The sequence below is a fragment of the Pinus tabuliformis genome, chromosome X (genome assembly GCF_031772625.1).
Source record: "Pinus tabuliformis cultivar Carrire ecotype Pingquan chromosome X, CPIR1, whole genome shotgun sequence".
Lineage (NCBI taxonomy): Eukaryota > Viridiplantae > Streptophyta > Pinopsida > Pinales > Pinaceae > Pinus > Pinus tabuliformis.
Genome location: NC_142308.1, coordinates 1,173,842,896 through 1,173,987,074, shown reverse-complemented (window position 1 = coordinate 1,173,987,074; position 144,179 = coordinate 1,173,842,896).

The following is a 144,179-nucleotide window of genomic DNA, read 5'->3' as shown; positions in this document are numbered from 1 at the left end:
TCTAGGCTGACCTAGACTTCCCATATCATGTTTACAGAATGCAGATTGATCTTCTTTTTGGGCAGCCTTGTAAGGCACATCATTTTGGTCAAACAGTCTTTCAAGAGGAATTAGACCCTTTGGAATATGATTACTAGGAAGCTAGAAAATGCTATTTTTGCCAATTTTATTTCTAAGCTGGGACTGGGGGTTTTCTTCCAAGGCTACATTTTCTTGATCAATTTTCATTTCAGAAAATTCATCAATGACTTGCAGAAACCTATTTATCTCATCATCATCTTCAAAAACCTTCCAATGCTAGACATTATCAGGCAGGGATGGTCTGTATTTCATTTGGACTTCATACACCAGTCTGGGAGGCATTGGAGGGATAAATAGACTAGCAGAAACAGCAAGGGAATCAGCAAGTTGATTTTTGGCTCTAGGGATATACGAAATGCAAAAATTTTCAAAGGAATCTTTGAGTCTCCATACCTCATCTCTGTACGCTTTCATCCTTGGGTGCTTTACCTGAAATGTTTTATTTACTTGCTGAATGATCAAATCAGCATCTCCAAACACATTTATGTTCTTGATTCCTCTGTCTTTTGCTGCATTAAGGCCTAATAGCAAAGCCTCATACTCTGCTATGTTATTTGTGACTTGAAAATCCAGCTTAAAAGACAGTTGTGTGCTCTTCTGTTGTGGAGATATCAGCACCACCCCTACTCCTGCAGTCTCCCTGGAACATGCTCCATCAAAGAACATCTCCCAAACCTGACTTCCTTGCTCTTCTTCGGCCTGAACTGTTGGTTTCCTGATCTGCATTGAGGCCTTATGAGATTCTTCTATTTGGAGAATACATGCTCCAAAATCAGTGTCCACTGCATATATGGGATGATTAGTAGGATTCTTCTCATCACTGATGATGTATGCCAATTGTGCTTCTCTGTACAATCTCCTGCTTTCCCCTCCAAAAACTAGGACAGTGGCATAAGATAAGTCATTCTGTAATGTCCCACCTAGCCTCTTAATCCACCCTTTGGACAATAGCATGCCAAACTTGGGAGGAACATCTGCTACCACAATATCCATCATCATACTCTTCATGGGCAGCTGAGTTAAGGTAATGGCCAGGTCTTTGATTAATCCCAGGCATTTCACCTTCCTTGAATCAAAAGAAAATAAATCATGATAGGGTCTGGTGATATCAAGGCCTAACTCTTCCATGACAGCTTTAGGCGTCAAATTGTGGCTGGACCCTGTGTCCAGCAGGCAATTGTGGAGGATTTTGTCATGAATGGTTAAAGAGACATAAAAAGATGGAGAATTATTATCAGCAGGTTCAATCATAGGGCTGAGCACAATGGTAGGTTTGTCATCTTGCAAATTGACAGAGTCAGTGGAGGTTTGTGTGAATTCCAGTTCAAGGGCCTCAAGGATAGGCTTTCTAAATACTTCACTCTTAACCAACTCTACCAGAGGCACAGAGATTTTCAATTTCTGAACTTCTGACTCAAAGTTGATAGAAGAAGAAAACTTATCAGAACCTTTTACCTCTTGAACTAGTGCTTTGAGGATAACTAGATCAGCTGTTGGTCTTCTTTGTCTGACATTCTGTGACTCTGTTTGGACAACAACTCTTTGGGAAGAAATCTCTTTGACATTTTTTGCATTTGACCTCACACTATATCTTTGCTGTTCACCAGTTTGTATAACAACCTCTCTATCCCACTCCTGACTATCTTGTTCCTACAGCAAAGATTCTTCATAAGCAGCCAATGTAAAAAATGCAGCGCTGCCTTTATCTTCCATGCAGTGAATTTCATCCTCATCTTCAAATTGTTCCTCCTCCATGACTACATTTTGGAAAGGAGCTTTAACTTTCTGTTCTTCATTTGGTTCTTTACCCCTATGAATTATTTGTAACTGCTCATTTGCTCTTCTGAATGGAATGGGATTTCTTGGAGCAAATGTGTTTTGCTGCCTTGTTTTTCCTGAATTTTGCTCAACCTTTAGCTTAGAAATTTCAGCAGCCAATGACTCTATCATCTTAGTCATTTTGTCTAATTTAGGCTCTGAAGATGATGCAGAGGAAGTAGAAGCCTGACCTCTCTACCTCCTTCTGTCAGCTTGACCTTTTAGCTTTTCTGCAGCCATGATATTAGACTCTACTTCTAGGGTTGCATCCTGCATGTCTGCCAGCGTAGCACATCTCCTTTCTCTCAACAATAGGCAGAAATCAGAGTCAAAAGCATTGGCATAAGTGAGTTTGGCAGAGGTGGGGGTAGGCTTTACCTCAGCTGGTATCTTACTATACATACGGTTGAATCTTTTATTAAAATCAGGCAATGATTCCCCATTTTCCCTCTTCAGGTTACCAAACTCAGTATGGTAATACAACAAATCTTTTTTATCTCCCCAGTGCTTCAAAAATGCTTCATCTAAGGCTTCAATATCAGCAATAGATCTAGGGGCTAGTTCTCTGAACCACTTCCTAGCCTCTCCATCAAGGCTCTGGACAAAAACTCTCATCCACACATCATTTTCACTTATATCTAAGTTATCAGCATAACTGTAAAAGGCCTCAAGGTGTTCTTCTGCTGTTACTCCCTCTGTGCCAGTGAACTTGGGCATATACTTCTGATATTCTCCCACAGGCATAGGATTCAAAGGAACAGCCAAGACCAAAGGCCCTTATCTAGCAGCAACAATTCTTTCTATCTTCATGGGTGCTTGCTGGCCTGCCATGATTGGAATATGTGGAAGGGTACTGGAAAATTGAATGGTAGGAAATAATGTGATGGATGGCAGAGACAAAGGGATGTTATGGATTGTATGGGAAGTTTTCTTTGGACTGAGATTCAAAGGGGAACTAACTGCACAAGGGGCTGTATTAATCTCTGAAGGAATTTCCTTATTAACAGTGTTGGGTTCTAAATCTTCAAACTGTATATCTTCAGCTATAACTTTATCTTTCAGAGATGAATGAGATTTCTTAGGCTTACTTGATCCTGATGCCCCTTTCTGTGATGATTTCTTCGATTTGACAGTCCTCTCAGGGTCAGGCACTAGTTCAGCTGGTGATTTCTGAGGATTTCTTCGAGTATGTCTCACAAACTGAGCCAGAACTTCAATGTGGAGTCGCCAGATAGATGATTACAACCAGAAATGTGCCCAGACCTTGTCTATCATCAAAATCTGGAACTGTGTCGTTCTCCCAGGGAAGCTGAGCTTCAATCTCCTCTCCCCGACAACGGCGCCAATTAATGTTATCACCCCAAGAAACTCTCCTAAGTTGTATCTCAGAGATGCTCGGGAACATTACAAACTCAACAAAAATGTTGGAAAATGGTGGATGAATGGAAGGAAATGATGCATATTCAAGCTAGATAACCACTTCTACTATGCTTAACCCCAGACATGGGTGAACACCCCTAGACTACAAGGCTTTAGACCACCAATTACTCACAGTTTGAGGATTAAGTGGAAATGGAGAATACTGATCACACCAGCAGATGCACAGGACCCTGTGATGGCCAACTACAACTAGTAAAGAGGTCTGCAAATCTATTTCCTAATGCACAGACAGGATGATAGCTCTCTGGCATTAAAACAACAAAAACCTGCATGCACATTCAATAATACTTACTAGATTCTAACACAGAGGTGGGATGACAGCCCCTCTAATGCTAAACATCAAGAGCACATGAAAAATGCATAACAGGCACAGCCTGGAACAAAGAAGAAGTGGAAAGTGAGCAATTAATAGCAAAAGAAGCTTGCATTAGCTGAAAATGAAGACCAGACGCTGCAGGTATCACAGTAGTTACAGTCTCCAGAAGTTGAACTTTACATCAAAATAACATTCATCAACCCTCATTACATCTTCTTTCTGGGTATATATGGAGGTTGATTACAAAAATGTCTGTTATCCTATGCGTGGAGGGGTCATAATGGACCACCAACCACATTTACAATCTAATATGGGTCTCTGCTACAAACTCTGTGTTTTAATAAATCAATTTGACATTCACTGGTACTTTGTTGTCCTTCCTGAACAGGTGGAGTATTGTTTGAATAAATTTCAATAACTGTTGTAGGCATTGAACTGCTCGAGGATCGTCCTTTGTTTCTCAGCCATGCTGCTCTTTGAATGTGGTTGCTGAGGATTCAATGCGCAGAGTACCGGATCATGGCTTCCTTCCTCCTTCGCGTGCACAAGACAGGCCAAAAACATGAAAACCACATGGCAAATGAACGAGGGCCTGGGAATGAATGCTAGCCGTTGGATGAAGCGGACGGACGGTTGAGAACTCATGGCAGGAGGTGATGGGAAGACATGGGGCGGAGCAACTACGAGCCGTTGGATCAGATATATGAACGACAGAGATCATTTGACGAAGGATATCGGAAGATAGGGAAGCAGGGAGATCGAGGACCGTTGGATCTCAGGATGGACGATCGGACGGTCGACGAGCACGGAAGTTGCGGCGAAATTAACAGCTGGGAAAGTGGTTTTGGGCGGATGGCGGTTTCCCTGAACCGCTCATTGGAGGTAGGCGGTATCCGTATGTGGGGGTGCGAGCACGTTCAATGAGCGACGCGTGGCTGGTGGGTCTGGTGGGAAACCACTTTCCCCGCGGGCTATCGTTTGTGTAGTTTGCGGGAGCGGAAGTAGCATAAATCGTTGGATCTCGAGGTGGAGGATCGGACGACGGTGGATTAATGCACACGTTTGTTGAATGATGTGACAGGGGAGGGCCTCGGCGGTATTGATTTTTTGGTATGCGCGGGGTTATATGACTGCGGTCACATAGGTTTAACCTTGCGCTCGAGACCCGAGGGGAAAAAAGGGTTAATATGGGATTTATATAGGATTATAGAGGAAAATAGCAATAACGGGTTAAGGGAGAATAAGGAGAACGGAAGGGGAGGAGGAAACGGAGGTAGCGGGAGTTATAAGGGTATAAAGCAAATGAATGGGGAAGGATCAAATGAACTGTTGCAAGCTCCCCTTTTGCAAAAAACACACGGTCATAGTGTCTTTGACCCGACAAAAACCAAATTATGTAGCAGAGCTAACACGTCCATGAGATTAGATGACACAAGTGTCATCCAAAAATATATTCCATAACTTTGGTTTGAATTTATGCAAGGCCAAAGCCTTAGATTCAAAGTCCCTTTGTTTAAATAATTCCCCATCAAAGTTGAAGAAAGTAGAGGTAAGACAAATTTAAACCAATCTAATTGTATCTAGATCCATAATGTGTTTGATTACCTCAATGGCTTCATTAATACGGATATTAGTGTAAAGGGATACCACGTCAAAACTCATAAGAATATCCCCAGGATCAATCTTTATACCCTTTAACTCATTGAAAAATGATGAAGAGTCTTTGGCAAAGGACTCTATAAGGCCAAAAAGGGGCTTAGCTTTTGGACTAAATACTTTTCTAGAAGATAAGTGGACCCACTTATATTGTTGACAACGGGTCTCAAGGTAGCCCCATCCTTATGGATCTTGGGAAACCCATAGATCCTAGGAGTGAGAGGGCTACTCTCGATGGGTTTATGGCTAAAGGAGATAACGATGCTACTAGGTTTTATAGCTAGAATAACCGTTTTATTAAGCTTCCTATAGCTCCCACTGTTACATAGGTGATCCAGTATTTTTTTCAGTAATCCTCCTTATCTAAGATAACAACTACCCCACCCTTGTTAGCTTTGATAATAATGATGTCTTGTTTATTGTTGAAAGTCTTGAGGGCATCAAAATCTTGTTTGCTAATGTTGTTCTTGGGGGGCTTCACCTTTATAAAGACCACTATACAATCTTCCCTGATGATATCCGTAGTGTTATCAAGTAAGTCCCTTATCCCATATTCAATGTCACAAATAATCTCTTCCATAGGTATTTTTCTTGGAGCAAGGGCAAAATTTAATCATCTCCCTAAAAGACTATAGACGAGAATTAACCATATTTTTGTTTGACTTTTAATAAAATGGTCCTTTTTATTTGTAATTTATTTTATTTTTAATCTTTATAGATTTTTTTTAAATATTTTCATTCATTATTTAATTTATAAATTAATATATTTTTTTAATGTTAGTAAAAAATGTTCCTTATTATTAATTGATATATTTTTAATCAAAATTAACCATTATATTCCAATCGTTGGAATTAATTCTCTCTTCATCATTTTCATTATTTGATCTATTGCCAACATCAAACTCTCCATATTGCCCTGACGATGAACCACACTTGGTGGCTTGAAATGACACAATATTTCTCATGTGATTTTTACCTAAAGATTTTCATAATACAGTTATATTATTATCATATTTTCAAAGTAGGAAAATGTAACATCAAAGTGAATCAAGGTGATGATGTCATTTAAAGATTCAAGATTTTGTTTTCAATAAAAAAATGAACATTTTAAATTTTTTTCTAGTATGGTTTAATATAATTGGATATATAATGGTAGGATGAGACGTTGCATGTTATAAGATTCTTCTAATTTTATAGAAACTATTAAAACAAGCGTGGTTGGTAGGAGTGTAATCTCTGCCCATTATATATATATATATATACATATATATATATATATATAAACAAAAGTAAAAAAACCAAAAGCATTAGAATATATTCAAGAACTTAGATTAATACGATCCAATGAAATAATAAAATATGATACACTTCTAGATAACTACTACATGATCATGAACACTCTACAAATTCGGATAATTTGATAAGTGTTTAACTTTTAAGTGTATGTGAGAGAGAGAGAGAGAGTGAGAGTTTAGAGACAGTATATGTATACACATATATATAAGAAATTATTACACAATAATATAAAATGAAATATTTGAAACTAATTTAAAATATAGATATAAATTTTTGATATACCAAAATTAAAAACAAAAATTAAAATCATAATTTCTATATTAATAAAATATTTAAAATAATATTCAATTATTTTTATTTACAAATTTATTATTATTATAAATTTAATTTTAAAAATAAATAAAATTTTAATTACGTTTATAAAATTTAGTGATAAGTAAAATTATATGATCGTTAAAAAAACATGAAAAGTTTGTTTAAGATGAAGCCACATATACCAAATATCTTCAATTCATAATAACAAATTTTTAATTTAATTGAAAATATAATACTTATTTAATAGAACCAGAACCATAACTAAGGAAAATTTTCTTCCATCAACAACCTTTTGTGGAACATGGCCCTGCTCGAGTAGCATGAATTTATTCTCATTTTGTAGTCATCATTGTATAAATCGTTCATTGGCCAGTGGAAAGTTTGCTTTCATTCTTTAAGGCCATCACAAAGCACTGATTAATGTAACAATTTACACTTTAATCCGACCCATTAAGATACTCTTGTGTATATTTCATTATATATTATATTGAATACTCTACCATTATATGTCATGTTGTAATGGTTCGTTGAAAATTCAAACATGGTTTATTCAATTCTTAATAGGCAATGAGAAAAATGGGTATATATATATATATATTGTGTAATACCTCTTAGTGAATAGTAAATATTTTAATTTACTAAAAGTAATATGGCAGACTGTGGGCTAATAAAAGGCCTCATATAATGTTAGACATGAATGTTTATTTTATTTTAATTGAATTAACAAGATTATTTATGGTCAAACAAGGAATTATAGGAAGGTGGAAAATGCTAAATGAGGATTTCACCTATCAGGAAGTTAATGGACAATTTCTCATCTCCCTAGAGATAAATATCTCAATCTGGGAAAAGAGAGCCAAGAGGGTAGAGAGGAACCTAAGGCAATCAAGGAAGAGGAGAGAAGAGAACTTATTACCTCAAATTGGACATTCTTGAGGTAAGGTATGATGTTTCCATAGAGAAATTCTTGAGCTGGTTCTGGCCAGTGAAATTTCTATACAGACCTCTGAGTTTGTGAAATTTCTAAGCAAGAAATTCTTGAGCTGGTTGGTGCTAGTGGATGTTTTTTTGCAGATCTGTGTGGTCTCTATCCAAGAAAGACTATCTTGGAGGGGAAGCAGCTTGAGGGGATCTTTGGTGGTGTTACTGTGCTCATTGGTTGGGAGGAGCATTCTCCCTTCCCTAGTAATTTCCTGTGGCAACCTAACCAACCTTGTATAGATAACTATTTTTGTGTATGTTGGTAGAAATTTTCTACAGATTATGTCTTTCTGTAAATTACTTCTGGAAACTATTTCTGTAAGTTATTTTGATGAGTTGTGACTGACTTGAGTAAGAAGGAATAGCAGCAAAGATAAGTGTCAAAGGAAATTTAGCTTTCTATTGGATAATGTGATTGATTCTATGAAAAGAAAAAAAATTGTGTTAACCTTTTAGAATATTTCCAGAATTGTAAGGGTATTGTGTATATTGTGAAAGGGTTATGATTAAAACTATGGTCACAATACTGTGTAGTGTATTTTGGGAATTGAGACTAGTAGTTGTTTTATATTGAACTGAAAGAATATCAAACAATGAATAAATTGTGATATAGTGTTTTGTGTGATTGGGGTTAGTTCCTAGGCCAAGCTAAATTTTATCAGCAACCGAGGAATGATCTTAGTTGCATATACAACCATCCTCCTCATAGAATATTTATCTTGAATATACAAGTTATTAAGTAGATTCTTTGTGAAGTAAAAATAATAATAATCATAGATGTATTATAATTAACAACAATATTAATTGGAATACCAGACATAATGTTGTCATTTACTTTTAAGAAATAATCAAAAAAAAAAAACAAAATTGTATAGAAGAATGAGATGAAGAGGTTACAATTTGTGTCGAACATCTAGGAGAACGATACTGAACATTCTTCACACGAAAGGATGTATCTTTACTAGAAGGGGAAATTTTAAGGATACAAATTTATTTTAAAGTTTAGAAACCTTAGCGAATCTTACTAGTCGCTAACATGCAAAGTATAAAATGTTTAAAGATACTTTTGTAAAAATATTCAAATTTATAATTATTTTATATAGTGTTGATAAATTTTTGGCACTTTTTAAGGTAAAATAATTTTATACTATAAAATTTGGAAGAATCGTGTTTAGAAAAAAATGAAAATTGGCAAATCTTTTTTTTGGAAAAAACATGGAAAATTGGCCCACTTGTGAATATTAGCCCCTAAAATTTTCCCTGTCTACTAGCACTTAGGACCAAGGTGAAAACTAGGATAAACCATTAATATCTAGAAAATAAACTCCACTATTGTAATGACCCAGGGTTAAAAGTTCATGTAATAAAAGTTAATAAAGGCAAAATAAGATTAAGGTCAAGGGACACTTATTCCAAGCTGAATGTTGGGAAGAATATCCTAGTGGGCATCACTTGTTGTCTATTATGGATAAGAGGAAATTAGCAAAGGAAATGGTAAAAGCTTTGAAAAAGAAAAAATGTATTATTGGCATTTTATTTATGAAAATAAAGGAAAATAGGAGAAAAGGGAGGTGAAAGGTCACAGGTTGCATGTGAGGAGGAAATTGAAGGAAAAATTAAGAAATTAGAGACATCAATAATAAAAGACATCAAAGCATAAATTGGTAGCTTTTTATCAGTTCATTTTCAGAATTGGGTTTGAGAGAGGAGAAGGGAACCAAGAGGAGAAAGAAAACACGAAAATAAAGGAAGGACAAGGAAGGACAAGGAAAGCAAGGGAAAGAAAGAATCAAGCAAGGAAAGGTTGGATCAAGCGGATTCAACAGGAATAATAGCAGGTAACAGGTTGCATGTATGATTTCCTAACTGGTTTTGGCATGCATGGTATGTGCATGTGTGTATTTGGTTTAATTTTTTTCAGTGGCATTAATTTTCCTGGGTTTTGACAATGGTTTTTAGCCTTGCCTTGCCATTTCTAGATAGCCATGGTGTGATGGGATTCTTTCTCAGTTAAGATTTGGATTTCCGGAAGGTTTTGGATCTGGGTGAGGTGGTCTCAAAGAACTCCCAAGGGTTGGGGGTGGAGATGGTTTTCACTGGGAAGTCCTCAACAAGTGGCTAGAGATAAGAAAATTCCTCAAGGGATAGTGAAAGAATTTTGATGCATCCAAGCTCAGTTTGGTTTTGTGATCTCAGAACTAGTTTAGGTGAGATCATGTTATGGTTAGGGTGGGGATGGTTTAACCTATGGATTCCCTTTGTTGTTTATGGATTGGTTTATCCCATGAGATCCCAAATTTGTGCTTGGAATATTGATCCAGGTCCGGGTGTGAAGAAGGACCTTTCCAAGACCTTTTACTTTCGTGATGTGTTAAAATTGGTTTTAAAGGAACATTAATGAATACATCTGCATGCAGAAAAGAAGATGAACATAGCAATCATCAGCACAAGAAAACATAAGCCGTTGATAATGGAGTTTGTCTAGGAGGGACTACGTCTTCGGCCCCTAGTGTCAAGATGGTGTAGGCCGTTGCATTGTGTGTTGTCAATAAAGATGATGTACACAGAGATGATGTCTCGATCATACAAGGAAGAATGCCCTCATGCAGGAGTGGCTCTAAGAGATGTTCCACAACTAGAACTCTCAATCAAAAGACTCCTATCAGTATGATACAAAAACAAGCATGGTGTGCATCCCGCCAACATGGCACAAAAGGGATGTCAAAGAAAAACACATGCATGACGAAAACAAGAGTATCCCAACAACATACAACAAGGGATCTCAGAGCATAACATGAAGAGTTATGACAGAAAGTACATCACATAGAAAGATTCCGCATCAAATCAAGCAAGGTTTTAGGAGACAAATGAGAAAACGCCAAGTGTCAATGGCTGATGGGCTACCATGTGGGTCCCCCTTTGCTTACTGGGATGCCATGTGGCATGTTGTGGGCCCCACTTTCTCCTATCATGTCAAGCTTTGAAGAGCTCTATCTTTCGCATACAAGCTCGGTTTGACAAGCCGTTTGCACCACCACGATCAGGATGACTAGATATTTGATCTGGTTCTGGTTTGAGCACAATCCAAACACTTTAATTTTTGAGCCATCTTTGTCCTGTGTGTCTCTCTGGAGCCTCCTAGATCAAATATGGCCGGGGGGTGATTTTCTGAAAGAAACATTTGGTTTAGCTAATCTATGATCAGGTAGTAGGTGGAAGTCCCTGACTTTGTTGGCTTTTGCATATTATGGTTAATAATAGCTATGTTTCTCTTATGTTTGATAAGTAAATGCACTTGTTATTATGTGGATTTATTGGTTAATCTATCATTGTTATTTATTTGGTCATATGTTGGTTATAAGCATGATTATATGATAGACCTAAGTATGGCTCTTATCACATTTCATTCAATGAATGTCTGGTTAATGAATGCATGAAATAATTGGTGTTATGACAAGTATTGTGAGAAGACATAAATCCTTCTTGTTAAACCTCAAATAAGTTTTCATATCCTCATGTTCGGATATGTATTCATGACCTATAGGTTGCATGTTCCTCATGTGTTTGACAGAATTTCAGTCTTGGTTGGGAGAGGTTAGGTGAAGTCATAGTTTAATTTTTTGTTTGGAAGCCTTGTTTCTATGTGATTCATCATTTCTAGAAGTTTCATTGAGTTCTAGGCTAGGGATTGAGTCTTAGCCCTGAAAAAGTGGCTCAGAATTCGAGGCTACTAGCATAGAACTGACAAAGAAGTCCACAGTCGCTAGGAACCAAGCCTATGGGAGTGATTGGAGAGTTACAGTTGCTTGGAGGCCTTTGCAAGGGGTGACTGAGGTTCTAGGTCAATGAAACAAAGAGTTAACTCAGGTTTTGGACACCTGTAGGGGTTGGGTTGCCCCTAGAGGTCCTGTGGTATTTGAGGGAGGTTAGTAAAGTCTTAAATTTTTTACTCCATTTCCTTAAGGTCGTATAGGAGTTTGAGTCTTATCATAGTGACCCTCAACTCATGTTTAATCTAAGCAAACCGGTGAAAGTGGGTAAATGTGGGAGGAGGCGGTTAGAGGGTGGTATCAAAGCAGGTTGCATTCTCTTTGGGTAAAAATTTGACGTTGTCGAGATTATGGTTTTCATGCATGGGGTCATGGTATATAATTTTTATGGACATGCATGACGTTGTTATATTGATATGATTATTATTATATATGTATCGTGCTAATGTAGACTGATTCTATAGATGAGATAAGCCTCCCATGAACATCAATGAGGTATGGTTTTGGTTTTGGTATCTATTTGGTTTATCTGACACGACCTACTTGTAGGAAGAAGAGAATCTGAGATGATGAGAAAAATGGTAGACTACATTTCCCATGAATCTCCCTACAGATCATTTGGGTAGCAAGGATATGAGTATTCTCCTGGTATAGCCGATACATTGAGGAGTTTGAAGGCAGAGATCAAAAGTTGCAAAGTAGACAATGATAGGTTAGTTGAGGCATAGGAAAGACTTGCAAGGGATCATGAAAAGAAGGTAGAAGTCAATGCAACAATTCTTCAGAGCTTGTTGTAATTGTAGATACAAGGAAAATTAAGGATCCATCAAGAGTAGGAAGAGGAAACTAATGGATTCTATGGTAGCAGGTCTCCATCCAGATACAGGTTGGATAAATGGGATACAGTAAGAAGCGACAGATCACTGGATACACATGACACGAGGGCTAGTATGTATATGTATCATTCTAGTTCCCCATCTAGGAGACATTATCATCATTATCATTGTCACCATCCTTATAGGAGGAGTGAGTACTTGCCGAAGGAGTTCAAGAAATTCAAGCCTCCTACATTCAATGAAGAGATAAAGAAGTCAGAATATATAGAGGCATGGTTTATTGGGATGAATAAATTCTTTAGATTTCATAGCTATTCGGAGAACATGAAAGCCAATATTGCCACCTTCAGTCTCAAAGGGAATGAAAATATTTGGTGTGAAGATGTGAATAACATTAAGGGAATTCAAGAAGAAGTGTTAATTTGAGATGATTTTGAGAGACTCTTCAAGAAGAAGTACCTATGCTAGATGATGAGTACACTAATAGGTTCCTGGATCTTTTGAGGTATGTATCTTACCTCAAGGATGAGAAGGCTAAGATTCAGAGATTTATTAGTGGATTACCAGTAGCATATAGAGACTAGATTGAGTTTGATGAGCCTAGATCGTTAGAGAAGGCCATTTGGAAGTTGAAGAATTGTTATGAGTAGTCAAAGTGCAAAACTAAGCCTAAGAGTGATCCGAATGGGAATGAGAAAGTTAAAGGGGAATGGCCACCAAAGTGGGGAAGACCTCAGGATGTAGGTGAGAAAGAAAATGTTACTCCTTACAAGAAGTCCAATGCATTTAAGAATGGACATGGGTCACATCCTGGAGAGCAACATACTAGAGGTGATGGTAGGGGACTGTTGTAGTGTTGGATATGTGGTAAAGATCATTGCAAGAAGGATTGACCATTGTAACTGTGTGGTAGGCCCCAAATCTATAGTGATCAGAAGGCGCAGACAGTTGGGGATGTTGGTCATAGCATTCCTTGGATTTATGCAGTTGTGGAAAACAAGCAGGCATATCACTAGACATCCATTATTGAGATGGAAGGTAAGATTTATGTTCAAGTTGTTTCTATTTTGATTGACCCTGGATCTAATTATAGTTATGCTAATCTTGACATGGTGGATAAGTGTGGTTTGAGAAAAGAAGTTCACGCAGAGTCTTGGTTGGTACATTTGGATACAGGTACTAAGAAGAGAGTTCATCATTGGGTAAGATCTTGTGCATTTGAGATGAATGGTATGGATTGGATGTATCTTTACAGGACTAAAGTACATTGTTATGACAAGGCTATTGTGTGCTTGGATGATAACGAGGAAAAGAGAATTTTGCAAGGAAATAAGAAGCCCACATTAATGAGGAAGGTGATAGCTATGCAGGCTAAGCATAATTGCAGGAAGGGGTATGTACTATTTGCAGTCCATATTTCTAGTGACAATGGTAAGGATGTGGAGGATGTAGAATTCTTCAAGAGATACCCTGTATTACAACAGTTTCAGGATGTGTCTCCAACAAAGATTCTAGAGTTGCCTCCCCACAGGGAAGTGGAATTTTCTATTAAGTTGGTATCAAGGGAAGCACCAACATTAAAGGCACCTTACAGGGTGAGCACACCAGAGTTAATAGAGTTGAAGTTTTAGTTGAAGGAAATTTTTGATCAGGGATATATTAATCCAAGTGTATCGCCTTTGGGTGCATCAATGTTGTTCGTAAAGAACAAATATGGTACCCTAAGGTTGTTCACTGATTACATGAAGCTAAACAAGGTGATGATCAAAAACATGTACCCATTGCTAAGGATCGATGACTTGTTTGATTAGCTAAAGGGAGCAACAATGTTCTCAAAGATTGATTTGAGATTAGGATACCATCAGGTACGCATAAAAGAAGAGGACATATACAATGCTACTTTTAGGACCATGTATGGGCATTATGAGTTTGTTGTAGTTCCTTTTGGTTTGACTAATGTCCCAATTACTTTTATGTGCTTGATGGATAGTGTATTGTGTCCTTATTTGGACAAGTTTGTTATTGTATTAATTGATGATATATTGATATATTCTATGAATGAAGAAGAGAATACTAAACACTTAGCAGCAATATTGAGATTGCTAAGAGAGAATCAATTGTATGCTAATGTTAGTAAATGAAACTTATTTCAGATAGAGCTACATTACATGTTGTTTCCAAGGAAGGCATTGCAGTGGATTCAGAAAAGATAAGGGCTATCATGGAGTGGGAAGCTCCTAAGAATGTGGATGAAGTCAAATCATTTATGGGGTTAGCAGGTTACTACAGGATGTTCATCAGTAACTTTTCACGCATTACATATACTATTAAATCATTGCAAATAAAAGGTAATAAATTTGAATGGACATAGCAGTGTGCGACCAATTTTGAGTAGTTGAAGCAGTTGTTGACCAATCCTCCATTTCTGAAGATTGCATATTCAGACAAAGAGCTTGTGGTGTGTACAGATGCCTGAAAAAGAGGACTTGGTGGGGTATTGATGCAGGAGGGACAGGTGGTGTGTTATGAGTACAAGAAGTTGAATGAGCACGAGCAGAACTATGTGATTCACGATCTTGAGTTGGAAGATATTATTCATTCCTTGAAGACGTGGAGGCATTATCTTCTTAGCAGATGGTTTGCATTAATGAGCGATCACAATGGGTTGAGATATTTGTTTGACCAACCAAATCTGAATAACAGGCAAGTTAGGTGGTTGGCCATGATCAGCGAGTTTGACTTCGATATGAGATACAATGAGGGTAAGGAGAACAGGGTTGTAGATGCTCTCAGTAGGAGAGTGCAGATGAACCATATTGCAACTATGAGTTCTTATGGGACAAATTTACAGGATTAGGTCTTACAGACAGTCCTGTAGGATGACGGGTACATGGAGCATAGGCATAGGTTACAACAGGGTACAGGTGATCAGGATGTAGACTATCATCTCACGACAGGTGGTTTGATGAGATTAAGGGAAAGGATCTATGTGTCATATTACAGTGGGCTCAAGAAGTTTATCTTGAGGGAGTTTCATGTCAAGCCATATTAAGGAAACCCAGGATATAGAATATGTTGAAAGTAGTGAAGAAGTTACACTACTGGCCAAATCTTTAGAAGGAAGTGGCAGAGTTTGTGGCTAGATGTTTTGACTATCAGTAGGTGAAAGTAGAGTGTAAGAATCTAGGTGGGTTGCTTCAACGTATTTTGATTCCAGAATGGAAATGGGATGTCATTTCCATGGATTTCATTACAAGTCCTCTGAGGACATCAAGGCAACGTGATTCTATTAGGATTATGATCGATAGATTAAGCAAGGTAGCTCACTTCATTCCAATGAAGATTACTTATTCAGCTAGTGAGGTGGCACAGGTATTCATCAGGGATATTGTGAGATTGCATGGTGTTCTGAAGAATATTGTGTCACATAGGGATGCTAAGTTCACTTCCAAGTTTTGGAAGGAGTTGTTTGCAAGTTTGGGGACAAAGTTGGCCGTCAGTACAACTTATCATCCACATATAGATGGACAGGCAGAGAGGGTCAACATGAGTCTGGAGGATATGTTGAGGATGTATGTCATTTACCAGTAGAGTAGATGGAGGTAGCACCTTCCATTGGTCCAGCTTTCTTATAAAAATGGTTATCAGGAGTCAGTGTGTTAGGAAACCAACTCACAAAAAGATGGAAAAGATAGATCAATGCCTTAGAATTCAGCCTCTTCGAGGGGGCAACCTCCTTTACATTACACAAATGAACAAAATTTTCATGATACAAATGACTAAACCACCCTTCTATATATAGGAGTCTAAGGGTTCACAATATAATCAAGCCGACATAACAATATAACATAAGGGCACAAAAATAACAATAGTGGGTTTCTACGGGGCATACTAATAACAATATGGGGACAATAGGGGCACAATAATAACAATAAGGGATACAATGACAATACTAATGGGGGAATCACTAGTATTATAGGGGCCTAACATGCCCCTCTCCTTCCGAAAAGCGTTGTCCTCAATGCTTGAGTAGTTTTAGATGCTTCTGTATAAAATTCTCATCCTCCCATATGGAATCTTCAACAGATAAGTTCTTCCACTTGATGAGATACTTCGAAATTGATCGATTTCGTAGCTGTCGAGTTCTTGTTTCTGTGACTGCTTCTGGTTCCAATATGATTTTTCCTTCCTCATCAAGTTCTAGAAATATTGTTTGAACTAGGAGCTTGTCACCTATAACCTTCTTTAAACATGAAACATGGAAAACTCAGTGCACTCTGGACGCTGCAAGAAGCTCCAATTTGTATGCCATAGTACCAATATTTTGCAACACCTTGTATGGACCATAATACTTTGGTGATAATTATTATCCTTCTTAGCTTGCTTGAGGGACATTTGTTTATATGGTTGTAGCCATAGGAATAACTAGTCACCTACATCAAAACTTCTTTCACTGCGATGTTGATCTGCTTGTTGTTTCATTCTATTCTACGCCAACGTGAGGTTATCCTTTAAGAGTTGGAGAACTTGTTGTTGATGCTCAATGTGATGTTCCACTACTTGAACCTTAGAATTTTCTCTTAAATATGATGTGATGGATGGTGGATGATATCCATAAAGTGCCATAAATGGGGTCATTTTTGCTACAGTATGGAAGGAAGTGTTATACCACCATTCAGCCAGAGGCAACCATTTGACCCATTGTGTTTGTTTATCAGATACAAAGCAACGAAGATATCCTTCCAAACATTTGTTTACTATCTCAGTTTGCCCATCAGATTGAGGATGATAAGATGATCTATGAGCAAACTGAGTACCGAGACAAGAAAATAATGCTGTCTAAAAATTTCCAGTGAAAATGGGATCTCTGTCGCTTACAATAATCTTTGGGTTTCCATGTAGCTTTTGAATTGTTTCCATAAATGCAGTAGAAACTATATTGGCTTTAAATAGATGTGATAATGAAAAAAAGTGTGCATACTTGGTAAGTCTGTCAACTACCACCATGATGACACTCTTTCCTTTGGACTTGGGTAAACCTGTGATAAAATCCATTGAAACCTCCTCCCAACGTTGGCTTGGAATGGATAAAGGTTGTAATAGACCCATGGTCTTAATTGTTTCAACTTTATTTTGTTGGAAAACCAAACATTCCACCACAAACTTTTGAATATCTGATTTAAGGCCATCCCAAAAAATTTCCTTCTTAACCCTGTGGTAAGTTTTTAAAAATCCCGAGTGCCCTCCTAAGGGATAAGTGTGCAATTCCATAAGAATCTTTTGTTTGAGTTGGGAATTCTTACATAGGTATAAGTGATCTTTGTACCATAACGAATCATTTTTCCAGCTAAATGTATCGTATGTACTGGGATCTTGTTGTGTCTTTCGAATGAGTGCCCACACTTCTTCATCATTCTTCCATTCCTCCCTTGCTTCATTTATCCAATCTAGTTGGATAATAGAAATGGTGCACAACAATGCTTCCACATCCTCATCCTTTCTTGAGAGTGCATCTGCCACAACATTTTGCTTCCATTTTTTGTAGATGATTTCAAAGTCATAACCCAACATCTTCGTGACCCATTTTTGTTGCTCTTCAGAGGATAATATTTGTTCTAAAAAGTATTTAAGACTATCATGCTCTGTTTTTACCTTGAAGTGTCTTCCCATTAGGTAGGGTCACCATTTCTTAGGTGCATGTAGTATTGCCAAAATTTCCTTCTCATAAATAGCTTTGTGTAAATACTTTCCCTTGATTGAACGACTTTCGAAAGAAATGGGTCTTTCATCTTGCATTAGAACAACACCAATTCCATTTCTTGAAGCATCACATTCCATAATAAAGGTTTTTGTGAAATCTAGTGTAGCTAAGACTGGTGCTTGGCACAGTGCCTCTTTAAGATGTTCGAAGGCCTTTGTTGCTTCTGGAGTCCATGAAAATGCATATTTCTTCAATAATGTTGTTAGAGGTGCTGCTATTCTCCCATAATTATTAACAAACTTGTGATAATACCCTGTTAACTCGAGAAATCCTCGCAGATGCTTTATGGATGTGGGGATTTTCCATTCCTTAATGGCTTTAATTTTGCTAGCGTCTACCTTAACACCTTCATGAGATGCAATATGACCCAGATATTCCACCTCTTGTGCTCCAAAGAAACATTTGGAGCTTTTTGCATATAATTTTTTCTCCTCCAATAGTTTGAGCACCCTGTCAACATGTTCAACATAATCCTTCCAAGACTTGCTGTAGATTAGTATATCATCAAAAAATACTAACACAAATGTTCTAAGGAAGGGTTTGAAAATGGAATTCATCAAACCTTGAAATGTAGAAGGTGCATTGGTAAGGCCAAAAGGCATGACCAAAATTCATAATGACCCTCATGAATTCTAAATGTTGTTTTCAGAATGTCTTCAGTCTTCATTCTGATTTGATGATATCCTGAATAAAGATCCAACTTGGTGAAGTAAATTTATCCATGCAATTCATCCAATAATTCATCAATGATAGGAATGATAAATTTATCTTTAATAGTGAGCTTGTTGAGCTCACTATAATTTGGACACATGCACCATGATCCATCCTTCTTGTGCACCAATACTACTGGAGCAGGGAAAGAACTTTGACTAGGTTGAATTATACTAGCCTCTAGCATTTCTGCAACCATACGTTCAATTTCACCCTTTTGGGCATAGGGATATCTGTACAGTCTGATGTTTGGAGGAACACTTCTTGGAATCAAATGAATAGCATGATCATGATCATGAATAGGTGGGAGACCTTTTGGAATCCCAAATACCTTGGAATGATTGTCCAAGACTTTTTTGAGATATGGAGAAATAGATGATTTTCATGTGGGAACCTATAGCGAACATAATTGTGCAATTACACCTCGTTGTTCCTTCTTTAGAAGCTTTGTCATACCGTTAGAGATGATTATCTTTCCCAGTTTCCCTGCAATACCCCTTAATTCAACTTCCTTTCCTTCCACACAAAATTTCATCAAAAGTTATTGAAAATTAAAAGCTATTGTACCCAAGGATTGTAGCCATTGGACTCCTAGTACAACATCAACACCACCCATTGGAATGGAAAGCATTGGGCTATTCAATATATATTCTCCCATGGATAGCTTGATATTATGGCACTTTCTAGAGCAATTTATGGTTCCTCCACTTGCAACCATCACTTGACACTCTGGTGCTAGATATAGGAAGCAATTCAATTCCTTTGCTATCTTACAATGAGTAAAATTATGGGTACTTCCCGAATCAATCAACACTATTACCTTTTTCTTCTTGATATGTCCTTCTATCTTGATAGTTTGAGGAGTGATAATTTCAGCCAATGGATTACAAGATATGGTTGGATTCATCTCTTCTTTATCTAGGGTTTGTTCCTGGAGTATATCCTCTTATTTTGACATTTTTTGTTCCTTTTCTTCCTCCTCTTCAAAATCTATGTAGAATAATTTCTTCTTAGCAGACTTATGACCTTTAGTTTATTTGCTATCACAACTGTAACAAAGCCCTTTTGCTCTTTTTCCTTCCAATTTTTGTGGTATAAACCTTGTAGGTTATGGAAGGCTAGGGGAAAAAACACTTCCATATTTATAGTTGTGAGTGGTAGGCTTCCTGGTTCATAATTTTGCTTTCCATTTTTCTTGCTAACCTGAATGCCTTCTCCAATGAATCAGGTTCCCAAAAGCGAACCTCATGTTGGATATTATCCTTTAAAGTCCTTATGAACACATCAATCCTATGCTCCTCTGGAATATCTTTTACCCTTATGTTCAATTTTTGGAAGTCCTCAATGTGCTTCATCATTGAACCCTTTTGTTTGAGATTTATCAATTGGCTAAAAAAGGTGTTGCTTTTTGTATCCTCATAATGTGCTATCATTTCTTTCGTAAAAATTTCCCAAGTGACAATTTGTTTATGAGAACAAAGTCATCGATACCATACAAATTGATTTGGTTCCAAATATAAAGTTACAAAACATACCTTTTGTGTGTTTTTCACATTATGGAGATCGAAAAATTGCTCTATCTGTAGTATCCATGTTCCGAGATCCTTGCCATCAAACTTCTTCATATCGATTTTTGAAACATGGTGGGTCTTCACTCCAATATTAGAGACTATGAAATCATGATTAACATTTCTTTTGTTCTCATCATGAGTTTCCTTTACTACCCTTTCACCATTAGTGACCATTTCTTGTAGCAACTTATTCAAATTTATCTTCAATTCTTCCATCTTATCGTCCATGCCATTCATCTTAGCGTCCATGCCACCCATCTTAGCTTCCACACCAACTTGCATGCCATTCATATTAGCTTCCATGCCATTCATCTTGGCTTAATTTACCTTTAGTGAGAGTGAAATTTGTTGTACTTGGTCTTGTAATTTTGATATATCATGTTGCATTTCTTCCTCTTCTTCACCAGTCATGCTAGAGCTTTCAGGTTGCTTACTAGGTGTTTCCATTTTATTTCTTTGGGGCATTAATTTATGCTAATAATTCTTCACTATTCCCTTTGATTTCCTTCAAACTAATGTTTCAAACCAATCTTATGCAAAATTTTAAAAAAACTACACACCTTTTTTTTTCACTTTGTAAGAGCTTGATATTGAATCTGTTGTATCTCTGTAACTGTGGATCTATAATATCTAAAATATCATGCCGCGGTAGCTCTTTGAGTCCTATTTCTAACCCCACAAGTCTGATCAAGATTGGATTCTCCAAGGAAGAGTTATGCCAAATCATCCACGCTAACCTAATTATAGACTAGTTTAGTAGAGCGAACATTTGTACAATGTGCCACGTGTCAGTGTTTCGACCTAAGTACTTGAAACTGATAAAAAGAAAACTATAGGCTGTCCTCTTTCTGAAACTTGTTACGAAATTTTAATCTAATTCTCAAAACAAAAGTTATGACGATTTTCCCTAGGTCACCTGTTTGGAATATAATTCTAGAGTCTGCAAAAACCCTAACTTCCTCAGATCATATCTCCGCAAATATAGCAAGACAAGCTCTGAAATTCAGACCCAAAGTTTAGAATGATTTCGGCTCAAATGGGTTTTTTTTGTAGCTTCTAAAACATCACAGAAAAAAGTTATAACAAAAATGCCACGATGCCCTGTTTGGAGCAGCAAAACCCTAGAATCCAAAGCTCTGATACCAAATGTTAGGAAACCAGCTCACAAAAAGATAGAAAAGATAGATCAACGCCTTAGAATTTAGCCTCTTCGAGGGGGAAACCTCCTTTACATTACAAAAATGAACAAAATTTGCATCATACAGATGATTAAACCTCCCTTCTATATATACGAGTCTAAGGGGTCACAATATAATCAAGCTGACATAACAGTAATAACATAAGGGCACATAAATAACAATAGCGGGTTTCTATGGGGCATACTAATAACAACATGGGGACAATAGGAGTACAATAATAACAATAAGGGATACAATGACAATAGTAATGGGGGAATCACTAGTATTATAGGGGCCTAACACACTGAGAATGAGTCCATTTGAGGCACTCCATGGATGGAGTTGTAATACTCCCATCAGCTAGAGTGATCTAGTGAATAGGGTACTTATTGGACCAAATTAGTTGGCATAAATGGAATAGGAAATGAAGGTTATAAACAAGAATCCAAAGGCAGCATATGACAAGTAGAATAGTTACGCATACAAGCACAACAAATTTAAGGAGTTTCAGGTTGGAGAGCATGTGTACTTGCACATGAAGCCCAAGAAGATATCCTTGAGGATTAGATCATGTGCCAAGTTGGCACCATGGTATTGTGGGCCTTTCAAGATCCTTGAGAGGATTAGACCAGTGGCCTATAGACTTTCACACCTCTGACAGTGAAATTCCATGATGTTTTCCATCTTTCATTGCTTAATATATATGTAAAGGATGTTGATCATGTTACTGATTGGTCTATATTGCAGGTGGAACCAGAAGGAGACTTCCAGCTGGAACCTCAGTGCATATTGCAACGAAAACAACTCATGCTCCAGGAAAAATAAATCAACCAATTTGGAGTGCAGTGGAAGCACTTTGGGCCTAATGAAGCTACATGGGAGATGGTTGATAAAATATGGGCTATGTATCCTTCATTGTTTTCCGTTTGAGGCAAAATAATTTTGGTATATGTATTTATGTACATGGATTTAAATACCATGATGAGCTATGTTATAAAGCTCCAATAAGCGGTATGGTTGTCATGTTGTCATATTTGTCATGATGGTTTTTCTTTTGAACAGGTTGTTCATTGTAAATATTGCAATGAGCTGGGTTATAAAGCTCTATGGGAAGTATGTTTTGATTTTAAATGGTTTTTCTAGTCATAGGTGTCATAGAACACTGAGGATGGTGTTCCCATAAAGAGGAGGGGTGTGTAACAACCACGAGTTAAAAGTTGATGTAATAAAATTTAATAAAGGAAAAATAAGACCAAGGTCAAGGGACACTTATTCCAATCTGAATGTTGGGAAAAATATCCTAGTGAGCATCACTTGTTGTGTATTATGGCTAAGGGGAAATTGGCAAAGGAAAAGGCAAAGGATTTGAAAAGGAAAAAGGGTATTATCAACATTTTATTTATGAAAATAAAGGAAAATAGGAGAAAAAGGAGGTGAAAGGTCACAGGTTGCATGTGAGGAGGAAGTTGAAGGAAAGTTAAGGAAAAACTAAGAAATTAGAGACATCAATAATAAAAGACATCAGAGAATTAGTTGGTAGATTTTGTCAGTTGATTTTCATAATTGGTTTTCATAGAGGACAAGAGCACCAAGAGGAGGAGGAAAGCAAGCAAGAAAAGGAAGGACAAGGAAAGAAAAGGAAAGCAAGGATCAAGCAAGGAAAGGTTGGATCAAGTGGCTTCAATAGGAATACTTGCAAGTAACAGGTTGCATGTATGATTTCCTAGTTGGATTTTTCATGCATGGTATTTTCATGTGTGTATTTGGTTTCATTGTTGTCGGTGGCATGTATTTTGCCAGGTTTTGATAGTGGGTTTTAGCCTTGCCTTGCAATTTCTGGATAGCCAAGTTGTGATGGAATTCCTTCTCGGTTGAGCTTTGGATTGCTGGAAGGTTTTGGATCCAGGTGAGGAGGTCTCAATACCAAGGGTTGGACATGGAGATTGTTTTATCTAGGAGGCCCTCAACAGGTGGGCAGAGACAAGAAAATTCCTCAAGGGATGGTGAAGGAATTATGAGGCGTCAAAGATTAGTTTGGTTTTGTGATCTCGGAGCTGGTTTAGGTGAGATCATGATATGGTGAGGGTGGAGGTGGTTTAACCTTTGGATTCCCTTGATTGTTTATGGATTGATTTACCCCATGAGATCACACATTCATGCTTGGAATATGGCACTGGGGTGATTGGCTAAATGAAAGATTTGGTTCAACCAATCTATGGTCGGGTGGTAAGTGGAAGTCCCTGACTTCGTTAGATTTTGCATTTTTTTAATAAGAGTTAATATTCTCTTGTGTTTGATAAGTAAATGTACTTGTTACTATGTGGATTTAATGGTTGATCTATCATTGTTATTTATAAGCTTATATGTTGTTTATAAGCATGGTTACATGACCGATCCAAGTATGTATCTTATCACATTTCATTCAATGAATGTATAGTTAATGAATTCATGACCTAATTGGTGTTATGGCAACTATTGTGAGAAGGCATAAATCCTTCTTCTTAAACCTCAGATAATTTTTCAGAACCTTATGCTCATATATGCATTCATTACCTGTAGGTTGCATATTCCTCATGTTTTTGATGGAATGTTAGTCTTGGTTGGGAGAGGTCAAGTTAAGTCTTGGTTTACAAGATTTTTTTGTATGTGATTCATCATTTCTGGAAGTTTCATTGAGTTTTGGGAAGGCGCTTGAGTCTTAGCCATTAAAAAGTTGCTTAGAATTCGGGGTCGTTGGCATACAACTAATTGAAAAAGTCCATAGTCACTTGAAAGCAAGCTTATGGGAGTGACTAGAGAGTTTAAATCGCTTTGAGGCCTTGACAAGGGAGCGACTGAGGCTCTAGCTTGTGAAATAGAGAGGTAAATCAAGGGTGGACACTTGGAGGGGTTGGGTTTCCCCTGGAGGTTTTGTGTTATCTGAGGGAGGTCAGTAAAGTCTTAAGTTGTCGACTCCATTTCCTTAAGGTCGTATAGGAGGTTGAGTATTATCATATTGATCTTCAGCTCATGTTTACCCCAGGAAAACTAGTGAAAGTGGTTAAATGTGGGAGGAGGCGGTTAAAACTGTACCAATATATATATATATATATATATATATATATGTTGAATGTAATAAGAACTGTGTAAGAAGTATCATAATTGAGAGGAATTCAAATAAATGAATTGTTGGGTTGTGTTATATTCTTTCCACGACTGGCCCATGTAGTTAATCGGGGGTTAGAGGGGGGCCGGAGCCCCCCCTTCATTGTGTAGATTGCGTAGTGGGGGGGTCACATGGGGTTTGAGGGGTGTAGGTAACCCCACTCTATGGGGTCAAAATTTTGGTTTTGGAATCTATGTTAGGTTGGGCGGACCCACCTATGGTTTTGTGTATGATTTTCGCACATGTTTTTGGACGTGATGGTTTTTGGTCCATGGTTTTGGATGCGTTGGTTTTCGGTCCATGGTATTGGATGCTTCAGCATGTATAAATATGTATTATAACATTGAAAAGAACATAATGAAAAATCAAGCTGGTAGTCCCAGTTTTGGGATCCAGGGGAAAATCTCTGTGTATATGTGTTTTATGTGTTATGCTCTTGCATTGTTTATTTTATGTGTTTTAGAATTCGTATGCAGGTAATTTCTGTAGGGGGTTAAAACATACATTTGGTATCAGAGTTGTTTTGGATTCAAGGGGACGCCTTTGTTGCTAAGGGGTTTCTCTTGGGCCTGTGGTAGACCATGTTCAGTGGGAGATCTGCAAGATCGATTCTGGTGGTGAAAGAAGATGGCGAGCAGTGGAATGATAGAGATCGAGAAATTTAATGGTCATAGTTTTGAGTTGTGAAAACTAAAAATGAAGGATCTGTTGGTGGATAAAGATCAGTGGAAGGATCTCAGATTCGGTATTGCTGAATGTATCAGGGGAAGCTACGGCAAAGGATTTGGGGGACAAGTTAGGGACTTTCTACCAATCTAAGTCTCTGGTGAATAAACTGTTCCTACAGAAAAAGCTGTATAACTTGAGGATGAAAGATGGAGACTCAGTGACAGAGCATCTGAACACATTTAACATTGTGTAAGTCAGTTATTATCTGTTGATATTAAAATTTCAGATGAAGATAAGTGCACCAGTTTGTTGTGTTCTCTACCAGATTTGTGGGATAGTTTGGTTATTGCAATAGGTAGCAATGCAACTGCCTTGCAGTTTGATGAAATAGTCTCATCCTTGCTGACGGAGGAGATGAGACGGAAAAATATGGAGAGCCAGAATGGTGACGCCTTGTCTGTATGAGGATGGTCCTAGAACAGAAACAAAAATAAGTCATTGAGTGGGAGATCTAAATCTAGAGGGAGATCTAAATCTCCAGGAAAACCTGTAAAGGTGGTGTGCTGGAAATGCGGAAAGGAAGGGCACTACAAAAGGGACTGTAAATCTAAAGCTCCTGATAAAGGAAAGGGATTTGATGATGCTCCTTCTGCAGAGGCAAAAACCACCTCAGATGAAGGTGAGGATGTGTACTTGGCTTCTTCAAGTACACATGTAGATCATGAGACATGGTTGATTGACTCAGGTGCATCCTTTCACTTCACTCCCCATAGAGAGTGGTTCTGCGAGTATGAGAAATACGATGGTGGTGATGTATTCTTAGGGGATGATAGGAAGGCTAGAATCGTTGGTCACGGAAAAGTAAAGTTGAAGTTGCAAGGTGGAAGGGTTAGAACACTTCCGGGTGTTCTGCATATTCCTACATTGGCCAGAAATCTGATTTTTGTAAGCAAGTTGGATGATGCAGGTGTAAAAATAGTGTTCGAGAAGGATACCTGCAAGATGGTTCGGGGAGCACTGGTATTGATGTGGGGAGTTCAGATTGGAACTCTGTACAAGCTGCAAGGTAGCACGGTTGTTGATGGGTGCAACAGTTCTGTGGTTCCTAAAAGTGGAGCAGAAAATCTAGTGGTCTCTGGAGAGAAGACCATGCTATGGCATCAAAGGCTTGGACATATTGGAGAGAAGGGCCTTCGAATACTTCATGGTAAATGTATGGTAGAAGGTATGAGTAATAGCTCTCTAGATTTTGATTTTTGTGAAAATTGTGTATATGGGAAGTAGAATCGGGTGAGTTTCCCCTCTGGTGGTAAGAGGGCGAAACATATACTAGAGCTTGTGCATAGTGATGTGTTTGGACCTGTGAATGTTCCATCACTGAGTAAGTCTATGTATTATGTATCATTTATAGATGACTTCTCAAGGAATACATGGATATATTTCCTTAATAAGAAATCTGAAGTCTTTGACAGGTTTAAAGAATTCAAGGCTCTCGTGGAAAACCAGATAGAGAAGAGGATAAGGTGCTGAGGAAAGATAACGGTGGAGAGTTTTGCATTAAGGAATTTGAAGAATTCTGTAAGAAGTGTGGTATAGCATGGCATAAGAATGCTCCATATACACCTCAACAAAATGGAGTTGTAGAAAGAATGAACAAGATGTTGATGGAAAGGGCAAGAAGCATGCTCAGTGGTGCCGGGTTAGGATAGGAATTCTGGGCAGAGGCGGTGGAGACAACGTGTTACTTGGTCAACAGATCACCTTCATTAGTGTTGGAGGATAAAACTCCACAAGAGGTATGGACTGGTAAGAAACCCTCTCTTTCACATCTGAGGGTATTTGGATGTGGTGCATATGTACATGTTCCAAAGGAGAAACGAACCAAGTTGGATAGTAAATCTGAAAAGTGCATCTTTACTGGGTATAAGGATGGTTTAAAGGGTTATAAGCTTTGGAACCTAGTAATAAGGAAGGTTGTGTACAGCCGAGATGTGGTGTTCAGAGAGGTGAAAGATGTTATTAAACATGAAGTCCAACCAAAGGAACATGAGAAGATAGAGTTTGTGCTAAAGGATGAAGAATTAGACTCTACAGGAGAGGAGGAATCAGAAGATGAAGATCCACAAAATTTGGGTGTGAGAGAAGATCTGTTCGAGAAAGAAGGCAACCAGAAAGGTATAGTCCATCTGCTTTCTGTTCAAATTTTGCTTTATCTATTACTGATGATGATCCCAGAACTGTGAAGGAAGTAGTAGATTCAGAGGATGGAAAACTCTGGAAAGAGGCCATGGTTGATGAAATGGAATCTTTGCACAAAAATGAGGCTTGGGATCTGGTGGAGTTGCCGGCTGGAAGGAAACCCATTGGCAGCAAATGGGTGTTCAAGAAGAAGACAAATGCAGAAGGAAAGGTGGAGAAATGCAAAGATCGGTTGGTAGCAAATGGTTATTCCCAGGTGTCGGGAATTGATTTTGGTGATATTTTTTCTCTTGTTGCCAAGGTAGCTTCTATTAGATTACTTTTATCTGTTGTTGCTGCTTTTGATTTTGAGGTAGAACAGATGGATGTGAAGACAACATTTCTTCATGGGGATCTAGAAGAGGAGATATACATGAAGCAAACTGAAGGCTTTGCGGTGAAGGGTAAGAAAGAACTGGTATGCAAGTTAAAGAAGTCTTTATATGGGTTAAAACAGTCACCAAGGACGTGGTATCAGAAATTTGATACGTTTATACGGGGACTTGGCTTCACCAGAAGCAAAGCAGATCACTGTGTGTATTTTAAATTAATTGGTGACCGTGTTATATATCTGGTCTTGTATGTGGATGATATGTTGTTGGTTGCAAATAACAAAGAAATTATCCAGGATTTGAAGACCCAATTGTCCTCCAAATTCGACATGAAAGATGTTGGTGCTGCAAACTATATTTTGGGCATGGAAATTAAAAGAGATCGGGCAAAGAGGAAGCTTTGGTTAAACCAGAGGAAGTATGTCGAGACAATATTGCAGAGATTTAATATGAAGGATAGTAAACCGGTGAAGGTTCCTATTCCTGTATGTGTAAAGTTATCTGCTAATCAGTGTCCCAAGACAGAAGAAGAGGAAGAGGACATGTCCCATGCTCCATATGCAAGTGCAGTCGGTAGCTTGATGTATGCAATGGTTTGTACTAGACCAGACATTACAGATGCAATGGGAGTATTGAGCAAGTTTATGTCAAAACTAGGAAAGGAGCATTGGACAGCAGTGAAGCGGATTTTCAGGTATTTGCGTGGCACTAGTGATTATGGTTTGTGCTACCAAGGAAGACCAGGGTTGGACAGAGTGTTGGATATTCATGGCTTTGTTGATGCAGACTGGGCTGGAGATCTAGATCAGAGAAGATCTACAAGAAGGTATGTGTTTAACCTATTTGGAGGTGCAGTCAGTTGGATGAATAAGAAACAATCTGTAGTGGCACTATCAATTACAAAGGCAGAATACATGGCAGCCACTCATGCAAGCAAGGAAGCAGTTTGGCTGCAGAGATTGTGTTCAAGTATGGGGTTAGTACAGGGAGCTATAAGGATATACTGTGATAGCCAAAGTGCAATTTTCTTGGCAAAGAACCCTGCATATCATTCAAAGACAAAGCACATTGATGTTTAGTATCACTTTGTGAGGGATATGATAAAAGACAAAAAGGTGTTGCTAGTAAAGGTGGACACTTTGAAGAATACTGCATATGCATTGACAAAATTTGTGAGCTCTGAGAAGTTCTCTTGGTGTAGAGAAACAATGGGTGTTGCAGGGCTGGATAAATGACTAGGCTCTCTTGTGGCCCCCTGTGGAAAGAAAACAAGAAGTGGGAGAATGTTGGGTTGTGTTATATTCTTTCCACGACTAGCCCACGTAGTTAAATGGGGGGTTAAAGGGGGGGCGGAGCCCCCCCTTCATTGCGCAGATTGCATAGCGGGGGGGTCATAGGGGGTTTGAGGGGTGCAGGTAACCCCACTTTATGGGGTCTGGGGCAGCGCCCCGGAAAATTTTGGTTTTGGAATCTATGTTAGGTTGGGCGAACCCACCTATGGTTTTGTGCATGATTTTCGCACATGTTTTTGGACGCAATGGTTTTCGGTCCATGGTTTTGGATGCGATGGTTTTCGGTCCATGGTATTGGATTCTTTGGCATGTATAAATATGTATTATAACATTGAAAGGAACATAATGAAAAATCAAGTTGGTAGTCTCGGTTTTGGGATGCAGGGGAAAATCTCTGTGTATATGTGTTTTATGTGTTATGCTCTCGCATTGTTTATTTTATGTGTTTTAGAATTCGTATGTAGGTAATTTCTGTACAGGGTTAAAAACTACATGAACTGTACCAAAATGACAACCATTGTTATTAATGTATTAAGAGCAAACAGGAAAAGAAGATTCTCAATTATGGTTTTCTCTAAAAGTTCCAGAATCACAACTAAGTCATGCCAAAATTTAACTATAAATGGAAAGTATAGGGTTGCATAAATTACAAAAGAACATTTTATAAATTAACAATTGTTTCAAAACCCAATAGGGTAATGGTCGTGGACCTTTCTAGTAACAACCAAAATCAATATATATATATATATATATATATATATATATATATATATATATATATATATATATATATCTATATATATATATATATATATATATATATATATATATATATATATATATATATATATATATATATATATATATATATATATATATATATATATATATATATATATATATAGATATAGATATTAAAACCCTATAAATCCTATAAGTTAAAAAGGAAGGAACCTCCACCCTCGATGGAGGAAACTCAAACATGAAATTATAGCTTGACAAAAAAAAGATTAATATTTTAAGAAACCAAAGAAATCCAGGCTCAAAACCCTAGTGGAGAATGCACCTAACCACACCTGGAAAAAAGAAGTAGGTAAGATTTAGAAGAATCAATTCATTTAGATCCATAAGTGATTCGTCGAAGGCTTGCAATGAGGAGTATACCTATCAAAGAACCGAGAATAAATGTTAGGAAAATCCCATCGAGGTCAATTAAACAAAGTAAATAGAGACATGAATATTGGGAGGAAAGGTTACCTCACCAACACCTATCTTTATTGACAAATACCAAAGTGTTATAGCTACAAAATTGTAATCACCTGCAAATCCTTGGATAAGGAGCATTGAGCCAGGGGAAGGGTTTGAGCACCCTCAGAAATTCTAAGGCTAAACCCAAATTACCTCTACAAGAAAAATGTAACAGACAACATAAATAACTAATAGCAATACTCTAGAAAAGAAATATCATAAAGTGTCGAGAACTTGGATAGCCTACAACATAATATTCGTAGTCAATCATTTGAGAACCTGACATTTGTAAAACATAAAAGGGTTTACACAATAGTAAACTTGAATGTTGAACACACCTGAAATGAGAAGTTGTAGGAGGGTTAGTTATGTATTCCATAGTTACATATATAGAAGGAAGTGGGGATTCACATGAGTTATTACCTGGGATTAATGTTGAAAAACCCTAACTCTATAGAAACCCTACAAGAGAAATTCCATGAGGAAAATTACCATATGTAAAGAAAATCGATAAAGGTTTGGTATGTTGATGTGGGATAAACTAAAAGTGAGAAATTAAAGAGTTTAATGTGTCATTCTTCCAAGATAGTTGCAAAGAAAACCTTACCTAGTACCATCCTTAGTCATGAACCTCCTGGAAGGGTTTTGATTGTAGAGTGATTTTTCCCTAAAACCAAAGTTACAAATCGGATTGCCATGGCACAATGGGGATTGGGAGAAATTACCTCATAGCTGCCCTCCAAGATTTTGGTCCATTAATTAAACCCTACAGAGAGAGGAATTACGGATATGCTAACACCTTAACAGGCTCCCACACTTGACATAAATGCCTCAAGATTGTGGCAGACTTCTCCACCTCTAGATTCTTCGATAATCAAACTTAATGTAACTTATATAGTTATAATAACAACACAATCAGTTGATAGGAATTTGTAAATGGATGATTAAAACTCAAATTCTATATTAAATTATTTACCATCCAATAAAGTGTATTATGGTCGAAAATGTTCATGGATCAAAAGACTAATAATCTCATGATGGGCTATAAATAATCAAGTTAGAACTAACTTGTTACCTTGTATTATATTAACAAATGATTTGAATTGGTCATGGAAGGGAGTTGGTATAATTAATATACAAGTTACATACTTACACAATACCATTGCACCAAAATATATTAAGGAGGAGTAATCCTCAGTAAATCTTAGTAATTAGAAAATTTATTGAAAAGTTAAAAAAAGATTAGGGCTGGGGGATGTTACAAGTGGTATACCAGTTGAAGGGTTCAAAATTGTGGCCTGTTTAAGGGAAAATAAACCGTGTTGTGTCCCATAGTAAAGAAGAAATATGAAAAATAACAACTTTGCCTACAAGACCAAATTATGCACCTTACCTAAATCAAATCTTGTGAGATGGGTATAGTTAGGTGAAAATTTTTGGTTCATATTCATTATGATGTTTTAAAGCAATATATAATTAATGGTAGAAATTACCAATTGAGTGTTGACAATGAACTATAAATGAGAAATCAAATAAATTTCTATGTTATGAGCCAAGACTATGAGATGTGAAGAACCATGTTGTGAGTACATTGAAATAAATTCCATTACATAAGTTAAGTTACTAAAATACTAATTGAATAATTGTTTGGGTACCCTTACCTACAAGAAACTAATAGGTTGGGAAAACAATTATTTATACAACTTCAGTATTAACACATGATAATCATTGAATCATATTCGTTGACCATGGGATAGTGAGTAGAGAGAAGTTTTTGGTTAAAGTAAAGTCTCAAGTCCCATATTTTTAAGCAAGTATAAAATATCTGATATGTGTATTAAGAGAGAAGGTAGGGTGTTGTGTATGAAATCACTCTGAAATGTTTAGGATTATCTCCATGATGATTGCCTATTTTTAGTGAAAGACCCTTTTTGTTAATTTGCACAAAAAGGATATTTCGGTAGATGAATTTATAAGATCAATAATCATAAAGATGCATTAAATTAAACATCTCATATAGATTTTTGAGGAAGAGACATATATAAAAAAAGAAAATAACATTGATTGCAAATTAAGTAACACTTAAGTATTACACTAGATACAATTAGAAAAGATAATCACTTGATTGGTATAAACTACATCCTTGCACATATACTAGATGTTGACTAAGAACCTAGCTGAGAGAGTGAATGAAGGAAATATTTAGTAGTAAAAATAAAATCCTGAATCCTAATAGAAGAGTAATCATGCTTGTGTAGGGAAGCAAGCCAAAAATGGAAAGACGCTATAGAAATATGGCAAAACACTCACCATAATAAGTGCAATGTATGTGCACAGTAAACATTTTTTTTTTGGTATAAATATGCACCAACTGGGGTTATCTTAGGTGATTGGTAGGAGTGGTAAGAATCCTTTGCACCAAATCAAGTATTAACAAATGATATGGTATACATTGACAGGGGTGACAATAAAAGATAAAACAAAATTGTACATGAATAGTGTAACTCGGGTATAAATAAATCCAATAGAGTATTAATTAGCTGGTACAAGTAAGTTGAATTTCATGAGTGATGAAGAAAAACTAGTAAAATAATTAATAAACATTCTCACTAAAATCTCTCTTCATGAAGGAATCATAGAAAGACGGGGTATAACAGTGGAATAAGTGGCACAAACCATCAACATGGAGGTTTAAAAAGGACAAGCAGTTGGGAATTTCTTCTTGATTTAAAAAAATGAAGAATGGAAGGTAAGTTGTGATAAACTAACATAATAACTTGTGATGGAAATGATATTAGTTTCTGAAAAGTGTAGAGAGTAGTATATTGGGACTTTAAGTTGAAAGCGACAATAAAATAGTCTCTGGGTTATTTCAATTCATTAGATAAACATAGAAGCACTTAGGAACAATGTTGTTGATCCCCAGAAAGATATTAGATTTACGCAAAATTTAGTAAGTATAAAGTGAGCAAGATTATAATCCTTTCCAAGAATACAGAAATCTTCTAAGGAAAGACAATAGCCCTCAAAATGGAGTTCTGACATCTTATCGAAAAATGTTGTGAGTTATAGACTTGTAATACTGAATCATGGAATGATTCGCTAACTAGTTTATTTGATAACTGCCTCGCCATTGGAAAGGCCAAGTTTTATCGAGATCAAAATGACAAGAGAATTTTCGTTATGACTGTTAATGGTAATTTCAATATCTAAAGATTTGATCCAAGTTGGTACAATAGTATAAACATGAGTATATGCAGGCTAGATTCCATGAGCAATCTAGTATAATTGCAAGAAAATATATGTATATATATTAAGGTCAAATGATATAGCCATAAATTACAGAGGAAAAACACTTAACTTGGTTTTCTTTGGCCTATGCTTTTTGAAACAAAAAAAAAAACTTAATATGGAAAGGACAACATAGGAAAATATGTATATATAGGTATGTAGGTACACACGACATGAATTGTATATTAAATATTTCTAAGGTCTTAACATAGCTTAAATAATAAATTGTGGGTACAAGAAGGACGTGGTCAGAAACCGATGAGTAGTCGAGTAAGGTAACCAAAGAAAATGTGGCACATAATCTTACGAAAATTAAAGTTGTGGTAACGAGAATGCTAGTCACATATTGACATAAGCATTACCTATGCTTGTTGTAAGGTGATGTGATGACTTGGAAGGTGAAGCGTGGCACTAGTGAATTTTACCCTAGATAAGTACCTCAAGGAAATTTAATATGACTTTTATAGACACAAGTGAGGTTTGATCAAGTGATTGATTGGAATGAACATATATTTACAAAATGATATGCCAAGACAAGGACACTAACATCATGTGTTGAGGTAGTTGATAGGCACGAAAGATGTAAGGGGAAGAAACCTGTAGTTGGGGCACATGTCACCCCAGACACCTTAATCAATAATTTTCAGTATAGAAAGGGATGTAAGCCCAAGAAAAAGAGTTGTGAAAAATCATGGGTGATATGTGTCGGAGCAGTACGGTTTTAATATTTGGTGATGTAGCTTCTTATTATGTTTTATTGATCTTAAGCATTCTAGATTACTCTAGGTCCTGCCCTATAATTTTCATAGTCTAATGCGAAAATAATAGAAGGAAGGTTATTAGATAAGGGAAATCACTAAATTATAAAATATCAGTTAAGGAATTTACATGAAAAAACTAGGTAATAATTAGTGGAGTCAAGTGCGGGTCCACTTGAATCAAGGACAAAGACAATACTTGACTAGAAAGTAGTAAGTTGAAGTAATTGTCTTTGAATGTTAGTAAGGTTTTGTGTGGCATATTTGATATCACAAAATTATGCTAATGTCTAAAGAATTGATATTTGGTTGCAATCCATCATGGGGACAAGGTAAGAAAAATATTTCTTGAACTTAATTAAAGCAAAGATAAATATAACATTATTGTGTGATTTTTCTCACAAGATAATTAATTATTCCCATGATAAGACAAAACTATGATTTATTAACAATCCACCAGACCTCACATGTTAATTATAATAAAATAATCTAATGTTAGAAGAGTGAATAATGTAGCAGGATCTGATACATAGGAAAGAAACTATTAAATAAATCCCATGCCTATACATGAAAGAAAAATTGCATATAACTTACACCAACAACCTATAATACAGTATGATAAAGGGGCCAAAATTGAATACATTAGTTGCAATCTATTATAAAACACAAGAACAATAAATGGTTTCTGAAATATTATATAAGTGTACAAATGGAATTGGTACTTCCATGATCTGGAATTTACAGTGGGACCAGCTCTTTTCAATCGGCGTAGCCATTGAGTAGGTAAAACAAATTTATTGTTATTGTTGATGAGCTTATGATTTTGTTGCGAACTCTTATTGAGTGCAGATTGCTAACCCTTGATTGCGTTGTGATGCATGATGACGATGCTTGTTGGGTACGTAAATAACAACTAATGATGTTTGCATTAAAGTTTGAAATTATACACACACACACACACACCTTGTTAAACAATGATTCATGGAAACTAATGGTAGCCATAATGATTGTGGATGTAGGTTGAACTAGATGAAGTATTCCTGGTAGAACCTCTATGCATTCTTGATCAGAGAGAGATTATACTTCAGAAGCGAGAAATCATCTAGGTTAAAGTGTAGACGAAGCACTTTAGTCGGACAAGGCTACTTACGAAAATGAGGATTTTATGCGTGAGACACATTCCAACCCATTTTGAGGGCTAGTAAACACGAAGGAAGGTGTTTCGCTCTAGGGGGGAAGATTTAATACCCCTCAGTGAATAGTAAATATTTTAATTTACTAAAAGTAACTTGGTACACTGTGGGCTAATAGAGGCATGAGATAATGTTAGACACGAATGTTTATTTTATTTAATATAATTAACAATATTAGTTATGGTCATCCAAGGAATTATGGGAAGGTGGAAAATGCTAAATGTGGATTTCACCTATGAGGCAGTTAATGGAAAATTACTCCTCCCTAGAGATAAATATCTCAATTTGGGAAAAGAGAGCTAAGGCAGTAGAGAGGAACCTGAGGCAATAAAGAAAGAGGAGAGAATAGAACTCATTACCTTAGATAGGACATGGTTGAGGTAAAGCAAGATGCTTCCATAGAGAAATTCTTGAGCTGGTTGTGGCCAGTGGAATTTCTATATAGACCTGTGAGTCTGTGAAATTTCTAAGAAAGAAATTCTTGGGCTAGTTGGGGCCAGTGGAATTTATGTGCAGACCTGTGTGGCCTCTGTCCAAGAAAGACTCTTCTAGAGGTGAAGAAACTTGGGGGGAGCTCTGGTGGTGCTACTGTGCTCATTGGTTGGGACGAGCATTCTCCCTTCCCTAGTGTTTTCTTATGTCAACATAACTAACCTTGTACAGATACATATTTTTGCAAATGTTGGTAGAAATTTTCTACAAATTATATCTTTCTGTAAATTACTCCTGGAAACTATTCTTGTAAGCTATAGGAACACATATAAGTATCAAAGAAAATTTATCTTTTTGTTGTATAATGTGCTTGATACGAAGAAAAAAAATTGTGTTAACCTTTAGAATATTTCAAGAATTGTAAGTGTAATGTGTTTATTCTGAAAGGGTTATGATTAAAACTATGGTTGTTGTACTATGTGGTGTATTTTAGAAATTTAGACTGACAATTTTTTTATACTGAATTGAAAGAATATTGAATAATGGATAAATTATGATATGGTGTTGTGCGGGATTGGGGTTAGTTCCTAGGCCAAGCTAAATTTTATCAGCAACCGAGGAATAATCCTTGTTCCATATACAACTCTTCTCCTCACCGAATTATTATCTTAAATAGAAAAGTTATTAAGTAGATTTGTTGTGAAGTAAAAACCAATAGAAATAATACATGTATTACAATTAACAACATTATTAATTGGAAGGCCAGAATTGGGGCTGTGAGTTCTTTTTAAGAAATAATATAAAAAAAAATGTACAAAATGATGAGCAGAAGAGGTTAAAATTGGTGTTGAAAAACTATGAGAATGATATTGAACATTCTTAATAGGAAGATATGTATCTTTACTAGCACTCAGGACCAAGGTGAAAACTTGGACAAACCATTAATATCTAGAAAATAAACTGCACTGTACTGATACCTATATACATATATATGTTGAATGTAATAAGAAAGTTGCAAGAAATCTCATAATTGATAGGAATACAAATAACTAAACAATACCCAAATGATATCCATTGTTTCCAATGTACTAGGAGAAAAGAAGAAAAGAAGATTCTCATCTATGGGTTTTTGTAAAACTTCCAAAATCACAAACGATTCATTCCAAAATTTAACTATAAATGGCAAGTACAAGGTTACAGAAGAACATTTTATAAAGAACATTTTATAAATTAACAATTGTTTCAAAACCCAATAGGGTAATGACTGTGGGCCTTTTACTAACAACTAAAATCAATATACAGATAACACGCGTGTGCACACACATATATATTTTGAAACCCTATAAGTCCTGCAATTTAAAAGGGGAGGAACCAACACCCTCCATGGAGAAAACTCAAATATGAAATTCTAGCTTGATAGAAAAATGATTAACATTTTAAGCAACCATAGAAATCTGGACTCAAAACCCTATTAGGGAATGCACTTTATCACACCTCAAAAAAGAAGTAGATAAGATTTAGAAGAATCGATCCATTAAGCTCCAAAAGTGATTCATTGAAGGCTTGCAATGAGGGGTATACCTATCAAAGAACCAAGTATAAATGTAAGGAAAAACCCATGTAAGTTAATTAAACAAAGTAACTAGAGATATGAAGATTGGGAGGAAGGGTTACCTAACCAGTGCCTCTGTCTTTCTCGACACCTACATCAAGGTTACAACTACAAAATTGTAATCACCTCCAAAGCATTGGATGAAGAGCACCGAGCCAGGGGAAGGGTTTGAGCAACCTCAAAAATTATGAGGCTAAACCCCAATTATATCCACAAGAAAAATGTAACAGACAACGTAAGTAACTACTAGCGATACTCTAAAGAAGAAATAACATAAAGTGTCGAGAACTTGGATAAACTACAACATAATATTTTTAGTTGAGCATTTGAAAACCCAACATTCGCAACACAAAAAAGGGTTTATGGAATAGTAAACTAGAATGTTGAACATGCCTGCAACGTGAAGTTGGAGGAAGGTTAGTTATTGATTCCAAAGTTAAATATATAGAGTGAAGTATGGATTCACAAGAGTAGTTACCTAGGAGTAACGTTGAACAACCCTAACTCTGTAGAAACCCCGCAAGAGAAATTCCAACTGGTAGATTATCCTGTGCAAAGAATTTTGACAAGGGTGTAGTTTGTCGGTGTGGCATAATCCAAAAGCGAGAAGGTAAATAGTTCAATGCGTCATTCTGCCAAAATAGTTGCAAGGAAAACCTTACCTGGTACCACCCTTAGTTGTGAACCTCCTGGAAGGGTTTCGATTGTAGAGGGAACTTTCCCTGAAACCAAAGCTGAAAATGGGATCGCCACGGTGTGGTGGGGATTGGGAGAAGTTACCTCATAAATTCTCTCCAAGCTTTTGGTCTGTTGATTAAACCGTACAGAGAGAGGAATTACGGATATGCTAACACCTCAGCAAGCTCCCACACTTGATACAAGTGCATTGAGATGATGGTAGACCACTCCACCTCTAGATTCTTCCACAATCAAACTTAATGCAACTTACATGGTTATAATAACAACCAAATTGGTGGATAGGGCTTGTTAAATGGATGATTAAAAGTCAAACGATATTTTAAATTATTTACCATCCATCAAAGTATAATATGGTCGCAAATGTTCATAAATCAAAAGAATAATAATCTCACGACAAGCTATATATAATCAAGTCGGAACTAAATTGTTACTTTGTATTAAATTAACAAAGCCTTTGAATTGGTCATGGAAGGGATTCAGCATAATTAATGTACAAGTTACATACTTACACATTACCATAGCGTGAAAATGTATTAAGGAGGAGTAATCTTTAGTAAACCTTAGTAATTAGAAAATTTATGGAAAAAAAATTAAGCCTAGAGGATGTTACAGACATATACATATAATCATAGACAATAATAAATATGTTTTTAGGGTTAACATGAAGTTAAACATTAAATTAATGTAGTATATTTTTTTATTTGTGGGATAATGACCTATTTTCCTTACAAATACTTACTAAATTATAACAAGCCTCACATGTAGAATAGTTTCTAAAGAATAATGTTGAATATAAATGTCTGTTAATTTTAATTTTGATACTGATTAATAATAAATCTGCTATTAAAAATAGAATAGTAATTTACATTAAAATTGTAATGATAAAATAATTTCAAATAATTTCAATTTTTAAATCTAATTAAATCTCGTCTTGCAATGATAAAGCTTAATATCCTTTCATTTTCATTGTTTCAAACATATGGCAACTTTCAATTTGAAACTAAGCCTGATGTTGATAAGAATCAAAAGCAAGGTACTATGCATAAAAATATTGAAGAAGCAAAAATTCTGTATTGAAATTTGGTGTATGAAATCACAATTTTGTCATTTTAACTTCATATTTGGTCTGCAGATTTGTCATTCACTTCAGATTTGGTTGGAAGATTTATTTGTAACAATAGGACGTGTGAATTAACCTTTGATAAACAAATTTACAGTGAAAGGCATTAATTGTTGCATCCGAAATAAATAATTTTACTTGTAACCCTCTCATTCTCACATCTCTTGTATTGCAAGTTCATCGCCAAAAAAAGCAACATTGTGTGAACAATCTACTAAAAGAAACAATTTAAGATTAAGATGGTTTGAAATTTAATTTTTCTAAATCCTGTAACATTCTACCATCAATAATATGTATTATTATCCTGAATAAAACAACATGTATGCATGCAAGAAGTTTCTTAGTTACTCTTATAAATTGACAAAAAATATCACACATATATTCTATGCATTTGTTACATTCTCACTTCTCTTGTATTACAAGTTTATCGCCAAAAAAAGCAACATTGTGTGAACAGTCTACTAAAAGAAACAATTTAAGATTAAGATGGTTAGAAATTTAATTTTTCTAAACCCTGCAACATTCTACCATCCATATATGTATTATTATCCTAAATAAGACAACATGTACGCATGCAAGAAAAAAATCACAAATACATATATTCCGTGCATTTGAAAACAAGATCTCACAATATGAAGTTTGCTTGTAATGTTCATGTTCATACATTTTAAAACACATATATATTTGCATACCACTCAATGTGACTGAAAAAGTCTACATTGCCACCTTCAGTTGTGCCCATTAATAGTGTCGAGAGCTCCCCCTGGGTTGGTTACATAAATGAAATTATGTTGTGGGAAGGATACATTAAAATTATAAATATATTAGTTAATAAAACCTAAAAAAACAAAATTTAAATTATATTTAAAATATATTTATTTTTATTTCTAAACTTAAATGTTAAATATTGTATCGTGTAGTTCCAAAGGAGGGTAAACAGTTTACCAATGTGGAGCATTTTAAATAGAAATCATGTACCATCAGTGAGATCCACATTCTCATTCCTAGCATTCAATTAACCCAAATATTAGGAGTGTATGCATTAAAAAAACCCATGTCTAAACAGATGAGCATATATGGTAGGTTCATGTATGGGTTCATGTAAGTCAGAATAAGTGGCAAAAGCAAAGAAGAGACTTAACAAGGCCTAGCAGCTGTGTTGCTGTTGCAAGCTTCATTGAAGCCCCTGCATAAAATTGGTATCAGAGCCAAAGCGTTTGGTTCAGGTTAGTACTCAAAAAAACACTCTATATTAAAAATGGAGCCTTTCAGAAAATCTATTTCTTTCCGAGATATAGAAGAAAGAGAATTATCTGCTCAAGAAAATCCCCTCAGGGATATGTTCGCATCTGCATCTAGTCGAGTTTTAAATTCTGCTGAGTTAGAGTATGAGGAAACACAACCCTCTGCTAGATGGCAGCTACCCAGAATAAATGCATCTGAAGTTTACTCAGATCTGTCTGCTTTTCATTTAAAAGCTGCAACTAGAATTTCTATTAAGGAATCTATAAGCCAAATGCAAGAAAACTTCGATTGTGTCCAATCCATTCCTCTTCTAAATTCTAAACAACTTCAGGCCGAGGCAAAAAGACTAAAAAATCAATACCTTCATTTGGGTTGTATACGTATTGGGATACATGCTTTAACGCATCAGGGTCTAAATACATTTGTCTTAGCCACTGTTCGAGATTTGACCCATAACAAATACACTGACTCATTGATAGGTGGGATTGTAGCTCCTCTGTCCAATGGCCCTGTCTATTTCGATTGTTATCCTAATTTCTCTGTATATGTTTTTGATGAAACAATTGAAAGTATTCTTCAGCTGCAAATCCAAACAACTAGATTTGACATGGCCAAAAAGAGACACAATATTGCCATACAAACCAGAGGTTGCTTCCATCATACAAACACCCTCTATCCTGTAGTCATACATGCCCCCAGCAAAGATTCAAAAGCAAGTGTAGTGGTGTTAACAGATTCTAGAAATCAAAAGATTGAACACCAAACTATAAGATGGGAGGATCTTACTTTCCCTGAACACTGGGTGGTATCCAATCCCAAGCCTCCAGCGATAAAGAAAATTACTTCTACTAATATCTTCTGCTATTCATTCCTTCCCTCGAAGATCAACTATTGATAGGCAAAGAATAGATCAGATGTGTAGAAGTTCACCATTGTACAGAAATCCTGAACTTGTAGATACAGCTTGTTCTAGCTCCAGTTCAAATTCTTGTAAACATATTTCATTATTTGAGTTCGCACAAATTGTCAATTTCTCTTCACTTGAAGTAAAATGTCCAGAATGCCATTGCTCTGTAAATCTTAGCCATCTTGCTGAAATGGTCATGCATGAGAATCATCATCCTAGGACAGGTGAAGCCCCACCTTCTACTTCTGTAAATCCTTGTCCAAACCCTAAATGTTCAGACATACCATTTCCCCATGACTCTGAGCATATCCTGATGATGCATGAAATAACTACTTTGGAAAATGAAGATCCAAGGTTAACAGCAATTTTTAGCACCATGAGGCCAGCAAAGCCTAGATATGGGCTAGGATATTTAGAGCAAGCAAATGGCTTAATTCCAGATTCAAGATTTGGAAAAATACCAGATGACTGTAAAAAGCCTGCAGTCATGGAAATGAAAAAATTCTTTACCTTAATGGATGGATGTCCAAAGCACAAGATTGGTGCTCAATGGATAAAAGCTATGCTCAATTGGGACATATTTACCCATCCAAAGGCTGAAGAATTTGGTCTAAGCCATTCTGTTGAAGATAAGATTAGACTGTCTCAAGAATGGAAACAATTCATGGAAGATACCAATACCTGGATTTCATTCTATTCATGGATTTAGAAGAAACAGTCAGAAACAATCATGATGACTGATGATACTGCAACTACATCATCCAAACATTTCTGGTCAGCATTAAATGGTGATAAGGTTGAAACTCCAACCATATTTCCTCCTTACAAAGGAATAGTCATAGGAGAAGGCCAGCATTCTGCTAAATCCATTCCACTAGTGTTAAAAGATGACAATGCTTTAGGCATTGATGGCAGAATACAAAAAGCTAGTGAACAGCTAAACTGGACCAATACAACTGTCACAGGGCTAGAGATGAATGTAGCTAAATCTGCAGAAGTGAAAGAACAGTTCAATACTGTTCAAGTTTCTATTAATGATATAAATAAATCAATCAATGATGTACAATATTCCACATCAGTTGTCAGAGGTTATGTTAGAGAATCTCTGATGAAGTTAGAAAATGTAGAAGAAAAATTTGTAGAACATATTGATTCTACTTCAGGAAAAATAAATGAACTGGCAGGAAAAGTTGATAAAATGTCTTTATCAAAAGAAGATAAACCTGTTCCATCCTCCTTTATGCACAAAAGGAGTATAAAAATACAAGACCCTGTCAAACCTGTTGATAGGTTTCCCCATCTATTTCCTAAAGAAGTTGCATCTCCACAGAAAGATAAAGCTGGAGCCTCCAGTTCAGATGAACACATCTCCTTGGCTTCTCTATTTAAAGAAGAAGAAAAGGAAGTAGAAGTACTTCCTATATACGAGCCCTTGGAAAGCTAGTACAACAAATATTCTACTCCAGATTTAAGAGGCAAAGGTAAGCTCCCAGATTCTCACACATTTTCTTTCAGATTCTCATAAAGAATGGAACATTGACAACCTTAGTGTTGGTCAAATCAGGCAGATGGTGGACATGATGTTCACTGAATATAAGCTAATGAAATAGAAGCCTGTAAGACAATAATTCAGTGTTTTACCGGGACATTGCTAAGATGGTGGGAGACTGAGTCTTCTCCAGATTTAGTAGCCAAGATGGAAGAACAATTGCTCAAAGATGAGCAAGGAAATATTATACACAATTCTGATGGGACTGTTCAGAATAACATGATTGGAGCATTAACCTCCATGATTGTAGAGCACTGGTGTGGATCAGAAGCAGAGATGGCTGATAAACATGAAGTCATCCTAATGAACTTAAAGTGCAATAAAATGTCCCAATTTGAAGATTTTCATCGGGACTGGATGCAACACATTTATGAGGTGAAAGATTCAAAGAACCTTCTCTGGAAGCAGGTATATCTAGCAGCTCTACCTTCAAGGTTTGTTGATTACATTCACCTGCAAGAAATTTTTCAAATGCCATTTGAATCTTACACATGGGGACAAATTTATTCTCATATAACAAAAGCTTTGGTTGGCTTATGTACTAGCTCAAAAGTTAACAAATCTCTTGAAAAATTGTCTAAGCTGCCAGACAGTAAGTCTATTTGCAGTAAATATGGATTATCTATTGATGATCCATTGGTCAGAAGAAGAAAGATCAAGAGAAGAGCCAAAAAGGAAAAGAAGACAACCAAGTTTCATTACAATAAAAGAGGCCAATCTTCTAGGCCTAGGAAGCAACAAAGAAAGGGATATTACAGGTATGTCCCTAAGACTCACTACTACAAGCCATCAGATATTCACTTGCACAGTGCTAAGCAAGAACAATGGAACAAATTAACATGTTGGCTTTGTGGTAAAACTGGACACACTGCAAATAGATGTCCAGTGGGAGAAGAATCCAAGAAAGATAGAGGTAAAAAGTCTCAATCTCTATCACAGAAAAAGATTGTAAAAATAGAAAGAATAGAGACCCCAATGCTTTGCATGAGATGTGGGTCTAGAACACATAAAACAGATCACTGTCAAAATGTAGTGATCAAAGATCGTCCTCAGATTCAGCAACAACAGTTACTTTATTCTTCTGCTGAAAATTCTAGTTCCAGTTCTGTCTACACATCAGAAGAAGAGTATGAGGAATTGAATCTTCATGCTCAGGCTTGTAATTGTTCAGATTCTGAAGAATGTCAATGTAATTTTTCAAATACAGATTCTGACTCTTTTGATGACTCTTCTGATGAATCAGAAGCTAAACCGCAAAAGGAAAAAGTATTAATGGCCCAGACAGAAGAAGAAGAAATAAAGATCCTGTCACAAATAAGAGCAATGGAAGATGGCGAGATGAAAACTCGTCTTACTAAAGCATTCATGGACCAGCTTAAAACTTCCAGCCACAGTAAAGGATCTTCAAAGAAGCCCCTATTCATTGATGCCTCATATGAACGCAATACAAAATCTTTTCAAAGGCAAAAACAATAGGACAAGGTTTGTGCACTTACCTTGGGGGAGGTAAGTAAAGAAATTCATAACCTTAAATCTGAAATTTCTGCATTAAAGATTTAGGTTAACATGTTAGAAAAAGGAAAACAAAATATTGCAGTAGATCCATTTGATGAATATGATCCACCAGAATTTCATGAATCAAATATCCAGATATTTGAAGGAAAAAAGGATCCTACTGCTGGTTTTCAAGAAATGAGGATACTTGCAATAGAGTATCAACAACACCATGTACAGGTTAACATATGTATTCAGGGTGAAATGTTTAGCCTAACTGCTCTTATAGATTCAGGAGCAGATGTTAATATATTAAGCACCAAAGTTGTTCCAGCTAAATACTGGATGTCTGCAGAAAGAAAAGTGATTGGGTTGGGTAGCAAAACACTTAACTATGAAGTACCCAAGGCTTCAATCTGTTTTGATAATCATTGTATAAAGTTAAAATTTGCAGTCGGTGATATCCCAGTAGATTGCATTCTAGGCAATATTTTTCTGGCTGCAGTAGAACCACATGGGTCAATCTGATTGAAGAAAAACAGAGGTGGATATTTCATCACACTTCCAACATCTAGTGGCATTCCTAAAAGGATTGAGATGCCTTACATCTCAAATCCCAGAGTTTCAACAATGGTACAAGCCATGAAAGAGTTGGACAAAGCTGAATCAAAATTGTTAGATCTTAAAGATCTAAAATCCACTATCCAAGTTTCACAACAGCTGAAGCATCCAACTAACCAGAAGAAAATTGTTGAGATTAAACAGTAGATTGAAGAAGAATGCTGTGCTGAAGAACCTAATGCTTTTTGGCATCGAATGCAATATTCAGTAGAACTACCATATAAAGCAGAATATACAGGGTGGCCATGTAAAAGCAAAGCCATACCTATGAATAAGGAGTATCATGATCTTTGTGAAAAAGAAATACAGAGACTGTTGGAAAAGAAGCTAATCAGAGAATCAGATAGCCCTTGGAACTGCTATGGGTTCTATGTAAATAAAAGAGCCGAACAAATCAGAGGCATCCCAAGATTGGTAATTAATTACAAACCTCTGAACTCTGTTTTAGCTGACAATACCTATCCAATCCCTCATAAGGGAGATCTTATCAGAAGAATCGCAGGTGCTAAAGTATTCTCCAAGTTTGATTTGAAGTCAGGGTTTTGGCAAGTTGCAATTTCAGAAGAAGATAAATTCAAGACTGCCTTCAGTGTGCCAGCAGGGCACTATGAGTGGAACGTGATGCCTTTTGGTCTCAAACATGCACCATCCAAATTTCAAAAGGTGATGGATTCCATTTTTAAACCTTTCTTTGATTGGTTAATTGTATATATTGATGATATTCTTATTTTTTCCAAGAATGTCCAGGACCATTTTCGACACATACAGATTTTTGTAAATACCATTAAAAGAAATGGTCTTGTTCTCAGCAAAAAGAAAATTGAAGTCTTTCAAACTTCAATTAAGTTTCTTGGCCATACAATTTTTAATGGCCAGATCTCTCTGCAAAAACATGCTCTGGAATTTTCCAGCAAATTTCCAGATGTTATTACAGATAAGACGCAGCTCCAAAGATTCCTTGGATGCTTAAACTATGTTAGCAACTTCTATAAAGATTGTGCTAAAGATAGAAGTTTGTTGAATCAGCGTCTTAGAAAGAATCCAGAACCTTGGACTGAAGCACACACCAGAGCAGTTAAAAATATAAAGGCCAAGGTTAAATCCCTTCCTATTTTGCACATCTCTGATGATGAAGCATATAAGATTGTTGAATCTGATGCCAGTGACATCGGATGGGGAGGAATCCTAAAGCAAAAGAAAAATAATGAAGAGAAAATTGTACAATTTGTTTCAGGTACATGGAATCCTGCTGAAAGAAACTACTCTACTATAGAGAAAGAAGTTAAGGCAGCATGGAACTGTATAGATAAATTTGAAATACATCTTGTCAATAAGCCATTTCTCCTCAGAACAGATGCATCAACTCTCAAAAAAGTCTTAACCAAAGATATCAAAAAGCCAGGAGAAGCAAAATTTGCAAGATGGAAAGCTCTCTTTGCTAACTTCGATTTTGAAGTTGAGCATATAAGAGGAGAAGAAAATTGTCTACCAGACTTTCTTAGCAGAGAACATATTTAGAACCAGCATCAAGAACATGTAATGATCATTGTAACAGAATGGGACCCGGCTCAACAACAAGAAGTCTTGAGAACAATCAATGAAGATCAGAGTTGGGATGAATATAAAAATAGTTGGAAACCAACATGGCAGCTCAGGAATACAAAGGTTTTAGATGTAGACTTACAACCTCACACTGACATCCTGCATCTTGTTCCTGAAAGAAGAGTATTTCCGAAAGGAAATCGGTGGATACATGATATGGTGTACACCAGCAGTATGGCTGCAACACACCAAGCTGAAGAAGCATTACAATATGCTTTCCATGACATTGCAATGGTATGGTCAGAAGGAGGAGACAAAAGAAAAATCTTTCATAGATTTTTCTCGATTAATAGAACCAGAAATACAAATTGGCCAATCATGAGAAATAATGCTGCACTTTGGCCAAGAAATGATCCAAATCTCATTTTTCCTGATACCATTTATAATTTTTCTGGATATAAGAAATTATGGTGGGACATTTTAAATGTCGATGGAAAAGATGAAATTCATTATACAAAGCTTAAATTTGGATCCACAGGAAGTATGCAGAGAAATCAACAAGCAGAATGGTTAAGGGACTGGTGGAAAGATTATGGAGTAAATAGAACTGCAATTGATCCAGTCTACTATGAAAGCTACTTCCAAATGTAGTGTCAAAAGTGTTTTGAAAGAAATATTGTAGAATGTTTTCATATACCATGTAAATCGGTCAAAGATTTATTTCAATATCCTGACCATGCATGCTTGCACCAATTCATGGCTAGACATGATGAATGGCTAGTCATGACTAAAATAAAACATCAATATGTACTCAATAAACCCATGATCATTTGATGAATTTATACCAAGGCATGGGATGGCCTCATATATCCTAGGATCCGTTTTCCGGGCATCACACCTCTTGGTGGCCCCACTTCATAAATGGTTCTCGTGGGCTTATCCTTAAAGCTTCCACACTGTAATTATGATGTCTAGTCACAAAGACTATTTGTGACCAGTTTTCTCGTGGGCTTTACTGTCCAAAAGCATCCACTTTGTAAAAAGAAGTCTTTCTTTTTTTGTACCTAAGTACGAAGATTCTTAAGTGATGAGACTCGAAGGACTTCTCCAACTATTGGTGCGCTTTGAGCCACATCTCATGCACTGACAGAATATTACGTACACAGTTTGTCTGTCTGATGGTCGGATGTTTGTCCCCTCCTTTTCCTATATAAGAAAGGGGTAAGGCTCATTCGAGGCATTCAGAGTTGAGTGTTTTAGAGTTTGTTGTGTTTAAGAGTTGAGAGATTTTCCTGCTCTGCAACTATGGACTATTGTCTGACCTGCTTGCATCACGAAGAGATCTCAAAAGTCTTAGGTGATCTGAGAAGCCTGTGCATCTGTGTGTTTGGCACAGGTGAGAACCTAAAGTGGCCAGATCTTTAGAGAGTCTGTCTATGAGAGTGTTGGTTTCAGTGTTCAAAGACTGAGTCTGTGATTTCGCCAGGTAGCCTCTAGTAAGCTATCTCCTAGTTGAGTAGCAAAAGTCTGGTAAATGCGAACACAGTCTATCTCAGGAATGAATAGATTGTAATCTTCTGTAATCCATTTGCTGAATTAATATAAGAGAGTGTTATTTATTCCGCATTTGAGTACTTGTGCATTATAAATGAGCTGTTGAGGTAGTATCTGCTTGAGTTATTCTGTATTGAGGTTCGCCAGAAGTTCGCCAACGCACAGAAGGGACGCCAGACCGTGTAAGGTGAGGATGCCATTGAAGAGGTCGACAGAGCGAGAAATGTGCTAGTAGGTTCATGTATGGGTTCGTGTATGGGTTCATGTAAGTTAGAATAAGTGGCAAAAGAAGATTTGTGGTGTGAATGAATAGAGCTATATACATTCGATATTTAGCTGGAAGAATTTTAGTGTTCTCGTTTCAAAAACATTAAGGAACAAATTAAGTTTACAAATTTTATGAACAATGTAATTATTTTTATTAATAATAGAAATTGTGGTTTTTTCTTCCTGAAAAAATATACATTCGAGATCTCTCATATGAAAGAATAAATCTATATACATTTCATATTTTTTTTGTACAAATGAATAAAACTATATACATTTGATATTTCTGGTATAAAAGAATAAATCTATATACATTTACCCATGCTTTCCTTTTTTTTCGATTGACACTCTTTTTTGATTTCTAGGATAATCAACCTCTCATCGTGCTAACTTTGAAAGCATGTTATTTCTATATGTAGAATTCATTAAATATTGGAAAACCTATCTTATAAACTATAAATTGTGAGTATGTGACTGCCTAGGTGCATGTGAGGTTAGGGTTTTTAAAGTGTCTAGCATATGATTCCCCAATAGGAAATTAAATGAAACCAGGGAAACTAATTCTCCAACAGTGTTTCGATGTGTTCTGCGTGTTCGTCTGATGAGTTGAGAGGTTATTACCAGGCCTCAAATACTCGTGGTCATTGCTAATGAGATTTTCTAGCCCTATGATGCCATAATACTAAGAAAATAGTGGTATAAGAAAGGTTGATACACTTTCTTTTGGTTCAAATATGTTAAAAGTAGCTAATTATTCTGGCTATGAAGTGTTGTCTAAATTTAGAGTGTTAGTTAATTGATTCTAGTTTGAGTTTAATTTGATATTTGGTAGAGTTAAATTTAAAATGTGTTTTCATGTTGAAGTTATTAGAGTGAGTAGTTAGTTGAAAAAATATAAATACAGGTTCTTTGTAATCATTACATTTTGTGTGATCAGCTGAGAAAAAAGAAACAACTCATATGTTTTATGTGGGTTAATTTAGTTCCTTTCCAACATATTATTTGTATCAGATATGGAAAAAAATACAAGATCAGAGAAGCCCGCAGAGCTATCAAGAAGAGGGTATAAAGAGGCTGGCGATTAAAAAAAAATATTTTACAGAGTCATTGTATGTTTGAAAGTTAAAAATACAATGTTTCCGCTCACACTCTCACTTACACAATTTTCCAGAACAACATAGGAGTTGTACCATAACATGCATGGGAACATAGCACGTGTTGTATGAAAAACGGGCGACAAATTTTGGAGGCATTGCAGGTCCACTATCCAAAAGTGCGATGACCTGTTGATAAAAAATTTAAAAGCCCGTGGAGCTATCAAGAAGAGAGTATAAAAAGGCTAGTGATTTAATAAAAAATATTTTACAGAGTCATCGCAAGGTTGAAAGTTAAAATATGATGTTTCCGCTCACGCTCTCAATTACACAATTTTCCTGAACAACACAGGAGTTGTACCAAAACATACATGGGGACATAGCATGTGTTGTATGAAAAATAGGTGACGAATTTTGGAGGCATCACAACTCCACTATCCAAAAGTGCGATGACCCGTTGATAAAATTTTTAAAAAGGTTACATCACTTTTTGAGTTGATTTATGCATACACATGACTTCATCCAAGATTTATATAAGGGGTTATTCAAAGCCTATTATAAAGAGATGTATACAGTTTTCTTTTAAATTGCTTTGGACAATAAAGTTTTTTTTTATCAAATGAGTTTTATAAAAGTTTTTAAAAAGAGTTTCATTCAAAAGGTTTCATACAAAATAGTGTAAATAGAGTTTCAGAGTAAACAAACTTTTATTGTTATTTGAAGATGATTTTATTTTAGAAAAATGGTTTCATCAAATTTATAGCTGCAATTTTTACCATTTACAGGGAAGAACTATGATATGTGGGCCATTAAGATGGCGATGTCGTTAAAGGCTTGTTGGCCCTTATTTTCCATGAAATTTTGCTTATTAAAATACACCTAATTTCCATATTTCTCAACCATATACCATCCATATATACCTTATTTTGACCAATTTATGCATATTCAGGTATAGAAATTATGTTTTTCAATTTTTAGATATTTTTGCAAAAAATGGGTTTTAAGTGTATTTTTGGACAGAACTGGAAATTCCCATAATGGCTCCATTGAAGTCATAGTTGTAGGGTACCTGGGTATGAGATGCGAATAGATATGGATATATTTGTAACCAAGGATGGATGTGTACATATTGGTTCGGTCAAACCGAGCTAAAACAAGCCCAGTCAATGCTGGTCAAACATGATCTATCTTTCAGGAAATCCCTAGGAAATAGGTAAAATTTAGTATTTTTTGGGATTTTTCAAATTTTGTGTAACTGAATGGATGGATTTGACCAAGATATATAGGATTAGGATAGATATGACTGCTAGAGACATTTTAGTCAAGTTTGTTTATTATTTCTCTATTTAAGCCAAGACCATTGAAGCCCTCTACATGCTAGAATTTGTATAATTTGATATTGAGACTCTTTGAAGATTGAAAGTTAATTGAAGAACTTGTTTCATTTTCATTTGTTGTTCATGCTTGGTGATTGACTGAAGTTGTTATATCTGAGGTTTCTTCAAGTGTGCAAGGCAAGGGTGGAGGGCCCCCACACCAAGCTAAGTGCACTTCTTGGTTAATTTAACATAAATTTTCATAAACTAGTTTTTGCTTCAGATGTATTTAGATGTGTAAAGATTTATTATGATTGCTAGATGAATATTGGTTTAATTCTAATCTTCATATGAAGGGACAAACAAGAATTTAAGTTAAATTCTCCTTCTATTTGATCAGGAACTATAATTGAAATTCATCCTCTTTTCCTTGTTTAAATTTATTTTTAAATTTCTAGTTTTAAAGCAATGGTGACAATGATAAAATAGAAGTGTGAAGAAGGACAACCTGGATCTCCTTAGTTAGGAGCCTCTTCTCTTACATCTTCTACATCATAAACTGTTGTTAATTAGTGATTTGGGATTTCTCTTCATGGAAGTAATATTGTAGGGAAGGACAACTTGGTTCTCCTAAGTTAGGAGCCTCATCCTGCACATATTACATAAGTGAATAAGAAATTACTTAATTAGATTTTATATTTGTAATATGCATTTCCTCCAATCTTTATATTTCATCTTCTAAAATTGACTACAACTAAAATCCATATACTTTGGACATGCTTCCAAGCTTACAAGCCCGGATTGATAATTAAATATTTGTGTTAATTTGCATAGTAAATTGACCCAACATTTTTTGCATCGTTGTCGGGGAAGCATACTTAGCTAGAGTCAAATAGGAAGATAAAAAAAAAAAAAAACAAAATATAACAAAAACAACAAAAATTAAGTTTTTTTTAGTTATGTTTCTTTATGCCTAGATATAGAGATGAAAAGGGTAGATACATTAAGCAAGATCCCCCAACAACTAAACCATTGGTAGAAGTAGGACTACCTCCATTAGAATTAACCACACCAATTGTTGGAAGACCAACTCTGGAACAATTAGAGGAAAACCAACGTTCAGGACAAAGATTAACTCTTGTAGAAAGACAAACTTTGTTAGCCTATGAAGTGAAAAGAAGACAAAAACAAACAAAAATACCTTCCATAGGAAAACAAAAAGAAGCAAGAAAAGAAAAAGAATCAAGAAAACAAATTGATCAACCCATTCTTGAACAAATAGATCAACCTATTTTTGAAAACAAAGAACAAGTTGAATCTCAAATTGCTATTGAAATAGTTGAAACTACTAAAAAAATATGGCAGAAGAAGGGCAAGGATCTACCCTCCTCACTCCAGAACAAAGGCTTCAATATGAAAAACAACAAAAAGAATGGCAAAGAAAAAGAGAAGAAGAGGCAAGGAGAGAAACAAAAAGAAAAAGAGAAGAAGATGCCAAAAGATAATATGACTATAAAAGAAGAGAAGATGAAGAAAATGACGAAGAAGCTACTTTTGGATTTCCAATTGTAGATACTCAAGCAATTCTAGGAGAAGTAAAAATGAAGAATATTCCTCCTTCATTTTTACTAAATTTTCATAGAATGTCTTCTGAAGATTTTGATTCATTCATGTTCAAATTTGATATCTTATGTAGAACTTATGGTTATACTGATGATACACATAAACTTCATCTTTTTCCTGCTACTCTTAAAGCAACTACTTTAAAATGGTTTATGGGATTACGAGAACACTCTATCACTTCTTGGGAAGAAATGAAGCATTGTTTTTTTGAAGAAATATCAAGCCTATTGCAGGCTTAGAGATTCAAAAGAAGATATTTTTTGAATGTCTCAACAAGAAGATGAGAGTTTGGAAGAATAGTTGGAACGATTTTTGTATAACCTACAAAAATCCAAACAACATTCTCTAAATCCAGATACCATTGGAACAACTTTTCTTAAAGGAATAAAAGATGAGTATCTTGATATTCTCAATGTAATGGGTAAAGGAGATATTTCATATATACCATTTGATGAAATAGTTGAATTATGTCAAAAGTAATCTAGAGGTAGATCCAAAACAGGAAAAAGAGAAATAACTTCTAGAGCTTCTAAATCAACAGCAAGAGGAGTAACAAGAGCAGAAATAGGAAGTCTGTTAGAAAACTTTAAAATAGATCTTTTGAGCACCTTAGGAACACAAGTTGATGTGTTAAAAGCAAATAAGAAACAAGAAGAAGAAGAAAAAATAATGTCAATCTTTTGTCCTAAGTGTAGGAAGAAGCATCTTTTACGAGAATGTCCTTTGGTTAACATTCAAGTGTGTGGACTTTGTGCAGAAAATCATTCAATGGAAAATTGTCCAAAGATTAAAGAATTGTAAATGAATCCAATAGAAGAACTACATGGAATAGATTCTCTTTAGTATATGGCACCAAGGAGACCTTGGCAACCAAGGATTCCTCAGCGATTCTTTCAACAAACTCCTCAGAATTATCAGTATCCTCCTCAAAATTCATGGAATGCTCCAATGCCATGGAAAGCATGGCCTCCACAACAATACCAAAACCAACCTGCACAAGGTTGGCGAGGATATAGTTATGGAACTCAGCCATCTCAACAAATGTATCCTCAACAATATCAACAACCATATCCTCAACAACCATTTCAATATCAACAATTCTAGCAAAATCCTCAACCAATGCCATTTCCACAACAAAATCTTGCACCATTATTAACTCAACCACAACAGCTTCAGCTGCCTTCTAACCAACCCCCACCTAGGCCAACTCAATTACCAGCTCAACCAGTAGCAAATCCGAGTAACAAAGTGGAAATACCAGCTTATAATGTGGAAGAAGTAACATATTTTCCTACATATTATATCCTTCTTATACAAGATGTCCACTTAAGGCCTCGAAAAGTATTACACAAAGATCCTCCACCAATCATAGAAGAAAAAACTGAACAAGGAGAACAATCTGAAAAATCTCATTTAGAAAATCAAATTCAGAAAGGAAAAGCTATTATGACTCAAACACCACCCTATCCAGAGAGGTTAGTAGAGCAGAAAATCAAAATTCCAATTTCTCTTCCTGAATTCGATATTTTAGATGAATTAAAGAATTATTATGTCAAAATTCCTTTGTTGCAAGCTATAAAAGATATACCAATCTATGCAAAAACAATAAAGGAATTATGCATTAAAAAAACTGGTAGAAAGAAAAAATATCCACCCACAATCCAAGTCATTGGCCAATTAGCTCGTCTCATGTCTGCAAAGAACACAATTGAAAAATATATTGATCCTGGGATACCTATGGTTACTATTTTGATTAATGATTTTTCAGTTCCAAATACTCTAATAGATTTGGGAGCAGCTATAAATGTCATGACAACAGAAACTATGAAATATTTGAAATTACCTAATATTCGACCTACTACTACAATTTTAGAGCTAGCAGACAGATCTAAAGTAGTACCAGAGGGAATATTAGAAGACATCATTGTTTCTTTGGATTCATGGGAATATCCTGTAGACTTTCTAATTTTGCAACCAAAAACAAATCTAGGAGGCCATCCTTTAATTTTAGGAAGACCATGGTTAGCCACAACAGATGCCTTTATTGGATGCATATCAGGAAGTATGATCATAGCACATGGGGATGAAAGGAAACATGTTACACTCTATCCTCCAGCACAATCTCTGTCTCTATTAACATGGCTTGATGAACAAGAAACACAATCTGTTCTAAGTATTAATCAAGTCTTCAATTTTAGAGAAGAGGAAGAAAATGAGGATCTAATAGACCTTTTCATTTCAGAACCTGAATTTTCAGAACAGATTAGAATAACACAATATGAAGCTGCAAATCATCTTTTAAATCAATGTTTTCAGGAAAATTGTACTATTCAATTATTGCAAAACACATTTGAAAGTATTTTTCCTGTTAACTCAATTACCAATTCACAAAGCAAAATCATTGAAATTAAACCTGGAAAGAGTTTAAATATTGGTAATAATCTAGAATCATCACAAGAAAAATAGGTAATTGCATTATTACAAAAATATTCAAAAGATTTTGCCTGGGATTATACAGACATGCAAGGAATTCATCTAAAAACATGTATTCACCATATCTATACTGATGATCATATCAAACCAGTGAGACAACCACAAAGAAGAATGAATCCTATGATGAAAGAAATAGTGAAAGAGGAACTACAAGTAGGATTCATCTATGCTATTTCAGATAGTCAATGGGTTTCACCATTAGTTGTGGTATCAAAGAAAAATGGAAAATTGAGAATATGTGTAGACTACAGGGAACTGAATAAAGCCACATTGAAAGACCACTTCCCATTACCATTCATTGACCAGGTACTAGATTCATTAGATGGAAAGAAATTATTTTATTTTCTTGATGGATTTAGTGGATATAATCAGATTAAGATAGCATTAGAGGACCAATATAAAATCACATTTACTTGTCCATGGGGAATATATGCATATAATGTTTTGTCCTTTGGGTTATCTAATGCGCCTGCTACTTTTCAAAGAGCGATATTTGCAATCTTTGCTGATCTAATTCATGAATGTGTAGAGGTCTATATGGATGATTTTATTGTATATGGACATGCATTTGATGATTGCTTGAATAATCTTGATTTTTTTTTACAGAGATGCATAGAGACAAACCTATCCCTCAGCAATGAAAAATGCTTTATGATATTGAATGAAGGGATAGTATTGGGACACCACATTTCTTTTTCTGGAATAAAGGTGGACCCAACAAAAATAGAAGTCATTGTAAACTTAATGCCACCATCAACTCAGAAAGAAGTAAGGAGTTTCTTGGGATATGTAGGCTATTACAGAAGATTTATTGAAAATTTTAGTAAAATAGCTCTGCCTCTATTTAAGTTACTTGCAAAAGACATTGAATTTCGATGGACTACTGATTGTCAAAATGCATTTGAAAAATTGAAAGAAAAATTGTCAATAGCTCCCATTCTTCATGGACCGAACTGGTCATTGCCATTCCATATATCTACTGATGCATCTAATACAACAATAGGAGCATCACTTGGACAAAAATAAAATCAATTTAATTATGCCATATATTTCATAAGTAAAAACCTAACATTGACAAAATTAAACTATACAGTCACAAAAAAAGAAATGCTAGTTGTAGTGCATGCAATTAACAAATTTAGTCATTATATAACATGTTATCAAGTATTTATTCGTACAAATCATTCAGCCATTAAATACTTAATGAACAAAGAAATTACCAATGGAATAATTACTATATGGTTGTTATTGATGCAAGAATTTAATATCATTGTTCTAGATCGACCAGGCAAAGATAATTAAGTGGCAGATTTTCTGTCAAGACTTCATTCACCTGGTGATCAAATCCCCGTTTCATACAATTTTCTAGATGAAAATTTATTTGCTATAATAACTAAAACCCCATGGTTTACAGACATATCCAACTATTTATCATCTAGAACATTACCATCCTATTTCGCCAATAAACATAAAATAAAAATAATTAGAGAAAGTGCTAGATATCGCTGGGTCAATGGTGACCTATTTTATACTAGTTCTGATCTATTGGTAAGAAAATGTGATAGAGAAGAAGAAATTCTTGATATTTTGAAATCATATCATGAAGAACCATGTGGTGGCCTTTTGTCAGACAAACGAACAACATAAAAGGTACTCAAACTTGGTTACTATTGGCTATCCATCTTCAAGGACTCAAAATCCTATGTTCAAGGACATGACAAATGCCAAAGAATAGGAAGACCTACAATATCCAATGAAATGCCATTAAAACCACAGGTACTTATAGAGCCATTTGAACAATGGGATCTTGACTTTGTGGGACCAATAAACCCACCTTCAAATGGAAAGAAGTACATTCTAGTGTGTACATATTATGTTACAAAGTGGGTAGAAGAAAAGGCAGTGGCAAGAGCAACAGAAGATACAGTGGTTTCATTCCTTTTTGAGGAAATCTTTGTCAGATTTGGAGTTCCGAGACAGATTGTTACAGATCAGGGAACACAGTTCACCTCCAAACTTGTCCGGGATCTTATGGAAAAGTATAAAATTAAACACAGAAATTCTACTCCATATCATCCTCAAGCAAATGGACAAGTAGAGTCCACTAACAAAGTTCTGGAAAATATCATGACAAAAACAATACAAATGAACAGGAAAGATTGGTCAGAAAAGTTAAAGGATGCACTATGGGCATACATAATTACATGGAAGAATACAACTGGATTTAGTCCATATGAGTTAGTATATGGTAAGGAAGTTCTGTTACCCATTGAATTTCAAATTCAAACATTTAAACTTGCAGTAAAATTGGGATTGGATTTGACAGAAGCACAACAATAGAGAGTCATGAAATTAAATGAGCTAGATGAAATGAGACAACAAGTAGTAGAGCACACATCACTAATGCAACAACAGAGAATTAAATGGCATGACAAATTTATTAAGAGTAAAACTTTTCACAAGGGAGACTGGGCACTACTCTTTGACTCCAAGTTCAAAGATTTCAAAGCAAAGTTTACAACTCATTGGCTTGGGCCATATGAGATAGAAGAAATTTTTGACAATGGAGCAGTAAGAATAAAGACAATTGATGAAACAACAATTTCATTTATAGTCAATGGACATAGGCTTGTTGGGCCTAAGAATTATCCTTAAAATACATCCACTTTCACTCCATTCACACATTTTCTCACCTCTATTCCACCACCATGTCACCACATCAGCTTCACTTTCATCATTAAATGGGTTACCATTGTGTTTTCCAAAACATTATTAATTCTTAGTATTTTTAAGTGAATTTGTGGTTAAACTTTAGAAAATAATATCCATATACTTATACCTAACAATTGGAATGAGAAATTTGACATGTGTAGGTACAAAGGAAGCTTCCAAGGCATCTGTATGTGGCACTCTATGTTCAAATTCGAATTTGAGGAGATCATGGACCTCATGGAGAAGATCATGGACCTCATGGAGGATAGGGTTATGTGTCACCATTGGTTGAGAAATATGTAGATCAAAAGAGGGAATAGTGGGTCTACATTTATGAGTTTGTTATAATAGCTTTTGTATAAATAGAAGTGTTATCTCCTTCATTTGTAATCTTCATTTTGTAATCTTGATTTTTAGAGTTTAGAACCTAATCCTTCATTTGTAATCTTAGTATCTTATAGGTTGGTAATGAGAAGTTAGATTTGGAGAATCATTGTAATGGTTGTAATTACAATTTGCAATTGATGATGAATAAAACAGAGCTTCTTTGATCCTCTACATTTGACTTCTCTTTTGGTGTGCTTGTGAATCTTTGGAAGGATCCCTATTGCCTAGCAAGTACACTTTTATTTTGGTAGGCTTTTAATTTATGTTTTTTTGTGAATTTCATTAGATTAAATTATTAGGTTCATATGTTTGAAATATTAACGAATGACCTTTTGTAAGAAAGTATTAATGTTTCCTTCAATGAATTTGATTTGTTATTTAATGTTTGATTTCATTAGTTTAAGTTTCTGATTTATATGCTTGAGATATAAATGAATAGTCTCTTGTAAGAGAGTTTTAATATTTCATGCAATCAATCAGAATTAGGTTTTGTTGATTAAGATCATTAGAAATATTAATGAGCAGTCTCTTGTAAGGGAGATTTAATATTTCTTACACTTATCACATTGTCTTTTAATTTTTGGATTTCATTTTTTTATATGACTAAATAGATGTTGGAGATCCCAATGAAAAACCTCCTGTAAGGGAGCTTTGGCATTTCTTCACCTAGCTTAATCTAGTTTGTCTCTAAGTCCATATATATTGGATGATCCTCGAAGTTTACTTACTAGGATTGATAGTAAATGAAACTCTAATTTGCATCACATTTTAGACCAAACATTTTGGCGTCATTGCCACGAGGATGATTTGGAGATAGACTTAGGAAATTAGTTTTATTGCAATTTCTTTTTATGGACTAACTTGTGAAACCTGGTGACAGCAGGATCTTCATAAAGGAGTTCAAGCTTGGAGCATTTTTTATTCTCATACTTAGTTAGTTTTAAATTCAGTCTTTTTAAAACCCCCCATTTCTTACTAATCCATCTATGGATGAGAAAATTGAAGATGTTGAACAAGTACTTCTTGGAGAGCAAGGACAATATTGAAGATTGGTTTCAAAAGCACCTTGCGCCAACTCCAAGAAAAAAACAGGTTACTCACATCCTTGCAAACAATCAGGTAAGAATTTTAAATTTAGATGTGAGCATTTTTGAATTTTTAGTCCGTAGGTGGCTTCACTGGAAGCATTCTTTTACCTAGGAAATAAAAAAATCTTTCAAGTTAAAGGTAGAATAGATTAGACAAATAAAACGAGATCTCGTAAAGTTTTCTTTTAGCCTTGTTTAAAAAAAATATATATAAAAAAATCATCCACATTTCTCATGAATAAATTTAAGAGCGAGCCACTTCATCCACGCTAACCTGCAAAAATAAAAATAAATCAATAGGTTAGTATGCTCTCTTCTTGCGCTTCGAGTGATCAGGAAGATCAGAAAATCTATTGATTTACTTTCAAAATTAAATAAAAATCTCTTGCTAGGAATTTGCACAAATCATTAAAACTACAAGCATTATAAGAAATCGAAATCATTTTTTTTTTAAATTCTTTATTTTCGATTTCAAATTTAAAAATTAAATTTGCAGTTTAGTGATTTGATACTTGTGTTAAAACCTCTCTGCATAAAACTTTTCTGCATATGTGCTGGGACCATTTCTTCAAACAAGCCAAATCTGCATATAAACAATTCAATGTCGGTCTTTAGGGAAGAAATTTGTGATATCTTTAAGGTAGAAATTTGTGATCTTAATTGCAAGAATAGCTCGGGGGAATACAATCCTTTTCAGTCAAATTCAAATACGGGGTCCAATCAGACTAGATATTACTTCAAGCGCGATATGAATCAAAGATCAAGTGCTTCTGCACCGTTTTCCAGTGCGTTTGGGGAGAATATTGGTAACCAGGGATTTAAGCCGGTGCAGAATGACCATCCAAAGCCATTTGCAAAGAATGTCTGATCTAAACAGAACGATGATGTGGAGTTGGGCAACTGAATACGTGTCTGGAACCCTTTTACTAGAACATCCGAGAGTGTTTAAGGGGTTGCAGCCAATTCTTATTTTAAAGCGCATGAAGACAGCAGGAGCAACTCTACATTTAGAGGAAGCATGGAGCATAAGTTAGCGTCCAAAAACAATAGTGAGAATAATGTTAATGTGGCATGTGGATGCTCAGTTTCTGGTTGGCCAGGGTCAGTCAATGTTGGAAGCACAGTGGACGACCTTAACCATGCCAGGAACTAGAATGATAGCTTGGTCGATAGTGAACAACGAGCGTCTAAGCCATCTGAGATGAACTCTGGCAGTGTAGATAGTCATTTGTACAACACGGAAGATGCTAAAGCATTTGTCTTTACAACAACATCCAAACCAAAGTCTAGCGTTAGATTCAGACACAAACAAGATTTGCGAACTGGAAGATGTGACAAAAATATACGACGGTACATTTGTATCTCAAACTTCTAACTCCAACACCGACGGATTGAAGAAAAATGTTGATGAAAAGTATGAAAATCCATTTACTAATCAAGCATCAGTCTCTGGATCATTTAGACGAGGTGCCTGCACATTTGATAATCCATCTGTAGCAGAGATGCATCCTTCTCACCCAAAATTTTCTAGTTCTACAATTGACAGCTCAGTTGGACCGACAACTTGCGGTCCAATTCCTTCAACCTTCATCTTTAACGCAGGCAGTAAGTTTGAATGTGGGAGCCAGAAAGCCGCAAGTCCACTACTTGAACCATTTTCATTCTCTGAAAGTTCTACCTCTGGCTCTGCTGCACATGCATTTAGTAGTGGGTCTACAAAAGAAACTGCTAACAAGGTTAATATCTCAACCAACACTGGAGAAATGGGAGCAATTCCTACAAACTGGGACACGCACGCACGGAGGGGGAGAATCTGGATTGATAGATCAGGGAGATGGATTCTTGGAAGATTGATTGCATGAGAAAACTAAATGGCCGCAACTGACTCCCCATTAAAAGCCGTTTTTATCTCGCGTAGTTTGCCAAATAAGGCTCGAGAGAACCCCATATATATCCCAATAGATTATGAATTGGTGCAAATAATTTTTGGGTTTTATAAATGTCCCTGTTCTGAGAAAAACCCATATTTTATTTTTTAGAAATTCGTTTTTATTTGACCAGAAATCAAGTTTTAAAATGATGTGTCAAAATTGCTACGTGTTTTTGGCAAACTACTATGATGAAAAATGTTTTCTATTTTGAACTAGCAGCCAAATAATCCTTTTCCTTGATGCACTCTCTCGATCATGCCATCCCAACTTGCACAATCACTCTTACATGAATCAATATAACCTACAACCACATATCAGTATACTTTTTCTTGATTGCTATATGTAGTTTTATTTATCACCTTGCCATTCGAACAACCACAATTTGAGCGAGTTGAGCAAGCAGATTTTGTGAAACTATAAATTATTTTGTGATTGCATGCATATTTTCTGCTATTTCACCAACATAGAGATTCGATCTGCAAAAGGAGTCACCATCTAATCATTTCTTGCATAATCGGTCAATCTAATATTGAAAGGAGCGTTTTATCAAATCAACGTAGCTTTAATGCACATTTGTTGATGCATTTACTCTTGGGAGACTGTTCTTTGACAGGATTACTCAACAGAGATTTGTTGCTATCCTTCCCATGCTTTGGTTAAGTGATAGGCCTCTTGCTTCGCCTTTTCATATCGAGACTCTCCATTGGTGTATCCTAATATTCAAATGCGCCTTCAACTTCTTATTCAAAAGCCCCACTCCACTATGTGTGAAGGAGTGGTGATGACTCGATTAAATAGACAGAATTTCTAGATTGTTACGACTTTTGGGGGTATTCGACGCAGAAGTCATTTTTTCCTCAATGCAAAAAAATATTTTCTTTTTGGAAGCTAGTTTGATGACACATGCAAACAAAGTCCAAAATTTGTGGAATCGTTGATTTTACTTGCAAGTTTTTGAAACCTTTTATTGCTTTAATTATCTATCTGGTAATCTAGTATTTAATCTTGTGTAGGTGATATAAAAGTCGTTGGATTGAATTGCGATATAAGTGTGGTATACAAGTCAGCGAGATAAACGTTTTATTCATCTATCTAGTAATCTGATATTTAATCTTGTGTTGGTGGCATTTAATCTTGTGTAGGTGATACACAAGTTGTTGGATTGAATTGCAATTTAATTACGAGCATAACTCCGCCAGTTTTCTTTGAATCTGGTACCATTCCATAAATGTCCTCCAACATACTGGCCATATCATAGAGCCAAGAATCACCCCGCTTTCTGATGCGTAGATTATTCTCAGCATTCTCAAAAGGAGCTACACCTTGAGAAACATAAGACTGCACAAAGACGAAGGTCTCTAGGAACCCTAGCCCTATTGCAGTGCGATACCTCCATTGTTCATCCAAATTTTTCAGTTTTGTTATTATATATATTTAAGATATTAATACGGTAGGATTCATCGTGATTATTCTTTTATATGATGAATGATCTGGTATGTTGAAAATGTGCATTTTTACTAGTATTTACGTATTGCTTTAAATTACCATTCAAGTTATAAAAAAAAACCATTAATAGTGGGAAAGATAATTATGCCATTGAAAATAAATATGGAAATGCTAAGTTGTGGGATTGTGAGAATAAAATATCTATTTCATTAACATTTTAGTTATGGTGATCATTCTTTGTGGATGTGAAGATTGTGCCTTACCAGGTATTGTTTCGACATCAAGAGCTCTCGGCACAACTCATCGGCATACTTTGGAAGCGAATTTGGAAGATTGATTTATCAAACTTTGAGTTATATTATCTTGATTTGGCAATAAAATTAAAACTTCATCATGTTGTATGCTTTTATGTAACGTATTAATCTGCAGGACACAACAAATCTATAATGCCAAGCATTTACATGCACATTCCATGAGTCATCAAACACAAACAGGGAGTTGATTTACATTTCATGGTTATTTTTATTAAAAATAGATTGTTATTAATATCATGAATTAGACTAAAATTATGCTTTTGATATTCCTTAATCTATTTAATTTTGGCATACAATTTTTGCGTAAGAATCAGGAAGGGAATGGCCATCTCTTCTTGAACAAACTTATGTTCTTTATGCCAAGTTTTTTTAGCAGGTTTCGGATGATCAATTGATCATTAAGGAGATTAAATTGTGATGACAATTGGTCTTCAAAAGACTAGTTTCATGAAAAATTCTAAAGAACAAGACCATGATCATAAGAACGACATTTCCAGAAACTTACAAGTTCTTGTAACTTCCTATAAGGGTTTAATGGTTTGATATGTTGCATGAAAGATAAGGAAATTGGAAGACTTGAGGTTTGTTCCTAAATGTACAAGGATGGTGAAATACCTATCCACATTTGAATTCGATGTCTATAGGTGGTTGGTTAACGCAGGTCAAACTCAACTATTCAAGCAGAAATTCTAGAATTAAGAAGCAGATTTGCTATTTTTAAGATTTTGCATGCCATAATTCACTTTTTCGCAGCAAGAGTCATTATCCATTTCGCATTATCCACATACACTTCATTACATTTTCTTCAATCCTAACCCACCAATAAAAGCAACGAAGCTCATTTACTAGCTTTTCGTTCCACTTTACATATTCATTGTCAGTTTCCTTTTTCCTACACTTGCAAATAAAACCTTGCTTCCATACACCATTGAGTCCATAGTCCTTGAGTCTAAATATTATTCTAGAAACACCTTGAAGCTTGCATGCCTTAAGGGTAAGCTATCATGCCGATAAACAAGGGAATACATCAATGTCCCTTGTTCATCGGATCTTCTAAGTATTCGAAAACAACAAATTCATTCATACTTAGAAAGATGTGTTCGGGGCATCTTGACTCTCATCCACATCAAAGATGGGAGATCTCGTGTTGACTAGTGGCATCCATCAATGGCCACTAAGTTAACAATTTCTTGTTATGTTTGACATCGAAACATTTATTCACATGACAAGGATTGTGCCAAAGAGCGTTGAAGACTTGAAGACCAATTATTTTGTAGCAGAGGAAGCATATTTACTTTCATTACTTTTTAGTTTTTGATGTAAATGATTTGAGGACAAGTCAATAAATAAGGCTAGGGGAAAGTGTAAATTCTAAATTTTGTATACCTTTCAAGCCTTATAAATTTTCAGCCGCATTCAGCAATAGAGTTCGAACATTCAACAGAAGATCCAGCAACAGATGCAAAAACAATAAAAGATTCACTTTTTTTACTTCATCCACCATTTTCACAGCCAAGTGAAGAAGACTGATCAGAATTTTGCAGCCACACATGCACAACTCTCATCCATTTTTGAAAGGGTAAGTTGAGGTATGATATTTTCTAACTTTTAACCATTTAATTCCTTGAAAGCTAGAATGATAATTTTTGGAAAAACTTCCTTTTCTCATTTCATAAAACTACCAAAACCATCAGTTTGGGGGGAGAATACATTTACATTCATACTTTGTCACATTCATATTTTTCCATATTCATATATCGCATTCTAAAACCCACACACTTTCCAAGTATATTTACTAAATATACATCATCATGATCATATAATGGCTTTGTAAAAAGTACTTAAAAGCTAATTGTATGCCAACACAATCATGGTTGTCACACAAGAACCAACCATGAAGCATTCCAACAAAAATACTTTGCAATAAAAATGACATTATCATGCAAAGATCATACATTGAATGCAACGAACATAATACGGTTGAAACACAAGAACCAACCAAGTTGTAATTCAACAAACACACTTTGCAAGCATTAGTAAATGATATCATGCAAAGCTTAAGCCAAAAAGCTCAAGTATCAAAAGTAATGTAATAGATTGCATGAGGACATGCAATACCTTCAGTTTGGGGGTATGTTGGGCCTAAGAATTATCCTTAAAATACATCCACTTTCACTCCATTCACACATTTTCTCACCTCTATTCCACCACCATGTCACCACATCAGCTTCACTTTCATCATTAAATGGGTTACCATTGTGTTTTCCAAAACATTATTAATTCTTAGTATTTTTAAGGGAATTTGTGGTTAAACTTTAGAAAATAATATCCATATACTTATGCCTAACAATTGTAATGAGAAATTTGACATGTGTAGGTACAAAGGAAGCTTCCAAGGCATTTGTATGTGGCACTCTATGTTCAAATTCGAATTTGAGGAGATCATGGACCTCATGGAGAAGATCATGGACCTCATGGAGGAGATCATGGAGGATAGGGTTATGTGTCACCATTGGTTGAGAAATATGTGGATCAAAGGAGGGAATAGTGGGTCTACATTTATGAGTTTGTTATCATAGCTTTTGTATAAATAGGAGTGTTATCTCCTTCATTTGTAATCTTCATTTTTAGAATTTTAGAACCTAGTCCTTCATTTGTAATCTTAGTATCTTATAGGTTGGTAATGAGAAGTTAGATTTGGAGAATCATTATAATGGTTGTAATTGCAATTTGCAGTTGATGATGAATAAAACGAAGCTTCTTTGATCCTCTACATTTGACTTCTCTTTTGGTGTGCTTGTGAATCTTTGGAAGGATCCCCATTTCCTAGCAAGTACACTTTTATTTTGGTAGGCTTTTATTTTATGTTTGTTTGTGAATTTCATTAGATTAAATTATTAGGTTCATATGTTTGAAATATTAACGAATGACCTTTCGTAAGAAAGTATTAATGTTTCCTTCAATGAATCTGATTTGTTATTTAATGTTTGATTTCATTAGTTTAAGTTTCTGATTTATATGCTTGAGATATAAATGAATATTCTCTTGTAAGAGAGATTTAATATTTCATGCAATCAATCAGAATTAGGTTTTGTTGATTAAGATTATTAGAAATATTAATGAGAAGTCTCCTGTAAGGGAGCTTTAATATTTCTTACACTTATCACATTGTCTTTTAATTTTTAGATTTGATTTTGTTAAATGACTAAAAAGATGTTGGAGATCCCAATGAAAAACCTCCTGTAAGGGCGCTTTGGCATTTATTCACCTAGCTTATTCTAGTTTGTCTTTAAGTCCATATATATTGGATGATCCTCGAAGTTTACTTACCCGGATTGATAGTAAATGAAACTTTAATTTGCATCACATTTTAGACCAAACAAGGCTTAAGGTCTATAATAAACCTATCAATAAAGAAGACTTTCTGAAAAGAGTCTCAATAGACAACAATATGGAAATAATGGAACAACATAGTGATATTCCTTCCTTACTTCCAGAAGAATATCTATATCTATATATATATATCTATATCTATCTATCTATATATATATATATATATATATATATATATAATAAAAGAGTTTGGTTGTGAAAATCTAGAAAACTGGTAGAACACAAACTTGAATTCATATTGGAAAACCAACTAGTTTGGACAATATGAATTCCCCAATTTCTTTTACCTTTTCTTTAGTTTATTTTGCAGAAATCATCCTCGAGCATTTCAAGACTTGAGGACAAGTCTTAAAATAAGCAAGGGGGAAGATTCATAATAAAACTATGCAAATAGTTTTGAGTAGCTGCATTGAAGAGGGGACTTGAAACAACAGTGAAAATAACATTGTAGAAGGGACCTGAACAATCAATACTCAATAAAAGGGACTTGATTCAATATCAGATGTGGAAACAAATAAGAAAATACTAGTGTTTACATTCCATCAAAAAATATCTTTGAAGAACCATCATCAAGAATCAAAGACAAACCAGCAAAGAACATCATGAGTTAGCATTGACATCAAGCTATTATAGGAGTACAAGTACAATAAGTGTAAAATTTTTTTATCTTAGAACCTTTGACTTTTGAATTCTTTTTATAGAATTTTTTAAAACTAATTTAACTTGATATGCATTCTACTACACTTACCATTCTACATTTATCATGCCTATAATAATAATCCTATCCATTACCCTACCATATATTCTATATAAATAAAAAAATCATTTCATATCCTACATCCCTACATATCCTTTAACATATTTTATAAGAATTTTTTATTGAAGAATGAGGACTTAATATCTTTTCCATCAGAATTTTTGTTTGCCCTATTAGTGTCATTATAAGAAATTTGATTTTAAAATGACCTATCATATGGTCATTTCAAAAACAAATTACGAAGTGAGCATATAAAAATGACAAAGCTTCATGAACAAAAATCGAAATGCAATATGTGAAAGTAGAGAGGATGAAATGACATATGAATTATTGCATATACAACCAAAGGTGGGCATGCAACGAAATAAGTGAAGTCATAAACAAAGAATGAAGACATATATATCATTGTATATACAACAAAAGGTGAGCATGCTACGAAATCAAGAGAGTAATGAGCGAAGAATGAGGGACATAGAACATGGCTTATGGTGATAAGACAAGCACATACACCGTATCATACACAAGGTAGAAAACATGGTCAGAATAATGACACATGGGCAGCTACAGGTACGCAGGTCAGAAGGTGAGTTGGAGAAGTAAAAATGGTCAAAACGCATTCAAAAAACTCTGTAATGTTATTTTCCACCATTAAAACGCAAACCTAGCTCAGTGTTGAGTTTTTCTTCCACCATCACAGCTAGAATCAAGCTCAGGAAATGATGTGTATTCATATGTACGCATACAACAACCACATGAGAAGAAGAGTATGAGAAAAAATGCAAAAATTAGAGGGAGAATTGCGTAGGCCGTGGAGAAATAAGTAGCTAGTGAAACAGAGAGGCCGTGGAGAAATAAGAAGTATAAATAGCCAAGGAAGTCGTGGAGAAATAAGTAGAGGAACATTGGTGTTAACGCAGAGATTGAAAGCCAAGATTTCCTCGTGCCAAATTGACTTAGCGCCCAACAAACTCCAAGAATTCCGCAGAGAAACAAGGTAAGAAATCATTTTCGGATTTTCATCAGTAGTTGAATGGATTTCAAAGGTAGATAAGCTCGAGTTGGTGTTTGAGATATGTCATTTTGTAAGGAGTTAAACTGCAGTTATAAAATCAAAATCTTTCCACCTATGTAATGCGATGATCCTCGGAGTTGTTGAAGAAGAATTCTAATCAAAATGGAATTGTTAAAAACAGGAATACAAGTCATTAACTCAGAGCTAATTACGAGTTTTCTTCCGGATCAGGTAATCGAACTTGAGTTTCGAATTTCCTCATGTATGGTTATATATATGAAAAATAGAGTCTTATTTTGTATACACAATGAAAATTTTCCTACATGCAGTGAGCAAAATTTTCATAAATATATACAGTGAAATTTTCAAGTGATATTTTGTATACATAGTGAAATTTTTTGAGAGGATATTTTCATAACAAAGCATTGGAAAATAGAGATTGGAGCACAAAGTTTAAAAGCAGTGAGACATTGCTATGATATTTTTGACATCTCTTTACACAGTGAGCCATTTTTAAAAGAATAGTGGACTTCTTTTGACAGTAGAACAGGGAATTGAGAAAGATTCAAGCAAGGGAGTCATTTTATTTTTTTTCAAGGAACTCTAGAGATCAGGTAAGCCTATTTGCTATGATCCATAAACCAAAATTGCATGAATAAGGAAGCAGAGATATATTTATATATGTAATTTTGTTTATGATGAAGATGTTAATAGTCCAAGGGTACATTAATTGGTACACAGAGAACATGGCCACCAGATTAGAGCCAAGTGAATTCAAGGTAGAAAATTGGGGAAAAGAGACCATAGAAAAACTATATCAAGCAAGATTGATAGGATTCCTTCAGAAGTTCAAAGGGCATAATGACATGATAACAAAAGATTTCATAAACAATTATAGTCAAGGTCAAACAATAGTGGGTAACCTATCTATTCCACTAAGCCTAGAATTCATTTTTGAAGATCTAGATCTTCCACTAGAAGGTGAAGAATACCACAAAGGCTTGCATTTTAAAGACAAAGGGTGGACTTTCTTTTTGGAAAAACATAGAAAATGATCATTTGATAGGGAAAAAGGCATTCCAAGGGATTGGTTGAATGAACCTTGGGCAAAGTTGGTGTTAATCATTCAGAGGTACTTTACATGTGATAACAGGTTCAGTATAGTCTACCTCTACCATATTAGACTACTTCAACATATCAAGGGAGAATTAAAAATTAATCTACCCTACTTCTTCTCTAAAAACTTGATCAAAATGATAGAGAGTGTGAAGAGTAAAACTGAAGCCAAGGAAACACACATCTACCATCAGGGGCTTATTAGAATACTTGTAGAACATCAAATGAAAAGTAAAGGTTCAGCATGGAAGGAATTTTTAGCCCAGCATCAGATTGAAGAACAAAGAGTAGAGGAGAAATTTGAGCCAATACATAAGACAAGAAGCATAATGAATTCTCCTTTGAACCTGAGGACTAGGTCCAAGAAACAACAAGACAGTATCATGATTGAGAAGGAGAAATATTTTCTATCTATTCCTAGGAAGCCTAGGAGGAAAAGCCAAGAAGAAACAAGTAGTAAGGAAAAGGATCCTGAAGTGCAAATTGTTGAACCTCCTCCCACTTCAAAAGAAATTGATGAAATCTTTGAGAGAATGCAAAAGGGAGTCTATGAGGAACCTCAGGAGAGGGATTTATACTTTGAAAATGTTGAGGTAGGAGCCACCTCATCACACTCATTTTCCAAAGATACAAAAGAAGAGGAAAGAGAGTTGCACCTCAAGAAAATCAAAGAGTTAACAGAGGAGTTGGAGGATAGAAAAATTCTAGAAAGACCAAGAAGGTTAACAAACTTGAAACTAAAAACTCCCTCATAGCTAAACAGGCTTACAGATGGCTGAAAGAGAAAAACACATGGCAATATAAGTATGAAAGGCAGAAAGTCAAGACCACCATCTACAAGGAAGGGAAGTGTGAAGGCATTGATTATCTTCTACAGGCTGCATAGATAGAGGCTTTAGGATTAGGGTCAATAGAGACATCAGCACTCAGAAGGTCAAAAAGGAGAAAGCAAGCATGAGGACATGCTTGCAAATCAGCAAGGGGGAGATGTTGGCCCTCATTTTCCATCAAATTTTGCTTATTAAAATACACCTAATTTCCATAATTCTCAACCATATACCATCCATATACACCTTATTTTGACCAATTTATGCATATTTAGGTATATAAATTATGTTTTTCAATTTTTAGATATTTTTGCAAAAATTGGGTTTTAAGTGTATTTTTGGACAGAACTAAAAATTCCCATAATGGCTCCATTGAAGTCATACTTGCAGGACACCTGGGCATGAGATGAGCATAGATATGGAAATATTGGGAACCAAGGATGGACGTGTACCTATTGGTTCGGTCAAACTGAGCTAAAATAGGCCCGGTCAACGCTGGTCAAACATGACCTGTCTTTTAGGAAATCCCTAGGAAATAGGTCAAATTTAGTATTTTTTGGGATTTTCCAAATTTTGTGTAACTGAATGGATGGATTCGACCAAGATAGATGGGATTAGGATAGATATGACTGTTAGAGACATTTTAGTCAAGTTTGTTTATTATTTCTCTATTTAAGCCAAGACCATTGAAGGCTTGTACATGATAGAATTTGTATAATCTGATATTGAGACTCTTTGAAGACTGAAAGTTAATTGAAGAACCTGTTTCATTTTCATTTTTTGTTCATGCTTGGTGATTGACTGAAGTTTTTGTAGCTGAGGTTTCTTCAAGTGTGCAAGGCAAGGGTGGAGGTCCCCCAGACCAAGCTAAGTGCACTTCTTGGTTAATTTAGCATAAATGTTCATAAACTAGTTTTTTCTTTAGATGTATTTAGATGTGTAAATATTTATTATGATTTTTGGATGAATATTGGTTTAATTCTAATCTGTATATGAAGGGACAAACAATAATTTAAGTTAAATTCTCCTTCTATTTGATCAGGAACTATAATTGAAATTCATCCTCTTTTCCTTGTTTAAAGTTATTTTTAAATTTCTAGTTTTAAAGCAATGGTGACAATGATAAAATAGAAGTGTGAAGAAGGATAGCCTGGATCTCCTTAGTTAGGAACCTCTTCTCTTACATCTTTTACAACATAAACGGTTTTTAATTAGTGATTTGGGATTTCTCTTCATGGAAGTAATATTGTAGGGAAGGACAACCTGGTTCTCCTAAGTTAGGAGCCTCATCCCGCACATATTACATAAGTGAATAATAAATTACTTAATTATATTTTATATTTGTAATATGCATTTCCTCCAATCTTTATATTTCATCTTCTAAAATTGACTACAACTAAAATCCATATACTTTGGACATGCTTCCAAGCTTACAAGCCCATATTGATAATTAAATACTTGTGTTAATTTGCATAGTAAATTGACCCAACAAGGCTCATGATGTTTGGGATTATGTCACGGTTGGATTTCCAGAACCTAAGGATGAAAAAGAAGAACAAGCTCTCATACATGCAGAGAGGGAGAAATTAAGGATACAAAAAAAATGCACAAGCATTGCCACTTATCCAACAAGGAGTGGACTAGACAATGTTCCATAAGATTATGACCACGTCTTCAGTAAAGACAATGTGGGAGACTTTGGAGACGAGCTATAAAGCTATGGATAAAGTCAACATTGTTAATGTGAAGAATACTAGATGAAATTTTGAAAGTCTGCAGGTGAAGGAAACAAAGGATATCGATTCATTCATGAATCAGGTTCTGACTATTGCAAACTAGTTAAAGATTTATGGTGATGACATAGAAGATCAAACAGTGGTTGAGAAAGTGCTCTGATATTTGTCTACCAAAATTTATGTTGTAGTAGCAACCATAAAGGAAACCAAATATTTTGCAATGCTGACAGTTGATGAATTGATGGGATCACTTCTATCCCATAAGGCAAGGATAGACATAAATAAGGATTGCACCTTAGAGACCACTTTTAAAATCCAGGTTTCTATCTCAAGAGACATAGGTTAGGAAAGAGGTAGATTGAGAGACAGAGGACGAGGTGGAAGATCAGGTGATTAGAGAGATAGCAAAGAAAAGCAGGAAGAAGAAAATGGAAGCAATAACACAAGCTTCAATGACAATCAAAGAGTTGAAAAATCCAAGATGAAATGTTATTATTGCAATAAATTTGGTCACTATGTCTATGATTGCAAGAAGAGGATAGCTAGTCAAGAAAAGAAAAGAGCTAATGTAATTACCGAGAATACTAACTCCATGTTTCTAGCTTCCCATACCATGCATGAACCTTCTAACTATGTGTGGCTATTAGACAATGGTTGTAGTAACCACATGACAGGAAACAAGAACATGGTTACAAATATGGATCAATCTGTGAAGACAGAGGTAAATTTGGGCACTGACAGGACTGTGGATATAGATGGCAAAGGAATGGCCAACATTCTGACCAAGCAAGGGGAGTCAAAGACAATCACATAGGTATATTAGGTCCTTGGTCTAAAAAATAATATGATAAGTGTTGTTTAGTTAATGTAGAAAGGGTACAAGGTTATTTTTCTAGGATAAGAGTGTGTTATATATGACATGCCTCCAAACAAGAAACTCATAGCCAAGGTATATATGCCAAGGAACAAAATATTCCTCTAATAATGAATTACAGTGATGATGAAAAGTATTTTATGGTTGCATGTTCTAATGATTACTGGTTATGGCACTTTCGATTTGGACATTTGCATTTCTTTGGTTTAATATTGTTGCAATAGAAATAGATGGTTAGAGGATTACCTCCCGTCAAATACCTTCTAGTACTTGTGAGTGTTTCATATTGGGAAAGAAACAACATGAAATTTTCCAAACGGAGTTGCATAGAGAGTAAAGCAGTCTCTATAGCTAGTTTATATAGATCTGTGTGGCCCCATTCAGACACAGTCCATTGGTGGAAGTTGTTACTTCCTAATGTTTATTGATGATTTTAGTAATAAAGAAATGGTTTTACTCCCTGAAGTGGAAGTATGAAACTTTTGTAAAGTTAAAATAATTCAAAGCTTTAGTAGAGAACGCGAGTGATCATCAAATCAAGGTGTTGAGATAAAATTGTGGTGGAGAATATGATTCGAAGGCATTCCATGCTTACTGCAAACAACATGGAATTATAAGTAAGTTTACAACCAGATAGACACTATATTATAATGATGTAGCAGAGAGAAAGAATAGAACCATTATGAACATGGAAAAGAGCATGTTTAAGGAAGAAACTTGTCTGATGATTATTGGGCAGAAGCAGTTGCATGCATTGTTTATGTGATAAACAAATCTTCTACAAACAATGTGATGAACAAAGTGATAGAAGAAGCATGATTAGGTGTGTCTTGCAGTGTATCTCATCTTAGATTGATTGTATGTGTATCATATGCACATATGCCTAAAGAGATATGAGGCAAGTCAGATGATAAAAGTGAAAAATGCATATTTACTGGTTATAATGAGCAATCAAAAGCTTATAAATTGTATAATCCTGTCACTAAGAAGGCTGTAATCAGTAGAGATTTTGTGTTGAAAGAACAAGGGTCATGGAATGGGAATGTAGGCAAAACAATTTATGTAAGAGTACCATTAATGGAAGAAGAGGATTAGCAAAAAAATAACAAGAAGAATCACAAGAGAAGACATCGATCAAAGTCACGCCAGCAAGGACTCCAAGATATTCTGAACGACATGGATTTTCAGGTAGACCAACAGATCAAAATTCTCCTAACAATCAATCAAGTGATGAATCAAGCAATGGTAAGAGAAAAATGAGATGCCTGTAAGATGTTTATGATGATTTCAATGTTAGTTCAAATTTTGCAATGTGTTCATTTCAACCTTCATCGTTTGTGGAAGCTATCAGAGATGAAAATTGGGTGCAAGCTATGGATGGATAAATAGAAGCTATTGAGAGGAATGATACTTGGGATTTTGTTGATTTACCAATAGATAAAAATCTCATTGGTGTGAATTGGGTGTAAAATACAAAGTTAAATGAAAAAGGACATATCTAAAGCAAGGCTTGTAGTAAAAGGGTTCTCGCAGCAAATGGGAATAGACTTTGGAGAAACATTAGCTCTAGTAGCCATATTAGATATTGTAAGCATAGTCCTAGCAAAAAATAATATGAAAAAGTGAAAAGTGAATTAGATGGATGTGAAATCAACCTTCTTGAACATAATTCTAGATGAATAACTCTATGTGTAGAAGCCTCCAGGTTATGAAGTTGAAGGTCAAGAGAATAAAGTTTACAGATTGAAGAAAGCACTCTATGGACTCAAGAAAGTGCCAAGAGCCTGATATAGCATAATTGACAGTTACATGATCAAGAATGGATTTTGTAGAAGAAACATTAAACTAACCTTGTACACAAAGGTAAATAAGCATAAACATATTTTGATTATTTGATTTTATGTAGATGACATGATTTATATTGGCGATTTTGAATTAGATGAATTTAAAGCATCCATGAAGAAAGAATTTTAAATGACATATCTTGGTCTTATGAAATATTTTGTTTGCATAGAAGTTGAGCAATCTGAGAAAGAAATTTTTATTTGTCAAAATAAATATGCTAAAGAATTGTTGAAAATATTTAGAATGGAATATTGTAAACTTTCTCCTACACCAGTTGCAACAGGTACAAATTTAAGTAAGGATGATGAAGGATCAGATGTTAATACAACTCTATTCAAAAGATTAGTTGGAAGCCTTACGTATCTCACAACTACAAGGCCGGATATTATGCGAGTTAGTTTGATTTCTAGATTTATGGAATATCCAAACGATTCACATTGGAGACTAGGAAAAAGAATTATGAGATACATAGTAGGAACTATAGATTTTGGCATATTTTATGCAAGTACAAAAAAGAACGATTTGGGTGGATACACTGACACTGATTTTGTATGAATTTTGGATGATAGGAAGAACACTTTTGTTAATGTGTTTCATCTTGGTTCATGTGTGATATTAGGGGAATCTAAGAAACATCCTATTGTGACACTTTCATCAATAAAAGTAGAATATGTACCAACAACACCAACAACATGCCAAGCAATATGGTTACAAAGAGTTTTACATCATTTTCAGTAGAAATAAAAAGGATCAACGACAATTAATTGTGACAACACCTCACCCATTGAACTATCCAAGCATAGTGTGTTTTGTCAAAGGAGTAAGCATATTGATACAAGATATCATTTCATTAAAGAAATTATGAGAAATGGAGAAGTATATTTTAATATGTGTAAATTGTGTGATCAATTGGATGATATATTCACTAAACCATTATAAAAAAAAGTATTTGAGTTTCATAGAGAAAACTTAGGTGTTGTAAGCATAGTTGAGCCTTAGAACAACAAACATGTTTGAGTTATGATGAGTCATGTCTTAGTTTAGTGGTTGTAATTAAGAGGGAGTGTTAAAGATAGATAATTACTCATGCATGCAGAGTTGTCTAAATTTAGTGTGTTAGTTAACTGAGAAAAGTGTGAGTGAGTTTGGGTTTAGTATTTTATTTGGCAAAGTCAAATTTAGAGTGTGTTTGCATGTTGAAGTTATTTTGAGTTAGTCGCTAGTTGAAAAAGTATAAATACCCCATCAGGTTCATTGTAATCATCAAGTTTTGTGTGATCAATAGAGAAGAGAAGTAACTGGTGTGTTTTTTGTGTGTCAATTTGGTGTCTTTCCTCCTATGCCTCCAAAAAAATCGAAATATTAGGGCGCATGGACAAACAAAACACAGAAGGAAGACTAGTATTCCCATAGGGAAAAGCAACACTGGTATTTCCATAGGGGAATACAACACACAAAAATAATACTAGTATTACCACACACATTCTTGTTGGATACAAATAATGATAAAGGGATGCACTTATGCTTGGGATTTAACATACCCATATCATAAGCTTCTACTCCACCTCTTCTTCTTCTGTGCTGACTACTGAGGAATGTTAATCTTGAAAAAAAAATCGAGAAAGAAATAAGTAGAGATGCCCAACTTGTAATTAATCATCCTCATCCAGAACCTATAAGACATTTGAAACAGTGTCATGGAAATTTGAACTACAAATAAAGTGGCCTGGAGACTCTTGCAGAAAATCTCAACTTCTCTACTCTTCAAATATCTCTCGGATGCCTCGGTCCATCGATATTAGCTTTACAATGTCAAATTTATCTAGAATGTTGATTCTAAAAACAAGAGTGAGGTCAATTTTAACTTGACTCACTTGATTCGTATTTATTGTATTTTAAAATAATTTTGAAATTAACCATTGAGATAAAAGTGATTACTTTACATTAACTAAAAGTGACTACTTTGTCAAGTCTCACTAGCACAACTGGTTGAGGATGGGCCTTGTTAGCAAGGTGACCCAAGATAAAACCTCATGGGGGGTGGTTGTGTTGTGTGCTACGGGGAGGAGGCATGCTAAAAATTCCAATAAGCTTAGGGCTGGTGTGGCCCAGGATAGATGCGATCCCCAGGTGAATTTAACAGATTAGATGGCCTTAGGTGGTGACTCCTCAAGCCATAGGTCAAGCCTAGAGGATCACAGATAACTTGACAAAAAAAAAGACTGAAAGTGACTAATTTACATTAACTAATAAATAAGGCTATGGGATGGTTAATTAATGTTGCAAAATTAGGATGTAATGTATTTCTTTTTCTAGGTTAACTATTTCGAATAATTTTGGCTAAAATTTGATAAAGAATTACTAATATAATTTGCATAAATCTGATATTGCAGAGTTTTCCAGTGCAGTGAATCTATTTCTACACTCAAAATATGCATTTTAATACAATCTCACCAAACATTTATCATGAAATTCAGACCAGAAAATAAAAAATTAAAAACATTTAATGTTCAGACTACTACATAAATAAGCTCATTGTACTAAACACTAAAATGGATTTTACGTCTCTAAATCACATGCTTGACTGAAATTTCGATCAATGTGCAACTTCCACTATCATTACTATGTTGACTTTCATGGCACTTCACAAACCTACATTTCCCCCATAATTTATGTTGCAATAGTCATGGGACATGTATGAATGAATTTGTAGTGATCAAAATGGCTCTAAAACTTTTGCCTTCCTCCACTTCTTAGCGCAATTTACTTTTCTGATCTATTTTTGTATAATTAGTTTTGTCGTGCTAATAATAGGTACAACTTTATAAACATGCGCTTGCTTATTGCTTCTTGTGCTGAGGTTTCCTTAGTTGTTTGTGCATATAATCACATAAATTTCCATAAGTTTTAACATGACATTCATGAGAAAATTAGTTTCAAAACAAATACTGAACAACAAACATTCAAAGTACAGAAAACCATCAAAAAGACACTTTAACACAGTGTTTTGATGGAGTTCACCCCTCCTGGGCTACATCTCCTTGGTCCAGCTTCCATGGCTTGGGCCTCTATATTAGCTCAATGTGGAAAAATTGTATTTTACAAAGTTTTATGGCTCCTGATACCTGCAACAATGTGTTCAAAATGTCCAAACTAGCCAAGAACACCTCTTTTTGAGCTCAATTTAGTTGAAAATTGACTTCTCTATGGCTTAGTTAGTCTTTTCCTTGAAAAGCTTTGCTAAATCTGGAATGACTCTAGTTAGCCTGCTAAATTTGGCGGCAAGCCCAAATTTGGGGGCACCGTCAAATCTGCCGCTAGATTAAACTGAGGATTAACTATTTATTAACTGTGCTTAATTAATATTAATCCCGTATTAGTGCAAACCTAGACTGTAACATCCAATGGTTTAATAGACTGTTCACATGTGATGTTTATGTTGCATTAACTGTCGTGGTTATGGTCCATCGGAATTGTCAGAGATTACTGTTAGAGTTATGGTGATGGTGTTCACATGCGGAGCCATTGCGAAGACACTAACCGTCGTAGGTTGGGTATGCTGGAGATAATGCTAACTGTTGCGGTTTGTTATATTGTGTTCACATGGGGGGAGGGTTGGCCTACGGGCTGGCCCTCCCCTAACCACCAACCCCATTTCCATTGAACCTCAAATATAAACAGAGAATGTAATGTTTAAGAACCATCCGGTAGAGCAAGTGGTTGAGGTGTAAGGTTTGTGTGTAGGAGGTTGTGGGTTCAACCCCGATTTCCACCATATATTTTGCTCCATTGTGTAGATAGCTAACCTGACCTTTGGGAGGTTCAACGTTGTGGCCTCCGGGCTTGCCACATGGCATTCTTTTATTGGTCCAAAAATACACCAATAGGATTGTGCCAACTCATCACCTATAAAATCAAATCAAATGATGAAACTTGTCCATCCCTGATTCGTCGTTGACCTGCGTTGACCATGTCTAGTCACCTACCACGTCAGTAGCATGGACTACTAACTATGTAGTGGCTGGGCATTTTTTTTCAAATTTCGCATGTTTAGCAAACTGATCAGAACACAACAACCTTCTAATACAAACTTGGTTTTCTATGAAACAAGTCGCATTAGGATCGCTTTTTTGAGATGGACGCGGTCGTTCAGGTTTCGAGCCATTCTGAGAACTTTTATTTTTGAGCTAAGTACTGAGCACTTGATCATTCCTACCCACTAGAAGCCTTTTGGACCCCAAAATATACTATCAATTGTTCAACAGGTGAGGGTACATCTCCCTCACCTTCTTGGTCTGCAACCATTTGGCTTGAGAAGAATTTTGTCCCTTGAGTCCCACTCTAAGGTATTCAACATCCCCTCTCTTTGAAGTCCTAATTCTTTTGTCAGGTATGAGATCTTGCTGAAATTCATCTAGATATTCTGGTGAGAAATAATCTATTGATGGAAGATGAACATGCTCTCCTTGATCATAAATCAAAGGACGCTCAAACAATCTCAAATTCTCAACATTAACAACATAGTATATTTACATATAAGGAGGCAAATCAAGCTTAAATGCATTGTTACCAATTATTTTCAGAATTTGAAAAGGACCAGATTGGTTTAAGCCTTTTACCTTCCCATCGAAGTCTCTCTTTGCTAATATATAACCAAACTTTGTCGCCAACTTGAAATTTGTGATCAACTCGGTGTTTGTCATGCCTTGCCTTGTAGCTGCTTTGACTTTTCTCAAGCTCTTCTTGCACTGTATGATGTATCAATTGAATTTTCTCTATGAACTTCCTTGCCTTATCAATGTCACTGTGACCATCAATGCCATTGATGGAAACATCTTTCTCAAAGATAAAGTCTAATGGCGATCTTGGCAAGTATCGATAACATGCCTCAAATGGCGATGTGTTTGTAGAAGAATGCTTTGCCCTGTTGTATGCATGTTGTATGTAATGCAACTGTTCATCCCACAACTTGGGATGTGTGCTACAATATCCTCTAAGAATATGAATAACTGTTCGATTGACCACCTCGATTTTTCCATCTATTTGTGGATGAAAGGTTGTACTCTTCATCAACTTTGTGTCCATCATGTCCCACAAATTTGACCAAAAATTTCCAACAAATCGAGAATCTCAATCACTTACAATAGAAGTAGGAAGACAAAAATGAACCCAAAGGTTTGGGAAGAAAATGTGAGTTGTTTGTTCAACTGTAATTTTATTTTTACATGGTGTTAGTATGCACATCTTATTGAACCTGTATACAACTACATACAAGTAATCATGACCTTTCCTTGACAATGGAAGACCACCTACAAAATCCATTGAGATACTTTCCCATGGATGTGAAGGTACCGGAAGTGGAGTGTATAAACCAAGTTTCCTATTGCTAGGCTTACTTGTATCACATAAAGAACATCCTCTTATGAAATGAGAAACATTATCCAACATGCGTGGTTAATAACAATACCTTTGAAGATTCACTATTGTCTTGCCTACACCAAAGTGTCTAGCAATCAATGAAGTGTGCGCCTCCCTTATGACACTGTTTCTTTCTCCCTGTGGAATACAAAACCTTCCCAAGTGATACAACAAATTGTTATGTACATGATAATCCAACTCTTCAATTTGGTTTCATTTACTCAAGCTTGCATATACTTATTGAAAGTCACTATCATTTGCATATTGTTCTATGTAACTTTCATGCAAAATAGAATTATGCTTGAGTATAACAGATGAATTTACAATAGGCCTCAAAATCATATCAACTACCTTATTGTAGATTCCCTTTTCATACCTGATAACCAAATGAAATTCTTATAGAAAACCCATCCATCTGAAATGTCACGACTGCTGCAACTTTGAATGTGACTGTAAGTACTACAATGGTTGATGGTTGGTATGGATGATGGTCTCCTTCCCCATCAAATAGTGCTTCCATTTCTTAACACTTTGTACCAATATGTGGGATAGTTAGTGCTTCCATTTCTTAACACTTTGTAACAAAGTTCTTTGTCATATGTGGGATAGTTAGTTACAACTCCATTAAAGATTTTAGAATGAAATGAAATGGGCTTACCATGCTGCGATAGAACTTCTCCCATGGCATAATCGCTTGCATCCGTTTGAATCTCGAATAGTTTTCTAAGATTTGGAAGTGCCAATACTGGTGTTGAACTTATCTTTTGCTTCAAAGCATCAAATGATTTTTGTTGTACATCCCCTCAATGGAAGACTTACTTGACACTTGTCAATGCATGTAATGGAGCTACAATGGAAGAAAAATTAGCAATAAACTTTCTCCAATATTGTGCTGCCCCTAAAAAGCTTCTTACCTCTGTAACTGTATTGGGCTTGGGCCAATTCAGAATGACCTCAACCTTAGAGGGGCATATCTTCAGCTTACCTCCTCCAACAATGTGTCCCAAATACACTAAGTAAGTCTTTCCAAATTCACACTTCAACATAATTAAAAACAAAAGTTCTTTTCTCAATACATCAAGTACTTTGTTTACATGCATGACATGTTCATCTCTTGACTTGCTGAATATGAGGATATCATCTAAGTAGACAATGACAAAATCATCTAGAAATGGTCTCAATACATCATTCATTACCCTCATGAAAGTAGCTGGAGCATTTGTAAGACCGAAAGGCATAACAAGCCACTCAAACAATCCTTGTTTAGTTTTAAATGCAGTTTTCCAAATGTCTTCTTCAGCTATCCTAACTTGATGATAACCACTTCGTAAGTCTAACTTAGTGAAATACTTTTCATACCTCAACTGATCAAGAAAATCATCAATTCTTGGGAGTGGATAACAATTCTTTACTGTGATTTTGTTTAGTGCATGGAAATCCACACACATGCACCAAGTTCCATCCTTCTTTGGCACCAAGACAATTGGTGAACCACATGGCAAAGTAAATGGGCGTATGATACCTTTGTTCAACAATTCGTGAATTTGCTTTTTGATTTCCAAGCTCTCCATAATCAACATGCGATACATGCCAATGTTCGTAAGTGGAACATCCTATTGCAACTGAATCTCATGCTAAATTCCCCTCTTGGGAGGTAACCCCTTTGGTTCTTGAAACATCTCGCCATGCTTGCTTACCACATCAAACAGATAATATTTCAATTTATTATCACAACCTTCAAAAGATTCATAATCAATATCATTCCTTTTCTTGATCATGGGAAGCACAAAGTTTTTACTTTCATTTACTAGTCTCTTCATCTTCCCTGCATTAACCAAAGAAATGTTCAACTTTTTGCGATGGGCTCTCACTATGTACTCCACCCCATTCTTGACCAATATGTATTTGTTGTCATGGAGATAAAATACCGCTTTTATATCATACAAATAAGGACTACTGAAAATTATTCCTCAGATGTCAAGTGGAACTACATCTAACTCAACTTCATGAATGAACTTTTCAGTAATGCCAAACTTGAATAAACACTTCCTTGTAACCTGTAAGTTTGCATTGTTAACTATCCAACCCAATGGATATGGTTTATGATGAGGTATAGTTTCAAGGTTTAGTTTTTTTACCAAGTCTTCTGAAATCAAGTTTGATTGTGACCCACTATCAAATAATGCATCAATATTTGTATGATTTGAAATCACTCTTACATGAAACAACTCTATTCTTGACTCTTCATTTGGAGTGTTGTTTTGACTATGTGATGAACTAGTGCTTGCAACAATTTCTTTTCCTTTTGTAACCATGGCTGAAATCTTGGTCTCATCACCAGAATCTGAACCAAGGTCATGTTGTGTGGTAGCGGTCGTCTTTTGTTTTCCCTTATTGTTTTGTTTCTTAGGCCTTAATTCGGGATGCAATTTCCAGTAGTGGGATTCATCATGCCCCTCTTTGGAATAATGTTTGCATGTGATTTTCTCCCCTTCTTTCTTCATTTTGCAATTTTCTTTCCATTCCATTTTCCACCCTTCTCTTTCTCCTTACCCTTGAATGGCTTCCTCTTACTACCCTCTTCCTGAATGTTCTTTCCTCTAGGTTTAAGGTGCGTGGCTTGCACACATACTTCATCTAAGTTGTTTGGATTGAACATAAGAATAGTATGTTTTAGATAGGAATATAAACACCCAATATATTACAACAATGTATCTTGGGAATTCAAATTCACTCCTAATAACAAAGTCCTTTTCCTAAACTCCTGTGTATAATCTTGGGCTATTTGGCCTTTAAGCTGCCTAAAATTCCACCAACTCATAATGGATTTTTGCATATAGGCTAAAGGATAAAACTGTCTTTTAATTGCAGAAACAAATTCAACCCAAGTAATGGATATCTTACCATGGATTCTCATTTCCTCTTGAGTCTTTTCTTCCCACCAAACTAATGCAACTCCTTCTAGCCTCAATTAAGGCAACTGGATCTTTATGTCATCTTCTTGAAGGTTTTGAATTTTGTAGTATACCTCCAATTGTCGAATCCAATTGTCCAAATTTTTTGCATTCACCTCTCCATTGTACATGGGAAGTTCAAATTTTATGTCTAATTTCACTAATGAAGTCTTTCCTTTTGGGGTTTTTGAATGAGTACGGGCTGTTTCAGTGGTGGTAATGGAAGATGATGCTGTGTGAGATGATGAGGATGATGAGGAAGATGATGAGGATGGTGGAGATGGAGGTTTTCCACCATTCAATTTGGAATTCTTCTTCTCATCCTTTTTGTCCATTGAGCTTCCTTCTCCATGTGGAGGTTTATAACTCTCTCCAACTATTCTAGTGTTCCTCTCTTCATAGAGGTCTTTAACCATCTCTGTTGAAGTGAAGAAAGTTTTCTTGAATTATTCCTCTTCTGAAGAGGGACCTTGAGGCTCTCTTTCTCCAGACATAATGGTTGTGGATTTAGGCTCAAAAATTGGTATTGCCTGTACCTCTTCAATCTCAGTTGAAGGCAAAACTTGAGGAGATTCAAGTGCAGCTGGAATTGGAACTTCGGGTGGTGGAGATTGTGGCCTTGTGGCTCTCCTTCTTCTGGGCATTATCTTAGGAGTTTCAACCAATAAATTTGCTTCTCCTTTCTGCAACATTAACCTTGTAAGCATCAGAATTTTGCAACCATTAAAATCCTATTTGCACAGACTCAAGCAATCATGCAATTCAACCTTTTCTCCGATACCAAATTGATCTATTTTTGTATAATTAGTTTTGTTGTGCTAATAAAAATTACATATTTATAAAAATGTGCTTTCTTATTGCTTCTTGTGTTGAGGTTTCCTTAGTTTTTTTGCATACAATCAAGTAAATTTCCTTAAGTTTTAACATGACATTCATGAGAAAAATAGATTCAAAACAAATATTGAACATCAGACATTCAAAGTACAGCAAACCAACAAAGAGACACTTTAACACAGTGTTTTAATGAAGGAGTTCACCCTTCCTAGACTACATTTCCTTGGTCCACCTTCCATGGCTTGGGCCTCTGTATTAGCTCAATGTGGAAAAATAATGTTTTACAAATCTCCATGGCTCCTAATACCTGCATCAATGTGTTCAGAATATCCAAATTAGCCAAGAACACCACTTTTTGAGCTCAATTTGGTAAAAAATTGACTTCTCTATGGCTCAGTCAGCATTTTCCTAGAAAAGCTCCACTAAATCTGGAATGACTCTAGTTAGTGCACTAAATTTGGTGGCAGGACCAAATTTGGGGGCACTGCCAAATCTACCGCCAGATTAAACTGAGGTTTAATTGTTTTTTAACTGTGCTTAATTAATATTAATCCCGGTTTAGCACAAACCTAGACCATAACATCCGACGGTTTAATAGACTGTTCACATGCGATATTTATGTCACATTAACTATCATGGTTATGGTCTATCGGAACCATCGGAGTTGACTGTTAGAGTTATGGTGATGGCGTTCACATGTGGAGTCGTTGCAGAGGTACTAATCGTCGCAGGTTGGGTATGCTAGAGTTAATGCTAACTGTTGTGGTTTGTTATATTGTGTTCACATGGGGGGAGGGCTGGCCCTCCCCTAACCACCAACCCCATTTCCGTTAATCTTCAAATATAAACGGAGAACGTAATGGTTAAGAACCATCCGGTAGAGAAATCGGTTGAGACATAAGGTTTGTGTGTAGGAGGTTGTGGGTTTGACCTCGACTTCTACCATATATTTTGCTCCACTATGTAGACAACCAACTCGACCTTTGGGAGGTGCCACATGGTGGCCTTTGGGCTTGCCACATGGCATTCTTCCATTGGTCCAAAAATCCACCAATAGAAATGCACCAACTCATCACCTATAAAACCCAATAAAATGATGACACTTGTCCATCCCTGATTCTCTGTTGACCATGCCTAGTCACCTACCACGTCAGCAGTACGAACTGCTAACTGTGTAGTGATTGGGCTTTTTTTTTGCAAATTTCCCATGTTTAGCAAATTGATCAGAACATAATAACTTTCTCATACAAACTCGGATTTTGATGAAATGAGTTGTGTTAGGATCATTTTTCTAAGACGGACATGGTTATTCAGGTTTTGAGCCATTCTAAGAACTTTGATTTTTGAGCTAGATACTGAGCACCTGATCATTTGCCATTACAGTCCCACTGTCACAGATTGCTCCACTTCAACCTCCTCTATCTCTGTCATGGATTTTCCTTTAGAGAAAACCAAGGCACACAATAAGAGCTCTGAGCACAAGTGACCCCACAAGAATGACCTCATCCTTTATCTTAGAGCGTTGATTAAAGTCCTAGGCCTCAAGATTGACATGAAAGAAATAGGATTTTAGTTACATTAATGAAATAATGACCTTTGCATTAGAGAAACTTTGAGGTCTAAAATGGGCCTCAAAACAAAAACATACAACCAAAATTAATTTACTAATAGGATTCAAGATGATGATGTAAACCATGGGGGATGATTCACCATTTTTGGAGTAAAAAAGTAAAAAAATTAAAAAATAAACAAATAAAAAACTACTTTTTCAACTCGTATTTTCAATTTATTTCCCTACGATTTTACTCAAATTCGGAGTGGGAGCACTCATTGGATGCATAATTTAGTTCTTCATCCAAGGAGTACCCATGTTGCATACTTTTGATGGACCCTGCTACAAGAAAAATGAAAAATACATGAAAAATGTGACTGCAATCATGTTTGTTCATGTATTTCTTATTTTTCATTTAGCAGGGTCCATCAAAAGTATGCAACATGGGTTCTCCTTGGACGAGGAATTTAATTAGGCATCCAACAAGTGCTCCCACTCAAAATTTGAGTAAATCCATAGGGAGATAAGTTGAAAATATGCGTTGAAAAGGTAGTTTCTTCTTCTTTTCCCTCTAAAATTTGATGATGTAATGTAATCTTATTTTATTATTTCCACTATTGTTTTATAATATTCCTTAGGAGGCCCATATTATACCTCAAAATTTATCTAATGGTACTATTGGGTTCAAAGCTCCATAAGACTATAACTATCAAGTTAATGATATAGTATTAAATTTATCAATATGTTTAATTAGATTACAAGATTTCATACAAATTGGTAATGCCGATGAAAACTGACGAGTTCTCAAGGGGAGTGAATTTCATGGGAAACGTATTACAAATTTCAAGAAATATGGAATAAGACATACACATTTTTAAGCCAATTAAATGCTAACAATTTATTTTTTTAAATTAAAAAAAAAACTACTTTAATTATTTATAAAGTTAAACATTATAACTTGTCATGGTCAATGAAAAACTAATAGTGGTCAACATACAAATCCATTTCTATATTCCTATAGGGAATAATAAAGGAAACTAACACAAATATATAAATCAAATGGTTGGTAAACAATCATAGACATCAAAACACTTATCTCATGATACATCTCACATTTCCAAGATTGAAAAAATCATAAAAAATAACTAAATTATAATTCTATTTTAAATTATTGTTATTATTATTATTAAAAATTATAAAAGGAATTAATATATGAGTTAAACCGTGGAGATTCACCTTCACCTTCCCGTGGACATTCTTAGCCTGTAAATAAAATTTGTTACAATAGCATCGACTAATACCATGACTTACTAATACAATACCATGGACCAGTACCATGCCTTACTAATACTACATGCCTGGAAAACCATAACTAATCTTCATATACCATTTTTTTAATTAGTCAATCTAATTGAAGGGAAAAAATGGCATAACCACTTTTGAGATAAATCTCAAATATTTGTCCCCAATGGGGATGGTAGATGGAGGATTAGCAACTCGGGGGATGAACTATAACACTGCACCCGCATGTCATTAATGATGAACAAGCATGTTGCAGACGCCTCACTTAGGACTTTCCCAATGAAGGATCTAAAGAACCTTAATCGTTTAATTGGCACTAGCCCAGTAGTAGGGTATATTTGCGAGATTTTGGAGATGATGGATAAGCCTGTGGTGTGAGGAATTTCATTAGGTGAGTTACATGGCTTCAAGCTCGAGACGTTCCTCACCCCTTGATTGAAGACCATGATGTTTTGTTATGAATGTGAGAAGAGTGGTATTTATCATCTTTTTTGGTGGTGCAAGGGGTGACCATCTAGGACCTGGGATCTTCGTGTTTGGTAACATCAAGAAACAAACTATTATAGGTAGCATAAGTCAGAATTTTGGCCGGAAGAGAATGCCTTGTACTAGTTCTTGGAACCTCTCGTACCCTTTTTTCATCGACATACTCTTATAGGCTGACCTTCTCTGGTTCTCCTGATGGTTTCTTTGAGGGTTTTGGTCTGGTGCTTTGCATGGGAGTTGGTGGGAGTCAGGGGTTCAATGCGGTGATTGCAAAAGGTGGTGATAACCCTTCTACGATGTTTGGTAACTGCCAATGGTTCAACTTGTCCCTTATCTTGTTGTTGCAAGTGCCTGGATTTTGTTTAATTTACATTATATTTTAGTTTTTGATTTGTGGGATTTTTATAGTGGAATTTGGAGAGTCATAGGGTTTGGCTATGGTGGGAATTGTGGGTAGTATAATCCTCAGTGTGTCACATGCATTTCCTTTTTATTTTTATTTTCCTTTGGAGGGTCCATGTGGTGGGGGGTTGGAAGATTATGAAATTTCACTCTCTGGGCTAGGGCCTATCGTTCCTTTGTTTATGAGCAGCACGACCTGTAGAAGTGTGGGTTGGTGGAATCTAACCATCTGTTTCACTATGCCAAAAGTGGAAAACTCAGTTGGAGTGGTGCTTTGGGTGTATTTGGGCTTTTGGTGGGTTATCTGTCTTGGCAACAAGATTGTTCGTTAGAATTGTTCATGTGGAATGAGTGAAATGGCCAGTTGGGGCACCATGTAGTGCCACTATAGATGGGCCCAACGAGATGTTGGTCCACATGGGCAAGGAGGTGTTCACCATTTGGAGTATCCAGACGAGGGGAAAGTGATTGAGTAGCAATTGGAAAATTCACTGGGACATGCTAACCTTTCTCCACACTTTGATGTTTTATAAGCATAGGTATGCCATGCATCAATAATGGTGGACAACTTCCTCATGACTAGCATAACGATCACAATGAGGTCGTCATGTTCATGAATGATCTCCAACACAATCAGTGGCACATGATGGATCGGTTGGTCTCCCTTCGATGAGGGAAAAAGCGACTCTAGGAGTGGTTGGATGACTTTGAAGGAAGGATCGAACATCTGGAGGCTCATGTCATGAACCCTTTCGTTAGCCACATGGAAATGGTTGGATGACCCAACTCCAGGAAATCTTATTGGTTAATGATGTTGGTGGGTCGTATTTTTCTCCTTCGGTGGTTCTAGTTTCTCTGGGAAATCTAGATATGGTCTTTAAGTTTGGTAATGCTACTATCTATTAGGGAAATTATATGTGTAATAATTCCAACATTAAATTATCAATCCGAGACTCGTAGGCTTCGAGGCACAAGCGCAAGTAACACAAGATCAGAGCATCTAACCTAAATTAATATCAAATTCCTATTTTTGAATTAAGTATAGAATAAAAAGGCTTCTAAACTAATGCTATCTCAAGAAATCAAATTATAAAACTCAAATCAATCGAAACAATTGACATGTAAGGAAATGGAACTCTACTGTCAAAAGTAACCAAACTTGCAATGGAATGAAACTTAATATAGTGAAGAAAAGTAACCACACATGCAATGAAGTAACCATAATCTAATGCCATAAAATAAACACACTTAATATAATGCAAGAAAGTAATATTAATCTAATGCAGGAAAGTAATCACACTTGCAGTTGAGATAAACCCTATTCTAATGCAAAAAATAACTACAATTAAAAAAAAATTGTAACTAATCTAATTCCCGGGATCATACAAATCAATAAGCATTGAAATTTATCTCTTAATCCTATCTAGTTCACACCCTCAATTCTACAAAGCTTCAAAATGAAAATTTCAAATTAATATTTCCATGCTGCCTAAATTAACACACTCAAATTAAAAGATCAAATCTTTTTTGAATTTAAAATTTTTGCAAATAAACTTAGAAACTATATTCCTATTCTCGACTTAATGTTATCACAACAAACTCTGAAAACCTATGCTTAATGCACACTGTATTTCAATTTTAATTCAATACTTCTTTGACCTTGTTGGGTTCAGAATCAACAAGTTTGGAATTAAACACCTTTGAGTATTAAACACAACGCTACAAGACTTGGAAATAGACAAAGCATAAACTCAGTTCATTTCGAGATCTCAGATACCATAATCAATCCTTGCATACTCTCGAATTAATAATGCTTCACAAATGATTTTGCGTTATGTAATTAGATAAAGGAAACCAGTGAAAATTTTTCTGATCTAAACCAATTAAGAAGCGATATCTATTTTTTTCAATTTGAACTTATAGAACAGAGGATAGATTTAAGTACAGAATAAAAATGACAATTCAAAAATCTAAATAATAGCTCTCAAACAAATATGCACACTGCGAAATAATGATCAAACTTAATCCTAAGATCTATACTGGTTGTAGAACTTGCTTCCAGTTGTGGTGGGCCCTTGCCACTCCTGGAGCAAGCCTAAACTAACTCAATAAAATTGAAATTCAAAACACAGTCATAATACTTACAGAGAATTTAGAGATGAAACAAAATTCAATTAAGATGTAATTATTATTACAACAAAGCTTCAATCCATCCTTTATTCATTCCCTGCTTCTGTTACTTTTACAAAATTCCAAAGCTTACAATACAAACCATGGCTGATCCATTTATAAGATTTACAAGGAAAATTAGTCATTTTCCTCAATATGGAAAATTGAACAATTTTAAGAAACTGACCCCAAAGATATTGGCATATCTTCCTAACCATGGATAATTTTGGAAAAATGTTTGATGGGAACCTACTTGTTATATTTAAAAAAAAAACCTCTCTTGGATTTGTATTATTCAAATCCATATCCTCATAAATCGTGCCCAAAGTTGGTTGTCTGACTCTTTTTGCAAGATTCTAGAACTCTGGAAAACTGTCATTTTTTATAAAACTGCGTCCAAGACCCACTTATAACTTTAGAAAAATTCGAATATGAAGAAACAATTTTGGACATAGATAATTGGTTATATGGTTCACAAACCCATTCGCTCAGATTTTCCAGATTCACCTCCAGTTGCACGGAAATCGAGGTCAAACATGGCAGTTTGGAAAATGTGCACATTTTGAGTAGATTTGTTAATTAGCTCCTAGGGACCCACATGTGCAACCGATTTGCAATACAACACATGGAAAGGTATTAAAACATTATTTTAGACAATAAACTCCCTCAGTTTTCCCCAAAAGAGTGCTGAAATGTCAAAACCCCAAATTGGATATTGCTGTACTCTACTTGTACCAACCAATTCAACTGACTTGTGAAGAATTTTGGCGATGGAACCCTGTGAAAAATAAACTTAGCAAAACTGTCACTATTAGATCATGGAAAAATCATCTTTAATCATAGAAAATATAAGAAAACTAATGATAATATACCATGAGGCATAGAGCGTGAATTGGCAACAAGTGATGGAGTTATGGCGTGAAATGAGTGTAATAGTACATGAATATAGGTTATGAATGGTGGTATTAAATGATGAAAAGGCATATTTAAGGCCCAACATCCCCCCCCCCCATGCTTGAGGATTTGCATGTCCTCATGCAAACAAGTACTTCGCTCATTTATAGATTTTATGGCATCGTGGCTTTGGGCAGGGTTGGTTTTTGTGGAGCAACGCCATTCTTATTTGAATTCCATAGATTTAATTTTGAGAGCGATACAAATTGAGGATAAACAATAGATATGGTAGGAGGAAATGATGAATGAGATGATAGGTGGCAATTGAAATGGTGCAGGAGATGAGGTGGTGATGGAGATGATAAAATAGGTGCTTGCATACTCTATTTTTGTGAGGCCAATGCTTATGGATGGTTCCTTTATGAAAGGTAGCAATGAGTTCATCCTCTATTATTTACCATTTTTTTTACATGAACCAATATACTTTTCTTTTCATGATTATGACCTTATTAGAGTAGCATGCATTCTATTATGAATGAGGAATTTGCAAATGGAGGGTATATGGAAAACAAAATATACGGAATATGTGGTGGTTAATCATCAAATATTTCTTAAATATCTAATGAATTAAAGAATCTTAAGCCAACTTTACCTCAAGCTTTACCTTTGTCATTGATGTGCTCGATGTTGCAAGATGAAGTAGAGGATGGAATGGTTGTAGCTAATATGACTGCTGATCTGATCTATTGAAGAAGGCTAAAGGATGAGCTAAAGAGTTGAAGGATGAACTGAAGAGCTGAAGGATGAACTGAAGGTCCCCTTCTCCCCCATGCTTGAGGAGTTGTATGTCCCAAACAATGGAGGAAAGGTGACTACTGCTGCAAATGACAATGGAGATGCTGATACAAAAATCCAAACTGCTGCAAATTTGTGTTGAGATCACAAAACCATATAGTCTTCAACTGCTACACACCCATGTGCAATCTTGCATATGTGAATAAATGGTGTCAATGTTGAACATAAGCAAGAAAATTGGATTACTAACCATTGAGGAGATCGTTAATCAATGTGAGATATCCCACCTCTGATGTCAATGGGAATCAAGGCACTAGGTACATTCTACTAGCCATGACTGGATTTGTCGAAGTCGAATGGACTAGAGAATTCATCCACCAAGAAACATTGATTTATTTCCTTAGTAGATGACAAGGATACCTGCCATTAAGGCATGCAGGCTCCCAGGTACCTTATCTAACTCTAACCCTAATCCCAGATAATGTGTTGATGTCGATGGGATAAGGCTTGTTAGCAGGTGGGCCTTAAGGAATCCCGCATCAACCAACTCGAGTATAAACATAATGACTTGAAAGATACATGATTTGAAGAAATCATACAAATTTAAAAACTTTATTGGCAACCTTTCCCACCAGTTACCTGGTTTTCAAGGAAAGTCCCTATCCAGTTGCGCCAGACAATCTGGTTTTCACAAAAGGGATTATTTTTCTCTTTGCTATTTTATTTATTTATTTACTAACTTTCCTACTATATTGGAGAAAATATGTGCTCCTTCAAGTGAAAGAGAACTTCCAGTGAAGTCATGTACAGATTAGGTACAAGGATATATTCATGCTCAGATTTAACATATAAACTTTACAGTGTACATGAACATGTAAAACTAGAAGTTGCAAATTATATGATGCTAAGAAAGTGTGAAGAAGAGAATGATGCCTTGCCGGAGTACTGGTTTGGAACCAATGCTCTATGTAATCATAGTGGTCTTGGTCCATTCCTTCATTTGGACAATGTTGCATGCCCTCTTCTTTGACCTCTTCGATCTCTAGTTTTAGGGGCTTCTCTCCAATAGATGTTGTCTATAAGTGCTTAGTTTTCCTCTAAAGATTAGAAAATGTGATTATTGGAGGATTCTAGCTCTTCATGTAGTTGTAGCTCATGGAAATGTGGTTCTTTGATCACTTCTAGAGAGGTAGAAAGGTTCTTAACTTCTATCAAGATCTGCTCTTCCTGAGAGGTAGAGACCCCAGCTAATGCTAGTATTTGAGATAGCTCCTTCAAATTTTTAATCATCCTTGAATTATGATTTCTAGTTTATAAATCCATGTCTCCACACATGTATTAGTACCTGGGGGTTCTTACAACACCCCAAAAATGACTTACAGATAAAGAGATTAAATTTTTTTAATCTATATGAAAAATAATTGATTACAATAAAACTCACTAAACATTCTTACTTGGATAAACCAAACTTTGGAGCAACCTGACTATAGTGGATGTGTGGCTCTTCAATCACGTCTTACCATACTCTCTCTGCCCTTTGATTGTCCTGCAAAATCCTTACCACAAAGAAAACTTGTGAAAGAAACTACACTCTAATCCCTTTGGCACCTCCCCGGCAACGACCCCAAAAATGTTGGGGAAATTATATGTGTAATAATTCCAACATTAAATTATCAATTCGGGACTCATAAGCTTTGAGGCACAAGCACAGGTAATGCAGGATCAGAGCATCTAACCTAAATTAATATCAAATTCCTATTTCTGAATTAAGTACAAAATACAAAGGCTTCTAAACTAACGCTATCTCAAGCAATCAAATTATAAAACTCAAAGCAATCGAAACAAATGACATGTAAGGAAATGGAACTCTACTGTCAAAAGTAACCAATCTTGCAATGGAATGAAACTTAATCTAGTACAGAAAAGTAACCACACATGCAATGAAGTAACCATAATCTAATGCCAGAAAATAAACACGCTTAATCTAATGCAAGAAAGTAATCTTAATCTAATGTGGAAAGTAATCACACTTGCAGTTGAAATAAACCCTATTCTAATGTAGAAAATAACCACAATTCAAACAAAATTGTAACTAATATAATTCCCAAGATCACATAAATCAATAAGCATTGAAATTTATATCTTAATCCTATGTAGTTCACACCCTCAAATCTACAAAGCTTCAAAATGACACTTTTGAATTAATATTTCCATGCTGCCTAAATTAACACACTCAGATTAAAAGATCAAATCTTTTTTTAATTTAAAATTGCTGCAAATAACCTTAGAAACTCCATTCCTATTATGGACTTAACGTTATCACAACAAACTCCAAAAACCTATGCTTAAAGCGCACTGTATTTCAAATTTAATTCAATACTTCTCTGACTTTGTTGGGTTCAGAATCAATAAGTTCAACATTAAACACCTTTGAGTATTAAACACAACACTACATGACTTGGAAATAGACAGAGCATAAACTCAATTCATTTTGAGATCTCAGATACCATAATCAATCCCTGCATACTCTCGAATTAAGAATGCTTCACAAATGCTTTTGTGTTATGTAATTATATAAAGGAAACCAATGAAACTTTTTTTGATCTAAACCAATTGAGAAGCAAGATCTATTTCTTTCAATTCAAATTTATAGAATAGAGGACAGATTTAAGTACAGAATAAAAATGACAATTCAAAAATATGAATAATAGCTCTCAAACAAATATGCACACTGCGAAATAATGATCAAACTTAATCCTAAGATCTATACTGGTTGTAGAACTTGCTTCTAATTGTGGTGGGCCCTTTCCACTCTCGGAGCAAGCCTAAACTAACTCAATAAAATTGAAATTCAAAACACAATCATAATACTTACAGAGAATTTAGAGATGAAACAAAATTCAATTAAGATGCAATTATTATTACAACAAAGCTTCAATCCATCCTTTATTCCTTCTTTGCTTCTCTTCCTTTTACAAACTTCCAAATATTACAATACAAACCATGGCTGAGCCGTTTATAAGATTTAAAAGGTGAATTAGTCATTTTCCCCAATATGGAAAATTGAACAATTTTAACAAACTGACCCCAAATATATTGGCATATCTTCCTAACCATGGAGAATTTTGGAAACTTGTTTAGCGTGAACCTAACTTGTTATATTTTAAACAAAAACATCTCTTTTATTTGTCTCATTCAAATCCATATCCTTGGAAATCGTGCTCAAATTTGGATGTCTGGCTGTTTTTGCAAGATTCTAGAACTCTGGAAAAACAATCATTTTTTATAAAATAGCCTCCAAGACTTGCTTATAACTTTTAGAAAAATTCGAATATGGAGAAACTGTTTTGGATATTGATAATTGGTTATATGTTTAACAAACCCATTTTCTCATATTTTCCCGATTCAGCTCTAGGTGCACGAAATTCAATGTCAAACTTGGCAATTTGGAAACTATGCACATTTTGAGCAGATTTGTTAATTAGCTCCTAGGGACCCACATGTGCGACATGGTTGCAGTAAAACATATGGGAAGGTATTAAAACATTATTTTGGACAATAACCTCCCTTCATTTTCCCCAGAAGCGTGGCGAAATGTCAAAACCAAAAATTGGATATTCCTATACTCTACTTGTACCAACTAGTTCAACTGACTTGTGAAGAATTTAGGCAATGGAATCCTGTGAAAAATGAACTTAGTTAAAAAATCTTATTGAATCATTGCAAAATCATCTTTAATCATATAAAATATAAGAAAACTAATGATAATCAACCATGAGGCGTAAAACATGAATTGGCGACAAGTGATGGAATTTTGGCGTGAAATGAGTGTAATAGTACATGAATATAGGTTATGAATGGTGGTATTGAATGATGAAAACATGGACATATTTAAGTCCCAACACTATCAGTGTCTTCTTGTAACTACCACTTGGCCAACAAGTCAAGTAGGAATGTGGAAAAGGGTGTTTTGAAACTATGCTTCGCATGATGAAAAGTTCTCATGAATTAATAGATTTTTTTAATTTACAAAAAAGGAATCTCAAATCTTTTATATGTGACTACTAATAAGAATATTTTATAATATTTCGCAGAGGTTAATTTCCTACTATCCTCCTAATGGAAGCTCTATTCCAAAATAGACACAAGGTTATCGACATAATGATCAATTAATTATATTATTAGCATATTTACAAAGTAGGAAAATGGAACATCAAAGTGAATTAAGGTAATGTTATTTTTCAAAATCAAAGGATTTGGGATTTTGTTTTTGAATAGGAAATAAATACTTTAAAATTTCTTCTAATAGGGCTCAATATGAGTGGAATTAGGAGAATGAAGATGTAATGTTGCACCATGAAACATCCATTTGTTGCCAAATCAACCTCAATTGGTGTTTATAATATCCCAATGACTATTGGAATAAAGAAAATGAAGGTTTGTTTTATATCAAGGCATGAACTAGTTGGTCATTTGTACAATTCTATTAGAGGTTGCGAACCATTGGTTTTGATGAGATCCATAGTGAAAAATACATGAGAGAGTCATCATATTGACAATTTTTAGTCATTTAAGAGATGGTACTCCCAAAAGGATAAAATATTGTATGGATGAAAATAATATGGCACACAATTCCAATAGAGAGTGAGTTGTGGAATGGTTGGAAGATTATAATTGCCATTGACATATAAACTTATTGTAAGTGGAGTAGAAATAACATAATGAGATTTTGGGCACCATATAAGTGATTCGAAATAAGAAAGGGCCAATTTATATTGTATGATATCATTACACCTAATTCAATTTTCTTTTTTAAAGCTAGATAATGAGTATTAAAAATTCAAATTGTGCATCTTTGTAGTTTTTTTTAACAATTTTCAACAGTATCAATATACTATGACAAAAGTATTAAAAATATTTAGTTTATAGCAAGGGAGTAGAATTATGGTTTTATCTTTCTTCCCAAATATATATATATATCTATATATATATATATATATATATATTCGATATTTCTAATTAGAAATTTAAAATATGCATTAGCATAGCCTATTGGCCATGGTGTCTTTTTAAGGATTCAAATATTATGCCTATGTATAGTATTATAGACCAATATTCTCATTTGAAAAATCATACATATGGAATACATGAGAATATTCAATAAAAAAACATGTAATTTACTATTAAAATTGACATTTTTTTGGGGAATTTCATCAATTTGATCTTTTATGTAAAAACTAGGTGAATTTTTAACCAAATGAGTGATTTTTTCCTTCTTTTTTTTTGCAAAAGATCTAAAAATAGGCAATTAGTGAAATATTTCCCCTAATATCCTTGGCTATTTTCCAAAATTTAGAAAATTTGATATCCTACCTAACTTCTTCTTAACATAGTCATCTAAGGAAATGACATAGGCTCCTGTGGAAGACCCCACGTCTAAATTTTTGGGAACAACAAAAAACACCCATATAGACAAATGAAAACACTCTCAACAATCCATTTATTTAGAGCTACAATCCTATACCAAACTAAAATATTATATTCAAAAGAGACCCCTTTTCCATTGAATACTTATATAATCAATGATCATTTTTTCAAAGAGTGATAAGCCTTAGAAAGAGAGCCTCCTTTTGAGTATAATTTCCAGAAAAAGGGTTTCATTCTATTTTATTAAAGATAATCAATATAACAAAACCCCTATATTATCTCCTACTCCCTTGTCACTACCCCATCCATAAAGGAAACATCTCAGTGTTCACTAGTCATAACCCTTAATAAAGCTAAAATATGAATATATTGTGATATAAAATCAAAGCACTCTTGAAATTTATGATAATTATTGTTCAAAACTATAAACTTTATTTAACTCAATAACATAGCAAGTTCTGTTAAGACCCTTGTATTGCACTACGATCCACAATAGATTGGGATTATCTAAATTCTAAACTTGACGAGATGTTTGTTTTCATGTAGCTATTCGTTTAACTTCACAAATAATCTAAGCCTTCACTATTGAATTTCTAGAGATTGAAAATGAAGATGGATGCTTATAAGACAATCAATTATAGAGATGAAATAAATAATAATTGAAAATAATTTATTTATTGACCAATGATTTAGAATGAGTACCTTTAAATATGCCTCTAGAACAACTTGAAACCACGTCTTTGTAGCTTCTAACATTGTCATGGAGTCAACTACCATAGGGTTCTTAACATTAAGCTTCTCTATGTTCCATTTATATAACAAATGCAAGGAAACAAAAAGATGCTCAAATAATTTAATTATGAGTTATATTTAAATAGTTTTGTCAAGATTTCAATGACTAGTTATGGGGAAGTTTTTCACATATGTGAATTCTCCATATTCCTTCCCAATTAAAGTGTTTTTTGTCTTCAATTTGCACATTAATTTGAAACAAATAAATTTGAACCTTGTTTCCTAATTTACAGATTACCTTCACATACATTTTATAAAATTTCTTAACATACATTCAAGAGATGAGTTCTTGTGACCATCTAATTATTGTTGGATATTCCACTTCAGGAACCAATTTGAAATAGCATAATGGTACATTTTATCAACTATTTTCTAGCAAAGTTATCCACTTCTACTATATATCCTTAAAATCATGTTAGAGGGGTAGCCAGGGGGGGAGGGGAGCTTGTTTAGATTGAGTGATAGATCTCCTCATTCCACTCTCTCTCCTTTAAATGTTTTGAATTTTACCCAGTATAACATCCCTCCATTTATCTTGTGGCACTTATTATATATCATCTCTTTTATTATATGATAAAGTAATTGAGGAAAAGCAGGAGTGCCTAAATGGATAAACTATTAGTTTGCCTCATATATTCTCTTCATTTCCTTTATGAATAGAGGTGCTTTATTAGATTTCTAGGTTCAAAAACGTGCTTCAGGACTTCAAGCCAACATGCAACACTTCCTTTGGGTTTTATAAACACTTATATTAATTTAATGAATGATGACTAAAGAAAACATTTTCTATTTTATGGATTCTAGAGTTGAATTAGGGATAAAGGACTCATGATTCCTTCCTAGGTTGTAGGTCAAGCCCCAAGATGGAGTGTAAGGCTTAAACTAGCTAGGCTAGGTTAGTTAGGAAATTAGGAAAATAAATAATTCTAGTAGCCTAGATGCCCAGATAAGAATAATTCCAAATAGACTTTGTTGATTGTAAGGATTATATTAATATTTCATTCATTCATTCCTTTCAATTAATTATAGAAGTTGAATAATTATTCATTTATTAATAGGGAATCATCTGAAAGTGTTTTCAATTGCAATGTTTGGAGTATCTACTGGTTTGTTTTTGTTGGAAATTTATTTGTGAAAAAATAGATAATGTCAAAAGTTTCCCTTTTCCTAGTTTTGTGCTTTAGGTTGAGGGAATTTTATGTACTCAATTGAGTTTTGGCCTAAGTATTTTCTAGAGGAGAAGATTTGATAAATGTGACTACTTTTCTGGAATATTTCCTATTTCTCACCAATCCTTACTTATGGGCTTACTCCTATCAATTATAGAAAATAAATCAGAGTTCACCTTCTTCATTTAACCTTATGCTTTATAAGTGTTCCATTTACCCTGATGGTTAATTCACTCAAACTGTAACTAGGTCTTCTGAAACTAATATTATTGTGACATAGAATAGGTTCTAATTAATGGTGTTTAAGTTAGTTAAGTATTATAATCTCCCCTTAAAGAAGGAAATGCATAGTGTAGAAGATTGATTAAGGATATGGGTTTCACCATGAGGGCTTCACTGACAAAGCAATACCATATCACGTGTGTTCATATTGGGGCATAAAAAATGAGTAAAAAATGAAATAATATATTGGGCATATAATATGGAGGTAAAGGGTTTCTATATGTTGTATAGGAGTATGTTTATTATAAAGTATTGTTTATACAATACATTGGCCACATGGAGGCAAAAGGTAAGTGGGCTAGAGAAATAGAGGTTTAGGAGTATTGTGGAGTATCAAGAGTGGGAGGGAGAAAGAAAAAAATATGGTAATATTTGGTCCATAGTACCCTACTATTCAAGCCTATGGCCCTAGTAAAAGTGACATCTTTCATATTAATCCTTTTACTTAAATTGTTAACATTACCATGATATGACACAGGATGTTTGAGAGTGGTTCCAACCTCATTAGATTTCATATGGATAAAGTAGAATTTTAGATCTCACTCAAAATCTAGCAGACTTACTAGTTTTTCAAGATTTCATGATTGTGGGGATTGCAATGTTTCCATTGGACTTTTTGATGTACCAAGGTATGGAACTAATATTTAATCAAGAGAACCAAGCCCTCTATGTACCTTTATTTTAGTGACATTTGTTGTCAAAATCCTCTATGATGACCATACTAAAAATGTACCTGTCACTCAAACAAAATCCTGAATTGACATAATATGTTTTTTTTATTATCTTATGTTAATACTTAGAGGGTGATATTAATGATAAATATCCAAAGATATGCAATGATTTTGCTGATAAGTAGTTATTTGTTGTAGCAAGATTTTTTTCTATGCTAGATGCCTTCCAAAGCCTATTTGTTGATGTATTTTTAGTTAATAGATGGATTTCGCTCGATGTTATTTTGGTTATGTGCACCCTTACATGATATATAAATGAGAAAAAACAATTTATGGACCTATGGTTGATGAAAATTATAACTACTAGATAAATGATGTTATATGGTTTAATCCATTTTTTTATGTTCTTTTTTTATCTCAAATTCATCATTCTACAAGATTTTGTTGACATATATGCATCAAAATATATAAAAATACATATTATATTAAATTCACTCCAAAAATTTCTCTCAACCTTAGATATTTTGAAAATGTCACTCCTCACTCCTTGTTCCACTCCCACTTCCTGCTTCTACTCTCGCTTCCCGCTTCCGCTCCTAGTCCCAAGAAACCTTTCTCCAGAGCAAACATGCATGACATTACTAATACCTCTATGATATATGTTTAATGTGTGTGTGTTAATCTTTTTTACTTGTTTCTAAACTAGTGATCCTCCGAATGATGGGGCAATAGAGAATACAACATATATGGAACTTCACCCTTTCCTTACATTAGTGATGAACATGTTAAAGTGAAGGAGATAGTGATACCGACTATTGCTTGGTAGAGGGAACATGCATGCCACATGAGATAGTGAAATAGACTATTGTTTGGAAGAGGGTGCATGCATGTTAAGGGAATGCATGTCACACCTTCAATTAATTCCAGTTTAGATGTTGTTTCAAATTTAGCAATTTCAGTTTTTGATAGAATTTTTCTATTATTAGATATTTTCTTTTGGTATTTTTAGCATGTGCGATCTATTCTTACTAAGAGGGCACATATCCTTAGTCAATTAGAATACTTATGCATGAGAAAATTCCATCTTAGGTAGATGACATATTTCTCAAGGAAGGGATGCATGCTTGCATGCTCTAGTTCATCTTTTGATGGAGACACATTTACTTGACACTCTTACCATGCAACTATGGTGCACTAAGTGATCAAGTTAGGGCTATGATTTGAAAAATTCCAACCAGATAGGGTTTTGCATGTGTCCATATTCATTTTACTTTCTCTCCTCTTCCTATTCTATAAGCAAGACGAAAGGTGCGCCATTGTGTTGGTTATGAACCTTTTGTTTTGAATTGTTGTAGTGTATCTTTTCCGGTATTCAATAGAAGATAGATGCAATTGAGAGTTAAAATCTATGTATTTTCCATTCAAAATTTCCACAGTATGTATTTATAAACCAACCAACTTATATCTGCCTCTTTTTTGTTGAAACTTTCAAGTTTTTAGCTACCTAATATTTAGGTTATTTTTTCTAGGTGCATAATGTGCTTACCATTGTTAATGAAAATAAAGGGATATAAATATAAATGGGTATAAAAAATGTTAATGAAAAAATGGATACCTGCAATATCTAGTGAAAGTAGGGGATTTCTAAATGGGGAAGGTTTATTGGGTTCGTATTGGTAGGGAGTTAAATAAAGTGAATTTTAGAGGTCTTTTCCAATATGTATTCAAAATAAGGATATTGTTTAGTATGCCACGAACACACGTGATATGTTAGAGGTCCATTGAGTGAAGCTCCTATGGGTTTCACTTTGTTCCAATTAATTTAGATTTTAGTACTATTCCTCTCGAGTGAATGTCAAATTCTCTCATTGAAGTTATTTGTAGAGTTCTAATGTAAGATGAGTGTGAAGTAACATGAGTTGCTGTCACTCAAAAATGAATTACCTAGCCCAAATTTCTTAGATTATCAACATTCACTATTATAGTATGGGTTCTGTTATGAAACTAGTCCACAAAAAGATAGAAAAGAGAGATCAACACCTTCAAAATAAGCCTCTTCAAGGGGGCAGCCTCCTTTACATTACATAATGAACAATTCTTGGATGATACAAATAACAAGACCTCCTTTCTATATATAGGAGTCTAAGGGGTCATAAAATAATCAGAGCTGACATAATAGTAATAATGTAAGGGAACAATAATAACAAGAGTGGGCTTCTATGTGGCACAATAATAACAATATGGGGACTACATGGGCACAAAAATATAATAAGGGGGTTTCACTAATAACAATAAGGGGTTAAACTAGTAGTATAGGGACCTAACATGACCCTCTCCTTCAAAAAGAGTTGTCCTCAATGCTTGAGTAGTTCTGGATGCTTCTGTATAAAGTTCTCATCCTCCCATGTGGAGTTTTCAGCAGGTAAGTTCTTCCACTTGGTGAGATACTCTGAAATTGATCGATTTCGTAGCTGTCGGGTTCTTGTTTTTATGACTGCTTCAGGTTCCAATATGATTTTTCCTTCCTCGTCAAGTTCTTGCAATATTATTAAATAATGAGTCCATACAGGTGGAGTATATTGAAAGAGTGTGGAATGACCTGTGAAGGAGTTTGAACCCATAGGTAAAAAACTCCTTCACATGTCATTCCACACTCTTGCAATATTGTTTGAACTAGGATCTTCTCATTAGGTAAGGTCGCCATTTCTCAAGTGCATGTAGTCTTGCTAACATTTCCTTCTCATAAATAGCTTTGTGTAAATACTTTCCTTTGATCGGATGATTTTCAAAAGCAATGGGTCTTTCTTCTTGCGTTAAAACATCTCCAATTCCATTTCTTGAGGCATCACTTTCCAAAAAAAGGTTTTTGTTAAGTCTGGCATAGTTAATACTGGTGCTTGGCACATTTCCTCTTTAAGATGTTCAAAGGCCTTCGTTGCTTCTAGAGTCCATGAAAATGCATCTTTCTTCAATAATGTTTTTTTTGGGATGTCTTTAGTCTTCATTCTGATTTGATGATATACTGAACGAAGATCCAACTTAGTGAAGTAAATTAATCCATGCAATTCATCTAATATTTCATCAATGATAGGAATGGGAAACTTATATTTAATAGTGAGCTTGTTGAGCTCCCTACAGTTCGGACACATGCACCATGACCCATCCTTCTTGTGCACCAATACTACTAGAGTAGAGAAATAACTTTGACTAGGTTGAATTATACCAGGCTCTAGCATTTATACAACACATTCAATTTCACTCTTTTGGGCATAGGGATATCTGTAAGGCCTGATGTTTGGAGGAACACTTCCTAAAATCAAATTAATAGCATGACCATCATCATGAATAGGTGGGAGGCCTTTGGGAGTCTCAAATACCTTGGAATGATTATCCAAAAAGTTTTGGAGATCTGGAGAAATAAATGATTTCAATGTGGGAACCTTTAGTGAACATAATTGTGCAATTACGCCCCATTATTCTTTCTTTAGAAGCTTTGTCATGCTGTTAGAGCTAATTATCTTTCCTGGTTTCTCTTCAATACCCCTTAATTCAAATTCCTTTCCTTCCCAGAAAAAATTCAAGAAAATTTCTTGAAAATTAAAAGCTATTGTACCGAAAGATTGTAGCCATTGAATCCAAGTACAACATCTGCACCCCTCATTAGAATGGAAAGCATTGGACTATTCAAGACACATTCTCCCATGGATAATTTGATATTATGGCACTTTCCAGAGCAATTTACGATTCCTTTATTTACAACCATTACTTGACACTCTGATGCTGGATATATGAAGCAATTCGATTCATTGGCTATCTTACAATGAATAAAATTATGGGTACTACCCGAATCAATCAACACTATTACATTTTTCTTCTTGATATGCCATTCTATCTTGATAGTTTGAGGAGTGGTAATTCTTGCCAATGCATTACAAGATATGGTTGGATTAATTTCGTCTTTCTTTGGGGTTGGTTCCTAGTGTATATCCGCTTCTTTTGACGTTTATTGATCCTTTTCTTCCTGATATTTCACTGCTTGATCCTTCTTCTTCTTGATATGTCCTTCTATCTTGAGAGTTTGAGGAGTGGTAATTCCTATCAATGCAGTACAAGATATGGTCGGATTCATTTCTTCTTTCTCTAGGGTTGGTTCCCAATGTCTATCCTCTTCTTTTGACGTTCAAAGATCCTTTTCTTCCTCCTCTTCACAATCTATGTAAAATAATTTCTTCTCAGCACACTTATGACCTTTAATGTATTTTATATCACAATTGCAACAAAGCCCTTTTGCTCTTTTTCTTTCCAATTGTTGTGGTGTCAACCTTGTAGGTAGTGGAAAGCTAGGAGAAACAACGCTTCCATCTTTATAGTTGTGAGTGGTAGACTTCCTTGTTGCCATAATTTTTCTTTCCACTTTTCTTGCCAACATGAATGCCTTCTCCAATGAATCAGGTTCCCAAAGATGAACCTCTTGTTGAATGTTATCATTTAAAGTACCTATGAAGACATCAATCCTTTCCTTCTCTAGAATATCATTTACCCTTATATTCAATTTTTGGAAGTCCTTAATGTGCTATGCCATTGAACCCTTTTGTTTGAGATTTATCAATTGGCTAATGAAGGTGTTTCTATTTGTATCCGTATAATGTGCTATCAGTTCCTCCATGAAAATTGACGAAGTGACAAGTGGTTTACGAGAACAAAGACCTTTATACCATAAAAATTGATTCGGTTCTAAATATAAAGATGAAATTTGTACCTTTTGTAACAGTTGTACACCATGTAGATCAAAATATTGCTCCATCTGTAGTATATAATTTACCAGGTCCTTGTCATCAAACTTCCTCATATCGCTTTTTCTTGATTTTAGGAGATCTATCTTGAATCTGTTGTATCTCTGAAATTTCAGATCTCCAATGTTTGAATTTGTGACCTGGAGCAGCCCTCTGTGTCCTCTTTCCAATGCCACTTGTCTAATCGAAATTTGATTCTCCACGAAAGAGTTATGCCCTATCTCCCATGATGACCTAATTATATACTTTTTCAATAGAGAAAACTTGTACAAACTTCCACGTGTCACTGTTTCGACCTCTTGATCTGAAAAGAATAACAGAAAATTATTGTCCGTCCTCTTTCTATAACTTCTGACGAAATTTCAATCTAATGTTCAGAGAGAAAGTTATGGTGATTTTCCCAAGGTTATCTGTTTGGGATGTAATTTGGGAGCTTGCAAAAACCCTAAATGTCTTGGATCATATTTCCAAACATATAGCGATACAAGATCTGAAATTAGACCCAAGCTTCAACAAGATTTCGGTTCAAAAGGATTTTAATTTCAGAGTTTGAAATTTCGTAGAAAAAAGTTATAGAGAACATTCCACGGTGACCTATTTGAGATGGAATTCTGGAGCTTGCAAAAACCCTAATTTCCTCAGATCATATCTCCGAAAATATAGTGATACAATATCTGAAATTGGGTCCCAAGGTTCAGAACTATTTCATACCAAATGGGTATTTTTTTTAGCTTCTGAAACTTTGTAGCGAAAATGTTATAGCTAAACTTCCACGATGACCTGTTTGGAGTAGTGAAACCCCAGAATACAAAGCTCTGATACCAAATGTTATGAAACCATCTCACAAAAAGATAGAAAAGAGAGATCAACGCCTTAAAAATAAGCCTCTTCGAGGGGGAACCTCCTTTAAATTACATAAATGAACAATTCTTGGATGATACAAATAATAAGACCTCCTTTCTATATACAGGAGTCTAAGGGGTCATAAAATAATTAGATCTGACATAACATTAATAATGTAAGGGCACAATTATAATAATATGGGGACTACATGGGCAGATCAATATAATAAGGGGGTTTCACTAATAACAGTAAGGGGTTAAACTAGTAGTATATGGACCTAACAGGTTCCCCATGTTAAAACCCACTTTTACACCCTTATCCTGTGGAAATAGCCCAAGGAACCACTTTTCATATGTTATTGTCGTTATATTCTCATGTGTTCCATGAAAATAACCTAGAACCTATTTTTTCTTAATTATTTTCATTAAAGTGACTTAAGGAACCATTATTCCTAAGTTATTAACCCTTAATTAAAGTCATAAACCCATTTTATGACTTTTCTTCTTTTTTCCTCTTGAATTTATAAAAAAAGAAAATTAATAATAACAAGCTCAAAGTTGTTTACATCTTGATTTGGTTAAAAAATCATATTTTATATAATTTATCATATCAACTCTAACCATTATTATGCTATAAATACAAGATATTTTTGTCCTATCCTTATGACCATTTTCATCTTCTCTTCCCATTTTTTCATTCTATTTGAGAGCAAAATTCGACTTAGCCATCACAACTTTTTCTTGTAGCCACAAAGGAGAGAGGGACCACCACTGTATACCTAGGATTATCAAGGACTCTCCCAAGGAGGAGGTGAGAAGGAAACATTCTTCATCAAAACCCTTCTCTTATGTGACATTTAATAAAGCTTTTCTTGGGTAATGAGAGTTTATTCATTTGTTTAAGATTGATGTTCTAGTTTACTTCTTTTTACTACATTTTTAGTTCAAAATTAGTGAATTGTGTAAGTGAATGATTGCATATACATCCTATTAAATCTAGGGTTTCTACCTTAACCTAACATTTTTTTTTCAATTCTCTTGTTTCAACCACTAGATTTTATTTTCTTGCTAACCCATGTTATAAGAAACACATAACAGGACTATGTTAAGATCTAAAGAAGTACCATCTTAACCATAAAACTCCATATTAAGTTTTAGATACTGATTTATTACATTTCTATTGTTATATTGTTATGTAGGCTAGAACCTTTCATTATACCCTTTCATTCTAATTGTACCCTTACTCTCTTATATATATAACAAGGAGACTTTGCCTTAGATCATCATATATTGTCTTCTGTTGCATTCAATATAAAAGGAGGTTCTACCCTTGAATGAATTGAATTCACTAAATTTTTATCATTTTTAAGGTGCAATGTTCATAACATTTGGTATCAAAGTGTATGAACCTAGTGCTTTATTGCTTCAAATGTGTCATCATGGAATTTTCACTATAACATTTTTTTCTAGGAAACTTCAAACTGTGAAAGTATGATGCAATTAAGAATAGATATTGAAGTACACGTAATCAAATTTTCATATTCTACTTCCCTATATGTCTAGAGATATACCCTATGAAACTTAAGGTTTTTGAATGTCCTAAAATCCATTTTAAATGTGTGATCTTGGAATTTTCATTATTTTTTTGGGGGTGTATACTTCAAACTATGAACTTTTTAAGAGAGTAAGGAAAGATATTAGGATATATATGGTAAAAATTTTAGATTATGGTTCACTACAATTTTGGAGATATAACCTGTGGATGTTGATGTTTTTTATTAATATAAAATAAAATTTCAAAAGAAATCACATTGAAAATTTTTGGTCAATTCGTTTCGAACCAACGAGTGTGGTTCATCTTCAGGACAAGATGAAGAAACACATTTGGGAAGTAGGTTAAATAAGAAAACAGGCGATTCCTAACAGGCAATTCCTAACGGCTAGTTGAAAATGGCTAATTTGACTAGGAGAGTAAAAGTGAAATATATATATATATATATATATATATATATATATTCTATTTAATAATATTAATTAATTAATTAAATACTTTATTTATTTATTATTATTATCATTATTTTAACGGCTATATTTAAATGGAAAAATATTTTTTTTTATTATTTTATTTAATGGATCTGAAAAGGATTAAGAAACAAGGATGAAACAGATTTTCTAAGTAAGGGATAAGTTTGGAAAAAAAATAAAATAAAAAATAAAAATGAAAAGTAAAAATAACTATGAAATAAATAAATAAATTTTAATAAAAACTAAAAAATAAATTAATGAGGGTATACCTCTTTATATATATATCTATATATATATATATATATATATATATATATATATATATATATATATATATATATATATATATATATATAATTCATATATAGAATAAACTAAAGATGGTCAGCCTCTATACCTAAAGAGAATAAAAAAATTTAAAAATATTAAAAATAAAAAATAAAAAATAAAAAAATTAAGAAGAGAGGGCGAGAATCCAATAGCTGCTAATTTTACAGCCGTCGTCCCTATTAATATTATTGGAAGACATCTTAATTTCAATGGATTCCCTAAACTTACAGTGATGAACATGAGAAATCTTTGCAATAACCCTAGCATCTTCAATGCATATGTGATGTTTGGTCTTCTCTGCATGTTCGGGCAAAGCTGAAGATTTGGTCCTCCCATGCTTGATATCCGCAGCATGTTCCTTAATCCTCTAGTTAATAGAACGACCAATTTCGCCAATGTATGAGGTTCCACAAGAACAAGGGATGATATAAACACCTTTCATATCCATAGGGTTCATAGGGTCCTTAACAGATTTAAGGGAACTTCTAATGGTGCTGAGGGGTCTAAGCGTCGAGGGAATATTATGCTATTTTATAATTCTCATAATCTTGTCAGTCATCCCTTGGATGAAGGGGAGCTGAACTCCTGAACTGTGATCAATGGGGTCTTTCTTGACCTTCAGACCCTTACTTGCTTTGAGGAAAGCTTTGACACCTTGCTGTCTACTATAACCATTTTGGACAAAAACGCTAAGGAGATGGGACTTTTCTTTAGAAGGGTGGTCTTCATAAAAAATTATTAAAGCACGAGTAGCTAACTGCTGAGAACACCTATCTTCTGAGTGGGAAAATGGTGGGAATTAGAATGAAGATATTGATCAGTATGAGTCTTTTTCCGATACACCTCATGGGAGAAAGATCCAAAATTAGTTTCAAACAAGTGATCTTAGAATTTTTGCGGTAAAACTATCATATCAAAGTTTCAAACTATGAAATGTTTAGGAATCAAAATATACACACTACCAGAAAAAAGAACATTGGCGAAGGTAAAAAATGTCACCATAAGCTCATTAGTGACGGTCAAAAGAGCTTCCGCCACAAAACGTTGAACACACCAAAGGTGGCGTTGCCAAAAGTATAGGTGTTATGGTGAAATTCAAGTTCTATCACCAATAATGATTTATAATTACAGATAGTGACCATCACCAATTCATATGAGCAATGGTGACGGGCCTTAGCCTCTGTCACCAAAAAATTGAACATCAATAAAGGTGGCGTCACTAAAAGTATAGGTGTTGTTGTGACATTCAAGAATTTTCATGGTCCTGACTATTGAAGCATATATATGGTGACAATCATTAAATGTCACCATTTCATATTTTGGTGAGAGTAAAAAAATGTCACCCTAATTTCATTGGTGACGGTCAAAAGAGCCCCCATCACTGAAAAATGAACGTCACCAAAAGTTCCATTTCCAAAAGTATAGGTGTTGTGTTGACATTCAAGGTCTATCATGAATAATGATTATAATGAAAAAAGTGACCATCAACATTTCATATTTTGGTGAGGGTCAAAAAATGTCACCATAAGCTCATAGGTGATAGTCAAAAGACCCTGGAAAATATTCAAGGAACTAAAAATAGTGTGAGTGAGCAGCAAGGGTTTAGAGAGTTGCAGAGACTGTTTCTAATGGAGGGCGGCAGAGGAGGGAGCTCGACTCCCTCCTACAAGGACGCGGTATCCAACAAAGGTAAAACACTGGTGATAAACAACAAAGGCTTGGTTGAGAAAAAAAACAGAGACAATGAAAAGGGGACAGAGGGGACCAAGACCAAGGTAAACAATAACATAAAGGACAAGGAGGAAGAAGACAAAAATCAGGGTTCACGAGACCAAAAGCAAAAGGGACCTTGCAAACCTAAAGCAGAAATCACTCCCAGAGTAATATTAAATGATCCTGCTCTGCAAGCGCACAGAGAACACATGGGGAACTATGCCATTATTTGTAAATTCATGGGACTATGGCCCACTGAAAAAGCTTTACAAACGTGGATCAAGTATCACTGGAAACCCAAAGGAAGCATTGACCTACATCTTGGGTCAAAGGGATTCTTTAGAGTAGTTTTCTCTAACATCGAAGACAAAGATAAAATATTCGAAGGAGGACCCTAATTTTATGCAGCATATGGTCTCTATATGAGACCTTAGATGATGAACTTCGTCCTGGAGTGGGAGACCTTCACCTCCGTTCCAGTATGGGTAAGGCTCTATTCTCTACCTCTTGATTATTGGCAAACTGAATTGCTAGCAGCTATTGGCAATAAACTAGGGCATTTTGTCAAAGTTTCTGAAGCCACAAGAAGAGGGAAATATACCTCCTTTGCAAGAATATGTGTGGAAATGGATCTATCAGAAGCTCTTATGGATGAAGTTATTTTGGAAGTTTTTGATGAGGAGTGGGTGCAGATAGTGGACTATGAGCATATCCCATTCAGATGTCGTAGATGCCATGAACATGGACATCTGTTCATAGATTGCCCTCTCAGCAAAGCAGATAACAAAGGGAACCTCAATACTATGAAGGATACAGAGAGCTTTCAGAAAGTGGCAAGTAGAGGAAAAGGGGGAAAAACAGGAATAAAGCAACAATAGATCAAGAGGTAGAAGGTCAATCAGAACAAATTTCAAGTGCTGGAAGAGAATGAAGAAAACACAAAGGAAAACCAATCTTAGGAGGAAGATTCTATTGAAAAAGAAAAGGAAGAAAACAATAAACAATCTCACGATATGGGTTATCAGAATGAGACTGTTATGAGTGAAACAGAAATGGAGATGGACTAGGAAATGACCCAAAGCAAAATAGATCTGGAAGATCATGAATTACAGGAAATTCTAGACAAGGAAAACCTGGACCTGGAAGGATTCTTGAGGCAGGGAACCAAGGGAGGAATAGATTCAATACCTCAAGAAGAATGCTCCAGAATACAGTAGTTGTTTTTATGGAAGACCCAAGAAAGAGGGTTGGATAAAGGCAAAAATATTCACAAGTAGGAGCACAGAGGTGTGAAAACTATGAAATCAACTCTAAGATTAGCAACTAGAAATCCAGGAAAGAAAAGGGGTAGGAAAAATCAAAATGAGCTCTTGATGGAGTGTGGAAAGCTAATGATAGATTCGGGTAAGATGAAAGACCTAACCAGTTACTAATTTACAAATCTTTAATTATGAAGTTCATATCTTATAATATCAAAGGTCTAGGTAGTAAAAGAAAACAAAGAATGCTAAGTAACAGAATGAAACTAGCAACATCAGATATAATATTTATTTAGGAAACAAAATTCTCCATTCAAAAATTAAAGCAAATCCATAGAAAATGGATGGATAGATTTGAGTTTCTCGAAATGAAAGAAGAGAACACAGCGGGAGGCATCCTCATTCTATGGAACCCCCAAAAAGCCAGCACATTAGATGCAGAGGAATCAAGAAATTATTTATATGTAATTATTCAACCAGTGGGAGTCGTGGATACTTTCCTAGTCACAAATGTTTACGGTCCTCAAAGAATAGATGAGAAACTTAGAATCTTAAACTCCTTGGCAGAGCTTAGAATCAGAAATGAAGAAATACCTTAGGTCTTGGGAGGAGATTTTAACATGATTAGATCACTTTCGAAAAAAAGGAGGTACCAGATTGCTTAATAAAGACTCTGAATTGTTCCAAACCTTCACGGATGATATGAATCTGGTTGACTCACCAACGCATAATGGCCTTTACACTTGGAACAACAAGAGAGGAGGTGAGGCTCAAGTCGCCTCCAAGTTAGACAGATTTTTTATCTCAGAGGAGCTTATGCTAGCAAATAGAGAAATAACAGCTAAAGTTCTCCCCTTTGGAGGCTCTGATCACTGGCCGATTCAATTAGAACTCAAGGGGTTTGATTCTCCCAGGAATAGACCCTTCAGGTTTGAGAATATCTGGCTCTCCCACCCAGACTTCATCAGCAACATTGAAAAATGGTGGGTAGAAGATCTGTAGATCCAGGGCACTAATATGTTCATCCTACACAAAAGACTTCAGCATATGAAATTCAGACTCAAAGAATGGAATAAGAAGGTTTTTGGTAACATTTTTGTGGATAAAAAGGTAGTGGAAACCAAACTACAGGAACTCAATCAAGCATTGATCACAGATGGTTTTGATAAAGTCAAAAGTCAGCAAGCTGATAAACATCATCAAGAATGGGAGAAATTATGCAAACAAGAGGAAATCTTTTGGAGACAAAAGTCTCGAATTCAATGGCTCAAAGAAGGTGAACATAATACTAAATTTTTTCATAGATCCACCATGGCCAATAGAGCTCACAACAGAATCTCTTCGATATTGAACGACAATGGGGAGCTCCAGACCTCTCATAAGAATATCAAAGATGTGTTGGTACAACATTTTAGAAGTATCACTAAGGAAAATAATCCAGACAGAGAGAAATGCATCAAATAAATTACAAAAAATATCCCTAAGCTGGTGTCAAGAGAGGACAATTTTAACCTGAATAAACCAGTAACCGAAGAGGAAGTCAGTGAGGTTATTAAAGACATGCAGAATGGCAAAGCTCCAGGTCCAGATGGTTTCAATGTAGACTTTTTTAAGGCCTGCTGGAACATTGTCAAGCAGGACATTCTAAATGTTGTGGAGGATTCCAGAAGAAGTAGGACTATTCTGAAAGCCCTCAACACCTCCTTCATCTCCCTGATCCCCAAACATGATTCAGCCCTAACTACTGATAAATATAGACCCATTGCTTTATGCAATGTGATATACAAGATTATATCCAAGGTATTGGCTAGTAGAATGAAACCTCTTCTTCCTTCTTTAATCTCTGGTGAACAATCTGGTTATGTGGAAGGCAGACAAATCCTTAATAATATTATTCTAGCCCACGACGTAGTTCACATGCTAACCAGCAAAAGACAGGCTGGTATGATCATGCAATTAGATATTGCCAAAGCCTATGACAAGGTGAACTGGATCTATATCAAGAAGGTCCTTTCTGCTTTTGGGTTCGATCACAACTGGGTCAGATGGGTTATGGCTCTGGTAACCTCTTCCAACTTTTTTATTTTGGTGAATGGCTCACCCTCTGATATCTTCACTCCTTCTAGAGGCCTCAGGTAGGGTGACCCACTCTCTCCCTTTCTCTTTATCCTCATGATGGAAGGATTGGGCAGAGCCATTAATCAGGCTAAAGCCTTGGGAAAAATTAAGGGCCTTCAATTAACAGAGAATGGTCAGACAATGACTCACCAACAATTTGTGGATGATACAATGCTACATGGAATTCCTACAGTCAAAGAAGCTTCAGCGTACAAACAAATCCTGAATAACTTTGCCTTGGCTATAGGTATGGAAGTCAATCTCTCCAAATCAATTTTTTTTTCTTAAATACTAACATTGCAATTCAGAGAAATATCTCCAGAATTCTGGGCTTTCAAAGGGATTCCCTCCCTTCAAAGTATTTGGGAATTCCCCTTACAGCCAGGCCCCTGCACAAAAGTATTTGGGAACCGGTGCTCAACAAGATGCAAGACAAAGTTAAAAAATGGACTATCAGATCATTGAACCTGGCTAGTAGGTTGATACTGACAAAAGCCGTTCTTCAGTCAATCCCGGTTTTCTTGTTATCAGCCCTCCCAGCTCCCAAAGGTGTCTTACAACAATTCAGGAATATCCAAAGATATTTCCTTTGGGGCAAGGAAGAAACAAGGAAAAAATGGGCCTTTATTTCTTGGGACAAAATCTGTAAACCAAGATTCATGGGGTCTAGGCTTAGATGATCAGGAAATTCTAAGTAAAGTACTAGGAGCCAAACTCTGGTGGAGATGGGTTAAAGAACCAGAAGCTCAATGGGCTAAAACCTGGAAAGAAAAATATGCAAGTTTGTGGCAAACAAATGATCTTATTAGAATGTCTGGAAACATAAAGGGCTCTTACATCTGGAATAAAGCCTGGGAAAACAGAAGCCTAGTACAAGACAACAGTTTCTGGGAAATCAGAGCAGGAGATCTTGCTCTCTTTTGGGAGGACAAATGGCAACAAGAACCAATGCTGTTAAAAGAGGACTATATGACCCTCAAGCAGGAAACAGATTCCCAGGGATTAACCAAAGTTAAAGATTTCTGGAATCTTCCTCACAACTCCAGAAAGTGGAGAAATTGGAGAAGCATAGACTATAGAGATGACAACCCCCTAAAAATAAAATCCGAGGCAATTATGAGCATGCTAAGACAAAGGAAAATCTTGGTAATAGAGGGGCAGGATCAGTTAAGATGGGGCCTCAATAAAGAAGGCTCCTTTAATCTTAAGGAAGCTAAGAGAATTATCCTGAACCTAGATTCCAGTGATTCAATGAATTCTTGGCAACAACTTTGGAGCCACCAAGGGTGGATGAAGATCAAGCTATTCATGTGGTTAGTTCACCACAAAAAAATCTTAACTTGGGACAACATTAGGAAAAGAGGGGTTATTGGGCCTTCTAGATGTCAGCTATGTGAAGCTCAAGAGGAAACAATGGAGCATATTCTTAACAGTTGCACCTATACCACCTGGTTGTGGGATTCTTTTGCCACCATTTTTCAACAGACAGATAGAGATAAAGGAAGCATCACTAATACCCTGAACAAGTGGAGAAGGAACTTTTCGGAGAATGAGATTCTCAATTTGGCCTGGGCCTTCACGCCAAGCTTCATTATTTGGAATGTTTGGAAAGAACGGAATAAAAGAATTTTCAAGGATGAAAAAATTGTTCCTCTTCACCTGTTGGATCTGATCTTGAAGCAGATTAAGGAGACAGTTAGTACCACTATTCGCAATTATCCCAAAAACCCTCCCACAGAAAATGAGATGAGAACTCTCAGACAACTGAGAATGCAAGAGATCATTACCAATGGACTCAGTAGAAAAGAAGGAAATTTGGGAAAGGAAAAGGATTTCTGGCAGCCTCCACCAAAAGGATACCTGAAATGCAATATTGATGGGGCTTCAAAAGGCAACCCTGGAATAGCCGGATATGGAGGGGTGTTAAGAGATGAAGAAGGAATTATAATCTTCATTTTCCACTGCCACTTAGGTAAAGCCACAAACAATATGGCTGAATTAATGGCTTTAGAACAATGCCTAGAACTGCTGAATCTAAATCATAGCTCAAATGTCATTATAGAAGCAGACTCAGAGATCTCCATAAAAGCTGTTAAAAGAATCAGTTGCGGAGCAGCACCGGAGAAGGTCTCAAAACACTGGAGACTAATACAAGTGTATCAAAGAATTCAAAAACATCTCCTGAGTCTACGAACTGTTAGTTTTAGACATGTTAGATGAGAAGCCAACAAACTAGCGGACACTCTAGCCAACCAAGGGGTGATTAATTCAGAGTGCAGATTTGAAATGAAGTGGTAGGAGATGCCTTAGGGCAGAGTAAAAGCTCTTTGCGAAGAACAAGCAACAGAAGATAGAGAAATTTTTAAATATTGGGCCAGAGGGAAAGGCACGGAATGAAGATGTCTAAACAGGTTCGATCTCAGTTCTCAGGTTGGTACCTGGAAGAAGGGCATGCTCAAAGCAGTCATATAACACCCTGGTGGAAAGTGACCAGCTCCCTTTCCTTTTAGATTGCACTACAGGGTACTATCCACTATCAACGGCAATCTCTATTGCAAGTACGAAGGTGAGCTTGTGCGGAAAAGGGCAGTTCTGATTTTTCGGCAAAGGCGGTTCCCCTACATTCCTCTCACAGGTCAGAAAACTAGGCTCAAGTGGTTTACAGGTGATCGCTCGGCTTTGGTACGGTAAGTGGTTTAGTTTTTTTGGGAGCGATTCCATTAGGCTCTTGCCACATGGCTAGGGAGGGGTAATGAAACCACCCTCCATCGCGCGTTAAGCTTCGTACAACGTAGCTGTGTGATATTTCACCGTGCCGTCCAATTTCAAAGTTAGATTCAACGGTCAGATTTGTAAGTGTTATTTTGTGGGGCCGCCGATGTTATCAGGCTTGTCGCGTTAGAGACGTGGGGGGTTAGTGGAGCTTTTGATTAGGCTTATGATTTTTATTGTTCTACCTAAGGTTTGATTTGAAAGTTTAATATTGTAATTTGTAAAGGGGTGGGCTTTACTATGGCAGCACGCCCTTGGCTCTTCTGAATCCATATGGGGGTCATGGTTTTTGTATACTTTGTATATTTATTTTTGGTTTAATGAAATATAAGTAAATACTCTTGCTTAAGCAAAAAAAAGATAGTCAAAAGAGCCTCTATCACCAAAATCTAATCCTCACCATTCCATATGAATATTAGGGTACGATGGAATTGAGCCACCAACCTTTTGCTTGTAAATTAGGTTCTCTTTGATTGAGCTAGCACCCTTTAAAGAATTAGACTTTAAAATATTAGCCCTTGAAGCTTTATAAATTGTAAATTCTACAAATTTCAATAAATTATAAAACTTTTTAAAGTCTTGGAAAATCTTTTACTAAACAAGAAAAATAGCATCGAATCTATAGGTCCCTACCTAATGGTTATCACAGTTATGAAAAGCGGGTGGAGGGGAAAGTAGTTACGCATAATACATTCAATATGTTCAGTTGAATAATCAATTAGAAGTGAAATTTTCAAGACATTTATAGCCTATAAAAGACTTACAATTATCAAATCTAAAAATTTAAAATTACACCAAAGATTGATTTCTCATCATGTGAATCATGTAAATTTGTTGTGACAACATAGAAATATGCCTCCAAATGATTGATTTGCATGCAAAAAAGTAAAAAACAATGACTATATATGATGAAATTATGAATAATGAGTTACATGCTTGAATCCTACATGTTATGGGGTCTAGAAAACTAATTGAGAGTGCTTATCATTATTAGTTAATTAAAGATGTCAAAATAGAATGATCAATAACAATGATCCTGAAATGTAACCACTAAATGAATGTTAAAATTGTAAGCACAAAGTTTGGCTAATATCCGAAAAAATATCCAAGGGGCATTCAAACACTTCCAAATCCACAACAAGAACAAGTGTACAAATATGCAATTACATGTATACAAGGAAAGCACTCACTTCCTCTAAATGATAACTATGTCCTCCCACAAGTACTTCAACTAGAAAAGGGGTGTGAAGAAAAGAACCTCAGAGAAAAAAGAACTACATGATACAAAAATGAACTTTGTCCACCCCACTACCTTTATAAAATAGATCTAGGGGAATAATAAAAATATCTAAAGAGAATAGGATTAGAGTGGGAAAGTTAAAGATGATAAGCAAAAAAATAACTAGCAACAAAATGTACTAATTCGAACATGTGTCCACATGTACTCAAAGATCAGAGGAAAACAATGTAAACTTTGAAATGGGAACTATAAACTCAAAACAGGAACTCTGGCCAAAAAACCCCAAAAAAACATCAAAAACAGTGCTCAAAACGAAAAGTGTGTATACTGGAACGATGTTTTTACTTTTTAGGCGGCAATTTTGAACATGTTTTAAAATTGGCAGTGACTAGAAAATTTACTATGAAATTTTTGTGCAAAATATAGCTTCAAAATGAAAGTGATGACACTGGAACAATGATTTTTTTTTTAGGGTCAATTTTCAGTATTTAAAAAAAATGCTAATAAAACCAAATTTCTATGTGTCAAACAAAGTTGTTTATGCGGGAAAAAACACACTAATGTTTTTGGTAGAATATCATTTTTCTTTCCTAAGTATAAATTTAACATGTTTTCAACCATAACATGCTAGATATAAAAAAAATTGAAATTTTTTCAACTATAAAATAAAAAAAACCATGACATTATGAACAAATTACATCACTAAATGCATTCAAAAGTCATTATTTGTATATTGAATAAAACATATTTTATATCTCTAATTTAATATTGCATTGTAGATATTTTAAACAATAAAATTTATCATAACTAAGATATATAATCCAACAACATAAAAATGCCTCATAACTTCTCATTTAACACCATATGGAAAACATTAATTTTATTTGAAGATACGATGCATACATCAGTTATATAAACTGTCTTAAACAATTATTCAAAATCACTCATGTTTTCTGGCACACCATCAGAATTCACATCTTCAGATGAGTGACTCGATGCTGATGAAGATGTTCCATATTCTTCTCTTTCATCAACTAGTGCCCCATCTGAGTCCACATGCATGCCCAACATTTCAGGTTTCAAAATTCTTCTAGATCTACGACTGGTTTCAGGTGACTCCCATGTCAACACTGTTCCTTCTGGTAACAACCTTTTCAGAATCTCTATCGTCTTGAAGTGAAGAGTTCCTCTCTTTGTTAAATTGAAGTCATAAACAAGTATGTCTACATCCTCCAATTTTAATATGTCTGTGCGGCGGCGATTTACATTTGTACCCTTTCTTTTTCTTTTTCCGCCATTTTTTTTGTCAACTACCATCTCTGGCTTATACACACCATTGAATGGGTGTGTATTTGTGGCATACCAATGTACTTCAAAACTTGTAACATCCTCATTTTCTGTAAATACCTTTATAACTTTAGCAACCCAAAATGGATAGCCATTGGGATCTCCATCTGCTAGCACTGCAATCATGCAACCCTCCTTAATATCCTGTACTGAACCCATATAAAGGTCTTCCATGGCTTCACGTTGTGCACGAGATCTTCTGGAACCAATATACATCTCTCTTTCCTCTGCCTGTGAAGAATTAATAATACCTTGAGATTGTTGCTATTCAACAATGTTTACTTCCTCATGTTCATTCGACACATTATGTGGCCAAATAAATGGATTTTTCAAAGGTATATCTTCATTTATTGTTGTCGAAATGATATCACTTTGATTATTGAAAAACGACTCCCACCAAACTGAATCAGCAATGTCAAAGTACTCATATGTATATCTAATACATTTTTTAATTTCTTCCAGGCAATCAGAATAATTTATAGCCCTGTTCTGTCTACGTGCATTCTGAACTTCACCAACTGATTGTAATAACAATATTTTTGATGCAAATATTGGATGATCTGGAATGAACTTCAAAAATTGCAATCCTGATGACGGTGCCCATTCTGTAGTAGTTGAATACTTCTTGCCCCATATTAGTGTTTTCCCATCAATTTTTTTGATACAAAATTGATGTTGGAAGCTAATGTCATTAAGTTGTTCAATGCATTTCCCCTCACCATATGATCCCAGAATAAACCTTTGCATGTCAATAGTTTCTTCCAACACATCAAAAGTAGGCTCTGGCATGTATGATTTCTTAATACATTCAATTAGTGATGGCAAGCTCCCAACTTCCTTCCTCCTTAATGTGACTGAAAAATGACTGAACATCTGATCAATATGGTCGTGAGTGTGCCCAACAAGAAGGAAACCAACCTTTACCTTCTGAAAAATTCCCAATTCAACAAGCATGTTTAGATATCCAAAAATAACCTGATTTTTGTTTTCACGGCAAGTGTTGTCCAATTGTAGATACAAAACTTCAGGAAGATTACCAGACCAATGAGAAATCACATCATGAATTATGGTTATGGTCAGATTTGCATCATTATGAATATTTGGAGTTGTGAAGTACACCCTTGGAAACATTTTCCCATTGAAGACCATACAACCAACCAAGTGAAATTGAATAAAGTTTTCCTCCTGTAAATTTTTGGGTGTGCGAACAAAATGTGGTAAAAGTGTTTTCTTCTGGTCCATACCATCAATTATCAAACCCAAATATTTATTCGGATTATCATAACACTTCTTTCGATGCTTGTACAACTTCTTCCTTTCATTTGTTTGTTGTTCGCAATGCTCCTGAAGTTGTTTGACAATTAAATCTACACAACATAAAAGAGATTAATTAAGAAATATGTTTTCATAGTTGATGACTATACAATTTTAAAAGTTAAAGTTATGAACGCTTACCTCTTTTTGAGCCTTCACATTTGTCCCTTTTTGATTTAAGAGAAGCACATGTACTGCAAATCCCCATCCTTGTCTTCTTAGGAATACGGACATTGTTGAATTCTTTCTTCCATACCTTCACAAAATATTGATATGTAATAAACTGGCCATGTCCCTCAGCACCTTCTGCATATTCTTTGTATAAGTTGTAGATTTCTCGTCTTGAAAATTTATTTGGAATATGTATTGTCTCTCCATTTGGCATACACTCTCCATGCTTTGAAAAGAAATCTTTCATCCATGACATTGCAGTATTTGATAATGGACCAAACTGTCTTTTATGACGTACTTCTGAATAAAATGTGGGATCATTTTCCAAATTTTCTTGAATTCTCGAGAGACGAAAATTCCCAATCGAATGAAACATTTTGAAACCTTTTCTACAGATAAAAAAAAGTCCCAATATGATAATCATAACCTGACAATGTAGATTGCATGCACCCAACTAAATATGAATTTTGCATGCTTTTATTCATTGACAAATATCTCTTCCTGCTTTCTAATGCAAATTTGAAATCCATATGTTTCAAGCAATCTTTTTGGCAACATTCACTTGAAATGAGAGCACTGATAGAACTTCTTCTCGTCAGATATTCTGCTCTACCCCTTGTATAACTAGAACAACTTGCATTGATACGAAAAGGTCTGCTCCTACTCCTTGATACAATGTTTCTTGGCAACATCTCCATCATTTGATCATCATTTGTATAAGGCTTTTCATCATCATTAAGAGGAATGTTATCCACACTATGATCATCTCTGCTTTTCAAATATTGACTTGGAGGATATTCTTCATCTTCTGCTTCTTCAGTGCTACTGTTGTAGTCCTTAGAATTCGGACTGAATGGAAAGTCTGACTCGATGTTTAATGGATATTCTTCCTCATATGCATTTCCAGTGCTACTCTCATAGTCCATAGAATTAGGACTGCGTTGAAAATGTGATTGTTTACTTATTGAAGATGCTACATCCCGTCCTTTGTCACTGCTACCTTTATACTCATTAGAATTAGGACTAAGTGCATCATCATGTCCTTCATCACTGCTGCTCTCATAGTCCGCAGAATTAGGACTAAGAGGACACAGTGACACTCTATTACTTTGAAATTCATCATCACGCTCTTCATAACTATTGCTGTCATAGTCCATAGAATTAGGACTAAGTGGACACTGTGGTACTCCAATCTTTTGAAATTCATCATCCCACTCTTCATCACTGCTGCTCTCATAGTCCTTAGAATTTGGACTAACTGGACACCGTGACACTCCATACTTTTGAAAATCAACATCATGCTTTTCATCACTACTGCTCTCATAGTCCTTAGAATTAGGACTAAGTGGACACTTTGACACTCCATACTTTTGAAAATCAACATCATGCTTTTCATCACTGCTGCTCTCATAGTCTTCAGAATTAGGACTAAGTGGACATCGTGACACTCCATTCTTTTGAAATTTGCCATCATGCGCTTCAAAACTGCTGCTCTCATAGTCCTCAGAATTAGGACTAAGTGGACACCTTGACACTCCCTTCTTTTGAACTTCACCATTATGCTCTTCAAAACTGCTGCTTTCATAGTCCTCAGAATTAGGACTAAGTGGACACTGTGACACTCCCTTCTTTTTAACTTCACCATTATGCTCTTCAAAACTGCTGCTCTCATAGTCCTCGGAATTAGGACTAAGTGGACACCGTGACACTCCATTCTTTTGAACTTCACCATCATGCTCGTCAAAACTGCTGCTCTCATAGTCCTCAGAATTAGGACTAAGTCGACACCGTGACCCTCCATTATTTTGAACTTCACCATCATGCTCTTCAAAACTGCTACTCTCATAGTCCTCAGAATTAGGACTAAGTGGACATCGTGACACTCCGTTCTTTTGAACTTCACCATCATGCTCTTCATCACTGCGGCTTTCATAGTCCTTAGAAGTAGGACTAAGTGGAATCTGTGACTCTTTATTTATTTGAAATTCTCCATCCCCTCTTTCATTAGTGTTGCTCTCATAGTCCTTAGAATCAGGACTAAGTGGAAGAAGTGACTTTCTATTCATAGTGGAAGAATTCCCGCTATGTTCATCAATATGAATAGAGTTGTTACGCGATGAAGAAGTTGATGGTGTATAAATCGAAACTTCACTATCAGAACAATCCATCCCTTTCAAATAGAAGATGTTGAATGATACAAATGGAGAGTCTCCTAAAGATATTATATAGCTTAAAGAATGAAATTTTCCCTCCAAAAAATTTCGCGAAAATATTTCCCTCCAAAAAGTTTCACGAAAATATTTCCCTCCAAAAAGTCTGTTAAATTTATTTACCTTTATTACTTTGTTCTACAATTTATTGGAAAATGTAAACTAAATTTTTTTATGAAATCATAATTAAAATTGTACACTACAACTTCTACATTAATTATTATAATAGTTAAACCATATAATATTCGCTTTCCAATACTACAATATTCACTTTATAATATTTTAAAACAAATTATCCCACATTCAACCCGTTGTAAAACAACTCTATAATATTCACTTTATAATATTGTAAAACAAATTATCCCATATTAACCGTACAGTAAAACATCCTTGTAACTTCACTTACATATTAAAATTTCATTATCACTATTACTAACATCACATCCAGGCTTTCTGAAAATCGTTGAAAGAGTCGTGAATTTGTGGAGCAGCTAAATCGCTATCAACAACATAATCAATGAAGAATTCTCGCAATTAAAAGGTAAGTTAAATTTTTTTTCTTGAAAACTTTTATATTAAATTAGTTTAATGAAAAATCGTGAGCATGGTGGGCCCGATCAACCTCATTTTCTTAACACCCGTGGGTGCGCCCCACCCCCCTCGCCCGCCCGCCCGCCCGGCCCCTCTGGGTGCCTTAACAGCGCCCCCCTCACCCACCCGCCCGGCCCCTCCGGGCGCCCTAACAGCCCCCCCTCACCCGCCTACCCAGCGCGGGCCCCCTCACCCGCCCGACCCACCCACCCCATCCCCACTCACCCGCCCGCCTGGCCCGGCCCGGGCGCCCTAACCCGCCCGCCCCACCCCTCCAGGCGACCCACCCACGGCCCCCTCACCCGCTCGCTCGGCCTGGGCGTCCTCACCCGCCCGCCCAACCCCTCCTGGCGCCCTCACCTAGGCGCCTCACCCCTCCGGGCGGGCCACCCACCCCCGGGCGCCCTCACCCGCACGCCCCACCCACCCCCGGGTGCCCTCACCCGCCCGCCCGCCTGGCACGGGCGCCCTGACCCGCCCGCCCCACCCACCCGTGGGTGCCCTGACCCGCCCGCCCAGCCCGGGGGCCCTAACCCGCCCGCCCCACCCACCCGCGGGCGCCCTCACCCACCCGCCTGCCCCACTCACACGCGGGCGCCCTCACCCACCCGCCCGCCCGGCCAGGGCGCTCTCACCCGCCCGCCCCACCCACCCCCGGGCGCCCTCACCCGCCCACCCGGCCCGGGCGCCATTACTCGCCATCGCCCGCCCGCCCGCCCTACCCACCCTCCCTCAGCCCCACCCGCCCGCCTCACCCGCCTCCGCCCACCCGCCTCACCCACCTTCTGCCCTCGGCCTCACCCACCCTCCCTTAGCCCCATAAGCGGGGCTTGTGCAAGCGCACTCGGGCTGCCCGCGCCCCCGCCCGGCAGGCAAGGCGATTCCGGGAATCGCCCTGCCTGCCGGGCGAGGGCGCGGGCGGCCCAGGTGGCGCCTGCACGAGGGGGGGCACCCTCGTGCAGGCGCCACCCGGGCCGTCCGCACGCTCGCTCGGCAGGCAGGGTCGCCCTGCCTGTCGGGCAAGGGCACGGGCGGCCCGGGTGGCGCCTGCACGAGGGTGGGCGCCCTCGTGCAGGCGCCACCCAGGCCGCCCACGCCCTCGCCCGGCAGGCAGGGCAATTCCGGGAATTGCGCTGCCTGCTGGGCGAGGATGCAGGCGGCCCGGGTGGCGCCTGCACGAGGGGGGGCGCCCTCGTGCAGGCGCCACCCGGGCCGCCTGCGCCCTTGCCCGGCAGGCGGGAGGGTGGGCAAGTGAGGGCGCCTGGGCCGGAGAGGGTTGTGGGGGTTGGGCCGGGGCGCCCGAGCGGTGGGGCAGGTGAGGGCGCCTGGGCCGCCGGGGTGGGGTGGTTGGGATGCTTGGGGGGGGTGGATGGGTGAGGGCGCCCATGCCGTGCGGGGGGGGGGGGGTGGTGGGTGAGGGCGCTCGAGCAAAATGTTTTATTCGTGATTTACTTTTTTACATTGGAATGTTAATGCATGTCCTTTTGGAATATGAGGGGCGGTGGGTGGGGCGATTGTTGATTAAAATTTATGATATATTTTCGTTGTTAATTTAAGTTAATATGTTTTTGTTATTTACTGATTTATGTGTTTCTATTTTTCAGGAAAATGGCATCAAAGAGAATTTCAGTGAATCTTTCTGGACCAAAGACTCATAAAGGTGCATTTAAAAGAAACATTGTTGAACGAACTCCACCTGAGCTCATGACTACAAATCTTTCAAGTGCCTCAAGTGATAAGAAGATGATTTCAGACTGGAAGAATTCGAAAGAGGTGAAATTTCCATCAAGAATGTGGTATGTGAAAGAAAGAGAAAGCGCAAATGTGAATATATATCTATATATCGATATACCGAATGATAATGGAATTTTTGAGGTGATGGGAAGAGTCGTAGATATGTGTTCGGTACCGGACACTGAAGTTGTTTACGTACTTACAAAAGCTCCCAAGTCACATGAAAGGGTTAAATACCAACTATCATATTCATTGTATGACACGAGAGAGGTATCTACAAAGTTGTGTAGTCAAATCGTAAATGAGATGACACAAAACATTGTAAGTATTATTATTTATATTTGTATTTTGCGTTTTTGAAAGTGTCTCACTATATTTTTTAACTTTGTTTTTTATTGACATATGATATTTTGTTTGGCAGAATTTCGTTGAAAGTTGTTCAATTAGGTTGGGAGGCATTCATTTCATTGAGAATGATATCATGAAAGTTGTCAGCAGTTTTTACTCAATGTCAGAAGAAAATATGGAAAATACACAAAATGAAGTAATTGATAATGCTACAAAACTACATCCAAAGAATCAGAAAAAAAGGTCTCTGGTGGATAAATCTAGCAAGGGTAAACAAGTTAATTTTGAGAATGATGAAGTTGAAATTGATGATGAAACATATGTTGTCATTACTGAAGATGACATTGGAACTGAGAAGAGCCATAAAAATCCAAAAGTAACAATGCCCAAGAATAACTCTGGTGGGAATGTTATGACCAAGAAAAGTAGAGTTGATGATTTTGAAGCAGTCATTACCAGCAGTCAAGAACCTAGTGAAACTTCAAAAGAAAGCAGAGAAATCATTACACCAGGAGCTGATTTAGAAGATGGCATTATCAAAACAAAACAAAATGTCATTCAAGAGAATTTGACAAAGAGAAACTTAATTGATGGTGGTCGCACATTTCAGCTTAATGTCAGGCAAACCTATAAAGCAAGTGAAGGACAATGTCAATATCAAGTTAGAAAGCCACATCATCTGCATGTTCACAACTTGAAGACATTGATGAGGTACAATCCATATGCTCATGTGGTTAGTTATGTGCTTCTTGTTGATCCACTTCAAGTTCCTAACAAAGAAGCATTTGATAAGTCAAAATGTTTTGAATACAATTATTATGTGCTTGGGGGGAACCATTCTGTAGAAGCTCAAAGACAATTGATGGAGGAATATCCTAATAACCCACGTTTTGAAACAATGAAATGTATAATTTACGCTGGTTTATCTGATACAGAAGCAAAGTTAGTGGCATGGGATCATAATTCAGATAATGAATATAGGATGTCTATGACTTTCATCCAAAGGGTTAGATTTATTCATAGTGAATTTGAAGAAAAATGTGGTGGGGATAGGACAAAGTTACTGCAGAGTTCCGAAAGGAATGTTGTATGGAAATAGGATATCAAATTGAAGAGAAAACCAATTCAAAAGGTGGAAAGGGAAGCAAACATAGTGATTTATTCAGAGGTGTTGATAACATTTTCCAATTGGCATTTAGAACTGGAGATGTTTGGAGGTTGATTGATGAGATTTTTGGCATGTGGGAAGACATTGCCATTAAAAACCAGAAGATCAAAAAGTCTAAGCCATTCATATGTGGCAATAGTAAATTAGCTCCTGAAATGAAGCATCTTCCAGACGATATGACTATCACACCTTGGAGGGCAATGCAAGGAGTGAAAGATGAAAAAATTGTCAAAACAATATTATCTTGTGTGAGGTCAGGGGAATTATCATTGGAGGAAATGTCTGAAGAATTTCAAAAGTAAGTTTCTTGAAATATTTTTATTTATTTCTAGATTATAATTATATTTTAAATAAAACATGTTGTTCTTGGTAGTATTTGTTATACATATCATTATATTAACTTTTTGTTACTTTATCTATGCAGTCACAAAGTTTACATGAAAATTCAAGAACAAATGGTTAGATTGTTGAATGAAGATAGTTGGGATGATGTCGTACGCAACTATCCAGATTCAAGTTCTACATCAACATTAAAAGCTTTTTATCTTGCATTTAAAAAGGTATCTTGATTTATACATTCATTTTTATTCACCTGTGTACTATTTTTAATTTATAACTTACACATATATTTGTTTATTTTATAAAAGATGAGGAAGGATGATAATGGAGTGCCAGATAGTTTCAAAACCTTTATCGAAAAAATAAAGATCGAAAGACTGAGGAAGCAACGTATTAAGGATATTCAACTTGATCCAACTCTTAATCATTTCATTTGGAATGGGCTAGACACTATTCAATATCAAGTAATACAAGGCGACTGTGAAGACATTGCTAAACTCATACCTAAAAGGGATTATGCCCTAGTCATTGCCGATATTCCCCATGGTTTCAATATTCCAAACATTGACTATGATAATGACCCTTATACTTATCAAGCTTTTAGTAAAGTGGTTGCGGGATTTGTAGAAGTCACGTCATCACCATTATGGAGATTTGTGACATTTCATTCAGACACACAATTGGCAATGATATTGTCAAGCTTCAAGGAGAAAACAAATTCAAGGATGCAGCTTACATGGTAAGACGTTTAAAATGTATATTTGATTAATGTTGAAAAATTTATTTATGTACAAGTTAATTTAACTTTTACTATTTCATGTTACAGGGAAAAGTCAAATCTTCTTCACAATGAAGATCAACAATTTATAAATGATTGTGAGTTCATTCATATTGATAGTTGGGCAAAAGATGATAGCCATATGTCTATGATTTTTAATCGGGTAGACAGAAAGAGTCATAGCCAAATATTGAGTTATGATGCTGTTGTGAGAAAACTAACATATGAAGACAAAGAAGCAAAAGGAGAGATAGTTAACATTTATCAAAAACCACAATTATTGATTAACTATCTTATAGACATTTGTTCAAATGAAGGAGATTGGGTTTTGGATTTATTTTCTGGCTCAGGTAAGTTTTATTATATGGAATTGAATTTCAATATGTTATTTTTTTAATTAATATGTCATTGTACTAATTTATTTCATTATTTCTTTTGTGCTTGATAATTAGGTACAACACTAGCATGTTGCTTTCAAAAAGGAAGAAATTGCATTGCAATTGAAAAAGATCCAGTACAGTGCAATTTCATTCAGCAAAGAATTAATGCTCTTCAATTTCTTCCAGATGCAATGCAAGAAATTGGGTTGAAGAAAGGGGACTTTAGTGAATCATGTGTGGCAAAAAAGGCAAAGGAACCCCAACCACCATTACATGGAATGTTTGGAAAGACATACATTGGGAGTTTCGCAGACATCAAAGACCCATTAGAAGAGGAAAATGAGCAAAATGAAATAGAAAATATTGTGGAAGAGGACAATGATGAAACTCTAGAGGACGGAGAGTTTGGATTACGTGACATTGTTGATTAAATTTAAGTTATGCTTGTAAATCAAGCTTTGCAATGTTTTGACTTTGACATTTTATGAGAAGAATAAACACTCAATTAGGGTTGTTATACGTTCAATATTGGTAATATGTGATTTTTGCATTGATTTTTAAGTTAATCATTATTTTTTGAAAAAAAAAAAGTGATTTTTATTATTTTTTTGACATGAAATTCATAGAAAAAGCTATTATTTAACCATTTTTAGTTAAAATTATCGTATAAAAATTGTGATTTTGACATGTCAATTCTAACAAAAGATTATCAAAACGTGTAGTTTTTTAGTTATATTTATGTTAAAAATTGTTATTTTTATGTCCATTGTTAAAAAATATTGTTTTTTAGAAACAATTATTTCATGTCGATTGAAAAATTAATTAAGGATGTATAAATATGTAGAATATCGAAAAGTCTAAATATCGACCTTCTAATTTAAAAATGCAAAACAGTAAAAACCTCACGATTTTTTTTTTAAATTATAATAAAAAACAAGAAAATGTGAAGAAAACGACCACTTCAAAAATTATCAAATTTACTAAATAATTATTTACATTTTATACATTAAAAAATTTAAAGCCAAAAAACAGGGCTTTTAAAAAAGGAGTGTGATGCAGAATGCTCACTTTTTTAAATCAGCATGAAAATCACTACCATTCTAAAACGTGATGTACATAAAAAAAAAACTAAAGTGCCAAAAACTATGCTCTAAAAAAAACATGTGTGTTCTGCATCACCCCTTTTCAAAATTAGGTCACTTTTTAGCTATCTCTACGAAACGGGTAACAGTATCAGTTCCCGTTTCAAAGTTTACATTGTTGGAAACAATAGAACCCGACATGATTGATTATGAACTTGATAATATGGCATTTACTTCTTTAGTAAAAAGGAAAAAAATCCCAACCTATTTTCTATTGTCCTCTGGAATAAATCCTCTATGTATGGAATTGGTGTTTTGTGCACTCTCCAACATTAAAAAAAAAGTTCCCAAATTTGTTTCTAAATATGTCTAATTTGTTTGAGTTTGGGCCAAAACTAGTCAAATCTTGTCAAGTTTGGCCAAGATGCAATGAGCTTAATTGTAACACACCCCCTTACCTTCCTAAACCAAAAGAGGTGGTTAATAGCTAGACCAGACTCCCAAGGTACTGTTAAGAGAATGGGGTCTAGAATTTCTTCTTCTTTCTCCTTTTTTTTTTTCCTTTTTTAAAAATAAATAATGATTTCACTCCATCCAATTATTTTTACCTCTGACATCCATTTTCCTAAAGATAGTCTTTATGTTGCAATGTACAGGATTTCATTGTAATTTGTCACTGATATGGATGACCAAGAACCCTCTTTACCCAAACTAATTACAACACTAAACCAACATTTTGTTTTATAGAAAACCATGGAAGTTGAAACAAACATTAATGGTCTGCAAAAACTACTAGAGACACCATGTCAAGCCCATTTCATTTCATCAACTGGATGAGAAAATATTATATGGTAGTTGTGTTCAGAGAATGATTTTCCAATTTCCTTCTCTTAACAAAACCTTTTAAAACTATGCAAGGATTAAAATAAAAATGCAGAAATTAAACACCTTCAAAAGTCATTCACCTTGGCAAAGGAACGGTAAGAATACTTTTCAATTAACATGGAACCCACAAAAAGGCCTTGTATTTGACTTTTTTCTAACTTATAAATTCTGATTTCAGTTATTGTTCAACCCAGAATTGTTCAGCCCTCTAAAGAATGGAGAAGTATTGTCCAGTATAGCCCCTGAATGGTGAAGAATGATCCAAAAACTAAATTCCAACATCTTGTTAGAATCCTTTTGCACTCCCATGTGAGGTGACCAAATGCATGCCTAAGCAAGGACAATAAACATCTTAAGGAAAGGACAAATGACAAGAAAATTATTCCCTTCATTCCCCTCTTGTTTCCTCATTGCCCCATGTTGCTCCTAGGATGTTGTTGACCCCAAGTGCACTTTAATTATTAATGTTATAATAGATCCAATTTAATTCAAGTGGTAATATGGTTACCATACTTACCAGGTGACTACCATACCTGCTTTGTTAGTTGTCTTTCATCCTGTGATGGCCTTGGTCGTTCCTTGTGCAGTTGAAAAATTGATTTTAACATAATTTCCAGGGGTCCATATTAGGGTAATACAATGACATGACCCTTGTGCGCTCACAAGGCATGCAAAGCAACCTAATGATAAAAAAACAACCTTAAATACATAAATCCTATTAAGGATAAATTGACAAAGACTTGTTTGTACATATATCTACAAGACCCACCCAACCTTCCTTCCATGTGGGCCTGTATACAAGATCTGAGACATTGACAAGGAGCTAATTCCAAAACATATTATATACATCAATACTTGTCCCCAAGAAAAGCACCACCTGTGAAGATGAACCAGTTTGACTAGCCCTACAATATGGTATAAGTATATTCTTAATTCCTAATTAAGATATGGAATTTTTAAAAATGTCTCCAACATGGGGGTTTAGAAGCCACAAAATGCACAATGGGGAAGACAATTTATTAATAATGATCCTTGTGAATCAAAGAGCCTTTCCTTAAAGGATCCTTCCGTAGGACACAAGGATGTTCAAACAACCCTAATTATATAATGACTTGTATATACCAAGTACCATACTGTCTCATCTCAAAAGGAAGGTAACATATTGTCTCAATTATTTGTCATGCATCCTTAGTTTGTCTCTGTTTATGAAGAAATATACTAGTATTTGAGTGGAAATAATAAAATCATAAAATGTTACATGATCATGATATTATCTATGTTAGAATTTGTGAAGAGTTTTCACTTTCATCACTCAATGGCAGGTCAATCTCTTAAGTCACATGTGAGCACACCCAAGTATGAGTTGTGCATGTAAACATTGTGATCATTTGTCACCTTCCCCAACATAAAAGTAGTTAAAATATCTTGGGTGGAAACCAAATGAAACAAATAAACCTAAATAAATATAAACCACTAAAATGAAACTAAAACACCTAAATCCCCTGGAATACCAAAGAATGTGTATAGGAACAACATAAAAATTTAAGCAGGCCAACAGGCTCAAAAGAGAATAGACCAATCCAAAAATCATTGAGCATGATAACTGACAAAATTCTTGATGAAGAAATGGAAAATTTCAATGGTTGGCATGAGGAACTAGGGATAAATGATAAAACTAGAGATTCCCTTCTTCTGATCCATCCTTCTGAGGGTCTAGTTTGCAGTTGTGTAGCAGAATATGAAATGCCAATTGAAGGAGGTTCCCAGCCCTTTAGATTTGATAATGACTTCGAAAATTGACAAGATCAACCAAACCATGAGCCACCATGTCATTTTTCAAAGGGAACTCAAGAAGGGGGACTAACAATCTTGCAAATTTGTTGGCATTAAAATCTCTACTGAGAAAAGTGTTTGATAGAGGGATAAGATAACTCCAGGTCTTTGGAGATTCTTCCTTGGTAGTGAAATGGATGCAACATTCCTAAGACGTAAAACATCGACTTGTTGGCAACTACAAATCACCTGAAGGAGATCACCTCTATTTTCACCAGGTTCACTATAGCTCATGTCTTCCTAGAGTTGAATGAGAAGGTTGATAGCCTATCTAAGGAGAGTCTCCTCTTAGAACCTAGCAAGCCACATTCCCTGGAGACAGATAGGGACACTTCCACTGAAACTCAGTCATCCATACGATTTCTTTGCTATCATATTTTCATATGTATAAATCATTGTATTTGTAAAGCAAGAAAATATGTATGAACAATGATAAATTTATGTTTTTGAGTCAATTTTCCTGATCAGCCATGGGATGGAATAGTCAAAACTTTATTTGCAAGTGTGATAATTCAATATTTAGCATGAGGATTGGAGAACATTTAGCTGAAAAAGGTGAAGATTTTTGGCTCTGGTGTTGTTGCTCATGAAGAAAGTATTTTTGTTCCAGCTTGGCAATTATGATGCAATATTTTTTTCCAAGTACTGTTCAAAGACCAAGTGAATCACTTAAACCTGAACCATTTTTCCAATTCTAATATTCTATCTTTACTTTGGGATGACTAGGTTATTTTATTTAGATTTGTGTCAAATCTCTTGACAAGTGTTTAGTAAAATGGTAAGACGTGTTGCCATATTATAGAAGGCTACAAATAGCATTCAATAAGGACCAGTAGTTTATGCGGCATAGTCTATGTTGGGGAAACCATTAGATTGCTACAAGTCTGTTAAATAGAGCATGCAACTGATATATCAATAGATCAAGCTTCTAATCAGCCCTTGAGGAATACTCACATGACACTTCTCATCAAATATAGATAGAAAATGAAAAATTAATTGCCAGATAAGAACACTACATAAAAAGAAGGATAAGAGATGACTGTGGAAATTGAGAAGCAGAGCAATACATAACCAGAGATAACAGGTTGAAGCTCAGCAACACATGTAAGCCCTTTTGGAAGATATGTTCCAAGCCTTGTAAAGGCTCTTGTATACCTAATTTTCATAAATATAAAACTCCTCTTATAAGGATCTCACTTATAAGAAATGTTCTTCAGGCACCAAAAATTTTCAATGGAAACCAATGAATCCATTTCATTTACCTTTCAAAATATGAGCAGGGCCTAAACTTATCCATAATATAAGCCAACAACTATAATATATAATAAAGAATATCAACTAAACAAACATGTCCTCAAAATGAAGATGATAACACTTCTAATTTCCAAGGAATAAAAGTCCAAGGGCCATATCTAAATAATATGAACATTAAAATAACTGAACTCACACTACTTGGAACTATAACATGTGTCACCAAGCATGTGAAAAGCCCAGAATAAAAGAAATAGTTCATTATAAAGGAAACAATTCTACTACCAAGAACTATCATCATCTACTATGAAACGTATGAGCCATAAATTTCCCATAAATTATGGGGATTTGTGGTGCTGGACATGATATTTCCAAAGGAAAACCATAGTTTTTGTTTCAAAGCTGCATTGGGGGAAGGTACCAACCACTGGGTAGAGTTTAAGTGCATATACTTCATCAAAAACTATTAACAAGCCTAACTTGTTTTCCATCTTTGCAACCTTGGCTAAATGCTCATGGCTGAAAATAACACTCCAAGGATTATCGAGATTGACAAGAACCATTACTATTGTGTTCTTGTCAGCTACTGTTTCAAGGTGTTCTAAACTAACTTCCCAATTCCTTTCTGAAATTAAAATTATGTTTCCTGGTTTCAATGTCATTGTATGCTAGCAATGCTTCATAAAGTGGATACCCTGGACTTGTGTTAAAATTGGCAACTAAGGCCAAATTCCACTTTGGGCATGTTTTTTGAAGAAGATAAGTATGGAATTGACTTTTCCTTTTTGAGAGGACCAAAATCAACCTCAAGATCATCAAATTTGAATAAGGAGAAATGGTTTTTTGAATTTATGCCCACTCATATGCAAATTATCAAGGTCGGCCTCACCTCCACATAAGCCCAAACATCATGTCTCTTAACCCTCGCTAATTTGTATATATATATAGAGGTATCCTTCAACCTCACTTGAGAAATCAAGAAAGAAAATCATGTATAAATATCTACCTATGAAATGACGTGGGACTGAAGCAGACTAGAAAGATGAGTTTGGGGAGGATTGTCTTGATAGTTTTGGTGTGAATCCCTTGGAGGATCAGGGTCAAAGATTTCTAAGGTAAGTGTGGGAAATTATGTGCTTTTTTTAAGTGTTATTTACCCTTTGTTCTGGTCCCTAGATCTTGTTGTAGCTATAAAAAAGTTGGAGTCACTCGTTGAAGGGCTAAGAGGCCTAGTATTGTGTCTTCTCTCTAAATTGGAGGCATGTGGAGTACACTATAGCATGGACAGAGGGTGTGCCCCTTCGAACAATGGTCAGAAATCTTTGTGTAACAGATCAGTGAGTTGTAGTATGGCCCAGGAGGGTATATAGGGTGTCATGATTTTTTATCTTGATTCAGAGACTAAGGGAGGAAGGCCAAAACCTTTTGGAAGACTGGTGCTTCATGATGGGCCACCACTCTAAAGTTAATTTAGTCATAGTTTAGCCCTAAGGGCTATGAAAGGATAACACCTTTCTTGTCAAGCAAAGTTGCAGTTAAGAGGAGGATTTATGATGAAGTTATAAGGGACATCAATGATTCACAAGCAACCCTAAAAAGATCAACCTTCTTTAGTAGTGTGTCTCCAATTCATGACACGATTGCAGTTTTTGTGCATGCCATCGCTTTATCTAAAGGTTGTGATGTTAGATCAAATTGGCAAGTCTGTTTTGACTTTAAATGATTATACTTTTATCTCTCTCTACTGGACATTTAATAAATTGATAATAATAAGATTGATCAATGGTTTTCCCCATCTTGGGGTTTTGCCCTGGAATGAGCCAATTTCATGTGTTCTCTTGTCTTGACTTGTCTCCTGCATTTATCTCCTATGTTCTTTCTTTAGTTATTATCGATGTAATAATGTCTTATTTTATTTCTAATGGAATCAAATTGAATTGAAATTGGGCTATATGGATCATTGAAGTAACTGTCCTAAGAAAATAACATGTTAAATCTAAATTTAACATGGTATTAGAGCGAGGTGAATACAAGCCCCAACAAGAGTGAAAGAGATAGCATATATAAGAGAATTTTGTTGATCAACAACATAAGTGTGGATTCATTTGTTTTGGATCTAGTGTGAATCAAAATTCAAAGAAACTATACCAAGTCACCAAAAGGGATAATTTAGATCTCCTTATCTTGAAGAACATGAATAGAAATAACCACATTTAAAGTAGCAGATCTATGGTTTCTTAGAGTTTCAGAGAGGAGAAAGTCAGTTTCACCGTAGCATACCTAGAACCAAGTTCCTATTACAAGTCAAGATCCAAGTGCATTATTTCAGAGCATTCTGATCAAAGTGAATGGTCTAAGTCAAAGAATTCGATTCTCTCTAAATATTTGAAATTTTGGGGTTCTAACACTCAACAAAAGTTCTCCCTTTTTTTTTTTATTTTAGACCAAGGAGGTGTATATTTTGTGGCCTTATATTTTGCTGAAGTGTATTCCTTTCTCTTGCTGGTAAAGAACAAAAGTATTTTGAGGACATCATCCTGTATATCCCAAGACTGAAGAAGATCAAGCAATCTAATTGGGTTATGATCATCATTGAGAAATAAGTCTCATTATCAAGCCTTCATTAGGGCATCAATTACAAAACACTGTAGGTTTTAACCCCGTATAGAAATTACCTGCATACGAATTCTAAAACACATAAAATAAACAATGCAAGAGCATAACACATAAAACACATATACACAGAGATTTTCCCCTGGATCCCAAAACCGAGACTACCAGCTTGATTTTTCATTATGTTCCTTTCAATGTTACAATACATATTTATACATGCCAAAGCATCCAAATACCATGGACAGAAAACCATCGCGTCCAAAACCATGGACCTAAAACCATCGCATCCAAAAACATGTGCGAAAATCATGCACAAAACCATAGGTGGGTCCGCCCAACCTAACATAGGGTCCAAAACCAAAATTTTCCGGGGTGCTACCCTGGACCCCATAAAGTGGGGTTACGGGTACCCCTCAAACCCCCTGTTAACTACGTGGAAAGAATATAACACAACCCAACATTCTCCCAATTGTTGTTTTCTTTCCACAGGGGTCCACAAGAGAGCTTAGTCATTTTTCCAGCCCTGAAACGCCCATTGCCTCTCTACACCAAGAGAACTTATCAAAGCTCATAGATTTTGTCAATGCATTTGTAGCATTCTTGGGAGTGTCCACCTTTACCAGCAACACCTTTTTGTCTTCTATCATATCCCTCACAAAGTGATACTGAACATCAATGTGTTTTGTCTTTGAATGATATGCGGGGTTCTTTGCCAAGAAAATTGCACTTTGGCTGTCATAGTCTATCCTTAGAGCTTCCTGTAGTAACCCCATACTTGAACACAATCTTTGCAACCAAACTGCTTCCTTGCTTGCATGAGTGGCTGCCATGTATTCTGCCTCTATAGTTGATAGTGCCACTACAGATTGTTTCTTACTCATCCAATTGACTGCACCTCTAAATAGGTTAAACACATACCCACTTGTAGATCTTCTCTGATCCAAATCTCCAGCCCAGTCTGCATCAAGAAAGCCACGGATATCAAAAACTCTGTCCAATCCTGGTCTTCCTTGGTAGCACAGACCATAATCACTAGTGCCACGCAAATACCTAAAAACCCGCTTCACTGCTATCCAATGCTCCTTCCTTGGTTTTGACATAAACCTGATCAATACTCCCACTGCATGTGCAATGTCTGGTCTAGTACAGACCATTGCATACATCAGGCTACTGACTGTGCTTGCATATGGAACACGGGACATGTCCTCTTCCTCTTCTTGTGTCTCGGGACACCATTTAGCAGATAACCTCACACCTATAGGAATAGGAACCTTCATCGGTTTACTATACTGCATATTAAACCTCTGCAATATTGTCTCGACATACTTCCTCTGGTTTAACCAGAGCTTCCTTTTTGCTTGATCTCTTTTAATTTCCATGCCCAAAATATAGTTTGCAGCACCAAGATCTTTCATGTCGAATTTGGAGGACAATTGGGTCTTCAAATCCTGGATAAATTCTTTGTCATTTCCAACTAGCAACATATCATCCACATACAAGACCAGATAAATAACACAGTCACCAATTAATTTAAAATACACACAATGATCTACTTTGCTTCTGGTGAAGCCAAGTCCCCGTATAAATGTATCAAATTTTTGATACCACATCCTTGATGATTGTTTTAACCCATATAGAGACTTCTTTAACTTGCATACCAATTCTTTCTCACCCTTCACCACAAAGCCTTTAGGTTGCTTCATGTAGATCTCCTCTTCGATATCCCCATGAAGAAATGTTGTCTTCACATCCATCTATTCTACCTCAAAATCAAAAGCAGCAGCAATAGATAAAAGTAATCTAATAGAAGTTACCTTGGCAACAGGAGAAAAAATATCACCAAAATCAATTCCCAGCACCTAGGAATAACCTTTTTCTACCAACCAAGCTTTGTATTTCTCCACTTTTCCTTCTACATTTGTCTTCTTTTTAAACACCCATTTGCTGCCAATGGGTTTCCTTCCAACCGGCAACTCCATCAAATCCAAAGCCTCATTTTTGTGCAAAGATGCCATTTCATCAACCATAGCCTCTTTCCAGAGTTTTCCATCCTCTGAATCCACTGCTTCCTTCACAGTTCTGGGATCATCATCGGTAACACACAAAGCAAAATTTGAACAGAAAGCAGATTGACTATACCTTTCTGGTTGCCTTCTTTCTCGAACTGATCTTCTCACAGCCGGAGTTTGTGGCTCTTCATCTTCTGATTCCTCCTCTGTTGTAGAGTCTGATTCTTCCTCCTTTAGCTCAAACTCTATCTTCTCAGGTTCCTTTGGTTGGACTTCATGTTTAATAACATATTTCACCTCTTTGAACACCACATCTCGGTTGTACACAACATTCCTTGTTACTGGGTTCCAAAGCTTATAACCCTTTAAACCATCCTTATACCCAATAAAGATGCACTTTACAAATTTACTATCCAACTTGGTTCGTTTCTCCTTTGGAACATGTACATATGCATCAAATCCAAATACCCTTAGATGTGAAAGAGAGGGTTTCTTACCAGTCCATACCACTTGTGGAGTCTTATCCTCCAATCCTGATGAAGGTGACCTATTGACCAGGTAACATGCAGTATCCACTGCCTCTGCCTAGAATTCCTGTCCTAACCCGGCACCACTGATCATGCTTCTTGCCCTTTTCATCAACGTCTTGTTCATTCTTTCTGCAACTCCATTTTGCTGAGGTGTATATGTAGTAGTCTTCTGTCATGCTATACCACACTTCTTACAGAATTCTTCAAATTCCTTGCTACAAAACTCTCCACCATTATCTGTCCTCAGCACCTTTATCTTCTTCTCTGTCTGATTTTCCATGAGAACCTTAAATTATTTAAACCTGTCAAAGACTTCATATTTCTTCTTAAGGAAATATATCCATGTATTCCTTGAGAAGTCAACTATAAATGATACATAGTACACAGACTTACCCAGTGATGGAACCTTCACAGGTCAAAACACATCACTGTGCACAAGCTCTAATATCTGTTTCACCCTTTTACTACCAGAGGGGAAACTCACCCGATTCTGCTTCCCATATACACAATTTTCATAGAAATCAAAATCCGGAGAGTTATTACTCATACCTTCTACCATACCTTTACCATGAAGTATTCGAAGGCCATTCTCTCCAATATGTCCAAGCCTTTGATGCCACAGCATGGTCTTTTCTCCAGAGACCACTAGATTTTCTGCTCCATTTTTAGGAACCACAGAACTATTGCACCCATCAATAACAGTGCTACCTTGCAGCTTGTATAGAGTTCCAATCCAAACTCCCCGCATCAATACCAGTGCTCCCCGAACCATTTTGTAGGTATCCTTCTCGAACACTGTTTTTACACCTGCATCATCCAACTTAATTACAGAAATCAAATTGTTGGCTAATGCAGGAATATGTAGAACACCTGGAAATGTTCTAACCCTTCCACCTTGCAACTTCAACTTTACTTTTCCACAACCAATGATTCTAGCCTTCCTTTCATCCCCCAAGAAAACATCACCACCATCATATTTCTCATACTCACAGAACCACTCTCTATGGGGAGTGAAGTGAAAGGATGCACCTGAGTCAATCAACCATGCCTTATGATCTACATGTGTACTTGAAGAAGCCAAGTACACATCCCCACCTTCATCTGAGGTGGTTTTTGCCTCTGCAGAAGGAGCCTAATCAGATCCCTTTCCTTTTTCAGGAGCTTTAGATTTACAGTCCCTTTTAAAGTGGCCTTCCTTTCTGCATTTCCAGCACACCACCTTTACAGTTTTTCCTGGAGATTTAGATCTCCCTCTAGATTTAGATCTCCCACTCGATGACTTATTTTTGTTTCTGTTCTGGGACCGTCCTCGTACAGACAAGGCATCACCATTCTGGCTCTCCATATTTTTCCATCTCATGTCCTCCGTTAGCAAGGCTGATACTATTTCATCAAACTACAAGGCAGTTGCATTGCTACCTATTGCAATAACCAGAATATCCCGCGAATCTGGTAGAGAACACAACAAACTGATGCACTTATCTTCATCTGAAATTTTAATATCGACAGATGCTAACTGACTTACCACAGTATTAAATCCATTTAGGTGCTCTGTTACCGAGTCGCCATCTTTCATCCTCAGGTTGTATATCTTTTTCTGCAGGAACAGTTTATTCACCTGAGACTTAGATTGGTACAAAGTCCCTAACTTGTCCCACAAAGCCTTCGACGTAGCTTCCCCTGATACATTCAGCAATACTGAATCTGAGACACACAATCGTATTTTTCTCTTTGCCTTCCGATCCAACTTCTTCCATTCTTCATCAGACACTCTTGTTGGTTTAGTACCCAGATATACCACGATCCACTGATCTTTATCCACCAACAGATCCTCCATCTTTAGTTTCCACAACTCAAAACTCTGACCATTAAATTTCTCGATCTCTATCTTTCCACTGCTTGTCATCTTCTTTTACCACCATAATTGATCTCGCAGATCTCCCACTGAATAAGGTCTACCATAGGCTCGAGCAAAACCCCTCATCAACAACAGCGTCCCCTTGAAGCCAAAACTACTCTGATACCAAATGTAGGTTTTAACCCCATACATAAATTACCTGCATACGAATTCTAAAACACATAAAATAAACAATGCGAGAGCATACCACATAAAACACATATACATAGAGATTTTCCCATGGATCCCAAAACCAGGACTACCAGCTTGATTTTTCATTATGTTCCTTTCAATGTTACAATACATATTTATACATGCTGAAGCATCCAAATACAATGGACCGAAAACCATCGCGTCCAAAAACATGTTCGAAAATCATGCACAAAACCATATGTGGGTCCGCCCAACCTAACATAGGGTCCAAAACCAAAATTTTCCAGGGCACTGCCCTGGACCCCATAAAGTGGGGTTACGGGTACCCCTCAAACCCTTTGTTAACTACACGGAAAGAATATAACACAACCCAACAAACACCAATGTTTTTATTTTATTTTACAGGCATTAAGACCTAAATCATGACATAATCCCCTTGTTTATGGACATCTATTCTACAAAGAGAAGTACGAAGTTTGTGACTAACCTTTGTCGGTTTGGATCTGAGAATATTCTACAGGCCTTGACATATTTTTTCCAGGCCACTTTATCTAACTCAGCTTTTGTTGTGAAGGATCTATGGCAAGTCTTCTGTATTGTCTAGGTAACAAAGAATTTAGGGAAGCGATTCTGAAAAGAGCTTGAAGGCTCAAGGCATTAAAAGGCATTTTCCAAGCTCAGTATTCATTGCAAAATTTCAGATTGAGAAGCATTGTGGAAAGTGAGTATCTATCTACAAGAAAAGTAAGAGACTTGTTGAATTCATTCTCTTGGCATTTGCGTAAAATTTGAACAAGCATTTCTTGAAGAAAGCTAAAGTGCACTTTTGGTAAAAGGAAAAAATGAAGGCTCATCACAATGACTATATGTGTATCCTTTATACAACATTCACAGCGAAGAGACTTAAATGAGAGTTACAATATTATAAATGTGATAGGGCGTCATCAATATTTGCAGTCTAAAATAGCAGTATAGGTCCAACATCCTTTCACAATAGTAAGAGAAGAACAAATTCGTAATTTATCTACAATAGTTTCTTAAGATTATCATTTTGTCACATCACCATTGTGATAATAACTATTTGTATGACAGTAATCCTAAAGTTTTCATGATAGTCCACCTATGGGCCTAACTGAAGAATTCCTGCAGTATCAAAGTTTTGAAAATCATACAATTTCACTAAGCACAAATATCTTCTAGAGTTTGTTGGCATGATATTGAACGAGTGGTTTGTAGAACAAGGCCATCAACCTAAAGGGATCCTAAAAGGCATCAACAAGCCTAAACCTTGTGGTTCACTACTAATAACTAGAAACTTCAAGATCAAAAGGCATCATCACTCTTAGGATAATAGTCGATAGGTTCCTTCAGGTGCATTAACTTGAACAGAGACATTAGAGGCACCACTGAGATTGATGATGACAATAATCAATAAGACAGTAACTCTGACTTTAATGTGTAAGAGAGCATGATGAATTGTGCAATTAGAAGAAAGATTTTTTTTTAGCAGTGAAGTGCTCAAGAAATGGAGTAGTGACTATGGACATTTGGAATAATGATGGTAGAATATGTAGAAATGATTATTAGAATTCATTCATTATCTAGCAACTAAAGCAATAGAAGCTCATGTTTGCACCTTCTTGAGTACACTTAGAAATAAGGTAGCTGGGAAAATAAGTGCATGGCTCTTTGGAGCAGTTCCTTGTATCAACCCTGATAAGCAAGAAAACAGAGGTGCCTTAGCCCCTGTTCTTGGCATCCTGGAAAAATGATCTTATAGATATAGATGCCTGGATCATGAATTGGGTAATTTAATTCATTGGTCACAGTCATCTAGCAAAGGAGGATAATGCAACTATTTCTTCATTCTGGTTGAAGGACCGTGATGATTCTTCAAAGTTTTCTCTCTGTCTAGAGGCAAGCTTCCTAGAAGTTTGTTGTTGTAGGTGCTTTGTGGAAAGTCTCTCACATGAGAAGTTCATCACCTGAGGTAAGGATTCAAAGGAAGCCATAGAATACCTGAAAGTATGTCCCAATGACTCTTCCTGCTCGATGTTTGTTGACAAAGGCAGGTCATGGTAGCAGATTATGGTTGATGACTTTGACACACGAACCTAAGGAAAAGGGACTGGTTACCGGTGGCTTAGTGATTATGTTTTGGCATGGTCACTTTCCCTATATTTAGAGGGAGCTATGGTCAAGCCATGTTGATTGGATTGTAAAGATGCAACTATTGATGATGCCATATTGATGACCCTCTCATTTATCAATGTAAGAGGGAGTTGAACTTTAAAGTCAAGATGGAATACCTACCCTTGATGCACTAATCCCTACACTTAAAGGCCTGATGAGATGGAGAAGTTGTTGGTCTACATATGTATATCTTGTGGGATCCATGGTGTTCTTGATAAACACTTGATCAATCATATGCCTTGTTGTGAAGACTCTAAATCGACCTATAGATGAGCCCCATATATTGGATAACTGCTTATTGAAATACCTCTGTGATTCTATTATCTATAATATGAGGTACACTGTTGGAATCTAATATTCCATGAATATTCTGATGCTGCTATGATGAATGGAAAGAGCACATCTAGTGTTATATCTCTTGATACAATTACTCGAGAAGAACTATTGAGGCTTAATGTATATAGCAACAAGTATGGCTTATGAAAACAGAAAACTCTTCAGTGGGCCATTTTGATATAGTACATTGGAGAGCTACCAAGCTTCATCATTATTGATTGGATGAGCATATTACTGTCATCCTTACATAGCTTCTTTGTAAAATATTCCTTCAGGAAGAGGTTGGAAGTCATGAATAGACCCTATTAAGAGGGTCTTGGTTGAACATTGAGCTCTGAGATGTCCTAAGGGCCTGAGGTGAGACGCCCCACTAAAATAGTTCATTACAAAGGAAACACTTCTACTGCCAAGAACTATCATCATTTACTATGAAACATGTGAGCCATAAATTTCCCATAAATTATGGGAATTTGTGGTGTTGGACATGATATTTCCAAAGGAAAACCATAGTTTCTGTTTCAAAGATGCATTGGGGGAAGGTACCAACCACTGGGTAGAGTTTAAGTGCATATACTTCATCGGAAACTATTAACAAGCCTAACTTGTTTTCCATCTATGCAACCTTGGCTGAATGCTCATGGCTAAAAACAACACTCCAAGGATTATTGGGATTGACAAGAACCATTACTATTGTGTTCTTGTCAGCTATTATTTCAAGGTGTTCTAAACTAACTTCCCAATTCCTTTCTGTAATTAAAATTATATTGTTTGGCTTCAATGCCATTGTATGCCAACAATGCTTCATAAAGTGGATACCCTGGACTTGGCAACAAAATGTTTGCATATTTACAACCCATGATTACAATAGTTACATCCACAACTTGTCTACAACCACAAGTTAAGTAGACATCATCTACAACTAGCTAGTAAGGAAGGCCAGGAGAGAGATACCCTGCCACTGCCACTTTTCCTCACTCTAGACCCATTTTGTAATAGTCTGTTCTAGACAATATTTGAATTTCTTGCACATATTTCATGGGGATCCACTCTTTGTGGATGTTTTTAACTTTGTTTGAGAAACTCTTCCTTAAGAAGTGTATGATAGTCAGCATAGAGGTTTGCTACATTAGAAAAGGGTCCATTCTGGGCACTTTTCTTGGCAACAAAGGATAACCTAGAGGTGAAGCTATTTGTCAAGGTATCCCCTTTATTATATTCACAAGTATGGGAACATAAATAAGTATCAATATCTTGAGTATGAAGTACCTACCTCTCTTTAAGGGCATTCATCATTTTTCATGTTAGAAAAAATGATAATTGGGAGCACTTTGGCAAAGGATCATTAAACCAAAATTACTCTCTAAGAGTATGACTTGATTGTTATGGAGAAAAAACACTTGAATTGAAACATGGTGCAATTGTTGTCTTTGGCTAGGGATCAACTGCATATGCTTTTGAAAGCCATAGGAGAAACTTCAACCCTTACACTAGTCCAACTCCTTTGTACCAAATAAGAATAACGAAACACTGAAGGAAAATATAATCTGAGAGCAAAGGAAATCAACAATATAATTTCTAGAGAAATATGGACATATGCACACAAATATATACTTGCCACATCTCCAATGGAAAAGGAAATTCTACTCAAATCATTTCTTTTTGTAATCATCTCCAGTGATTCCCCTATACATGGAGAACCTAAATTTGACAGATTAGGAATGCTAGAATAATTCAAAGAAGTTGGGCATGATTTTTGTAAGGATAATAAACAGATACCAGGCTTTCGTAGTCTTGAGAACTACAAGTAGAACCATAGTGTAAGCTATTAGTATTAAGTTATAAAACCATTCTCCTAAAAAAAAATGATGTCCCTCAA